Genomic DNA, 144,179 nt, shown 5'->3' with positions numbered 1-144,179 from the left:
AAAAATAACTCTTCATCAACTCTAATTAGTACACATACTACAGTAAATTGTGTATTTAATATGTTGTGTCTCTGTAAAATATTGCTTGAAACTAAACTGAGCAGCTGGATCACATTAATTTTTTTAATACCGAAATAGCAGTGTATTTTATGAATGTGGACTCTGTGATTACTTGCAGCTCAACGGGCTTCGCTTGTGCCTTGCAGAACAATTTTCATTCAACAGCAGAAAAAGCTATACCACCCTCTGGGTAGCAATCTACTTCAATTCAGGTAATTTAATTCCAAAGCTGTTATTACCGAATTCAGAAGGAGCATGATATCACATAATTTGTTCATATTCACTTGACAACTCAGTGGCTTTGACGTGGGAATAGTAATGTTTTCATCCGAGGCTGTCAACAAATAATAAAGACAAAGACAAAACTGGACGCTACCAGTCGAGGAGACAAAACCTCTGTCCCAGTGGCCTCAGTTTCATTTCATTAAATTTGTAGGGAATCTGTCATAGGTCTTTTTGACAAATGTGTCCACATTGCATGTCCACTCCCATTTAGAGCACTTTTTATATCAAGAATAACACAAGTTTATAAAAAATGCTTCGTGAGGAAATTAAATCAAGAATAAAAATGATCGTCAAGAGATCATCCGAGCTTCCTCTGCAATGCCTTGTTGCATTTATTTCCCTTGTTGAGATCAGCTTCAGCACATGAGCTGTTATTCTGGGACTCCTTGCGCCCTTGCCATGAGCCGCCTTGTTCGAGTTTAACCAAATGAATCAGAAGACAAATGAAACATTGTGAAGAAGCGCCATTAAAGAGTCGTTCAGTCAAATGTCATTATTGACCTTCAACACCCATGTATAGGCTTACAACATTCATCAAGTAGCACAGAGATCAATAGATAGATTCCCTTCAGCAACACTAAACTGAGTGACACGTTCCAAGGTCACGCTATTTTTACTGGTATGTTGTAGAGGACATGTAGGACAAAGCAAAAGGAATCTGAATGATGTATTATGTTATCTATCTTTTATGTGTATATGTTCATATGCTCCTCTGATGACGATTATAATCACTGCTGGTTTTTTTTTTACTTTATTTTATTCTACTGGGGTCCAATTCTGTGAGGCATAAGGCCAGAACAGTTTCGGAGCAAGGAGGTAAAACAAAAAAATGCAGGGTTTAGTTCCATTTGTCATCCAATCACGGGCCTCTGCAATTCGAGCATCAGTCTCATTTGCCAGTCACCAATTCAATCCAAGCACAGCCTCTGCATTCAGGGACAGGCAACTAGGTTGTCACTTTGAATATGTTTTTTTTTTTCTCATTTCAGGAAACATGAAGACAGCTGGTTCAAATTGATTCTGCAATACGAATAAGTGGGGGAACGGGATGGGGATGCACTGTTGCGAGGTGTGGTGGCTGCAGGCACTGTGTTTTTGTTGCTGCTCCTTAGAAAATAAACATCTGTGTAATAATGTAGCTTTGTGAAAGGTTTGGTTGCTGTCTTTAATTTTTTTTTTTAATTACAAAGACACAATTTTGTACATGAATTCTGATTTTTTTTTTTTTAGGTTGATGTTGATATCAGTCTTTGAGGGTTAAAAAAAAAAATCTGAAAATAGATTCTGTACAGACATTTGTCTTTACTGTATCAGCCAATAAATACACTATGGATAGGTTGTGATTTTCACAGTCATTTAAAAAAAAAAAAAAGAAGAAATGTACGCGACTATCGTCTTGTCTTATGTACCCTCTCTTTACGGGCGCATTAGTGATGCAGTAGTGATGCATTATCACTGCCAGAGGGGAGCAGTAATGCACCTAAAAGCCGTTTGCCTTCATCGTTAAAAAAACAAAAGGAGAAGGAGAACAAATCCTTACCAGGCTGCGGTAAAACAGGTGTAGTGCCGTGTGAATAGACGCTACAGCACCAAGAGGAGAAACATGCAAAGACTACCACCACCGTCAAAACTTGATGTCCTCCAAACAATATATGAACAAAAATTAGGTGCAAACTCACCGATCAACAATGAATGGCTCGCTGTCACCAGACAAGCTGTGATGTGCAGAGCAAACAACTTCCGTCATGTCAAAGATGATAGCCAAACACACGCTGCTCATCAGCCTTGTCACAGGTGAAGTTTGATAGCCTTTGTTGAACTCAAGTTATCGTGTGAGTGGGGATAATCAATTAGTTCCTGGTGAATACTGAATCACGTTTGCTTAAATAGCCATCCTATGATACACACCGACATCAGTGTGTCTGCAATTAGCAAATATCCATCAACCCATTTATTGTTTTGCCTGTAAGGTGTTCGTATTAAATGAATTCAAAGAACTATATAAACAAATAATTACAAATATTTTGCAGCGGCAGCGTTTTTCCATACAGGATGAGAAAGTTACTGAAGCAAGCAGAGTTCACTCAAAAACTGCAAGCTGAACGCAATGTTTAACACTTCATTCATCTGTACTGTGATCTGCTGCATTTCTCGTCCGGTCATTCCTCCCAAGTGCAACCTGGAAATCTACTGTAGGCTGACAACTGAAAATCAGGCCTTTCATGATTGTGTTGTCTGCTATTAACACTGCTGCTCTGTCATCTTGTCATTGCTGTATTGCCGTGGCTGTTAGTATTGAGCAGCTGTCAGCGCACACAACTGAGAGGCTGTTCCTCATTATGCATACATAATGACTAGAGTACTAATTGGATGAAATACTGTATAATCATTGATAAATAATGTAAATAACGCCGTTTAATCTATTTGCACCTTACATTCTTTTTGATAATCACCCTTTTTATATTTATTCATATTCAGTCTTTTCACAAAGAAATCAACTTAATTATTATAAATTTATTATGTACTACTTGTTACTGAAAGACACTAATTTACATCAGTTGATGATATTTAATGAACATTGAGCACGCCACAGAATGCAAATCAAGTATTGGGCTGAAATGAATTAATGATTAAATTAGTTGTTTTTCTTCCTGATTCTTCTTTCACTACTTCCATCATTTCACTCACTCTAGAAGCGTTAGGATTAAAGTGTTTTTTTTTGTGCAAAAATATACAATGAATAATACATGTATAAAACCTATGAAAACAGACATTTCAATTGTTTTGTAGTAGTTATGTCTCCTAATTTATGTATATATTTCACAAACTAAAACAGTTCATTTGTTACTATAGAACTGTAACAACTTCAGTACAACAGTCTGTTATAACATACCACAGTAAGTATGCTCGGTAATTTTGGATTTATTCATTATAAGCTAATCTACAAGTTAGTTTCATCCAGCAATTTGAATGAATCTGCACTTTCAATTTCTACAATAAAGTGGCGTAAAAATAGAAATAGAAACAGACTCTTAAGCAACAAGTGAAAATGGCAAAATGTGAAACTGTTCGATGATTGAATAAAGTGCAACAGACTTCCCCTAGTTGACATTGTCGACTTGGCAGTCCTTATAAACTTCAGGAAAGATTGCCCTGTCAAATGACTCAGCATGGTGTCTCCTGCTTAAGTAAGTGAGTGGGTGTGTGTGTGTGTGTGTGTGTGTGTGTGTGTGTGTGTGTGTGTGTGTGTGTGTGTGTGTGTGTGTGTGTGTGTGTGTGTGTGTGGGAGGGAGAGAGAGAGAGGGGGGGATCCATAAAGAGAAAAGGGACAACGAGCAGCAGCTATTGATGTTAAGCCTTGACAAAATCTTTCCATTTTTATTGAGGTGCACTCAGTCTGTTAAGAAGCTACTGAAGCTACAGGCAATTATTGATTCTACTCAGTAATCAGTGACTGGAAATGACAAATTAGGACTCTCGATACATTCAGACCAACACAAAGAGACCGCAAATGTGCTCAAATGTGATTTTGTTACAGCAAGGGAGAAAAAGAGGCTGAGGAATTGTTTACACATCATTACCTTCCGCAAATGATACGCAAACGTTTTTTGCATTTGCCAAAGATGTCCTGTGAGAAACGTACTCCTTATTCTGGTTAAACCAGCTGTAATCAGTCGTATTACATTAACAATGGAGGAAATTTCTCGGTATATTTGAAAGGGGATGCTTGTATTGACAAACCACACGGATATTATCACCAACTCGTCAGTTCAATGGAGCGTGTTCAGGATGTTTTGGTTTTAAGCACCACAACTTAACGGTTTTCATTATGTCATCAACCTCATTTTAGCGACAGAGAAAAAAGATCTGAAATGCACCAGATGCTGCTCACGAAGCAACAAACAACAAGCAGAAAAAGTTAACACACTTAGCACAGTGAAAGATTTTGGTTGATGAAAAGCTAATTATCTTTCTGAGGGTGGGCAGTGGTTAGTACTCTCGCCTCCCAGCAACAAGGCTCCGGGTTCGAACCTTGGCGAGGACCTTTCTGTGTGGTGGCATGTTCTCTCTATTCCTGACTGGGTTTTCTTCAGGTGTAACAAAACTCGGGATATTTACTCACAAAGGGTAAATCTCCTCTGTGCTCTCTGCACGTTCGCACGCAGCGGAAGCAGTCCGGGAACTATCTGATCCGCTCAAATATTCTGTCGTTTAGGTACCAGGACGTGTTGGTAATACATAGAAGGCGCAAAAGATGCACATTGTTTGGTTGATCCTCAGCAAATCGACCTGTTTTGCAGTTCCGGTATGAGGGCGTGTTGGAATATGTGGCTGATGCAGGAAGGACTCGCTCATGTGATCCACGGATGTGGAGAGCAATGAGCTTCCCATTAACAGATGATGACTGGCTGCTGTCAGGATGACGAGGTTGCTCATTTATCTTCGTTGGCATCCTCAAACATGCAGGTCACAGAACTTCAACAGTGGCGCCACGTTCTTTGAAAAGCTATAGCAGCCATGCGCACCAAGGAAAGACCATGCAAGCACACTCACCCACAAGCCTCTTCATCATCATTATCTCAACTCAGTTCTTCACTAAGAGAAGCACCATAACATTGTTATACTGCTAATACTGTTTCATTTAGATGTATCTTTTTGCATACACCAAAGCATTATTTTCTTCTCTGTATATATTTTAATTATTTTTGAAGGCGACACTGACCTAAGACTAAAAACCCTGGGGAAGCATCTACTGTGGTTATAACCATTCCTGGCACTTTTCTGAACTGTGGGCTGGAATAAAACGAGATGACAGTTTGGTCTTAAATCACAGGCCTTGGCAGTAGAATTATAAGTGATAGTTGGTGGGAACTGCTGAGGTGACTGAAGGCTGAGGCCTGACCTTGGGGCTATGCAGCACACTTCTGTGCGTGTCACGCTGGCGTTAACTGATGTGATGGGTTGTTTGTGTGGTGTGTTTGATGTGCACAAGGCAGGTCGTGACACCTATTTTTCAGTCTGGAACGCTGTGAACTGTTGTAGTCATGCTCGATAAACAAAGAATTTTCTGATGCCAGGTTTCTTTTTGTAGTCTGGATTCTACTATCCAGGTAAAATAATTACATTGCAATACAAACGTAACAAAAAAACTAAATGCAGCATTATTAAAACTTCCCAACGGCATCTAGTGGATGTGTATCCCCGTGGGTGTTTACGTTAATAGGATTGTTTATCTGTTGACTCACCCAAAATTCACCCATGTCCTTCAGTTGTATTTGACCGACTTCAGGAAGCGTCTTATCAGCATTGATGACATATTTCCATCCGTTTGACAAGGATATAGGTGCTCCAGTGTCTGTGTAGCAAATTACATATGGGGTTATGCTCCTGAAGAAGCTTGGGGGAATACAGATGACTTCTTTCTGTGTCAGCCTGGGCCTACGATTAATACTGACGAGAGCCATGCCTCGGTATTGACGATATCGGGCGAGACAGTGTTTCATCTGTTAAGTGAATGACAGATTAGAAGATGGTTTGCGCTCGCTGTTGTCACTCAGGGAATTTCAGATTACACGGATGTTGGTCCTACATACTAAAATCCAGTTTCTCAAAAGGAGAAAAATAAATTATGCCTACAATATTATCTGTGATAGTGATACCGAATCAGTGTCCACGCCCATTGATTGCCCTGTAATATATGACTCCTCTGTTTTAGCCATTGATTACTGTCTCAGCAGAAACGTGGGTCCGGGGATAAAATATGCAATCATCAACATATTAATTATACTTCATCCCAACTGGCTCTCCTCCTCTTCAAGCAGTAAGTCATATCACAGCCACGGGACATTACACAATGTCACACTGGGGATCCATAACAGCAAACAGCTGCTTCTGGGCTGATTAATATCGAACCAGATAAGTTCAGGGGCTTTTTTTTTTTTAATTTTTGAATATTGGGAATAAATTCCTGTAGCAGAAATAGGTCTACAGTTGATAAAATAATACAGAGCTGAGAATGTACTTTCTGAATTATGCATTTTCCTCCTGACAACAGGTTTTTGCTGGAAGTGACACATCACAAAAAGTCTCCAAAATCCACTGCTCCTAAACAGCTTTGAATGCAGCGCTCATAAACTGCACTGACAATAAACATCAGGAGTTTTGTTTGGCAAGGTTGAGCAGGTGAAGTATTAAGTCACAAAATTTCCCCTTTGTGAATTTCATTCCCCCTGTCAGCATTGCAAACAAAATGACAGCTATGCATCTCACATACCTACAGCAAACTGGGAACGGCAGCAATTTTTTAAAACATAATTTAGATGGGGTCAGTTTTTATATTGTCAGTGTTGCTATGACACCAGTCAACCCGCTGACTGACTGTAATGTCGCCTTGATGAAACGCCTGCTGGTCAACATAGAAGGCGGCCGTCTGGCATCTACGCAGGTTCAATAGAACTTTAATTGTTTAAAGGATGATCTTGAATTGACCGCAGCTGTCTGCACGTCAGAGGGAAGCGGAAGAAGAAACAAGCGGACGGTTTTCCAATTTAACAGAATCCTTCAGCCTCCAAGTCTAAGAGAAAAATATTACAGAGAGGTTTGCTGAATTATTCAGATCAAGGGTAATCCCGTCCCCAGCGATGGGGAGAGGTGGACTGTACATTAATCATGTCTCTGCCTGGTGCTGAAAATGTGTTTAGGCCTCGATTCAAGATCTCGGAGATAGCTGTTGGTTGTTTATGGCAAGTAGCCACGTATAAAAAGGGTGGAGGTGGGAGAGAGGAATAATTGACATGTCACTCATGAGATAGTACTTCATCCTCTTTCTCTTCTATGAAGTTCAGAGATTTATGATGCAGTGATTCACAGACATTTACTGGTCTGCCATCATGCACTTGTTTTACTGGAGATAGCCTCGCTCTCAGAGCTCTGCAGCCCTGAGAGATACAAAAAAAAAAAATATTTGGCATTGCGCTGTACATGTGACAGCCAACAACAAGTTGTCCTTGAGACCCACAAGCAGGTGGAAGGTGTTTTAGAAGAAGTTCACTGTGTCCATCTATCTTGACAAAAAGTAATTTCTGTTCACCTTGGTAGTGAGGAAAAACGTCAAGTTGTTGGCAAACTTTGGGTTCAAAAGAAGAATCCAAACACTCCTTCTGTCCTTTGACCTCTTCGTGTCACATGCAGAGCTCACAGATGTGTTTCATTAAGTGAGCCTAAAAAAAGTGTCCTTTGGATCACAACAGTCACTTTAATTTGATAAATAGTTTTTGGCAAGTAAACATCCGCTGACATTCTGTCCTTGTTTGAGATGCAAAATGAATCAGCTATTGATTAACAGTGCAAGATGTATGTGTACAAGCGAGCACTCTGTACCCTGTTTCAAGTGAGAAGTTCATCTGATAAAAGCTATTATAACCTTCATGCCTGACAAATATGGAATTCATAATAATGGATAAACTATTCAGTGTTGACTGGAGCCATAAAATCAATTGGGAAATGTCATTTAGCCATATGACTAGAGAGAATTGCCTTTTAATGGCCCTGAATATTACAAGGAACACACATCACAGTTTTAAACACTATTCATTTCAGATAAACAACTTTGATAATTAATAGAACATTTGCATTAAGACTTTACTCAGGATAAAGTTAAATACCTGGAGGTCATCTGTAACTGTCAAATAAAGGTAGATTTTATTGAATATTAATCACAGCCTTAGTTATTGCCACCATATCACAGTTCTAACAAGTATCAAGTAACAAGTTTTTATTCTAAAAAGAACTATATATTAAATAATAAGAACGGTATTGGAAAAACAGATAACATATCTGTGTGCCCTATTTGGGATTCAGAACAATGACGGTGTTGCAAGAAAACTTTTAGTGATTGATTTTGAAAATGAAGGATGCTTCTGCCCTCATATGGAAGCTAAACACACTTCAATAAAGGTTGAAAACAGAACTCGGCCTTCGAAGTCTTTGTGAAAACAGCATCGAACAACAATTTCAAAGGGGAGATATCATGAACAAAAGTTCGACCAAAAGCTTTGTAAACATTATTTCAGTCCGGTAACATGAACACAGGATTCACAACAGCATAAACCTGCTGTCAAATTAGCAACTCTGCCCCTCATGTCAGGACCAAACAAAGTAAAAACAGTTAAACAAAAGTTAATAGTAGTGTACAAAATAACTGGTATAGTAAATATATACATGCAGTCCACAATAGTAATTTAACTGTAACTTAGAGGGCTGTGTTAACTACACAGTAGCTTCAAAATGTAAACATAACGGCTTGCTTGGTTGGAGTAAACTGACTGTCGAACAACTACTTTGACGCTACTTCGTTTGTTGCTGGAATATTTAAGGCCTTTATCCTGCATACATTTCATAAAGAGAATTCAGACACAGAAATAAGACGTGGACATACAGTATTGTGCACTATGAAGTAGTCTGGCATAGTCCGTTCTGTCTCCACCGTGCAGAGCTGGCGTTGGATAACGGTCTGTCTGGACCCATTTACCATTGAATAGGTGAAAAAACCCTCTGGTTTGTTTGTATTTCTTTAAGGCAATCACAATAGTCTTGAGCGGTGGTAAACCCAGGATGCAGCAACAATTACCTTGCAAAATATTTTCGGGGGAATTTTTTTTTGTATGTGTCAAGGCGAGCTCTGGCACTAACATGTCTAAATCCCTGTGGAAAGACCTTCCCACCATGAAGGTCCCTGTAACGGGATCGGTCATTATTGGAAAGTTGCAGACTATGACACATTTAATGACGAGGTCATCTAGTTATACCATGATTAAAACAGATGTAGACTTGTTGTGCTTCTTTTGTATTCCATCAAATGTGAAAGAGTTAAGGTGAATATTTTTAGAACAGGTTCAACAACATCGTTGTTTACGGCCTCATCGTCATAAGGCTGTTACTTACTCTCCTATATTATTTTCAGTTTTGATCGGACACATTAGGTTTTTGATTTGGTCGAAGTATCTCAGTCTGGCCTATTGATGGGGACAGAGAATATGTTCCCATCAATTTTATCTGTAGAGCACGACGTTATCAATTTTGGCCTCGCAGTTTTGGAGCTGTTACTGACTGAATTTGAAGAGGGTTTTTTTCAGGTGGATATTTTTTTAAATAGCCCTGGGCTTAAGGGGTTAATGTCAGAAAACCCTCAATAGGGTCTATCCACACTTGCCCTATGTTTAATATGAATGTCATACTATCGAGGCTCAATGTTTCACACTGTAAAGATCCCAACACTGTCACGTCTGTAAGACCTTCTTGCATGATTCATCCTCTGCAGGACCTCAACATCCAATTACTATAAATTTTACCCAACACATCATCGCTTGTCTTGCGGGGTTAGTTATAACTGCTACTGTTCCCTTCCAATCACGGTCCTCATTGATCAGCCAAGAACCAGTGACCTTGTGGCCCGAAGGCATACGTAGGCTGTACAAATTAAGTCCACTAATCAAAGGAAAACAAGGATTTAGGTATAAAAAAGGGCAACACGTGTCTTTCCCAACATGTTAAATTGGACTTCAGGATGGTGAAATATTTCAAACAGTATTACCGTCTTTGAAAATCACTTGCAGAGGTATTAAAAGGACTATATCAAGGTGAACCTGCTTTAAAAACAAATAAATAAAAACTTTTCGGATTTTTGTCCTTGGACAAACTTATTTAAACTGGCACTTATTTAGCTTTTCTTCTGAAATAAGTTTTGATAGAGGATATTCAAATTCTATACAAGGATACAGTTGATGAGATTGTGACCCTTTGCAAGCCTCAAATGTATTTAAATGTGTTTAATTTATGGATTGTAATATTACATTATGCCAAACAGAGATATGGCGCTGAGAAAATACATTTTCATTTCAGCTTCAAATTGTTATTATTTTCTAATTTTGTCCTATCCTCCACAGTGTTCCTTATTTACATATCTATTGACCATGGAAAAGACACCACGCTAATGAGAAACTGTGACTGCCATTTTCCAGCTCAGTGCTTGAGGTCAGGTTTAGATTGGCAGAATTTTACTAAAAGCATACATACTGTGGATTTCTTTCTCTTTCCTATTAGAGTTTTTCACCATATTATTACTTCCTTATCGCTGAATTGTTTGTGATATCATTTTCTGGCCATTTTTAATTGGCAACTGTATGGGGAAAAATGCATTCTTTAAAATTTGGACAGCATATAACACCTGTCCATGATATAAATTATCAGGATATTGTCTACGGCACAGTGGTGCAATGGTTAGCAATGCCTCACGGCAAAAAGATTCCGGGTTTGAATCCGGGCCTGGGCCTTTCTGTGCGTTTGCATGTTCTCGCTGTGCCTGTATGGGTTCTTTCTGGGTACTCCGGTTTCCTCCCACTATCCAAAAACATACATTTCAGGCTGATTGGTGATTCTACAAATTGCCTTTATGTGTGACTGGTCCCCATCTGTCTCTATGTGTTGGCCCTGTGTCATCCTGGCAACCTGTCCAGGGTACCCTGCCTTCACCCAAAAGTGAGCTGGGATAGGCTCCAGCCCCCCCCCCCCCCCCCCCCCCATGACCCCGTTCAGGATAAAGCGGGTATAGATGGTCTGAGTTAAATTTGCTACCTCATGCATATTGCAGGTTGGTCATTTCAGTATTCTATTTTGCCTATGTTTTGCGTCTACAGAAATCTATAGGATACATAAGCTGCAAACACATAAAACTGCAGTTGACAGAAAATTGATCTTTATCACACCAGCAGTAAAACTTACTCAAAACACTGCAGTGCACTGCAGTGCAATGACTTAGTATTGATGTTTGTGCAAAAGAGACAATATAAATAATGCATTTTGATCGGAATTGAAATTGGATTTCCAGTCATAGGGAATGGTTGACTCCTCAGCACAGTTGAAAGTATATACCACATCTGATGAGAGAAATGTCAATGACAAAACGGATGTTAATGGTGTTAACCTGCATCAGCAGGAGAGAAAGCACCGTGTGTGTACGCGCGTTTTTATGTTTTTTTTCTGTGTGTGTGCGAAGGCTCAGGATCTGACGAGATGAATGACAAAGAGCGTGAATAATTTCCCACCTGTGATGAACTGTGTGTACATATTTCCCTGCACTGTGCACCTGAGGTGCACACACAAATGTGTTGCGATGCTGGTCAAGTTATAGCTTTCCTTATAACTGTGAGAAATAAGAGCATCTGTGCCACAAGACCCATTGTGTGTCCAACCAAACACAGCAAAAACAAAATATTTTATATTCATACTGTGGCATATTTACAGTTGCCCTAGTGAGGCAGTTCATCACACACATAATAGAAATAGTCATCTTTACTTGTATAGCACATTCCTTATATACAACTCAGTGTTTTCACATCATTGTGTATGTATGTTGTGCATTACTTACTGCAACGGTCACCCTGAGAGCTCAACATAATGAACATTGAACAAATATTGAATAGTAATTTTGCCCATCCCCAAAGGAAGCAAATTCAGAAACATATGTTCATCAATTTGACAACTTGTGTAACTTTTAGAAAGTGCGCTGTAAATACATACAACACAAAACATTACAGACAACACAAGATAGGTGTTTACAGAGGACACTTAAAGTTACAAAGGACATTTAAAATAAATACAATATCTGCATTAAATCGAGCATTAAAATACAGTGAGACAGGGTGGAATTGTTTAAATACAAGAAACGTGAGAATAAATAAAGAACGGGTGCAATATACATAAATGCAGGATCAAAGAGGTAAGCCTTGAGAGGTTTCTTTCATAAGACTTCAGAAACCGCATGGTGGATGTTAAGTGGAGGGATATTCCACGGTTTTAGAGCAGAGTAAGACACACAGCCGAGTTTCTCATATTAGATATGATCTGTAAGCCCTCTGCAAACAGAGATACAGAAACTGTCTATCAGGTAACGCGTCAAAATCCTTCAACGCCTCCATTCTAAGCTTAGACAAATCTGAGTGCACAACAAACCAGGAATTTTAAAAGATATCTGTGAGACAAGGAGCTTTGCATTTTGAGCTACAGCTCCAGACGATGATGGCAGGGTATTGCAGATGTTGGAGGTGCACTTCCTATTGAGCTATGTTTTTAACACCAGCACATCCGTGTCACGCACCCTTTGCTTTGCATTGGTGCACCCACAAGGCGCCAACGGAGCCTCCTTTCTGGCAAATGTGCCATAAGCCCCAGTTAGATGGCTCTCAGTTTGCTGAGCAACAAGATCAATATAGCTCACATCACTCCACATGTCTCTGGGTGCCTGTTTCTCACGGTTGGGAGTTCAGTGTGCGACTCGAAATGTGTTTGTTGCCATTGCTGCAAACTTGGAAATACTTCCACTTATAAAATCAGAGAGCAAAGAGAAAAGTAAAGTATTTGCTGGAACACACTTCCAGTCTGAGTTACAGTTAGAAGTGAAGATGGATTACTGCGGTGGACTGCAGCTCCTCATCTAATCAGATTGCTATCAACACTGTCTCATTTCAGAGGTACTAACAGTTGGACCGGCCTTGCCAATGCGCTCTACCACTGCGGAGAGGTAACACAAAGTGGCATCTTCACTCACAGGGCACAGGAGAAATGTGAAATTACCCGTACCACCTGCTCATGGTCTTTGCCACGCTTGCTTTCAAGATAATGAATTCCTGCAGGCAGACTCATTGAAGGGAGCGCCACTTCACCACACTGCACAGCTGCAGCACTTCAGCAGCAGAAATATCTCTAAATAGGCTCATTTGGCAAAGGTGCTGGAACAGGAAAGATCGCTTTGCCACAGTGGAAAAGCGTTCAGAGCCATCTTGTCAGAGCAAAACTAAATTAGAAGCAAAAACCTCAAATGTGATTTCCAGCAGTTATTTAGCTTGTATTCTTATTTTGTACACTCATCTCGTTTCACTTGAGTGAACTAAGTAGCAAATAAAGGGAAGCACATTTGAAACAATTTCTTTAACCGATAGTCAGCCATGTTAACAATTAAGTCAATTAAATTATGTTTATGTGTGCCACAAAATCAGAGTACGTTAGCAATTAAAAAGAATCCAATTAACTGAACACCATGTTAGTTGAAATTTAAATTAAATACCAAAAAACATCAACTACAAATTTCAGAGCTTCCGTCTGTCGCTATTCAACAAGTCGCCCAACAACATACAAAAAAAAAAAAATCAAACACAGCAAACAGCTGCACAACTTTGAGGGTTCATTTGGGGACCTAAAATAGATCTGACTAAATGTTGTTGTACATATCTAAAAAAAATAAAACAAAGTTTATTCTTTGGAAACATGGGCTTCCCTAATCTCCTTGAATTTTTGGGAAACGTGTGATGTCTGCTAGTCCTAAATATGAGCACCGCAGCTACAACACTGCTGTGGTCTGTCACTCAGCTCCCGGTCTGTGTTAGTCCGACAGCTGCTTCAGTTCGACATGCTCGTTTAAAATTAGCAGCATCAATCCACAGCAGCGACTCTTCCCTCCGTAGACAACGTGGAGGTGGAGCTGTGCTTATTTCACAGTTTGTCCAGCCCTCGTGGGCAGTCAGCAAACACACCTGCAACTCCATCTCATTAAACAGTACAGGCTCCACCTGATCAATACAGTTTATTCCAGAAACTCATGGAGATGGTAGAGAAAAAACTATGGGATCATCATAGTCACATGGATTCAGCATCTGAGGATCATGAATGTCTATAAATATGACATTGAAAATCATCCGATAGTCGTTGGACTGACCAACCGACAGACCAACACCGTTGTAAAATACTGAATTAGGATGTGCTGAGTTTTGGCAGAGTAGAACCTACCATGCATGGGACAGCATAATATCCCTGCCTGTGTTGTTCAAAGTTTGATTACACATTAAGCCCAAAGAAAATGGTAATGAAAGGTGCACTAGTGCCTCATTTTGTCAGTCTTTGTCAGAGTGCTGCCTAAAGCCAGTCAATCCAGATAAGACCGAGGCTCCAGAAAGCTGCTGTTTAGTTATTCAACTTGTTAAAAAAAAAAAACACAAAGCAAACGAGAGAGAGAAAATGTGTTTGTGTCTGTGTTTGTGTTTGTGTCTGTGTTTGTGTTTGTGTTTGTGTGAGGTGTCTGTGTGTCAGACCTCTCTGGGGCGCTGGGAAACGTTTGTATTGATGATACACTGGAGGCTATCAAAACTGTCAGTCACGAACAAGACTTCAGGGCTAAAAACATTATTAGTCATGCCCCCTGTCTCTCCTCACAGTGGAAGTACATCCCTCAATCTGTCACTGCTTTCCTTCAGCTTAATCTAAGCCTAATTAGCACCTAATAGGTTCATTCGTCACACTACACGAGCACGGAGACCTTTGACAGACTGTGATGAATCTGTTTCAAAATTGCAACTGTTGGTTCTTTGTGGTCTGCAATACTGAGATTTAATAGAACAATGAATTATCAATCACCAACAGGCAAATATATTTAAAAAATAATTATGATGTGGCTGGGCCTTTGTTTCTTGTTAGGCCATTTGTCAATGCAAGTCCGGTTTGCGCTGTTTAAAAGAGCAATGATACAAACTATTAAGCCATCAATATATTTGTTTTTCACCAACATGTATGCGTTATTGTTAACATACTTGCTTCGATACTTTGTGTGTGTCTGGAACATTAAAAAGTATATCCAGTAGGGAACAGATTACAGCCTGATCGCCTGTGGCCGAAAACAGAAAATCTTCCTTGTGAACTTCTGATGTGGCGACCAGCTGTGATGTCACTCACTGGTTTGTAAACAGCTGTTTTGAAGACTCAAATCTTGCATTTTGGTTGCCACTATCTTGGATTTTTAGAGCCAGAAGTGACCATATTTGGATGAGCTGTGGCGGAGCGAGGAGGGGATTTGACTGGGAACATGAGGACGCTGAGCCCGCTCACCTCTACCAGAACCAGAATGAACAGTAAAGTGAGCCCTCAATCACCAAATAGTATGGCACAGCAGCTTCTGCATTGTACATTCAATTTAAAGAAGTCTATGTTGTTGTTTTTTTACACTATAGCTGTCAAAGTATGAATCAAATATTTTCGATATGATTAGTTTCAAGGAAACTGTCACTGCACTGCAGTGCTTTGCTATTACCCCCTGGCATTTAAAATTTTCACTGCCTGTGCATAACCCCTGGGCACAATAAAAAAAAAAAAAAAAAAAAAAAAAAAAAAAAAAAAAAAAAAAAAAAAAAAAAAAACATGTTTTGGTTCGCCAAAGATGATGATTATGAGGTATCTTATAGTATTTACTGAACAATATTCAAAAGTGTCAAAAATAGAAACTCTTCTAAAATCTCTAAAACCTTTGCCGCAAGAGAAGAATCTGCATTAGACACGTGTCATGCTTTGTTTACCTGTAGTTAATTTATCAAACTGATTCATTCTTATATTGGGATGACCTACTTGTTTTCTTTGTGACAGATGAAGAAGACTGATGGTTTATATTTATGGGGAAATACTGAAGAGGAATAATAAATCAGTGTTTTATGATGTGACAAGCAAAGTGAAGTGAAGACCGTGAGGCTGATAGTAGTGTAGAGCTGCAGGGGCGCTTACAATAAAACCTATAGACTTAATTGAAAGTTGTAACATTGGTGTTAAATGGCAATTATAAAAATGTATTTGTAGCAAACAGTAAATCATCTGGAATTATTAAATTGACATTCCCTTAAAGGACTCAAATGTCTTTTCAATTTTACTCACAGTGATGAAAGTGAATTAGGGAGTTGCACAGAGCTGCTGAGTGCTCTGCTAAAGTCTTCTATAAAGTGTGTGCCTAACAACTGCCAATTAGAAGTACAGTATCTCCAATGAAGGGCAAATCTTATTTCATGTGAAATACGTTAAATTACTGTCAACCATTTGAAAAGCACCATGCCCTCAGATGGGTGAATAATTTACTTACATTCAAGATTGTTACTGGGTGCAGTTAACAACAGTGTATTATAAAATCACAACGGTTACCATCTGTTTCCTTACGCTCCTGCCGCACATATTTATATTAAAAAAAAAAAATGCCACAAAATAGTGCACATTTTATTTCCAAATGCCGTGTTGTGTAAAGCAACACACTTAACTCCAAAGATACTTCTGTTACAGAAGTATTTTTGCACTTTAAAAACCTGGTTAATGCTGAAAATATTTTTGCCTTTATCTTTTTGATAGGACCCTCAGAACTTCCCATGTCATGCAACACTTATCTCTGGAAGTGGTGAAAAGCACATGGGAGTGCCAGCAACAAAAACCTCGAGAAAATGTGGGGGGAGAGAAGATTCCTCCACCATAAAAACCCCTTTGGCAGCAATAGCTCAGAGGGAATCTTAATGGGCCTCAGTCACATATTTGCTGCTGTCATCAATTTCTCCATAGACATTTGATCACACTTTACCAGAGGACTGTGCAGGCACAGGATTCTTTGCCCTTTAAATGGATGGGTCATTTTTATTTTAAAAGATAATTATGGTCCTCTTCCAAGTACAATGTCTGCGTATTTGACATTTCATAAACAAACCTGGTTTATACCCTTCAAAACTAATGAGCTGGTGTCCTATTTGCATAATTGGAACAATTTCTGAGACTCCAACATAGTGCTCACAGAAATGAAAAAAAATGTGTAAACAGAAATGACATTGGAACAAAATACAGAAACCATGCCAGGTTTATCACCAATCAGCCAAGAAGTTTAACATACACCAAAGTGGAGTTCTTTACAAGTCACTGCACTGTTGTGGTGCATTTGTGCTGTTTGGTTTCTGACACCTCTGTTCAAAACATTTACCATCAGTGCTGAGATTTGGCAGGAGTTAATATTTGTTGCTTTATACACAATAAAATTCTGTTACAATAAAATTTCATAGCCTTGCTTCACCTGCCCACTGCCTCAGTCTTAACAGTGATTGTCGTCTGGAAACTCAAATGTTTACTCAACCACTCTGAAGGGTGGACCAATCAGCGGCCAGTGAGTGTGTCTAAGTGTGACGCCATTGAAGTCAAGCAATTGATTCAAAATGTAGTTCCAGCAATGGTGGCGGTGGTAGAACGATATGAGGCGATACGAACAGGAATAGCAACGCTAGCAAAAATCAATAAATTGGAGCCGGAGCAAGAACTAAAGTTAAACCAAAAAAAGTAATTCACCAACATGGCGTTGCTCTCTGCTAACATTGGAGGAGGGTCTCTGTTGTTTACAGCTTGGTGAGTTTTGGTGCCAAACATGTGGTGGTCAATGATAATTGGTTAAAGGCTGCTTTAATTGTTTAAAAATGAACCCGAGGTCTAGGCCAATTAGGACACAACGACGGAAACCAATCTGCAATGAAGCGGGGTCAGACCCCATCTATTCTCACAGGGAATGTGTGTCCGGTAATACAAGGCTTTTAATTTTATAAAAATGCTGAAAACTATACAGCTATTACAAATGACTTTGCTTTAAGGAAAAAAAAAAAAAAAGCCTTTCAACTAATCATCACACAACTCAGCATGAAAACAGCAAGAAAGAATCTTTTCAACTGCTCATAGAGTGAGAAAATGGGAATCATTTGTAAGGTGACCAGATACAGCAAATCAAAGTCTTTTAGTACTCGCAGTGGTAATACTCACTCTAATAGAGAGGTGGCTATCAGGACTGAGTGTCCAGCAGGAGCCATTAGTGGCTAGAATCTGCCAGCGTGGGGAATGTAAACAGAAAGCTCTGATAATGATCAAAACTCGTCCTATTATCTCCTGGTGTACCAACAAGCACGTCTTACAGAAGAAAACACAGAGTTAACGATGGCACGATGACTTACTCCCTATTTTCCTTTATCTGTGGTGTGTCAGCTTAACAGTCTCACAGCATCTATCTTCCTGGTATTAGAAGTCAGGCCGGAGCACAGAAAAATACAATATGGCACAAATTCAGAGCTATCAAATGATGGTCACTGCAGTTTTGGATAAGTGCCTTGTCCTGTACATGCATTCTCCACCAGCACTGAGCCATTATGAGAGCTAAATCATAGTTCTCTGGAGTCAACATGGAATTTGATATATAGAGATGGACGACGGTGTTTGACCCTGACTAAAGCCATGCCATCAGCTTCTTTTGTAACTAAGCACAGTAATGTGAGAGGAACAAGGCAGCATTGTCCTGAACTGAGCCCTTGCCCCAGAACAGCACAGACAGACCATACTGTTTGCCTTGTATAACTGCGATCCATGGACAAAGGTAGGAGGAGGAACATAGCTCATAAGTGCAAGGTTGATTGGAAAAAATACATGTGCACAAAGCTTCTCCTGACAATCAGCAGTCCGACAGTTGCAAAAAAAAAGATCCAGTCGATAAAAGTGAACTTCTTCAAAAAGGTCAACAGACTGCAACCTCAGAACCAAACCTATTTGTCAATTTTAATTAGCTATTGACTGATTTATTATACTTTGATATCTTCCACGTAATGTTAAAGATTTTAACCAGGAATAGACAAATCATGACGAGGCTGACATGCGAAGTTTCAACCATTTCCTACACTTCTCACAGCCGGCCATATGGCTTTACACTGTTACAATATATCAAGTGTTCAATGAAGTGTCAGCTATAGCTGCAGTGATCCAACTTAGTAATCACATATACTGTAAAACATGTTCAATCTTTGAAGGTGGTTTTACAGCAGGCCGAAGGGAGGCTGTTAACCTTGGGAGAAAGACTGACAAAGACGGTTTCATAGCAAACACTCCTTCTGTGTGAAGCCGAGCAACAGCAGAGAAATACAACGTGCAAATGCATGCAAAAAAAGGGAATATGGTGAATACTTATTTGTATCTCTAAAGGCGTCACGAACTGCCTCTGGTTATTCTCATGTCGCGTACGGCAACAGTGAACCTTCCTGTTATTTCCCAGTGATTAACCTGGTAGTTGCAGTTTCCAGAGCTTACAGCAGTGACTAACACATAAACACATATCAAAACATGGCAGCAGACTGAGGTTGCACAGCTGTGCTCGCATCCCATATATGCTGCAGTTTTCACAATGCTTAATAAAAAAGGTCCGAGACTGAGAAAAGAGTACTTTCATATTGAGCTAGAATGTTCATTTCTGACCTCGGAGACAGCAGTTCAACATAAACAGTATTAAGAGTCGTCAGCCATGTTAGAGGCTCTAGCAGTCTGCACAGCACTAAACACTTACGTCAGCACACACTCACAATGAGAATGTTATCATGCTGATGTGTAGCAGGTCATATTCACTAGGCTAAACATTACCATGCTAACATTTGTTAATAAGCACAAAACACAAATTAGAGTCAAATCAAAGTATCGTACAAACTAGAATTGTGACCGGATGGCGGCGCTCGCAGAAAGTCAGGGGATTAAGACATTTCAACAACTCCTCCAGAAAGTCACATAAAAGTCTGTTTTCCAAATTCATGGTAACTCATCAAATATCAAATATCCAACTGTGACCAACAAAGTGAGTACAGCTTTAAATGGAACGCAACGCCACAGTTACTGAGATAGTTTCGTTTTGGCTGATGTGGAGGACAGACTGGAAGACGAATCCAGTCACAAAAACAACAAGCGAGTTGGATCTTATGTTAAGATTATTTTTGCAAATTTATGGTTTTGCCACCATAAGAGTCTCAAAGAATCAAGACTAAAATAGATTTAGTTCTGAGGATATTGAAGATGTCATACAGACATTGATTAGATATTGAAATTAGTGCAATCATTAGGGGGACCATGGTTATCAACTAAAATTTTGTATACCAACCGAGCCACGAGGTCTTTCATTGGTTTACTAGAGAGTTGAAACGACAGACAGACAGACAGATGTATATGTCATAAAGTTGCCGAACATGAGTATTAAAGACTAATTGGTAATTCAAACAACTTTTTCTCATTTACAATCACAATTTTGTCTCAGTACAGTCTTGAAGGTGATAAAAGAACATTTGATTGTTGTGCTGAAGTCACAATATGACTTCTACTCTGAGTGACATGCAGTATCTGATACTTCTCTCCTATTTGATCTATCTACCCTAAAAAACTTCTAAATCACTTAGAATCGATTCAGAACTCTGATACTCAACTGCTGACTCGGATCAGAAGGAGAGAAGCTATTACTGTTTCTAAAGTTCTTACAGTGGCTGCCTGTCGATTTTTAAAATTGCTTTACAAAATTGTTTCCTTGTCTTTAAAACACTCTCTTTTTTCGTCTTTTACCAGTCTACTTGTCTGACAGGCAAATAATTATTGTGGAGGCCATGTTGAGTCTTTGGTTTCGGGCAAACGGAGAAAACAGCTGAGAACTTTTTTTTAACCTTGCTGCTGATTCAAATGTTTTATTGCCATTATTTATTTTGTTTGTTTTACATCTTTTTGTTTTATTATTTAATATTTTATTCTGTTCCATTTACTCATTGATTTTGTTTGTCAAAGTCTTGTATCTATTTTACTGTATTTTATTATTGTTATTTTAGCATTCTTTTAAAATCTTGTTCTTGGTGCCGTTACTAATTGCGTTCTATCTTTTTCCTTGTGCGCTGGTGTGTGTCAGCCTCAAATCTTTTTACTGTTTACATTTGTGCTTTCGTATTATCAACCTGTCAGTCATATCTCACAAATATAGTTTGATGAATACATAAAATGCAGTGATTCAGAAAAAGTGTGCAGCAGTCAAAACTATTACTGGCAGCAACAGTGTCTCATCATCTGGTAATAGCCTGCAGAGTGATACCTCAGCAGTTCAGGATACAAGACACACACACACACACACACACACACACACACACACACACACACACACACACACACACACACACAGAAATGTACTTACATCACCGAAATAAAGTCTCTCTAGTTCTCTTTGACTTGTGTTTCCCATAAAACATATTTCCACTAACAAAGTCAATGTCTGTTTGTGTCCTGCTCCTCCGACCGTCTTCTTTGCCTTTTGCGTTTGGAAGAGAACATCAATCAAATAACCCTAATCACCTCATGGAGGCTTTTTCCCCCCAAAGCAAAGATGAAGACCAGGTGGAGGTGTTTGGACAAAGCACCACCAGCCCATCTGCTCAAGTATTCTATATGACATTTAAGACTCCAGCAGGAAAGCCACAACTAAGACATGAAAGATGCATGAGTGACACTGTCCATAATAATGAAACAATACAGCAAAAAAATATAAGGCTGCATCAATAGATTGCTCACGGATATTTGTTCTGTCAGACAAAACAGAGGATGCTACAGTATGAATGCATGAATCAAGCAATATCTATGCTGATTTTTTTCACATTCAGCAAATCCTTGAAATAGCTCCGTCCACCTTGAGAGATCAAGCGTCTCATTAAAATGCAACGCATACATTTAATGCAACACGTTTGCTTCAGACAGAGCTTTGTAGACAGGTAATGTCCATGTGTTAATGCGATCACTGAGCAAATACAGCCACTGTTAAACTTCATGCAGCGGCGTGTTAGTAATGACTGTGTGAGAGTACATGTAAGTGTATTAGTGTGTGTGTATTCCTGTAAAGGTGAGAGAACAGGACACACAAAGGAAATGAGGAGCAGGAAACCAAAACAACAGAAATTCCAGACCCAGCGTGCGTCTGGATATTAGCACTATAACGGTTCGACTACAGTAAGCAGATCTGCCAAAAGCAGTGTTACTGTTTGAACTGCACTGAGACTGCCCCAGTGTGTGGCAAATCCAGAGCAGCACCACCATTTAATCCTCTGCCCGGTGCTTGGCTGCTCAGTGGAGCACAGTATTATTTCCTGGGCATTACACGTGCCACGGCCCCTTTTGAAAGCCGATGTAACATTTTAAATTCAATTTGGGACTCGAGTGCACCTTTTCCTGGAAATATTATTCTCCCACATTAGTGCCCAGTGAATTTGTATGTAATGTGTGGAAATCCCATTATTAAGGCAGACTTGACGAGAGCCTGAAGGACAGCCTGATTCCTTTAGAGAGCTATCTTGAGTGCATTTGGGACGGGTGTGATCTGAATGTCAATGGCAGGTGGTAGAGCAGCGTGCCTGTTTGAAAACCAACATCAAGAAAGGATGAAGGAAGAGCTGAACTCAGTGTGATTTAATTTTACCTTTATATCTGCATAGGTATGCTCTTTCCAATCAAATTTTACTTGTGACTTTTTGATGGGGGGCCGAGAGAATAAAAAGTATAGGAAAAACTTCTTTGATAACTTCCCTGCTAAAACTTCAAGCAGAATCATATCGAGCGGTATGAGAGAAATATAATAAATGCTTTCTATTCTTTGTCTTCATTCACGCAGGTCAGCACCCACAGACCCTCTGCACCCGTGGATTCCCAGTGTTCAATTTGGCACATAAGGCTGGCTAGATATTCGTGACCCTGACCCGCACTATTCTCAACAAGCCTCTTTTGGCTGCCTGGTATTGATTAAGAGTTCCTGCTTGGTTGAGAACACAGCTGGGGTCTTGATTCTCACTTTCCTCACGCTGACCTTCTACCGTTACCTAACAGACAGGCTTTGAGGGACCGAGGATGCTGTGGATACAAGTGAGAATACTTCTTGGTGTGGCTTTGAATAAGCCCACTTCTAAAAGAATATAAACCACTATGTTTTCCAATATAGCAGCAACAGCAGCAATATAGCGGCAAATGGCTGTCTTATTTCTCATTTCAAGCCACACCTATTACTTTCTCCATGAATTATTGAAACAAGCTGATATTTCCAGGAAACCCAGTGATATTTTACTTTACTTGTTCATGTGTGCAAATAAACTCTGCTTTTTAGGACCCATTAGAGATATTACTGGATAATAAGGATATTAAAAAATGATGATCAAAAGTTTAAATGAGAAAATGCTAAATCATGTAATTGGTTTTTCATTTAGCTTTTTTGTTTATTTGTTTGTTCTTGGCAACAGCCTGGCTCTGCCCACCTATAGCTCAGCTTTATTTTTACTTTGCACAGTCTGGTCTGCAATGGTCATGTATGCCATGGCGTTGCACTCTGCTCATACTGGGGGGAGGTCTCTGTTGTTTATAGCCTGGTGAGGTTTGCTGCAGAACATACAGTTCATCATTTGGTGGTCAAATCTAATGATGCAGTGAATTTGGGTCTGGAAACCCCAGGTTAGGTCGGCCAGTCCGATAATTGCGAATGTCTGCCATTGACTGATTGATCAAAGTTACCCCATTGGTCGGATGAATGCTGCGACTATTTGTTTCAAGTGAAAAGTTCATTTCAGTGGCAATAGCGAAAGCAGAGAAGCCCAGACGTCCCTGTTCCCTGCAAATGACCCGATCCAGAGCTGATCTGAGATCTAATTCTTTCAGTCATTACAAAGAGTTAATGATCACATGAGGGTCGGGATGTAGACCGACCGGTAGAAAGAGAGCTTTGACGTACGGATCAGCATCCTCTTTACCGCACGAGTTTCATACAGCAACCACATCACTGCTGCCGCTTGGCCCAGGCTAATTAAATGAAAAGCTCTCATATCAAATTAAAAGCCCTCTGCCGTTTAACACAAAGCACAAGGTTCAGCCATATTTGATGTTTTGACTCAGGCTTGTTTGTTTTCAGATTCTGAATTAGTTTCACCTCTTCACACGTAAAAAAAATTCTTCTGAGAGGATAAACCACTTACCAGGCTACCTGTGCACACACCAAAGCCAGAACCTGTGACAGGAGGTCACAAATGGACATTGCTTCATTTTAAGTGGCCATAAGCCCAAAACAAAACCTGGGCACCGGTGGAAGCAAATCGCTCCTCAGCTATCAAACACGCCCACATACTCTCTGGCACAGTATGGCTTCTCTATTTCTATTCATGTACAACAGATGTATGGAAAAGATCAAACATATCATAATCTTAAAAAAGATCAACGTGTCCAACCTTAATCAAACAACCTCAGCAAGTGAATCTCCAGCTGTGACTTATATGGTGTAACAGACTTAGTGCTTTACTTGCTATATTGAGTAAATTGTTGCCTAAAGGTCCCTTATCGCTTTTCCAACAATATTCTTAACGTCATGGATATTTGCAAGGAGAAGGGAGGATAGAAAAAGAAATGGTAAAAAAGACAAAAAAAACTGGGCTAAAAATGAAGATTAGCGTGTAGGACACTGCAGAAGACATTAAAAAGCCAGAAAAAATAGCAGAGAATTTTAAAAACTTGCCCCCACTGAAGAGTTTTTGCTTTGTTATTTGAGATTGGAGGCTTGACCGAGGCGAATGATCACCATGGATTCTCAAATGTTGTTTTCTTTAGAGTTGTTTGCTCCCCCCCTTTGATTTCTCCTACTTACTTCAAGGACTACAGTAAACTGGGGGGCCTGTATCAATGACACTATTACGTCACACAAACAAATGACCCCGTCAAGAGGTCAGACAGTAAGAGTGAGCAATAAACCTTTGCCAGTGGGTGGGACACCGAATGTGCACAATGACTGCTGCAGGCGAGGTTTTCAATGAAAAACCTCAACTTTCACTGTTAAACCGGAGGAGGAGACTTTTAGTGAATCCAGGCCGAGATGGTGGCAGAGTACTAACAGGCTGGTTTGTGCTCTGTTGCTTTATGCTGTTTTGCACGGTTGCATGTTCTGAATACTGAATGTGGCCATTGTATTGTTGCATCAACAATTTACTTGTTGTGGTTGCTCTGAATTGAATTTGTGCATTGTCATCTGCATGCTAATTTTTTTTTCCTTTTGTTGTCATTTTGGCATCTTATTGTCTTGAGTTGTGAGTTTCTCAACCTGTACTGCTTTGGTCTGAGATCCTCTTGCCAAATAACTGTAAAATGACTTGGCTGGCTAACTCTGTGAGTTGTCCTTTTGAATAAGGAAATGAAATGAAACACTCTACTAGTCACAAGAGTATCTGTATCCCTGTATGAAACAAGATGATATGGATGGGTGCTATGCAAACAAATTACATTACAATGCTTTCCAGGGAAATAAATGTTCCGTCAGAGAAGCCTTTAGAAGCTGTTCGTCTACTCAGTGCTGTTTCAGCTTTTCTCCAACATGACAAACATGCAACCACATGCAAAGACACTGACTGATTCCAATCTAACTAAAAGCCAAAAGCATACAGCTTTCAGATTCTGTCCACATAAATGGTCTAATACAATGATACAGTATCTTTTTAAGGCCATTCTTCATGGAGTTGCTGTATTGGAGAGCATTATATTGTACCAGTGTTACAACACATACTTAGCTCATATATGCATCTTGCTTTACGGAGTAATGGTGGTAATGTTTTTATTGAACATCAAAATATGAATATTAACCAACTGGACAGGACTGTATTTCTGTTTAGTGGAGTAATTACCACTGGGAAAAATATACAGTATTATATTGATACTGTGATATAAAACTAAATATCGTCGGAGATTTTGGATATAAAATCATTAGAAGTGTTGTCTTTTTATGGTTTTATTGACTGGATTACAGTAAAGTGATGTCATTTTCTGAAGTGACCAGACTATTCTCACTGTTCTATTGTTTACCTTTACCCAGTTAGTCATTATATCCACATTACTGATGATTATTTTCAAAAATCGTATTGTGTAAATATTTTGTCAAAGCACCAATAATCATCACTACAATATTTGGTAAAAAAAAAAATAGCCTCGTATTTGATTTTGTCCACATTATCCGGTCCTCGTTTCTATTTAAAATTCTTTACTCTAAATGTGATGACGTAATCTCTAATGCATGTATCTTTTTTTTTTTTTTTTTTAAAGGGGTGAGACCTTCTGTTAAAACTGGACGACAAAATCATGTTCCTGAGGTCAGGTAAGTAGAATTGCAGGCAGCGCCGACACTTAAACAACAATAAAGTGGACTCGACCCTAAAAACTAAAGCACACCATATGACCAAGCTACACAGTCAGTGAAAGACCCACTTGAGAATCACTGACATGAAAAACAAGTTGCTTTGAAATTAGTTATCCGTAACACCCGACACCCCATTTACTTTACACCCCTCATTCTTGTGGAGGTGATCAAAGCTCCTTCTAGTTTTCTCTCCAGCAGAGTATTCTCCTTCTGGAACAACACATCTCTTCCTAAGCCACATAAATCAATAGAAAGAATTGCGAGCAAGGAATCAACAGCGCATTATCTCCTCTGAATTTAATGATTGACACTGTGGAAGATGCCCAAGTTTTTAACGATACTGCAGTTAAAACAGTCAGCAGCACTTTAAAAATGTCTAAAGTTGTCTGAATTAAGAGCACAGTTCCATATCACATTAGTTAGTGCAACATGTGAATTATATATATGTATATATATATATATATATATATATATATATATGTGTGTATACAGTATGTTGTGTACATACAATTAATATCTTCCAGTAACTCTATAATATAGTATTTATATCAAATATTAAATTTGCATGTAATTTTGTTTGATAGCCTTTCTGGTAAGTGACAACGTACTGTAGCTGTAAGAGGATGGCGTCAAGAAGTGACTTCCATTATGTAGTCATCTACTCTGCCCTCATGGTCTCCAGGAAGCATACAAACTGGCTAATTATGTTTGCCTGATTACATTTTGGCTTGCCTTCTAACCATTCATCTTATATTTATCCAGGGATATTTAATTACATTAAATATAAGCTAAGAGAATGGGGATGCTAAGGAACCCTGCTTTAGATATGTGCAGACACTGGTATTTCCATTGGTTCGAATCAGTGTCAGTCTGATTGATCAGTGTTCACAATTTCCTCAGGCTGTCTCATTTCCTGCTGGTTGACTTACATAATGAGATCTGGATGGAGGTCTGTGTTTTCTTTTTCCAGGGTGGCATCCGCTGTGAACAACATAACATTTCACAGACAGCTTGAGCCGAGCCGAGCGCCCTTTTACTGCACCGGCCAGCCACATAGAGCCTTTTAGCTTCCACTTAAACGCCATTGAGGGTTTAGATTCCTGTCTTTGTGAAACGAGGTGCAGCCAGAAGAGAGATCAAACATGAGGTGGGCAGTGGGCATCATGGCACTTTTGGTATCTTTGACATCTGAGCCATTTGGAAATGTGATGGAATCAGAAGGATTCAGTATCTTAGAATATTAGTGGCTTTGTCTACTGTAGCTAATCACAGACCATCTTGTTCTTTTAAAAGCACTGCTCCTGCCAACGTGACATACTCAAAAATTAGTAATGCGGCATCCGTTCCCAAGAGCAAACTAACATTTTTATTCAGGATGAACAATCTTGTCAGGAAGCACAAACAGAGTTAGGTAGTGTGCTCAGAGCAATAACAATAACCTCTCTGAGTAACTGTTCCAAGTTACGTTGCTTGATCAACATCAGCACCTGAGTTCCACGTGTTTTTGGGACCACTGGTATCTGAGCATTTGCAATGGTCACCATGGACCCAAAACTTGAACAGAGAGCACACATCAAATTTTGTGTCACATTTTTGGGGATCTGATAGAAGTCACTGGAAACCACATCCAGCAAGTGGGATCGCTCAGGGAGCGACAACTGTGTTGTTGTGGGTGAGAATCTTGCACTTTTTTAGTGCACTGTGAGCGGGCACATTGTCATGTTGGAGAACCAAAGTGCCAAATGTCAATTGCTATGAACATTTTCCCTTAGACGCCTCAGAACAAACATCACAGTAGAATTGATGCTGTGGGACTAATTCACTGTGCACCACATTGCAAATATCAAAGAAAACCCACATTTTTTGGTTGTTGACAGTGACGTTTTCCTGTCTTGTCACTCAAAAAAAAAACTCACCCGGCTCGTTGCTTTATAGCTGTAAGCTTTCTGAAGCACTTCAAGTTTACCGTTGGTGATTTACTGAGTTTGACACAAACATTGATGTGTGCCCTCTGCTCACGTCCAGGGAGAAATCACCGGTGTGCCGGACCAGTGGTCACAAAAAAAGTGTGTAACTCATGCTGATGTTGATAAAGCAACGTAACTTGGAATATTTACTCATGAAGGTTATAGCTTCCCCGTGCTCCACGGTGCAGTCTCTGAACTTTTCGATCCATCCTTCTGTAACAAGTTTTTATATTGTGTGTATTTATATTGTTTGCCTTTCTCCTTCTCATAGAGGCACAGACATTACATGACATGCCAGAATGTTTGTCAGCTGGTTGTCAGCTGCTTTGTGTTCAAGTACAGCTTCATTAATGGGCCTTTGTTCGCGTTGGTTATTTGAGGTCACCCTTGTGTGTCAATGTCCTAAAAAAGACAAATTGCCACTATTACAGAATATCCACTGGCAACGGCCCTAAACTTCACACAACACTTCCGCTGACAGATGTATTAATTGCTGCGCACAGTTTGACATGTTATAGATTTTAAAACGTGAACGTTATCACAAATCCCTGGCCGTTACTCCCAAAGCTCCACAATCTGTGCTCTAAAAGGGGACCGTGGATAAAGTGGCAGAGCACACTGGTTCTGAGTGCCACAAAAAAGCCTGAACTGTGTTTGGGTCCCAGAGTGGATTAGCAGAGTTTATCAGCACCAGCACACTGTGGCACTCATTGCTCGCACACTGCTGTGGATAAGTGGCTGCAGAGAGCACCGAGTCCTTGGCCTCGGTCAATAACAGCCCTCGGGGTACTCAAGGTGCCGGTCAATTATAAAATGCAGAAACAGTTTCTTGGTCAATATATTCACGGTCACAGTCTTATCTACTATGTATTTTGTACACACATTTTGTGAATTCATAGTTTTCTTTCATTTGAAATTAAATTCTTGGATACATTTCACAAGGGAGAGTTCAAGTGGGAGAATCGAGCATGGAAAAAAAGTAAAGTAAAAAAAAAACTATTATTGCTATTGCTTTATGATAAGCAAGAAGAAAACCACAAATTTTGAGAAAATAAACACAAGATATGGATATTTTGTAATTATAAAGGTTGTTTTGTTATTAAGTGTTAAATAAGCTTGAAAAAATAAAATGTGTTACGAATGAAAGACAATTTTTTTTTTTTTTTTTTTACATATTTATACTATAATCTGTTTTATGGTGTGAATCTCATTCAAATTTATAGAAAAACACTAAGATGTTAGGTGGCATAAAGTCCAAAAATTCCTCTTCCTCCCTAAAAAGCCTCCCTCAGTCATGGATGACTGGATTTTCTACTTGCCATACAATTTAAACAGCCATCTATAAAACATTTTCCCCATAAATGCTGCAAAAGATGCTGCATTTTATTTCCACATCATGTAATATGCATCGCATGTCAAGGATTTTGCAGTCCGTTAGGTGACATAGTTTACATAAAGGATGAAAAACATCTCCCATATGGTGCCTTCTTGTCCTCTGGGTAAAGAACAGAGCATCTTGGACATGTTACCTGCATGTCCAAACATGTTACGTGCGTGTCCAAACACGGCCGAGGGCTTTTAACACTGTGCTGTTTGACAAAGACCATCTGGCTCTGTGCAATATAAGGATAACACGTGCGGTTCCCAAGTGTTGTTGTTAAATCTATTTTCAAGGTTCTCGTAAATGGAATAAGAAATAAGGAGATAACAAAAATAAAAAAACAGGAAAAGATTGTAGATGATTGATTTTCAGTGAAATGTGTTATTCTGGTTATGTGAAGGCATTCAAAATATATCAAGTTGTGGTTTAGAAAACTAAGTTTAAACCAATGCTGTAGTATGTAGAATATTATAGTGGTTTCACACCCAAAATGCTCAGTTTGGTTCAACCGAAGCCATGTTCGGTGTGTTTGAGTGAAAGATGTCTATCAAACTGTGATACAGAATAAACGACTGTGGCCCGTTGAAAGGAAGGCTGGCTCTGGTGTTTGTTTTTTTTGTGGTGTGAAAGCGAAATGGACCAACCACAGGACAGTGTAACCATACATGAGTGATGTCAGCATTAATTTAAAAGTTAAAGTCTTGGTTTGCTTGTGCTGTGCTTGTATGCGTGTGCTTTCTTTTGTTGCAGTGTGTTGAGCTCTGAGGGCCAACGTACAAGGTGTGCATTTTTTATTTTTTATTTATTGATTCTTTTATCTTTCATTTTTTAATCAATATACAGATTACTTAATCAATATTTTATTAATTATTTATATGGAGCCTGTGTAATAACAGCAGGCAGTTAGCCCCAGAGCTAGCCGATTAGCATTAGCTGAGTGAATGCAAGGTTAACTAAAGACAAAATTAATTCCTGTTTGAAATCATATTATCTTTCAAAGCAGCTTTTAAAAAGTGGTACATGTGTTTATTAAAGCCCCCAAAAAGGGCAAAGTAGTTATGTCAACACAACGGCGTTGTAACTGTGATGACACGTCGCTGCATCAGATATTTGATTATCTAATGTGTTTATCCGCTTCTTAGGTTTGCTAAACTGTGCAAGAGACCCATCAATGTTGTTATATCTCGGTTGCGGATTAGATGTCGATAAAAATCATAGATCCCTTTCATGGCCTTTTAAAATTCCCCCTCCAGTGAAACATTGTGTTGCAGCAGGTACCATGAATCATTCAAACCATAACTGATCTGGATTATTGGTTGCCATCAGCAGCTGTCATGGGCTTGCATCTCCAAGATTAAGAGTTGAATTTCTGTCAGTGAATCCACCTGCCCGTGGCATTATTCAAGAAATATCTTCCTTCTGTTTCTTAGCAATTTTGTGTTCTATTAGTCTGCACTGAGGAGACAAGAACATCTGTGAGGGGAGGGGGAGAGCAGAGGACAATGATCCCATTGATACCTAACAGGAAAATGCATGCATGCAGCAATAACAACAAAACAAATATGGCTTGGTCATTACATGCATCTTCTCTACTTTAAATAGTATGTAACATTTTCATTGACTCTTTTGAGAGCTAAAAGAAACCATGGTCATTTCTTTCAGCTCTGTTGTGCAGCTGTAGTTATGAGACTCCATCAACCTGTATGAAGGGATGCAACAAAGAGTGGTGGGCACAGACTGCAACAAGACCAACCGATGAAGCTCAGTGAAGGCAAACTTCATCAACATTATCAACACGAGATCAGACAAGATTATCAGTACGAGACATCTCCACAAAACCTAAAAAAATTCAGAGCCAACTTTTTAAAATTCTTGCTTCCTGCACAGCAACTACAGTATGCTTATATCTGGGAAAGGTCATAGTTACGCCAAACCTCCACAGGAGAACACATCGCCTTCTGTCTGCGCTCCAGCTCACTCACGACTCCGTCGCTAATCAATGTCCACTGGAACGGTTTCAGGAGCAGACCATTTCTCCTTCAGCAGACAAATTTCAAAACTTCTAGTTGTTTTGCCGACATTTTTCGTATTTTTTTTTTTAGCACACCGAATCCTAATTTGCAGCTCATTTAGACGCTCTGTGGCTCTACAACCCTTTGAGCCTCTCTGTCGTCACTCATTTTAAATCTCAGAGTACAGCTGTTTTCATGAACCTATATTTGTGTTTCTTTAGTCAGACAATGTAGTCACGACATCATAATGATTTTGGTATTGACTGCTAGTTAACATAGTAGCATATTCATGGTCATATTTGACACCAACTGTGATTTCTAACAGCAGAAACAGAAAATACACTATTGATTGCACAGTAATTACATTTTGCATGACTCACAAGGAGCCAACTGAATATTCTCGCATGTGCTCGTTCAAAATTAACAAGAAATGATCTATACTTTTAGTATCTATATCACTTGTCACTTTTTCTGCAAGTAAAAACAAATGTTCTCAATTTATTTGAACTAATAACAGTAAGATATGAGATACTCATGAGTACTGTGATATTTAAAAAGAAAAATTATCATACGAATAAAAAATATATAAAAAGTACTTTTGTGTTCTAATAAACTATATTAATGTTTGCAACCCTGCATCCTTCACCTCTGTCTCTCTTCAATTTGGAAGCTGCAGTGCACACTTCAGACAAACCTTAATGGGACCTTTCCTTGAACAAATAAGAAACGTAAACCCAGCATGGTCAGAGAAAGACACCCCCCCCACACACACACACACCCCACCGCCCCCCCAATCCCCCTACCACCACCACCTTAAAGAATCCTCACGTTTCCTTTGCAGCTACCAGATCCCCCAGATGTGGAGTAGATTACACCCCTTCTTTTCCCCCTCCTTCAGCCAGCCCCTCTTTCCACTGCAAAGAAAGGAATCATTCAGTTTCAGCCCTTTCTGAAAACATCCCCCTCCCCTACCGACCTCTCCTGACGGCAGACAGGGGCACACAGACGACCACGCTCTCCAGCCAAACCCTAATTGTGTGTGCGTGTGTCTGCATTTTTTTTTTTTCCTTGACATGAAGAAGGAAACCGAGTGAGTGTTTGTTCTTTCTGCTTGTAAATGGGAGTCCTGAACTGTTTGAGTCGATTTGCTTGACTGAAAAAGTGAAAGTGGAGGATTCTGACTGAAAAATTACTGGAGTTTGGTAAGTTTGGTTTTTGGATTTATAAAATTTTTAGTCAGAGTACAGTATAATGAGACACCAGGGGCTTCCTCACCTTGTACTCCCTGCTATAAGTAGAGAATAATAATGTGAATTGCACATTATAAGTTAAATTCCTGTGCTTTTATACCTCATATAAAGTTAATTAAATTGCAGTTTGTTTGTATAATACTGCTATTAATGTGGATGGTTGCTTTTTAGTTGAATTACAATCTAAAGTGAGAATTTTTTTCTTTGTCATGTGGATTTTATAAAGTATAGTGTCTGTGTATATGTGTGCACATGCGACCATGTGTCCACTGTCCTGCTCTTTCTTGTCATTATGCTGCCAAGTAGGTTTCCAGCAATCTGCAAGGTCTCTGTCTGTTGTGCGGCAAACCTTGTTGTCATAGCAACATTGAAGTAACTGTGTGTTGTGACACCTGTGAGACACACCTGTTGAGTCTCTGACATGAGGGGCCACAAGGCTGAACTGCAGCCACGCTACAAACACTCAGGATGTTGCCGGAGATGCTTATCGAATTCAACAATATCTACATTTACATCTCAAGCGTAAACATTCAGGGATTTCATGAGCAAATACAATTCTGCGAAGGAAATTAGTTATTTAAGGAACAACAGAAAATAATCAATAACTATTTTTAGTCATTTTTGAAGCACAAAATCCAAATATTACCCTCTTCCTGCTTCTGCTACTTTTTGTTGTCCAAGAAAAATAAATTGTGATTTTTACATTTTTCAGGCATTTTTAGAACCAAACCTAACATTTGATTGACAACTGAAGTAATTTACTGAATTTATTTACTCATTTATTCAGTCAAGATGAGCTTGAGCTGTTCTAGTTATCTAGCTGACAGTAGGAGGAAATACTAGAGTTATTTTTAAACTTCATGTTAATCAATCAATCAGTGAATCAAGCATTATTATTTTTCTGTCACAAGAAACATCATGCTTTCTTTGAAAAAAGAACAAAACATCTAAACTTTCAGTGCTTGAGACTACGAGGTCTCAGTCTGCCTCTCTTTAAAGACTCAATTTTAGAACTAAAATATCCTACGAATGGTGTGACTTTATGGCTGCTCTCTTTCGGCAGACAACCTTCTGCTATTTGAAGCCGACAGAAAAGTTCGCTACTTCAGAGTGACGGTTCCTTCACAGTGAAGCCAAAAAAAGGTCACTGCAGGCCACAAACACTATTTCAAGACGCCAGCGTGGAAATCGTGCAGAGATTTCCCCAAGAGAAAGGCGACTGCTCCTGCCAGTCTATGACACAGAGAGGAGCATGTGTGCTTCTGGTTAGCAGGCCTTTCAGAGACTGAATTAATGTCACTAAATGTCCTTTGCCTTGTGTCTTTTACTGCCACGATGGTAATTGAAAACAGAGACAGTAACATTATATTTTAAGATAAATTACATTTCCATTTGGCTGTAGTATGTCATTAGGCTGAATGCTGTCACTCGGTGCCATAAGGTTTTGATTTATTAATGGCCAAAGAAGTGCAGTAAAAGTTCAACGGTAATAAAAAAAAAAAAAAGTTTAGGACATGCTGTTCTGCATTTCTCCCATTAAGGAGCATTAAATGTCTATTTTGCTCTCATCTTATGACAGGATTCACATTGGATTCACCTAAATGGGTTGTTTTATGACTCTTGTTTTATTTCGGTGAGACAGATAACAGAAAAACAGGGGCTGAACAAAAAAACGTAGATCTTTGTGTTTTCTGATATAGGTGATATAGATTGGTTTAAGAACAAAGACTGAGAATATCTATTCTGGTACAAAGCTAGCTAGCTTCAAATGCTCAAAATAATAAACCTCATTCATTCAGTGTGAGATGTTAATAAAAATCGAATGCATATCCTCATCGTGACATATGTCGCCTCTGCAAAAACTCATTCGGGGATATCGGCCTATCTGCTACAGTGAACATAAGAAAGCAGTGTTGTTGCTCTGACATCATGACGCCAGGCTCCTGGACTGTGTCTCTGCTTTGGATTGGTTTGAAGGTTTCTGTTTACTGCTCGTCCTGCAGCTGCTGCAACATATGTGAGGTCACTGTTTAAAGTAAACACAGTGGGAGCCAGAAGTTGGTTGCTTTATGGGTTGGGGCGACACAACGTATCTTCAAATAAACAGACAATTTTACAGTGTCTGTTCTCGTAGCAGTCACGACTGGGCATTCGTGTTCAAGACGTGGTAATAGGTGCCACTTAATTAACTCAGATTTCCACTTCAGCTAGGAGGAGTCGAAATAGTTTCGAGGCTGCTGGAACTGCAAGCTGAAACCAAATGTGCTCTGACAGCTAACAAAGCTTTGCAATGCCTCTACCACCTCACAGGCCTGGATCAGGCTTTTAAATATGTTTCCAGATGGAGAAGAGAGAAGCTGGGATGGAAATCACCAACAACGAAAAGTGACTCTGTTGACATTTCACAGAAAACTGAAACAAGTGGAGCCGTCGGTTTGACAAAAACAAGCAAGCAGGTCACTCTTCACTCTCATGTGTTGTCAGGAATTACAAGGTGAATAGATGTTGTGAAAGATCCCCAGACAACCGCCAGTTACCAAAAACAACACTAACACTGCTGCAAGGGGCCATGTCGGCTTTTACAGCCCGAGTGTGACACCGCTCATAGAGCCACAAAGCCGTGGCCCAACCACAGAATGTGAAGCTCGTTCCACTGTGAAACCACAACTCAAGCTGCTCACAACATTTTTTTAAAACACCGATGACAAAAAAAAAACTGTCACATTTCTCCATGAAAGGCTTGTATTTTCTCTTAAAATGCACAAACAGAAATGTTGTGGATTTCGATGGAAGTAACTGCTGTTTTCTCAAAATCTTTTGGGAAACGGAAAATTTGTTTGTTAAATTTGAACATACTTAATGTTGGTATTTAATTTTAACAGATTTGTTTTTTATACTTTAAAAAAAAACATCTATCTCTATTCATACAGTTTGTACTCCTTATTTGTTGATATAATTTAAACCAATTTTGCCCAATTTCAGAAAGTTGGTTTTGAGTATTCTTTTGTCACTTTTTAAAATCAATAATTGTCAAGTATTCAGATTCAGTCTCTTTTCTCATTGAAAAATTAAAGTCTTGTCAAAAACTCTAAACGTTGTTCAGAGTGGATTGGTGATTGTTATATTTTGTAACCCTGATGTTCAAGTTGGTATTTTTCGTCTTGAATTTTCATGTTTAAATTTCACTGATCTAGTTTGAATGACCTGTTTTTAGAGCTGAGCTTAACTGATTGAATTTGAACCACCTGAAAATTGATTTCTAAATCTAAAGGAAGGAACTCAAACCACATAAATATGTACACATGGTTTATGACGAAAATATTTGAATGCTATAAATTCTGTAAATTGTACAGTAAGCTTCAACGTTAAGTGGTTAAATTTTTTAAATGAACTATCATGGTGTGTGCATTCCATATCTGTAAAAGTGACTCTTGATGGCAAAACTCCTGAGGCTTCCTAACATCACTGTCATCAGACTTTCTTAGTACAGCAACCTGCTCCTGTGACTAACTACTGTTTTGAATGTCATAACATTATAAAGGCAAACAAAAGTTCAAGAAAAAGGACATTTTACCCAGTAAACTATGCATGGCATGAAATGGCATTCACACTGTCACATTTTTGAGCCACTACCATGTTAAAGATTAAACAGAAGCTATTGATATATTGCAGAAGGCGTGACAGAAGGAAATACAATTTAGAAAAGCACACGTTAAATGTCAAAAGTCATAAGACAGATTTAAGTCGTATTTATGCAGTTTACCCTTTGAAAGCACCAGAATACCTTTCTTTCAACATGATAACTAAAATGATGACGTGATTTAAATAAAGCTGTTTAAGAGAGAGATGCAGAAAATATCAGGGGAACCCAACAGATTAGACTTTAAGCTCTGCTGATGCCTAATGAACAGCCTGTGGTTCTTAAGATTCACAGCTGAATCATGGAAAAATGAATGTGTTTATCTCTGATCATTAAGGGAGCAGACTTAGATTAACTTGGATTTTAAAAGGTGATAGTGAGACTGCACTTGTTATTTCCTCAGTTCTCCAGGGCTTTGTGGATATCTTGATTTTTATAACAAAGTTTTTAATCTTAACTTTACATTCTTAGTGTTGTGACTTATTAATCTACTATGAATGATATCAACTTCAATCATGGAAAAATGATCCTTGTTCATAGTTCCACCGAAGGTTTGCTTGCCAAGTATAGTGTTGATTATTCGATTTATGCGAAATTGCTGTTTGAATAAAATTCATTTTGAAAGTTACATATTTTCTGTACACTGTATTCTATAATATTGATTTCTTTCAACCAAAAAAGTAGCTCCTCATCTGCTGATCAAGTTCAGTCACTCACCTCTGCCTCTTTTCAGGTCACCATGTGGCATTGCTGGATGACCTGCATCTTGGCCTGGGTATCCATGGCAATCCCAACACTCTGCCAAAGTGGAGACGGTGATTGGGGTTCGGGCTTCGACGTCTACTCTGCGATAATGGCCACCAATGACACGTTGCAAGCGGTTGGTGATGAGCCTGCGAGGGTGAAAAAAGACCATGACTGGAGCACATCAGCGGCCTTCTCTCCATCACCTTCACCCGAGTTCCACTTTGAGCCCCAACCGGACAAGTGCTCAGTCCACTTCAGCACCAACGCCGCTTCAGCTCGAAGGCTGAAGGCCCAGAGGGAGGAACTGGCCTATCTACAGGCCATACAGCATGGAAACAAGGCCGTGATGGAGAACTTAGTGCAGTTTGTGGGGGCAGAGCTGGGAGATCAGAGCTATGAAGATGTGATCAAGGAAAATGTCATCGGCATCCAAGAGGACCACAAGAGCTGCCATGAGGAGGTGGAGAAAGCTGAAGAAGATCTAGAGAAGCAGCTGGAGGGAGATGTGATGGACACCCTCGCTGGGATGCAGAAGTGAGTCAGTAAATCAAACGTGCTTGTGTTGCGCTTCATAAAGTTAATGGCTGAAATGTAACAAAATGTGCTCTTATTTGTTTGTGTGCAGAATATTTAAACAAATTCATCGAGGAAACAGAAATTGAAGACAATGTGAGGGCAGGTCTGTGTTGACATGATATGATGACATGATGTTTTAATTTTCATCAGGTAGCAGAAGCTATTTCAGTCAGCCACTTCATGTGAAAAGGGTTTTTTATCAGATAAATCAGATGAATCAGAATCAGAATCAGAATCAGCTTTATTGGCCAGGTATGTTAACACATACGAGGAATTTGACTCCGGTTGTAACTTGAGCTCTCAGTGTGCCAAAAACAGACAGATATAAATACACAGAACTGATACTTTGCATCCAGCCATTGATCTCATCAGTGCTGTAAAAATGCACCAAGTTCAGCAACTCCATCCCCGGGCACCTCAGACAGTGAAATGACTATAATATCTAGTGAGCTTCTTTTGGTTTGAGCAAAGGCAGCCATTCCCAGTAAAGCAACAACTGAGGTGGATTTTGTGACAGCAGATGGATAGTCCGAAACAATTAGGAAATTAGCTGATTCGGTTATCAACCTGAACCTCAATCTACAATCATTGAGTTTGACCGTTTAATTTATTTATCACAAATGCCAAACAGTAGCTGGTTCTTGTTTCTGAAATGTAAGACTTGCAGCTTTTCTAAGGTCTGTATTTAATTGCAAGAGGAGTTATCGTTTGGGTTTGGACCTCCATTTCGGCCATAAAAGCATTTTGGAGGATTCACTTTGAGCGCTGGGAAATTCGGACGGCCATTATTCAATATTTTCTTTCCTAACAAATAAATCATTGATGAAAATAATCATTAGACGCATCCAGGAGATTTGAATTCAGCAATTCACCTGATATGCAGCAGTATATCCCTCGAAGAAGACCGAAGTATCTTAAGTCCAGTACAGACCAAAAACCTTCGATGAGATGAAATTGTTTAAGAAAGTTGCAGAAGTCTGAACAAGCCTTTCGGCTCCACTCGAGTCCATCTGTGGACGGGCTCTGCAAATGAGCCTAGTTTATAAATTCGGTGCTGTGTGGACTGGTTTATGTCCCATACCTGTCCTTCTACAAATAAACATTAAATGAATAAGTCAGGTGATGGTGACACCTCCGACTCAGGTTGTCAAAACAGAAGTTAAAACAGAATGACAGACAGGAGTTGCTCTGGAGATGTTAAACCATCTTGTCTGGTTGCTTTCAGACGGTTGCAGAGTGGCAAAATGCAAGCAGTTGCAAGTTTGAAATGATCTTGTTGCAAAACTTTGGTGTGAACTGGCCCTTAAGGTGACACATAGCCGTTTTTTCCACTTTACAGTCTTTTCCATTATGCAAGCAACTGTGCCCCCTCCTCCTAATATATATAGTGACCTCAGCTCTTCTTTCACTTACTCAGTCTCTCCTTCCCATTATTTCTCCCTGTGTGTGTTGCTCCTCCTTCTCATCACTCCACCCGTGATCTGGATTGTTCGTCTTCTGGAGCAGAATTAGAGAGGAGTCCTTGGCCTTTGAAGAGATGCTTCGTGCTGCAGCGGACATCGCCAGCAGGTTGGAGAGCTCATCACAGGCCTTGCATGCTTCATTCACCAAGCAGCTGAAGGACATAGTCAAAATCCATCGCTAAGAAAGTGCTGAAAAACAGTTCACATGACATCTGTGAAAGTTGTGAATGATGTGTGGCATCCTGTGTGAGGCCCAGAGTGAGGGAAAGAAAACTTTCTGCAATGTTATATTCTGCTCAGTCGTTACATAAATAAATAGTATTTTCCATTCAGGCATTATTCATGGCAATTGTTGAGGTCAACCATAGCAACAGTATGTGGTGCAGGTTTCAGCCAAGTTGAGTGTTTATGGATCAAACTGGATGGGCCTTCTGAGAACACACATAATGAGTCTGTTAGTCTTCTCCAGAGGAAGCTTTGGTTTGGCCATCTGGTTCCAGGGTAAGGATGGAGGCCAGGATACAATGACTAGTGTGGCGATGGAGATTTTGTTTTTCTGCAAACATCAAGAAAAGAAGACACGCGACTGGGAAAGCTTTGTGATGAACAGATAACGACTATTGGATAAAACCATCTGGGAGGTGGGGGGGGGCAGATACTGTATAAATAATTAGAACATTGCAATAAGGATGAAATGAGAAAAACTGTGAATCTGCACAAGAACTGCTTGTGGGATTGTAAAACTGAATTTACCTTTTCAAACATGAGAATCACACTTCAGTTGTGCACCAGCTATTCTCTCTTTAATCCTGCCAGGACTCATGGACGGGGAATGCTTTGATATTTGCAATCATAAAATGTGTATTGTTATGCATTTGCATAATGTATGATTTGATATGTATGTTTGATTTTGGTAAACAGCGACAAACAAATAGAGCGTCATTTTGTAAGCATATTTTACATGTTCTCTGTATTCAGTGTTCTGTATCCTTTCACAGCTTCCAAACTCATCAATATTTGAACTAAAACTTCCCTAAGCATATTCATTCACCGAGTCTGCCCTCTAGCTGTTTGCCACAGAAATATCCCACAGATGTTTGTCCAGCTGAATCTCTCATTCATCACTTTTAATGCTCTAAAAAATGAAAACTGTAAATAGTCAGACTTCATACTCTTTCAAGGCAAAAAAAAAACAACAGATTTATTTGGAATAACTGGTCGATCATTTTCAATGCATGTTAGTTGCCATGAAATCAATTTTACAGTGAATTTATTTTTGGGTTTGTGTGTATGCGTGTGTGAGAGAGCGAGAGTGCCACAGAGAGAGAGAGAGAGAGAGAGAGAGAGAGGAGGAAGGACTTATAGGTAACAGATAAAGTGGCAAGTGCTCAGCTGTGTCCTGTCCCTCTGAGGTGGATGCTGTTGTTTTGCGGACCTAATTGACCAAAAGTGTTCAGTTCAGTTGCTCCGAGTCATGGAGAATAACTAGTTTAAACTTGAAAATGGCAACCCGTCATAGGTGAGATCACCGAGGACGCTAAGTGCTTGGCACGCTGCGTAAAAACGCACAATCGTTTGGATATCGCGCGGCAGCAACCCGGACTATTTTCTGTGAATGTATTTCTGCAGATCAGATTTGCATCGGGAGTTTTATGAGCTGCTACTTAAATGAGCAATTACACTCGAGGTAAGACAAGCTGCTGATGGTGCTGCTCTCTGATTCATCACCTGGTGACGGACAGCCCTCCGACTCACTGCGCGCAAACGGAAGGAACAGAGCTCGCTCTCATCCGGTCTGAGCTGCGCTGACAGCGAGCAGAGTGATGCTGAGCTGTAGGGAAAAGTCAGCCGGTCGGACTCCCGTCATGCCCACTCCCCGCCCACAGATATAAAAAAAAAAAAAAGCAGTTATTGCGACAGCGGTGCTGAACTTGCCCCGATATGCCTCCCAGCTTCGAAGATGACAGATGTTGCTCACGCGCCGCGGGTTCTAGATAACGTTTTGAGACGTTTGGACGGAACCTGCCGCGTGCTCTCCGGTGAAGTTTGGACTCCTCTTTTCTACCAGAGTACATAATGGTACAAGACCACCTGTTCTCAGCGGGGACGGCTATTTTCTGGGCGCTACTCTTAAGTCAGTCAGGTAAGTACTTCTTTGCTTTTTTTTTTTTTTTTTAATTTAAATATTTTTGCTTCTTTGTATTGCCTCGTGCAACTCGTAACAGGAAAGGTAAATTACGTAGCCTGCAGTGTGACAGCACGAGCCACTATCTGTGAGGTAAGCGTAGAATTTTCGTTATTTATAATTGATAAACGTATCATTTTTTTTTTTTAATTTTTTTTTTTTTTTTTTAAAGGCTATCAGGTTTACAGGTAACAAAATGTAGTCTTAGCCTCAAAAAGTCTTCAGTCAAAAAAAAAAAAAAAAGTCCCACAATGCCGTTCAATATTTACATAAATTCACGCGCCAGTTTCCCAATCTGTCGCCTCATCATCTCCTGCTCCAGTTGGTTTGCGTCTGCCTCACATTTAAAAAACGAGCAGGAGGAAGTCAAGACTGAAATAACCCCTATTATGACCTTTCATTGCCACAGTAGCCATAGATAGTGTCAGTGAGGCATAAAGTTAATGTTAGCTTTCTAAATGCTTAAAATTAGAAAATAAAATCAGTCAATTTCACAAACAATTACTACAAAATAATTAAACCACAAAATTCGCTGCAACAACTTAGTCATATTTATATTTTCAGAGGATGCGAACGGTCACAAATGTGTTCAAAAGTAGTAGAGGACAAGACAAATATATATGTTAATTGTCAGAATTTGGAGTGGGCTCCAACCCCAGTTATTTCCTTAAACACACGTTTACTTATTGAGTGAAATAATGGTGCGTATTGTGCAAACGTTCGGGAGCACAGTGCCTTCTGGACATGTTTGTGGCAGCAGCGTGGAAACGAGTCCATTTCAGTTCAACTTTAAATCCACACAGCTTCACAGTAGAACCTGCAGCTGCTCCCCTTACGCAAAAAAAAAAACCTTATGAATTCCACATGTGCAAAAACTCATGTGACCACAGGACACGTGATTGTGCACATTTGAAACATGTATTTTGCCAATGGGAAACGTGGTTTTGGAACATTTTCATGATTTAATGTGTGAAGCCCATGGAGATTCCCATTTGAAAACTTTTCCCCATATTTGTTTCCCCCGTGTTATCATTCCTTGCAACATGGGATCACACGTGTATCACACGTGTGATCCCATGCGTCCAAGGTGGAAAACACGGGAAACGCATGTTTTTGTTTTTGTTTTTCCCGTAAGGATCTATTTGAAAGTCAATTCAGGGTCTTTACATAGATGTGTAGAAGTTATAATTTCAAGTATAAATTGTGTATGCAGACTAGTGCTCACACGGCAGGCTAAGATAACGCGTGTTCCTGTGACATGTGTGTGAGGGGGTTTCAGAACACAGCCTACGCGTCTCCTCCCTCCGTCTCTACACGCTACAGCAGGCAGGTACTTGATCTCGTGCCAACTCATCTCTCTTCATGACACCGACACAGTTCAGCTTTGTGACCTCAGCCTTGCAATTTTCCTACACACCCAAAAAAAAAAAAAAAAAAAAAAGTTCCATGTTGTTTTTAGCGAACTTTTTACTGTAAGTATTTGACAATCCAATTTCACCGAGAGAGCCTCCGGCTGCAGAAGCTGCTGACTCGATCATCCAGACTGGTCAGTGTTTCATACACCTCGCCAAGGGGCTTGGCCGCGGTCCAACATCATCGGCCCAGCGTGCTGGATGTTGGAGGTGTCATCTCATTTCAAGACTCCGCTGGCAGGAGGCTTTGATCTATGGCACCAGAAAGCCTTTTTTTTTTTTTTCCCCCTTCTTTTTTTTTTCCAAGCTCCACATCTGGTCCGTCCCAGATGCACGGACAGATGAACACGCGCCGCCCTGACTGTCAAGAGAGTAGATAAGAAGTCTCTGGTGCATGCTTGTTTGCCAAATTGAAATTAGTTCATGATGGCAGGAGATGAGCCCAAGTGTGCCTCGGGCAAATTAACAGTATATTCACATACTAATTACCACCTCTAATGTCACGTTATCTACAACTTGTTTACTTAACTTGTAACTAGATAGGGCATTTTAAAGAAAACCATGCCACACAGAAAAACCTCGTTGAGCTTTGCATCTGCATATTTGTTCAATGGGCACTAAATCACTGAAAAAGATTTGCATGTATCCCTCAGCTTAGCTCTGCGGCATTTAAGCCGTGCGCCCTGTCATCGTCCACTGCACTGTCCTACAGTTACAGTTTGTAAAGACTTGGTAATGCCGTCGACAGAACTCACCCATGGACGGGTAATGATGTGGCCTTGGCTTAGCACCCAGCGCTGCTGCCAGATGACGGTGGTCCAGGCTTTTGTTTGCAGGTCCTTGGTGGTAGCGCACCTCATTGGGTTGCATTATAACCGACACTATCAAAGAGAGCTGGGGTATTAGTGGCATTATAACCCGATGGCATTTGAAAAGATTTTTTTTTTTTTTTTTTAAATTGACTGTAAAGGTCTTTCTTTGACTTTGCTTCAAATGTACATTCACATTGCTTATACAACTTACATTTTGTGAGAGATGCTGCCAAGACATTTTCCAAGCTCTCGTTCTCTGAATTACACAATTAAGCAATACTAATATGCTGAACTGTTTTGCAGGACATTAAGTTCTTTTTTTTTTAGCAGAAATAACTAGTAAATTCTAGAGTTGGTAATTGGTGGATTTTGGCCGGAGTGAGGGCTCTTTCCAATTGTTATGCAAATAAAATATATATGAACAAGTGTATTAATACTAAGTGCATCATATTATTCCCATAATGTTCAAAAGGGAGAATAAATGTCTCATGCAGGTCTAAACGTACTGTACACACTGAAGTGCAACAAATATGCTGAAATTAACATATAGCTCCTATCTAAACAATCAAGTGTGAGTCAGGGTATATTATACACATGCAAACACACACTACTGTTACTTCAAGTGAAAACCATCAGCAAATCGTTTTATGCGTCAGTTGTAACACAGTGACAGACAGCTCAACAATAAACACCCTTCACTACTGAGAAATTAGCTCACCTCCACTTAACACTAGCAAGTAATGATGTGTGTAATTGACTCTGACTACATTGATGAAGGTGGGAGCCGTAATCCCCGTTGGGACGGGATTCCTGTCCATTTCCCCGCTTTTTCATTCTGCAGAAAAAATAATACGGTGACTCAGTCTGAGCTTGTACGCAAATCTGTCTAGACGGCATATTCAGAATCAATTTAATTAAGCCGCCTCTCGCTGTGAAGCCACACATACGTAATAGCGATACTTTTAGAGGCTGTATAACTGAAATGGGGCTACTGTCGAGGGAGGAGAGGCACGTCCTCGGGCTCCACCTGCCCAACTGGAGAGATCTCAGCGGGCGACCCTCGTGGGAAGCTCAGATCAAGAGATCAAAAGATTTGCCAAGATGTGGAAGAGTCGATAAGACTTTACCGATGAAAGTCTTAGATGTTCAGCGATGAAACACGACATGTTCACAGCTCCCGTCTTCACTCCCAAAAGCCACGATATCGTGCCAGCCAGATTTACTACTATTTTGTTAAGTGAGGATTAGGAGAGACACGGATGAGACAAGACGGATGCGAATTGCTTCAATTCAACTTGCTCCTCTTCAATCTCTTTGTCACATTCTTTCCATGTCATAATTAACTGTTGAATGCAAACAAGGGCACCAGTTAAAACATTTCAAATGAATTTGATGTAAAAACCAAAATAAAGCAGAAGTTTTCTTTTAACAGTATAATATTAGTTTATATAAATATTGAAAAACTCTATATTGCAGGTTAAAGATAGATGGTTTCAATAAATATTTGAAGAACCTCTAAACCGCATGTTTAATTATTTTTTAAAAAAAAAGACTATAAATGGGATCAATATATAAATCCCATTACCCGCTTATTGTACCTGCCTTCTGTAAATGTTGAACTTTGAAATGAGAGGATACCGTTTGAATTAAAAGCAATAATTCACCCGCAGGTCTTTGTCATGAGAAGACCCACTCGCACGCTGAGGATGATCTCTTCAAGTCGCTGTTTGCTGGTTACAACAAGTGGTCGAGACCCGTGCCCAACATCTCCGACGTGGTCATCGTCAAGTTTGGACTCTCCATAGCTCAGCTCATCGACGTGGTGAGTCTTCACGCGTGAACTATTTGCAGCACACTGATGTGATATAGGAACTGGTGATTCAAACAAAACAAAATAATAGTTTGATACTAAATATTTTGCACTGTGAATTATTAAATATGAAATATCTTCAGAATCCAAGACCCTAGAATAAGGTCGTGTTATTTCTGTCCCTTTTTATTTACTAAATAAGTGGATTTTCTTTTTGATTTTTTTTTATATATATGACTTTGGTTTACAAGTAAACAAAAATGTCAAGGTTATACTCTGTTGTCCCTGCTATACTAACAATAGGACTGGGCTCTTGTGATTACACTATATGACATTTTTAGTGACATATTTTGGGATTCTACAGTTGTGAAAACAAACTTTGGGAACCTAGATTGTCGACGCTCTGCCCTGTCACAGCAAAAAAAACACACAAAAAAAACTCCAACAGAACACTTCACATCCATCAAGTTATTGAAGTCAAGTTGCTGAAAGCTATATTTGGGTTTGCTTTGACAAAACTCCAAGAAACTCTCACATATACTCCTCTGGCCTGAACCCACCATTGACAGCCTTAACTCTTTTTGCATCTGTCTGTCTGTCAGGATGAGAAGAACCAGATGATGACAACCAATGTGTGGCTCAAACAGGTTAGAAAGATTTGTGTCAGTGTTGATTCATTATTAAGATTTTTTTTCTCGACAAGGGGGCGGGGGGGGTGGGGGGGGGGGATATGGTGACACGCATTGTTAAGACCGCAAAAAGCAACACATTTGACAAAGTTTTAAAGAAGAGATTGACTGATATGAATGAATAAAGGATCACAGCCCTCAAAAACACATCTGTGCTATTTGTATCTCCCAGGAGTGGAACGACTACAAGCTTCGCTGGAGACCGTCTGACTTCGACAACGTGACGTCTATAAGAGTGCCGTCAGAGCTCATATGGGTACCAGACATCGTCCTCTATAACAAGTGAGGCTCAGATAAAAGTAACATAACAGTAAAGAAAAATACAAAAAAAAAAAAAAAAACACCCTAACATTAGAGCTACAGAATTTAATCTGTTGATTATTCTTATGATCGACTGATTGATCCTTTAGTGTATTACCTGTAAAAATAGTGAACAATGGTCATCACAGTTTAAGATGACTTGCTTGGTTTGCACGAACAGCAGTCAAAAACTAAAAGGTATTTTAACAAAACGGAGAAAACCAGCAAACATTCACAACTGAACAGTTTGAAACCTCTTTACAAATTTACCTAAACGATAAAGTACTTAAATAGTTTGTTTAATTTGCTGCTGCACAAGTAATCGTTTCAGTCGTTTTAAAATCAGACCAAGGCAACTGTTTCTGTCTACTGTACAGAAAAGTTAAAAACTTCAGAAAGGTTTTCCTTCAACTATTTAATATCTGCTACAGTGGACTGTTAGGACAGACAGTCCTGCACAAATATAAGAGCTACACCCATTATAAGACCATAAATGGTGTTCAGACTAATGCCTGACGACCACGTTGTGTGTGTGGTATGAAGATGGCGCCATCTAGTGATAAAATACACAGCCTGCTACTTGTCTTGGTCAAATGACAATATTATTTCTACAGTCCGTGTTCCAGTGTGGAGCCATGTAAAAAAAAAAACATTTCTCTTTACTTGGTTGATGTATTTCTGTTAGTATCTGTTGGTGGAGTTCTCGTATTTTAACGTGAGGACAAGCATCCCGTGTTTCTTGCTTCGGTGTTAAATCTATAATAAAAACCCGCCACTCTAAAGAAACGTCTCCGCTCACCTGAAGGAGATTAAACGGAGCAGGCTGATGATCCAGTTCTGCTCCACTGAGTCGGTGTGATCACAATCGGGAAGTGAAATTAAAAGAGGTGAGACTGATGCGATGATAAGGAGTTATCATTACGTCCTCTGCAGAAGCCATTATCCCGAGTAAAACGACGAAAGGAGACGAGATTACCGGCAAAGATTATTATTAGGAAATCATAACAGCTTATCACTGCATGGTTTCTAAAAATGAAAAAAAAAAAAAAAGTCATTTTTCTTAAGGGAGAACAGAACTTTTCATAATGCAGGATACGATTTCTCATCTGCCGTAGTCGTTTTTCCCATTAATTCTTCAGACTGAGGTCTCATACGTACGTCAACGTGACTCGCGACTGCTTCTTCTCCTCCAGTGCCGACGGTGAATTCGCGGTGACCCACATGACGAAAGCGCACCTGTTCTACACGGGCAAAGTTCGCTGGGTCCCGCCGGCCATTTACAAGAGCTCCTGCAGCATTGACGTCACCTTCTTCCCCTTCGATCAGCAGAACTGCAAAATGAAATTTGGCTCCTGGACTTATGACAAGGCCAAGATCGACCTGGAGCGAATAGAAAACACTGTGGACCTCAACAACTACTGGGAGAGCGGGGAATGGGCCATCATCAACGCCGTGGGGACGTACAATACCAAGAAATACGACTGCTGCCACGAGATCTACCCGGACATCACCTACTTCTTCATCATCCGAAGGCTTCCCTTGTTTTACACCATCAACCTCATTATCCCCTGTTTGCTCATCTCCTGCCTCACTGTTCTGGTTTTCTATCTGCCCTCAGACTGCGGTGAGAAGATCACGCTGTGCATCTCTGTGCTGCTGTCCCTCACCGTCTTCCTCCTGCTCATCACGGAGATCATACCGTCCACATCCCTCGTCATCCCTCTCATCGGAGAGTACCTCCTCTTCACTATGATTTTCGTCACCCTGTCCATCGTCATCACCGTCTTTGTGCTTAACGTGCACCATCGCTCCCCCAGCACTCACAAGATGCCCCGCTGGGTCCACTCGGTGTTCCTGGACCTGATCCCGCGCTGGCTGTTCATGCGGCGGCCCGCGCCCGACGGCCGGCGTCGCAGGCTGCTGCTGCTCCAGCAGCAGGCGGCGGCGGAGCGGCGGCAGCTCCGCGTAGCCGGGTACAAGTCCGACAACTTCCTCAGCACCTCGGCCACCTGGTTGAGAGACGGGACCGCGCCGGAAGACTCCGAGAGAAGTTGCTACGAGGATTTGGAGCTGGGAACGCTGACGTCCTATTTCTCCTTCCGCCCTCCTTCGCCCAGACCTCCGGGGTCGACTCCCCCGCCGCAACAAAAGACCCAACAGAACAGCCAGAACCGTCAGGAGGCGGCTGCTGGGACGAACAGACAGTTAACCGGCGCCAGGGTGAACTCCACTCAGCGGCCGGCAAAGCTCGACAACACAGTGGCCCAGTCAACGTTCCTGCTTTCACCGAGCGTCATACGTGCGTTAGAAGGGGTGCACTACATTGCAGACCACCTGAGGGCTGAAGATGCCGACTTCAGCGTGAGTATCAATAAAATCCATTATTCTGCTGTAACGGCAGCATCGCCGTTGTCCTGCAGAGGTTCCTAGTTTACTTCATCTATCTAAATTATGATACATAACATACATCTTTCTGAAGGCTGATCTTAAACTGAAGCGGTAATGCACGGAGCGACATCCTAGTTAAGGAAGGTAAGTTGGCGCACACAACATATCAGTGAAATTATAGCTGGTAGCAGAACTTTTTGAAAGTCAAAATTCGATCAGATGATTGGTTGAAGAAAGTCACACAGGCTGAAAGAATTAGTGGGAATTGGCCGGCCAAAGTGACGACCTCGGAAATGTGCGTGAATATATGAGAGACGTGGGCAATGCAACTTTTTGTTATTTTACCACACGACCAACACGCCTCATAACATTAATCTCGTATCTGCAGCTCTTCTTTTCTCCCGTCTTTCATTTTGTTCCCTTTCTGTCGCCCTTTATTCTACGCAGGTGAAAGAGGACTGGAAGTATGTCGCCATGGTGATTGACCGCATCTTCCTATGGATGTTCATTATTGTATGCCTGCTTGGGACAATTGGCCTCTTCCTGCCCCCGTGGCTAGCAGGCATGATTTAATGCTTTTGGGAAAGTGTTGAACAGACCCAGAAAACTCACAACCACCACCACCTGAGTGATGTTTGACATTTCAAGTCGAGCTGAACTCTGCTTCAAAACTGGGAATGTGACTCAAGTTTGTGTAACACGGTATAACCCATGTGACCTCGAAAAGGCTATAATGCTCTTTACACATCCCAAAACTAGAATTACGAATAACAGAACAGAGAACCTAGCTATTTTCAGATTTTTCACCACTACTGGGGTAAATATCAAAAAGGTTTACTCTGTAGCTACAGCGGCAGTCTTTAGGATATCCCCGACTCGGCTCGTCCGGCTCAGCTACCCAGACTCGGCCTCAACTTTTATCCGTCCAAGATGCACTTTGTCAGCCTCAGGTGAACTTCTTCAGACTCACCCGGCATGCTGCTCAGATTGTGTTTGACCCGAATGCGAGCACTGGTCTATCAACATTAGGCTCGTTTGAGATGAAGCGGGTCTGAAATGCCTGGCTCTCACTTGATCCAACAGCTGATTGGTTCAGTTATGTCAGCTGAACAACATAATGTTTTATAGAAACTTTTTAATTTTGTTTCATTAGAGAGATTTTATTTTTATTGATTTATTTCTTGTATTTCTTGTATTTGTCTGATTTTAATGGTTTACTCTTTCTGACTTTGGGGGGATACAATTTTAGTGTTAACAAACTCACGCGTGCGCAAAAATGGTTTAAGAACAACTTTTAAGTTTACTTTGAGTTTGCCTCGAAGAAGCGTTTTAGGCAGTTTTTTTCTAATTGTTACAAGCAAGCGTGTACTCGTGAGATCTTTGGACAGCTATTATTGTTGTGATTCAATTGACGTAAAGCATTTCAACATACAATCATTGCAGCAGCTACGGTAAAACACGTTTGTCAGACAATTCTGAACAGAACAAATGCTGTTGGTCGACGCTGACGTTTATCAGTCGAGGATGGAATAGATTCAGATTACAGATCAATAAACTGCATTCTCACATTAACTGAGGGATCTACCGACCTAAAAACTTCTAGTAAGTGGGACGTGAGAATTCTTAAAGTAACATCTGTACAGATGTGAAGCTGTCAGTCTTCCGATTAAGTGCTACAGAGACCTATTGCTTTGCATTTCTTTCCTCTGTATTTGACTATTCGTGTTTTTAAATTCATTTATGTAGTTTCAGAGGGACACGTATGCTCAGGTGATTTAGATCCAGTGGAAAACTGATACGACGCCGATATACATGAGAATGTACGTCAGTAATGTGGATATAATGACCCGGTGGATGAAGGCAAATAAAAGAACAGCTGGAACAATCTGGGAAGATCAGAAATGTACACTTTACTGTGATACTCTAAAACGAGGAGAATTGCTTAAACTGCAGCTGGTTGTCTCTGCTCAGCCTCTCGTCCGTCCTCCAGGCGCAGTTCATCTCAAACCAGCCTATTTACAGGTTTAATGAGCCAACATCACATGTTGAATGTAGATTTGGTCTGTGAGCTGCCATGAGTAATTCTGTTATCTTATTAGCATGTCGTCATAACATGCTGGTTAAAAAAAAAAAAAAGGTTAATAGTGTGGTTTGCTGTGTTTGCTAAGGTGTTACAGTGATGTATTTACTTTTTTGTTGTACTTTCAGGAGTTGCAATTTAAAAAAACAAAAACAAAAAAAACTTAATTACATGAGGGTTGTTTGTGATTTTGCCGTCTTACCTGCGTCATCAGCGTCTCCTCCAGATGTTAGGTGTTGTGAGAGGCGGCGGCGGCTAACCTCCGGCGAAAGACCGGAAACAAACTTTGCAACTCTACATTCTCGTATTCACATGTTGTCATCTTCCAAGCGATCTGCCCAGCCGGCGGCATAACCAGAAAACATATCGGTATTGTTAAACAAATCAATACACCGAGCGCTGGGATTAACGAAACGAGAGCGCCGTCAACAGGTGGGAAATGTCAACAGGTAAATTTGACACTTTTATAATGTGGATGTTCAGTCAATGTTGAAAGTTCTTGGTACATTTTCTGGGAAGCAGTAAAATCAGTGGCAAGCCTGTTGATCTCTGATTGGTTGTTTCACAGTCAGTCAGCAGAACCCCAGGCCGACTCCCATCTCTGCAAATACTCGCATTGAATGTCAAAAATGTGCCAAATCATTGTACATTATGGGACTTCTGGCATGATTGATTGTACATTTTTCCAAAATTACCTACAAATATGATTGTTATCCTTTTGGCAAGTGTTGATTCCACCGGAGGAGGGCTTAATCAACTGACACCTATATGAAGCAGCTGTTGACGACAGTACATCTGATCACTTATTATTATTTAATATTTTGATATTTAAATTTTTTTTCTACAGATTAACCAAATATTTTTTCTTCAACGACATGATTGTTTGGAAGTAGAGGGGGTCTGAATAAGTCTTTGAAGACTTGACTCGCAGGTCTGGAGGTCAGTGGGGCTAACCGGATTATCTGTGCTCCAGGCGGCTTTAGACTTTACTCAAACAGTTTCCGTGTAACCTGCCAACACTGCCGAGTGGCGTAGTTCTAAAACTTCAGCTGATGCTGACACGAATTCCTTCTGTACTTTTAGACGCATCCAGTCTTGCAGTCAGGTCTAGTGTTTGTGCCAGATTGAAAAAAAATTTGACAAGTCGGGCCCCTGTGTGAACTATGGAATGCCTTAAACCGGGTTCTGAGCCCATTATGGTAGACTGTACTGCATACACTAACATTCGGTTTGGACAGAAATTACATTTGTTAAGTCTTTTCTTTCTGGCGATGCCGTCGTATTGAAACTAATAAATATCCTCTTGAAATCCCTTTGAAAATTCTGACTATATAGCATTTATTGACGTGTGAAAACATCCGCCAGGAATTACATGTGCAGTAATGTTTTAATTTGGGCCAAAATAACGCGACTGTGAAACTATATAGGACTGCAGGAATGACACAGCGTTGGACATATTCACACGCTTTTGCTTTAAGCTTTAACTCCCGACAGAGACATTTCATCTCGACATTAGTAGATAATGACATTTTTGGACAAAAAAAGAAATAGTTTGGAGACAGCAACCTAAACTTCATGTCGACGCACTGACATGAATTACTAGAACTTGTCCATCATGATTATTAAATGCATGTTAAAATAGAGAAGTAGGGATATAAACAGTGCATTACTGCTAACCAATTCAAAAACCCTTCTAACTTTGCACGGTTTATGATGTTAACTTTTTAGAGCTGCAATTCCCGAGGTAAAACATTCTGTTGCTTTGGAATGCATTATTGCAATACAGCATCCTGCCTGTAAACAATGAGAAAGGGATGCCAATATTATTAAATTTATATACTCCATAAAAGATAGGTTTTAATAAATGGGCACACGTGGCATATATATATATATATATATATATATATATATATATCTTGCATTATGTGTTAAAATTTTATATTCTAAAATAAAGATAATGGACATGATAAAAAAAAAAAAAAAAAAAACCTGGATTCTTTCAAGTACCTTGGAGAGTCCCTGAAACATATCTGAGAATGTATAACCCGTACTACTATGGTTTTCATTTTTATCATTTTAATAATTAACACTTTAATGAGTCATACTCGAGTCAAACTTGATATACTCTCTATATATAAAACAGTTGAGTGTCCAACACCCTTTGGTTTAGTCATCTTTACATTTCACTACTGACAGGGTTACAATCGAAAACCATTTGCATTCCTTTTAATTTGTATGACTGCTATTTCTCAGCTATAGAAAAAAAACACTATTTTTCACAAGACACATTCCATATTTACAAAGATAATTCATATTTTGAGCAGATGATCGAGTCAATAACTCACCAAACACGAAGAAGAACACTTTACGTTTCAAATGTCTCAGAACTGACTGCATCTCAAATATGATGCCAGAGGACCAATCATAAATTCTATTAGCGTACACATATCATTTTGTCCATATCCAGTGAGCATGACACTTAAACTAAACCTTTATTTAATATTCATTGTTGATGGCTGTCAAAAGAACTAGTGGCTTCTGTGGGACTAATTTGGATTAAGTTGATCACCTTAACAATGTCAGACTGTGTGCAAATGTTTTTTCTGACTGACAGCTGTGAAAAATGTTGATGTTAAGCGTGATGTGAAAACTGAAAAAAAAAAAAAAAAGAGTCGACAGTCCACTAGGGGACGACTGGCTTTGCTAAATTGGACCTGACCCTTGCTTGGTCCACAGCGTCCAGCATGTTCTTGCTGTCCATGGCCAGGGTGTGTGCAGCAGTCAGTAACTGTTTCTTACACTCCTCCTTCAAAGAGGTGATGGCGTTCTGCTGGGCCAGCCGCATTTTGCTGATCAGCTCCGCCATGTCGTTGTTTAGCAGCTTCTGGGTGCCTTCAATCTGCAGCGATGGTAGAAAATCAAGCAAAATCAATTGTTTGGAAGGGTGTTATTGGCTTTTATTTTTGAAAGGTCGACATGATTAAATGCTGGCTGAATTCTATTCAGGGTCTCTCTCACTGACTGCAGCAGAAAAAGTTATAATATGCAAGGTATGGATTTCGGGGTTTCCTCCACCAGAGGATTTAACATAAAATGCTCATATACTCTCCGCTTTGTTTGAAGAAGTATTGTCTGGGTTTTTTTTTAGACATAAAGGTGAGGACTAACTTGGGCCAAAATTCAGTAAAGACAACACTGCATACTGTACCTCAGTCCTGAGAGACTCATGTACGGTGGGCAGAATGTCATCCACGCTGCGAATCAGATCTCTTAAGGCCATCCCAACAGACTGTGGGCACAGATAAACGCAGAAAACTAATCAGCTAAATGACTCGAGATGGTTTGCCTTTGGATTTAAAATTTTCCAATAAAATCAACTGTAAACTTGAAAGTGGAAAGCAGATACTTTGCCTCAGCGTACCTTGACGATGTTAATATATTGCTCTGGCTGCAGCTCAGTGATGTCATTCTTGAGTTGGACAACAACTTTGACCAAGTCCATGACGGAGTTATATACTTTGTCATCAGAGCGGTCCAGCTCCGCTGTGGGTGCAGGCTGAGGAGGAAGAAGAAGTAATATGTTTTAATAATTTAAATACTCATTCTTATTGCTTTGTGACATCAGTGCCCTATCAAACGAAGGGTATGTTCTTAATCATGTTCATTCAAAAATCAAAGCGAATAAACTACTACAAAAATCTGTTCCAACACAAAAATGAAATATCAGATTACCTGCGCTGTGAGCCGTGGTGGCTTCTCAGGTGGTGCTGTAGGGCAGAAAGATGAATAATACGACGGATAGAAAGAGCGATAAAGGAAATATGAAAGGACTGAAAGAGAAAGTATTTAGAATCAATGTGAATTTGAGGATGTCTTTGAGCACTTGCCATTCTCACTGTCAGCTTCAGGGAACTGAAAGAACACACAGAGAAAGATCTCATGAGGACCAGAAAATAAATCCCGTCTACACTGTCACCGTCTATTTAACAGCTCACATTATCGACACACAATAATACACTAACGTAATCGCAGTAAGTGATGCGACTGATTGTTATACGAGACAAAGAGCATTTCATGTTTTCGTAATAATTCTAAGCGCATTGAATCCCATATATATAATCAATAGATGAGGAAAAAAAGAGCTCTTTTACACTCTTTTTGTTTATTTAAACATAAAAATATATCTTTTCTTTCACATTAATTCCAATGGATGCAGCCGTTTCTCTTTTTCTAGTGATCACATATGGTCACCATTGCACTGTCACTGGTTTGACCTTAAATTTCACCTCCAACATTTCGCTGCAAAAGTTTTACGCATCTATAAAAATGTTTCCCAACCCTGTAGTAGCTTCAATCACTTAACACACTGGGTTCAGAAATGTGAGCCACACTGACAAAAGCTGCTTGTTAACCTCCTGTGATCTGACATTCACATTAAAGCTTGTACAGGTGGACACCTACCACTGCGCCGGCTGTGTCCTCGGGTCCCATGGGGTCCTGCAAAAGAACAGCAAGGTTCATTTTATAGAATATAGACATGGATCCTCTCTTTGGAACTCTTATCAGGGGAACATTCAAATTGAGACTCGACGCGCGTCGAAGGTGAACGAGTGGACCGATTTTGTTTAACGGGGCCTCGTAGCGTGCGGCCTCCAGGGCCACACGGAACTCCGGAGCAGGGGGACACAGAGACACAGAGAGGGGGTTGACAAACGTTAATGATGCTCGGTTCCCCACCAGGAGTCTCTCCTCCTGTTCCAGCCACTTTTTATCCTCCACCATCTGCTCTTTCTGCTGGCGGAGAGTGTGCTGCCTGTGCTGCCTCTCATCCTGCCACAGACGCTGGGCGTCCTCCTTGCTGTTTGGCTCCAGTCGGGGAAACTCACTCTCCTACAAGTCGAGCACAGGGGAAATGTAACAGTGTTATTAATAAACAATGGGCCCCATTCACCAGAATGAGAAATTCCTTCTCGAACCCCACTTGTGCAGATTTTACGAAGATTCTGGCATTCACCAATGTTTTCTTATTTGGGATTTTGTCTTAGCCAATAATAAAATCTATGCACACTAACACCCTGACAACAGCTTTGCCTTTCAGGTTCGACAGCAATGAATTGCTCGTTAGTAAATACAATTTAATTGGACTTTTACAGTGTGATTCTTTAAATATTACAATTATTCTCCAGAAGGAAACGCATCACTAAAAAAAACAGACGTTTCAGTGTATTTTTAGTTTCTAAATATTTGTATTAATTTAATTAAGTGTTTCTGGGATTGTAACCAGTGTTGAGGCTGTCTGTGTCACTGTTTGGGCTGCTCCACCATCTTTCAGAATCGTTTAGGTTTCTCTCAACTTTTCTTTCCTCCCTCACTGTCTGTGACTCCATGTGCACACGGCACTGCAGTCTCGTGTCCTTTTATGGACATTGGCGGGGCGTTTACTTGTGCTAATGAGGGACAACTGGCATTCGCTTTCAATTTACGAGGACCGTGGGATTCATCAGGTTAAGAACAAAGGTGCGAACAAATGTGGGGTTTGAGAACACGTCGTGAATCGGGCGTAGACTTTTCTTAAGAACAAATTTAAGACAAATCTTAAGATATTGGTAAATGAAGCCCAATATTTTTCTCTTTTTTTTTTTATCTGTTAATGCATGAATATCTCAGTGTTAATCTAATCAATTGTAGTGCTTTTAGAAGCCGAACCCTTTAAACTCAGTGTTTCTTACCCCCATGCTGCGACGTCGGGGGGACCTGACCGGCAGTGCAAGAGTGTTCCTGGAGTCAATAGGGGACTGATACTCACAGGGGCTGGCCAGGTCAGGGGAGCTGGCACACAAAGCCTCATTCAGCTGCAGACAGACACACAGACACACAGACAGACAGACAGACACACACACACACACACACATTACATGAAAAACAATTAAAGCCCGTCATCTTGGAGGAAAGCAGCATCTTTGAAGGTTTCTTGGTTACACTACAGTACCTGAATATGGAGACCAATACTCAGCATGTTGCCAAAGCGCCCTGGTTTCATTCTTGAAGGCTTCAGTAAAAGTAAAGATATAAAAATAAAATGTCATCAGAACTGTGTGCTGTTATTTTGTAACATTTTACAGTGGCTGAATTTGACAGGGATTCATACCTTTGGAGGAGGCTCATTTAAGTGGAACTTGGGTTCAAAGTATCTGGTGGAGCGCGCTCTGTCTCGCTCTCTCTCCACTTCCTGCTCCTTCTCCATCTTGTGGACGTCACTGACAGATTTGAGACACAGTTTACATCAAGTCTTTGTTAGGGAGGTACGGAAACACGCATAACAGAAAGTTTCAGTACCTAATGCAGTTTAATTCAGTGCACTGATCTTCAATATTTCCTCTTACATTTTAATTTTAATAATGTAAAAAGTAACCAGAAGAATCAGCGGAGATACCTTCTTTTATGGTAAACTAACTCTGAGAAGGTGACTGGATAAATAAACTATTTGGACCATAAACTATGGTGGGTTATTTCATTATATGTCAATCCTAAGGAGAAAATCATTACAGAAAGATCATTATCCTTCCTGACAATCTCCACTATCTGACCCTTATTTTCTGTTTATTCTGTGTAATCGGTTATGTTTTTAATATTTACTAAAGAAATACCTGATCTTGACCACGAGCTCGGTGAAAGAGGGTCTCTCTCCGGGGTCGTAGGACCAGCAGCGGGTCATGAGCGAGTAGAGGGCAGGGGGGCAGTTTTCTGGTTTGGGCAGTCGGATGCCCTGCTCCAGCTGGTTGATTACGTCTCTGTTCTCCAGCCAGAAAAACGGCTGCTGCCCGCCACTCATTATCTCCCACACACACACGGCTATGGAGCAACACAAAACACAGAAACCCCCAAAAAAAGCTTGGATATGTTTCACCCTGTTAATCATGGTTATGAAATTCGGTGATAAGACTACAAAGGAGAGTGTTAAGCAACAGGGATGTAAATCAGTGCATTAGGAAAGACAACAGACTGACAGTAATGTAACACTTTGAGGAAGCACTGCAGCCCTGATGTAATTGTGTCGGTGCTCTTGGTGGTACGAGGGGTAAAAACAAAAAAGGGTGGGAAATAACAATTATTTTCGTTCATGATTTACCTGCTGTATATATATATTTTTTTTAATAGTTACTTAGTTTGCAAAATGTCAGAAATGTGTGAAAAATGGCTCCAACATTAGCCTAAAGGTCAGGGTGACGTTTTAATATCAACGAACAGTCTATAACCTAAATATATTAATTTTATTATAACCATTTATTATACTATGATTAAACTATAAGATGTATGTTGTAATAAATATATTATACTGTTTTTTTCTGATAACATTGTGCTGAATAAAACCCGACTCTTCATCAGTGGAAAGAAATTGACAGGTCAGAAACCACTTCATGTTTTTACATACAGTATTTGTTCTATAGGATAACTGCATTACTCGAGAATCAGAAGCTACTTTAACGACTTTACGTCCACTTTATGTCCAAACTGTCACTGTCCACTTCGGTGCATTTCAGACTAAATATATATTTAAGGCCATCTCTGATATATTACACCCAAATTAAATGTATAAATGTGGCAATAAAAATAATAAGATTGCCACCCTGGTTCCCCTTTTCTTTTTCCGTGCCTTGAAAACATAAAGTAAACATAGTTTTGTTATCTTCCAGATGATGATTTGCCTTAGTGGAAGAAATCAAAAGATTCAGTTGTTATCTCCTATAAGGGGCGATTATTGCTATGGGCATATTAATAACATGGAGCAATAAGGTTTTTATGCCTCACTCTTTTGGACAGCAAATGTTACAATATGCCAAGATTTCTTGTTTCTGTGTCTGACAAAGGAGAAAATTAGACAGAAGTACACATGAAGAGCTATTTGATTGTGATTCTCTTGGCATAAAATGCATGAAAGAAGACAATCGAAGTGCAACGACGCAATACAAAAGCTAAAGTGCTGGGCTTTGATGCAGCACAGTGCTGTTTGATGTACGAGATGGTAAAAAGAGTGTAGTATGTGTGCTTACATTACACACCCAGGGAGTTGACGCAGTTATGAGTTCAAATAATCCCAACCATGTCATAAAATCCTGCATTTGAGTTGATGATTAACCAGCCACATGCCTTTTTCCATGCGTGAGTGTTGTTCACCAAACTCTTGAAATGTCCCTGTACTGTTTGTAGGTTAATACATCACAAGCTCACCGAACATCCAGACATCACTGGATGTGGTGAAACGTCGGAAGTTGATGGATTCTGGGGCCATCCACTTGATTGGCAATCGAGTAACAGACGCTGCAAAGAAATAAGAGATGAGATCGTTTACTGAGCGTTCCCTCTTTTCTTTCTACCTAAACTGAAATTGAAAAGCATGTGCCTCAGACCTGCTGACCTTCTGCCTGTTTTTTTAACCTCTACACAAAATGTGTAGGCAAAAATACTTTTGTCCAAAATGGACGTCGAAGAGACATCTTTTTTTCAACATCTTTCAACTTTGAGGTCCAAAGGATTTTGGTAATCAAAGGTCAATGGTCAAGGTCAATATGACCTCACGTCCAGAGATATACTGATTTAAGGGGTCAAAGGTCAAAGTCACCGTGACGTCAATGTGGGTTCGGACAGATATGCACGTAAAACTACAACTTGATTGGTTAGCGGAGAGAAACAACTGCTAGACGATGTTTCTAATTGTATTTTGCGAGTGAGTCAGAGTGATCTGACAAAATATGAAAGTTATTACAATCAAGGCATTCAGGTGTCTAAGAGAAAAAAAAAAAAAAAAACAGTCAAGTAAGCTTTTATTTCACATGTGCCTCTGTTACCTTTGTAGTATTCTTCATCCTCGATGTATCTCGACAGACCAAAGTCTCCGAGCTTCACACAGTCAGGGCTGGCGACTAACACGTTCCGAACTGCGATGTCTCTGTGACGAGACGTAAACACGTTGCAGAGAGAGGTTGAAGTTATAATATAAGCAGTCGTGTTTTAAATGGCCTTTAGCCCTCACTGGTCGACCTGTCTTTGCCTTTTGATTTACGAAACTAAAACAATACAAAAGCAATGTTTGTATTTTCCATGCAAGCAAAAACTAATTTCTTTTGTCTTCACAGGAGGCTGAATCCAGGAGTGGCTGCCTGATATCTGTCGATAATATTCTGCAAAATCAACTGAGTGAAACATGTTTTTTCTGCCATGTCACGTTTCACTAAAAATGTTACACTTAAATGCACCAATTAATTTACAGCGGAACAAGAATTATTCTTCCCAGTCTTGGAAGTGAAATGAACAGATGAACTGATGATGACTACTAATTTATTAGATGTTCATAATGCCTTTTCTTCAAAGATGTTTCATCTTCTGTATGTTCTGGTTCAGCAAGGAATGACAACTTATAGAAAGAATAGGATCCGTGTCTCACCTGTGGACCATGTTGACCCCTTCGAGGTAGACGAGAGCTTTGCAGATCTGCACGCTGAACAGTACCAGAGTTATGTTTGTCAGCTTGTTTTGGTTATGAGTCAGGTAGTTTCCGAGCTGCAGGGATGTCAGTTATACAATCAGTTGGACAGGAATTCACATTCGTTCAACATCTGCATGGGCATACAGCCGTTACAGGGTCATGAACAAATAACTGGATGGGGCTGCAACACAATTAATCATGGCTCATGTCTTCTAATATTTGTATTAAAAAAATAATAATAAAAAAGAAAACATTTGAAAACATGACTGACCTCTCCGTACTCATAAAGCTCCATGACAATCCACACAGGATCGTCTTCTATGATACCGATCAGTTTGACAATGTTAGGATGGTTGAGGTTCTTCATAATTACTGGCAAACACACAAAGTATGCAATTTATCCATGATACTCTCACAGGTCTTGTTAATACTGTCAGCTTATTGCAACAGTAGTTATTTTAAACCTATTGCTTCTCTGTATACCTGCTTCACTCGTGAATTTCTCCATCACATCAGGTGAACAGTCCTTGCAGGTCTTCACTGCCACATTAACCCGCTCGCCATTCTGTTTAATTCAACATTAAAAACAGTAGTAAACAGCTAAATAACACACGTATGTCTTGCATGGTGCCAGTTTTTCACATTGTAATGGGTCTCAGTTTTTTTTTTTAAATGTCAACAAAAAAAGTCGCACTATTCAAATTGTCATCGCTTTACGTCAATGAATATAACCCTATAATTTTGGAGATTCTCTCTTTAGATCATTTTTACTGTAATTTATCTGAACTGTAGCTGTGCAGACAGACTTACATCTCGTTTGTACACTCCATCGTAGACTTCCCCAAAAAAACCCTCACCAAGAATTCGTCCGAGAACGATGTCGTCTCGGTCGATCCCGTACTTCACTACTAGAGAACAACAGTCAAATATATAAAGGCTCACAAGTGGTTTTCCACACTATTCAGCAAAATACATGAACTTTGACGAACCTGATTTTGGCCTTTCGTCGAGAATCTCACAGTAGATATCTGAACCTGAAAACGGAAAAGAGAAAACTTTTTGTCTTGATCATAACATCTCCACTTCCTAACAGTATGTTTTGTTTTTTTTTTGTAAGGTGATGACACAGAAGTCTGACTGTTAAACATTTATATTGTACAATCGAGAGTGTAGAATAAAATAAAAAATTTCAGCCCACCCATACTGTGTCTGATCGAGCTGGTGTCTCTGCTGCTGACAGAATTAGAGAAAGACCCGGTCATAAATTTTAAAATTATGGCTCCTCAGAGCGCTGACAGAACGAATCAATAAAACAGCCGCTCACCTTGTAGGGATCTCAGGTAAGCTACTTCGTGCATTGGCGTCTAGGATAAAAAAAAAATTGTTGTGAGAGTTCCAACTGAACTTTAATTACTCATTATAAAAGTCATTCGTAAAGCCTTTAAAGCCTCCAACTAAGCTCCGTCCATTAAAAACAACACATTCATGCCCTTTATTGTGAAGTTCAGAAAATGTCCGACTCACCTTTATTTGGTCGATAGATAACAGTGTCGTCAGTGTCATTTTCTATGCGGCAGTACCCATCAATAAGATCCATCAGGTTCTCTGCCATCGGGACCGTGGCCACGTTGATCGATAAACGCTATCATAGAGGACACAAAAGCATGACATGTAAGTACATGTGCTGGATCAAATTTCCTGAGAGTTGTTCTTTTGATTTCGTAACACTTTCCATGGGATATTGTGCAAAAGGATGTTGTTGCACCTACCTGTCTGGCGCCCTCTATGTCGAAGTTTAGCAGAGCTTTGCCGTTGCTCTGCGACAAACATTGTATTTTCTTGATCTGTTTGAAGTCAGCTAGAAACACAGCCTGTGGCACAAAAGTAAGGGATCTAATAAGTTACATTATGATGGTACAAGGTTAAGGAATTTATTTCTGTGCATGACACATAACCGCTTCCATTCAACTCGGCTCAATTCAATGACTTTTTTTTTTTTATCATTGCACAGTTGCACGAGGAAATTCATTGTGTCCCCCAATACAAAACAAGTGTGTTTATAAAATGTAGTGGTCGTAAAAGTTTAAATTGCAACTACATTTAGAAAAAAACAAAACACTCGACTTCAAGATCATCGCATTGAATAGCTGACACTAGTCGCTGATTGGTCCGTTCCTCAGGGTACCCGGGTGAATGTTCATGCGAACAGGGTGCCCAGACTGTAATCACAGCGAACAAAATTGAAGCCGTGAGCATCAGTCTGGTTGAGTCTGGCTCGAGATGAGGAGCCTGTTGATGTAACGTTACCATCAGCAACACCTGTGGCTACACATCAGTTCAGTCTAGAACATAATGGTGCTTCTTCTGTCATTGTATGTAAACATTTTATCAATTATAAATAACTATCCCTCAAAATTGACTGGTGCTCGTTGATAATATAACTTTATTGTTTTTAAATGTGCGGCGTTCATATCAGAAAACAGCTGAAGTTACACTATTTGTTGAACGCCAAAAAGTTATTAGTGCGGCTGCAGCCTAAGAATACCTAAATGTTCACCACGCTTACCGCTGCATTCTTCTGTGTGCGTTGGCGAATGCCTCTCCCACCGATGACCAGCTCCACTGACAAACTCCAACCTTGCTGTTGACCAACAAAATGTTTGTAATATTACCGTTAACGACAGCAAATCTGCGTTTGGAGCAACGGAAATCCGTAAAAAGGACTTTCGTGGCATTTAGAGAGCAGAAAGAGTCCGGATGAATGTACTGTTGCAACTCACCACGAGCTCACATGGGAAGACCTCTTCGTCATAGTTGACGAACTCCGTGAGGGTCTCAAAAAACTTCACCATGCAGTCGTCCTCCTTGAGTGTTGCGTACTGTTGAAATGTTTGTTGGATCAACTTCCGTAGCTGCCTGGACTGGATCACAACCACACACATTTACGTAGTTATGGTCTGTACAATACACGAGTCTGATGCAACACTTATTTGTACACAACATAACTTAATTAGTAGGTTCCTGTGAGAGGACACAACACTGACAGCGGAAATCATGATTGAGCAAGTTTACCTTCATGCTGTTAATCAGCTCCTGAGGAAAGAAAAGGTCCAGGCCTACTTCTTTTCTGAAGCGTGGAAAAACTCAAAATAGTCAGGATTAAAAACATTAATATTTTCACAAAATGTAAATGAAGCATCTTCAGCATGTCACGTTTTACTGATTTAAGAAAAGCAACATTGCTTTTAGCTTAATTCCAGACATTTCTAACATTTACTGGCTTTTTGACAAGCTGAAGGCTCACTCAATGTAATCTTGAAGTAAATGTAAATCCAACCACACCGCTAAAATTAGCGGTAAAAGGTTTTCAAGTGACAACACGGATGCTGTTGATATTAAGCAAAGACTTACTCTAGCAGCTCAAAGTTAGATTTCTTTTCGAGACCTTTTGCGTTCATGTCTTTATAGAAACGCCTGTAAAAACAGAGGAAACAGAAATCTTGTGAGCATTGAATAAATTCTGCACACAGATGACCATGTCAATGACATTTTTCTAAACACAAAAACACAATAGCACCAAGGATATAAAAACAAACAAACAAACAAACAAAAAAACACTACACTGAAACATATGGACAACAACATGCAGTGGATTCAACCCACTCAGTCAGCTCACTCTCGCAGTGACTCACCTGATCTCCAAACAACCAAGCTGCAGCGCCATCCCGTCACTGACCTTATTCGCATGATGCTGCATGTAGTCACTACGCACCTGTCATAAACAGAAAAAATAAATATGGCAACATGTGGTTACACTTACAAATGATCTTAAATATTTTGACATTCTAGACAGACTTCTAGATATACGATTCAACCTATAGTTATACATATGGAAGAGTTATTGCAGCATTAAGTTGAGCAGTATTCTACTTAATTACTTTATTTAGCACAATATTGAAACTACTCTCTTATGCAGTATAAAAACTGCTGCTTTTTGAGAAATGTTTTGACAAAAACAACAACAGCAAGTGAATTTTGTAGCAAGTGAAAAATGATCCTCCGGTGTTATCAGAATGGCTGCCAATTGTACAACCTATTTAGCGGTTCAATGACACAAGATGCAGGGCCAAACAAAGACTTTCATCTTATAGATACCAACACTGGCATTAATTAAAAATCAAAGTGAGCCAAGAACACTCATCCAATATTCTGAATCAGGTGCAGGAACGAAGTTGAGGAGTGAGCAGAAGTAAATTTCACACACGTAAAGCTCCCAATGCAATTAATGTATTAACAACGCTGATAAAGAGCAATGTGCTTGAAACATCACTGGTGTTGTGGTGTTCATAAATTAATTGTATCGGGAGCTTTGAGTTTACCTGTTTTACTTTATATAGTGATGAATTAAATGACCTAGGCTGCCGTGCATAAATTGGCCTAACCTTTCCCACACTCTGTGGCCTTGCACAGCTGGGTAGATTACTAAACCAGATAGTTAGGTAAAAGGCTTTTGAATCGTTACCCCTTTATGTGTAATTTAATTTCTGTCATTATGATAAATCGAGTGCCTGATACCAGTTACCTGTTGGTAAAAATACATCAACGTAGATCTGTCATCTTTAAATTTTTCCAGGAAATTGACGGGAACGTATCTGACCCGAAGGTCATACCTGTAGACAAAAGGAAAACAACTGAAATATTTTCATCTTTGACATAAAATCAGAGATAAACATCCCAGTAATCTATGTGTACCTCCACTCGGCTTCCACATGGTGGCTCTCGTAGCGTTGCTCCACTTCTCCGACAGTCAGATCTGGATGGAGCCAGTGAAGTTCCTCTGACTTCAGGTGCTTCAGCAGGAGACCGTAACATCCTGCGTGTTCAATATTTGGCCCCAGTCGACCGCTGACCAGGATTGAACGAATGATGGCCTGAAAGATCAAGAAAGCTGATACCTGAATTCCCTGCAGGCTGAGGAGGCCAAATAAAACATCACTCTGGCTAAAACACAAAAAAATAAAACACATTCCTTCTTCACACTCTTCCCTATATTTTCTATACTCTCACCCTAATTTGCCAGGAGCTGTCGCATTTGACCAGCTTGAAGTTCTTGCCCAGGTTGTTGTTCGTGCAGAAGCACACTTTGAGGATCTTGACAGGTCCTTCATCCTCAGTGAAGTGCGCTTCAGGGCTGGACGTCTCACTTTGTCTTGGACTGGGCACTTTCCAGGACAGGGTGTCACCGGACATCACCTCGTACATCCTCAAGGCTGGGTTGGCGTCATCATATCCACATCATCTTTTCAACAGACAAAGGAAAAATACATTTCTTTTATATAAATGGTGCTGGGTTTCAGGTCTGCAGTCCAGGATAAAGAAGACCTTCAAAGTGGATTCTGCATATTTCAACACAAGGGTACACTTTGTTCTGTGACTTGCTTCATCGTAGTACTACAGTCGTGATATGCCTCACATTCTGGCTGTGATCTTGTATCACGTGGTCACTATGATTCACATCATTTAATCCTCAGATCTGCTGCTTACATTCCTTCCAAACTGTGATTTCAAGTGAGAGCCTGTGTGATTCATCAGAAAAAATTGTGAAAGTGAAGAGACTTGTATCATCTGCCAGAAAAACCAAGACTTCTCTCTCAAGCCAAATACAACTTGCGTTTCATTACATAAATGTTGAAAATGCAAAATGGCCAACCAGCGGCAAAATACCTGTTTACAGAAAAAAAAAAAACCTTGCAAACCAAGACATAAACACTACAAACCATCTGAAGACAAAGTACAGTGAATGACTCAGTGATGACTAGCCAATCCATGTGGCAGCTTCTTACCTCCGGCCGTTATGTAACCCGTTTTGATTTGTTCTAGATGTGTAAGTGAGGAGAAAAGATTTCAAAACAGCAGGGAAGCAGCTCCTCTTTCCCACAGGTACAATTCAACATTCTGGGAAATACTCTTACTCGCTTTACTGCCGAGAGACGGGAGGGAAACGGCTAGCCCAATCCTAGTCCGAAGGTATGCTATCAAATTCTGCCAACTGGCACCTGTAAAACACAAACATACACGTTATATCTGGTTTGTTTAAAAAACCCATCACTTCAGAAAGTATTTCGACACCTTCAGTTTCAGCACTCTTTATTGTGTTGTGGATTTAAATGGATAAATAGGCGGAATGCTTCGGGTTCTTGTCGGGCTGAAAGGTGAACTGAACCACAGTCTCAGGTCGGCTCAGCTCTCAGTTTTTGGCTTTATTCATCCGTCCTACAAGTCTGTCCAGTCTCCTTGTCCATGCCGCTGAGAAGCAACCTCATAACATGATACTACCACCACGCTTCACTGTAGGGATGGTATTAGCCAGAAGATGAAAAGTGCCTGGTGTTTGCCAGACATAGTGCTGCAAGTTCTGGCCAAAAAGTTTTGTTTCAACAGATCGGAGAATCGATTTCCTTGTGCACTAAGAGGTTTTTTTTTTAAATGCCACCCGTTAACTCCAAGCAAGCTGCCATATACATTTGTGATATTACAGTGGACTATGTACTGCACTCTCTCTTGGTCGACAGCAGTGACTTCCTGGAGACTGTTTCCAGTCTTTGTGCTGCGCTAACTGTCTCCTGGCCCCACTTTTTTTTACTTTGCATGCAGACATGAGAGTGGTATTAATCTTCACATTCAACGCTCAGAAAACAAAGCGTGTTTCGAAATGTCAAACTGTCCTCTGTGAAGAAATGGACCCCAGCAACCGCTCCGACCATTTGATTTAAACCAACATGGTTGACGGCTCGGGACTCTGAGATTGTAAAAACTTTAGCGCACAGGAATACAAACAAAGCCACAACCATACACTGTAAAAGTCAAGTCAGTATATTCACTAGTTAGAAACGCTAAACCCTGCAGACATTTTGATTGAATTTTCAGGTTACATGACATTAAGAGAGGCAGCAACCAAACGATAAATAAATTAAAAAAAAAAAAAAAACACCTGAAAAATATATTCAGAGCTTCTCTAAACTTAAGATACTTCCCAGTCAAGCAAAAGAAACGAGGGCATGTTGACTCAGCAAACAGAATATGAGCAGGCTAAATACTTAAAAACAATCTTGTCAACACACGCTCTGTGGCTGAGATATCAACCAGTCACCCACCTCACAATACTGCCCATCAGACAAATGCCTTTCAACTGTCACAACGCGTTTCCTCATAACTGAAGCTCCATGCTGTGAGCTGCGAGGGAGCCGAGTTGTGTTAGTTCCTCTCACGGCTTTCCGCCGCTGTTAGGTCGTGTTTTGTTAGCCTGAGGCCATGAATTCCCCAGCAGGGCCGTGTGTGCAGCGAGATAGAGAGAAAGGGGGGAAAAAAAAAAAAAAAAAAAGGAGAGAGAAGACAAGTATGAAGCATGGGCGGTATGTTGCACCACCACCTGGGTGTGGGCGGCCTGACAGAGGGGTTTCAGGAGAGACGGTGAAGTTTAAAATGACTTCTAAGAAGAAAAAAAAAAAACATCCATGGATTTAAAGCATGCGGAGGATCTGATGTACAAATACATTCCTCGGCTCCAGTGGCAGAAACAATCAGTAAACCTAATGACTTGTATGCATCCTTACCTACAGCTACGAATGCTCAGACGACGTGACAAAACCTCCTGTGCCAAAATAGTTTGCATGTCTCCAAGAGAGAAAACGATGAATGACGAGTTGCTAATGTAAGGCTTGAACTGAAAATATCAATTATGTAAAACATAAACAGAGATGAGACGAAGGGGAGGCAAGGAAAGAAAAGCTGTGGTCTAAATGAGGCTGACTGGTGAAAACCTGACCATGTTTTCTGTGTCTCTGCTGAATTCCTGTGACCTCCAGTGTAGTTCAGTTAACAAGTGAGTGAGACTCAATTTTTGTCTAGTTTAAGTTTGTGACACTTAAACGTTAAAACCCAGAACAATGAGGCACAGAGATCAGCAGGTTCTGGTCTAAACAGAGCCGAGTACCAAACATGAACACTGCTTTTAAAAACCAAGAAAACTACAGTATTCCTGCAGTAGGGTTAAAAAAAACAACAAAAAAAAAAACCATGCAGCCACAGATGAAACAATTCATCAGCTGACCGAATATTTAGATATTCATTGAATCATTTGTCGAGCTAAAATATCAAACATGTCCTCTTTATGTCTTCGTAACTGTGCAGGTTTGCTGCTTCTCTTTATCTGATGTAATTGTAAACTAAACCTCCTCTACATTTCAGCTGATGGTCAGAAAAACAAAATGTTCTGGGCTTCGAGTGATTGTGATGGACAATTTTCACTCTTCTCTGACATTTGGTAGATTAATCAATGATTAAAATAATCGTTAATTGCAGCCTTGCACCAAATGTCTGGCGAGATGTGTAGTCTTGCTTACTCATTCTGTAGATTTAAATCTGACTTTTGCCAGGTTCAGACTGCAGTTGGAGATGTAAAAACTTGTGTTTATACAACATTTATCATTTGAGACATGTGCCTTATTTCTTCAATATAATAAATTACTTTGGTTCATATTCCTCAAAGTAAGTATCACAACAGGCCATATTGAAACTCAAAATACTGTGTTGACTCAGAGAAGTGTTCCTGGTGAAGTTGCAGATTTGCAACAAAATCAACACCCCTCGCCTCACTTTCCAAGCAAGAGAATCTACAGTGGTGAAACAACGAAATAAAAGGCTAACAAATATTAAGTCTGAACAATGAAATGCAAAATAAAAAAAGTTACAAAAAAAAAATCCCCTCATTAAAATCACAGACAGCCATGAAGTCGTTTTTTTTCTGCTTGTTTGTAAAAACACTCCAGTTTCGTTTCATAAAAGAACAAAAGCGACACTTGCAAGGCATGCAGTGTTGTTTTCGCTCACACACTGTCATGCTGGCACTTGAGTTGTTATGGTAACAACGGTTCCCGAGGGAGATTCTTTTTTGTTTTGTTTTTGTTTTTCCCTTTCACAAATTGAGAAATAGGTGGAGAAAACTAACTCCGCCACAACAGAGGCCTCGGTGGGACAATAGATAGGAATATTCATCACTCCAACGCGAGTCTGTTTCAGGAGTTACACCTGTATATTACTGCCGTCTTTCTGCGGCCAGTTGTTTTATACGGTATCTGCGGGTGGGATGTCAGAGGGCGAATGACAACATCTGATTCAGGATGACAAATGAGGATGAAATTCCACAGCGACTGGTAGAGAGGCAACAACTGGAAACAAGGATGCAGTTGAGAAAAGAGGAAGCTACTGTTCATAGAAAGACTTGGAAAAAAAAAAAAGATCGAGGAATAATTACAACCACCTATAACATACATAAGGAAGTGGCTTTTTTTTTGTTAACTCATCAACGAGTTCTTTTCTGAAAACAGCTAAAGATTTGCTGCTGATTACCTTCATTCTATTTGGAAAGTTCCCAATACTTAGTCGGACCGACATCTAAATATCCACCTTACATGTGTTGGTGTGTCTGCAAAGATTAGTTAATTAATTAATTAGTCGGTTGCAAGAAAAACATTTTGATAGTTATTTAAATATGAAACATGCTGTAGTTCAAGCTTATAAAGTGGGAATATTTTCTGCTTTATAAAAGAGAATAAAAAGATAAGTTGAAGTTATTTAAAAGATATCATTTTGAGTTTTTTTGGTTATTTTCTTCCAATTTGTTGACATTTAAAATGGACAAAATGACTCATTGATTAAATATTTAAAAAAAATCAGAAATACAATGAATCATAGTTACAGTCCTGTAAGTCACATAAACAAAGTTCAATCTTTTACAGCTTTTACCTGTAAAATGTCCTGCTCAGTGTGCATCTTAGTCACTATTACGTACAAATATTTTTTTTGTTTATATGTGGGGAAGAGATACGTGCTGGAGGGTTATTTCCAAATGCATGTCGTTCAGGTTACAGCCTTTGACAGCTGACGTAAAGTGCACAGTGGTGCAATGAAAGACACTTTGTCAAAATCAGGGCGACATGCAGTCCTGACTGTTAACATCCAGAAGTATCATCACATGGTGTTTCTATCCTGGGATTGACATGATAAGGAAAACTCCCAAGTGTCTTTACCGCATTTTCCATTTTATTTTTTTCTTCAATAGGTACTTTAAGAGAAGGTTTTTGATATATATATATATAAATATATATATAAAAGTGTTACGGTTCAATATTAGCTGGAAATGTAGAGCATTGCTGACACACAATTGATTTAACAAGCATGAAAGTAGTTACTTCTCTTTTTTTTTTTTTTTTTAAAAAGTACAGTATATACACATGATAAAAGTACAGATGTTACTGTAAAGCCTGTTTTCCTGCTGGGTGCTTCTCCACACAGGCAGGCTTTCAGACAGGCCTGCTCTCTAAACAGGGCTGAGCTGAAGGGTCTGCACATTGCGCCGTCATGACCCCCAGGCACTGGAATGCGGCTGGCTGCCGCTTCACCTGCACAGACATGCTCTGATAATGAACAAAGTTCGCTCTCTCCGGGAGAAAACGGCACTCACTACTTTACACTGTGCCATTAAAAAAAAATTAAAAAAAATCAGTTTTGGAAATACACTTTGCAAAAGCTTCAAAGCCCCAGTTTCACACGTCGCTCTAATCACATTGACGATGTTGTAATCGTTTACAAAGTGTAATGTTGATTATGGTCAACTGAATGCCGAAAATACGGACTTTTTAAAAAAGAAAAAAAAAAAAAAGGTAACTGTTTAAAAGCAGGCCAATCTGTTTATTTCAATTACCTCTTTACACGTGGGGCCGTCGCCGACACTTGTAGTGGTTGTAATGACTTATTGAAATCACCTGAGCAGGAGCTGAAGATCCGTGCGCTGACAGAAACACAAACGTGAGTTCATCTTACCTGATTCTAACTGAACTCCTCCGAGAAGAAAAGCTTGACGGGGGGGGGAAGAAGAAAAAAAAACCAACCGTAATTCCTCCTGGAGAGTCCAGGCCTGCCACTTTGGTCTCTCGCACTGTTAATGAGCAGAGGGTTGCAGGTGGCCACTCCCTCACCTCTGCGGTCCTGGACGAAAGTGGGCCACTTCCTTATTTCAGGAATCTCAAGTTCGCGGCTGTACATGGCCGACTGACAGCTACCTAGTTTTCAAAGTAGAATGATTTGGTCTCTGTCTCTTGTCTGCTGTCTCCAAAAAGTTATGATTATGAAATGGCATGACTGATTTTTATAACAAAATGCGCAAAAGACGTCATTAAACACATTTGTTTTTCATGAAAATAATGACTTCAATCTTAATAAAGTTACGTTGCAAAATATTGTAATTTTACATTGAAATGTTGGTCTGTAATCTAAGTCACAAGTTACACAATTACGTTCCGTCGTCACTGAAATCTAATATTGTTGTTTTGAGTTTGTAATTGCATCATCTGAACAGCAGAGGGCGGTGTGTGCTTAAAAGAAAATCTGACTTTAAAGGTCCAACCCTGTTGTAACTGAGTTTATTCATGTACACTTCAAGTCATATATGGAAAAATAACAGATATTTTGTGTAAAAATGCAGACATGAACACAAATAAATAAGAACCAAACAGATAATTAAAACTATTTAATGATGTCTCATTTGAGAGACACCATTTTTCATAGAAATAAAATTTGTATTCTATAAAAGTGGCAATAAATATATTATACATTGTGTGATTATTTTTATAGTTTGGGAATTTGCTGGTCAAAAGCAAATGGACAATGGTGGAAGAAGTATTTAGAAGTACCAAACAGTGTAAAAATACTCATACTACTAGTAGACGTCCTGCATATTTTAGCAGAAAAGCACAAGTAGAAAATGTAGTTAAAACTACAAACTGGCTAAATTATCACAACTCTGTATGATAAGTTTGCGGTTGTCATCAGAGCATTAAGAATACAGCTGAAATACACACGTTTTTTCTTTTTTTTTCAGGAACAGTGTATAAAATTAACAAAACATGAGGCAGAACATAAGAGCTTCATGTTGCTTGAATGTTTTTCATTCCATCCTCACATTACATAGCCATGATGACAGGATGACTATAATAGCACTGAATCATATTATTAGCTCCTTTGCTATGCACTGCCATAACGTACTATATGATACGTTCCCCTTTGCACACCTCACACTCCCCCAGGGAGGGGTGCACAAGACGCTCTGCGTGCCTTTTAGCCACCTGTGTACCCTGAGTTCACGTCTCTGAATACTGGCACAGCTCCACGCAGGGCACAAATGAAAAAGGATGGGGATGCGATGGCGATAATTTAGGCGTTTCGGGGGGCAGAGAGGGTCTTAAAAAGTCAGTGTTAATGATCACAGCCTACAGTGACACCAGTGTAGCTGCCGAAGCTCACCATGGCAGCGCCCCGTGCCTGCTACTGTCTGAATGCATGCAAATCCAAGCTCAGCGGGCACCTGTTGTGGATCCTTGGCCTTGACACCGCTCCAGTGTGCTTGGGTGCTGGGTGCTGGGTGTGGTTCGGTGTCGTTCTGCCCCAGACTTGAACTCCCTCACAGCTGTCACTATTTCACACAGCTATTCCAAACCCTCTAGTACAGAAAGGCAGCACAGGGTGAGACACAGCCAGAGAAGAGGGGAGGGCTGTGTGAGGAGAGGGTGTCACAGACAACTCCACAAATCTAAGTATATTTAATGTGTCAGGGAGGAAGATCCTTATTTCAAATATGTTGGAACCCAAAGAAAGTCTCCCCCTTAATGTTGGTGACAGCATATATCCTTTATGTGTATTAAAATAACTTCTGGCTGCTGGTTTGACACACTCACAGAGTTCACCTCACAGCTGGTGATTGTGACACAGTGATATTAAAAGTATGCACTGCACATCGAACTTTAAAATCCTGATACCTACGTTACCTTCATCCAAAGACATCTGCAGGGCTCACTGATGTGGTCTTAATCATTTTTGGGCAACAATAAAGATCTGTGAAACTGACACGGTCACAGAAATGGTTAATAAATTGTTGGTTTGGGGTCTTTACATGGGATGTAATGACAACAAGAAAAATATTGACTGAGGGTTTTTATTGCATATATTGAGTTTTTTTTTTTTTTTAAACGTATGAATGTACTTTAATAGTTGTAATGTCTTATTCTGAAAAGTAAATCAACTGTCAAATAGTTTTAGTGGAGTAAAAAGACAAGTTTTCCCTATAAAATCCATAGAAACATAAAATCAAAATTACTGAGTCAAGTACTTCAAAACTATACAGCACTTTTACATATGAATGAACGTTCATTACATTAAAAACCCTTGCTAAATGAGTTCAAACAATGTTGATTAAACCTATCTCTGCCAGATAAATCTCTTTGTATTTTACAGAGCATGAGAGGACTTTAGCCAGCTGAGCAGCTAATTTCCAGTTTAGCCCTATGCTAACTTAAATGGGGATATAATAATTCAATCACACAGCTCCTTTAGACTTTCTAAATGTTATTGACCTAATTGGATCAAATTCTGACAGGGAAACAAATTTATTTGTGGGTCTTGCATTCCCTTTTTATTTGATTCATTTCACCATTCATCAACAATTTACTCACCATTTCACAGCCTTAACAGTAGATGCCACAACGCCTATTACATTGGCATGTGTCCACAGCGTTTTTGTAATAACTCTCACCAGCAGAAGGGGGAGAGAAAAGTTCCGCACTGCAGGTTTAAGTAAATCTACTTACTTTCCATAAATATGAAGTGTGTGTGTATTTTAAGATTTCCATTTTCATTTTATAGTTCTTTTTCTATTGCCAGCCTTATTGATGATCTATGAGAACATTTATTTCTCTGTCCACAAGAGGGTCCATCACACAAATTATCTGATGATGCATGAAATGTGGTTTGTTATGTCTAAAAGCTTTAATTAATTCTACCAACGTGACACTTTTGCCCAGAACATCTGACGGTGGTGCTGAGTTCCCACAGAGCAAATATTTCTATTATGGCTGAATAGGTTTGACTTGCTCCTATTTTTAGAGGCTGCTCTTTTAAGAGGGATGAACTGTTATAAATGCTCTAATGACTCCCACTGCTGTCCAAGCATCCCGCTCTAATGACCAAAGTCCCCACCCTGAGCGCTTGCTGGGCAAATAGTTGACAAGGAATGCTTTGATCCTATACAGGTCTGCTCCACCCTCACTCGCCACCTCCCAACTTGTCATAGAAAGCCCATCAGTCTCTTTAATAATGTCTGGAATATTTATCTTTCCCTCGATGGCCATTAAGCCCATAGTCCTCCAGTGGTGACCTCTGAGGTCAGAGCGTTGTTGACATCACTTCTCTGAATAATGGTTCGCCATGACTGGCCCCTGTTTCTCTGTTTGTTCACCTTTTGACTCGTCGAACGGACACCTGCAAGACAAAGAGATCGTACAACAGAACAGCGCAGGAGAGAAGGGGGTGTTATTTGGTTTGGGTGGCAGGTGTGTAGGTCTAGTGTGTATGTGTGTGTGTGTGTGAGTCTGTGTGTCCTGTAAAAAGTCCCCATCAAACTCAGTAGGAGGCCACAGAGCTCACTGAGGTGTGAAGTGGCCCGGGCCAGAGTTGGATTATAAACCCGGCCCCGCATTACAATAAAGGTGAGAAGCAGCAGGGGCCCTGCATTACTGCTTCAGCAAACAAGTTGAAATGCACAAGAATATACCAGGCGTATCCTCAAAGAAGTATGCTGAATAGAAGGCCTGTTGTTTCAAATGATATACAATTAAGTTCCCTGGAGGAAAGAGTAAAGGTCACAGTGGTGGTTAAATGGGTCCCACAGTAAAAACATCAAAAAACAGCAGGTCATTAAAGACAGGTTAGACGACGCTGATAACATCACAAAAGACTTTTCAGTTTTCACACTGACTCTCAAACGTTGAGGAGATTGACTTTGACTATTAAAGAATCATTAGTTGCTGAATAGATTAAAAAAAAAAAAAAAAAAAAACTCAAACACTGAAGCTCAGTTGTTTTAAATCATAAGAGAAAGAAAATTATAGTAAATTTTCAATGAAGTTAAACAAATTCTTAATTTAGATTCAGTGATTCAAATTATTCGACAAGATGAGAATAACTTTTTTTTTAATCTCGTATATAATACTTATTCTTTTATTTTGTCTAATTTTCTATTTCTTTTATCATGCTTAATATTTTTCCATTACTACTACTTGGTATAAAGTTACTGGTAACTACTAAATGACTTTAAAAACTACAAAGCAAGATACACTTGTAGGATCTACAATACATGTGTAAAGCATGAAAAAAATTATTTAATCACCAAAGTAAATAGTAAAAAATATTGTAAATAGTAAAACAAACTGTAAATAGTAAAGACATTGAAATATGTAACAGCAAAATGAAAGCTAGACATACTTTTAGTGTCTTTAGTGAGTCTAATAATGTCACTAATATCAGGAATGAAGAAGTTTTTATTCCATTGTCCCAAGATAACTGTCCTTAAGTCCAAAATGTGAAACTTGAACAATGAAAACACAACAATTATTACCCAATAAAGTTGATATGGCTGATGTGCTCGCCAACTGTTGTCTACAAAAACACATCCAGCAGACATTGAGCCAAACTAGCATTCATTCATTGCTCTGTCCATCTGATTAATTTAAGTATTCACACTCTGAAAAAACTAAATTGCTCCTTAAAACCACAAGGACATGCGGAGTACGGGCATAAATCCCTACAAGTGACCCATTTTACATTACACACATTTGATCCATTATTAAAACAAAAATGCTGATTAGAATAACTTTAAACTGAACGTTAAGCACTGCTTTCACTGAGATGTAAAACATAGCTATGCTCCACAGAATGAAAGGGGCATTGATTCTGTTGACCTATCACATTTTTGTGGGAGGACTTGTGGTAAAGTGAGGTTTAAATGCCAGGTCATACACAGCTGTTACAAATGCCTTAATATGAAGTTATTTTTGGTGTGCTGACCAAAATCTTTTTGCTTCCACAAAGTCACTGCCCTGTTAGATCTTTATTTTACTTTCCAGTGACACCAAAAGATCAGAGGTTTCCTCCAGATTCCAAGTAGAGTAAAGCAAGTTAACAGAATGTAAGACAACTTGAGTGTGGCATGGAAATGATCCCCTTATGCACAATTATATGCAACAGCGGAGAGTTTAAAAAGAAGAATTGAGATTTATTTTAATTAAACGAGATGAGTTCGGTCAGATGGCACATTTACCTGTCACACCTTCTACACCATCTGAAACAAAGGCATTCGTGGGATGTCATCCAGTCGGAGAATATTCGGGGAGTGTTGGGACACGTACAAAGGCCAGTGATGGCATGGCTGGCATGCTTCGGTGGCCTTTACGAGCGTCAGCTGCCGAGGGCATCAGATGATATGACAGAGGTCAATCCTGGCAGTGAGACACATGATGAAGACAGGAGCAGCGGCTTAATGAGTTCATGGAGAACATTTGTTAGTGTGCATCTGTGTAACGCCGTAAATTGTAAGGATTGTGTGACATGTATTATCATCAAAGCCTTATAACACACCATAGAGAAGGAATTTCTAGAAGAAAAGTATAAATTTGATCAATAGAGGACGATGACAGGAAAAGATGGGACCGAGGAAGGAGGAATAACATTCAACAAAGGTCCCGAACCGGACGTGAACCAGGGATCGTGTACCCTCGGTCAACACCCTCATCCTGGTCATCAGCACACCCCTGAAAAGATACGTTTATTATTTATCTGGATATTTATTTGTGATCTAATACTTTCTCAGTGGAAATAACTGATCATTACTCATTAACATTAATATATATGTTTTGTTAATTTCAAGTTTTGAAAGTAGTTTTCCAGTTTTAATTCTCAGGTCACCTCAGAACTACGTCTTTTTACTTGATTTGATGAGCTGGACGACTGAGTTGCTTGAACTTAACTTATAACAGAAAAATGTCATCTGTGAATTAGCAAACTTCCCAGCATGATTTTTTTTCAGATTGAATCACCTGAGATAATTTAAAGAAATGATTCATGAGGGAAACTTATTGTATGTCTTTAACATGGGTGAAATGAAGGAGTGTTTCTTAATAATAATAATAAATACAATGCGAACCACAACAAAGGCTGCAATCAAATTTGGTCAAAATACCTCGTACAGTTTCACAAAGTCAGATGGGGTCAACCCCACATGTTGTCCTTGAAGTGACTTTGGTTCAAAGTGGCTGCAGGCGGAGCAGCTACATATGATAAGTGTGAGCTTGTCATCAAAAAAAAAACTGAGAAAAGAAACAGTCCTCGTGAAATAATTTTGCAGTGAGGTCTGGGGATTATCCAGCATATCAACCACAATTTTAAAAGCATGATAAGCTTCAGGTGTGTTAAAGCATCATCGCTAAATGAGGCAAAAACCCATTACAGTGCCAGTCAAGCACAGCTTTACTTTTTGTCAGTATGAAGGCATGAAAGAGGCAGCGCAAGACAAAAACATCCACTCATGCTTGTATCTCTCTTGAAAACACTTCCCTGCACACACGCCTCCATGCACATGCACACAAACAAACACACTCACTCACACCACACGGCCTTGGAGAGAACAGAGGGGGGAGGGGCGAAGAGAGGATGATGTCACCCCTGTAGACAGCTAAGCCGAGGCTTGAGATAATGGTGACATTTCAGGGAAGGTGATGTCATTCTTCCACTGCTACCTCCTCCTCCTCCTCCTTTTCTCTCCCCTCCTGTCTGCCCCCCTTTCCTCCCCTCCCCCTCCCTCCCTCCCTTCCTCCTCTCCTCATCCTCAGTGCAGGTGGCTGGCCAGGCTCTTTGAATCCCAGAGCAGGAGAATTAGCTTTTGAATAGGAACAGAACATGCAGGCAATGTGAACCCAGCCCCCCCCCCCCCCCCTCCCACCACCACCCCACCCCCCACCCCCCCTCGTGCTGTGCTCATAGCTGTGGTGTGTAAGGCTCTTAATGTGTGTGGGTGTCATGTGTTTGAATGTGGGTGTTATGTGTTTGAATATGTGGGAGTGGGTGTTATGTGTTTGAATATGTGGGAGTGTGTGTGTGTGTGTTTGTGTGCTTGGATATATATTTTTTTATGCTGTTTTTCCGTCATTTTTCAGGATGTCAGCTTGAACACGAGTTCAGGTTGATGTTATTAAAGCATGTGCACACATCCCTTTGAATGTGTGAAATGTGCCAGCATGGCCTGCGTGTCTATGGCGGCTGTGCGCGTGCATGTGTATGTAGATGGGATTTCTGCCCTCCATCCCAGTTTCCCACTGAGACCAATCAAGCAGAGAGCTGCCAGGCTGCAGGGCTGTTTGGCACCGAGTCCCTCGCTGAGCTCCTCACCCTCAGGATCTGCTCATTTAAGGTTTCCCTGGCTTCACACAACCTTTTTTTTCTCTGTAAAAATGTATTATGCTACGTGTTATAGTTAGGGCTTAAGTGGTTTTATCCGCTCCAAAGCCCGGTTGCTGGTTGTAAGAAAATGCACACTGTGGGAGAATTCTTCTTTCAAAATGGATTCTGAAACAAGACAACCATGTCAAAATATAAATATATGTCATCAGCACGAACACATGAGTCCTGTGATATAAAAAGGCAACTCCACTTCCCAGAAAGTTGAATCTGAAGACTTACCGGGCATTTGCATTTTATGGAGATTTGGTTAACCTACTTCAGCACACTGGGCTGATTGCCATAGATAAGTGATGCTTCAAAGCCCAAAGGCTGTTGCACCTCTAGTCTTACCGCTGAGCTCGAGGCTGCTCACCGGCAGTATTTTTATCCCTGAAAACTCACCGCTCGTGCACTGCACTTTCACTCCGCCAAGTTCTGCTATACGCTGTCTTTCTTCCCCTGTCGAGAGGACTCAAAGCAGCGTGTGTGAGCTGTAAACAAGTTCCCACCCCCCACCCACACCACCGCCACACACACGCACACACACACACACGCGCATGCACACGCACACACACGCACACACACACACACACACAGGCTGTATCTGGGCAAAAAGAGCTGTCTGAAACCATAAGCGTCGGCCTTATCATATGATTGCTTTTTGTATGTCACACTTGAATCACGGGGCAGAGGAGGCTTCCCTTCACACCTAGAGGAAGTCGACCCGAAACCAGAGCGTGTGTTACAGCTGCAGAAAGAACAACTGTCCACAAATGTGTGTGGAATATGAACATGAGCAATAACAAGGCAGCGTGGCAGCTAAACACCGCTGTAACACATGGCATTTTATTATTCACTGATACATTGCATGTATAAACTGTTGATGTGAAAATTCATGTTGTTATTTTTGTTCTTTCAATGCTATAGTTATTATCTGTGCTAAGGAAGTTATCTTTCAGTTTGTTTGTTTGTCAGCAGTAAAACTCTCAGCTTGATTTTCTTGAAGCGTGAAGGAGGGGTGTAACATGGGCAGAGGAAGAACCCATTCAAGTTTGGAGTGCATTCAAATCCATTGGTGGAACCAAATCATTTTTCACTTTCATTAACAATGACAGATAGGGCATTTGGTCTTCTAAATACCAAACATCTAAAAAATCCTGTAGATGGCAGTAAATCTCAATCGTGACAAAAAACATAGGCCATTCTAAAAATACGACATCCACAATCAACATTCAGGGATACCAGTAATCCCTTGGGGTACACATGTACTTGCTCAAATTAAATACAGCAAGCAGTCATTATGGAGCACCAGAGGGTTACTGGGGAAGAAATTCAGCCCTGGACTTGTCTGCTGGGACCAGACAGCCTGCAGCATGCTCTCATGTGCACCATGAATAACAGGCACACAGAGAAGGCTGGTAAAGGGACAGACAGCATCTGTAAAAACGTCCTCGATTTTTTTTTTTTTGACGGTGCACCATTGCATCTGCATTCGTCCAATGGACAGTGCACCACTGTGAGAACTTGGTTGCACTGGTTTAATCAGGACAAACTGCATCCGGTGAAAATGGAACATCGCCATAATCGTAAATATATCCAAATATATATAGTGGTTGCGGATGCAAATTTGCAGAACATAGTAGAGTGGACTATTGTCCTTGGTGGAGGTCTTCTAGTTATTCCTGTAATACTTCGTTTTGGGGTGGCTGCAAATATTGAATTCCACAAGTATAAAACACTTGAAAGATGAAGTAAACAATTGTGATGAATATAAACAAGAATATTAGCATGCAAATGAAGCCTTAGAAATACATTTGAAAACATCCCCTGTAAAAACAATTTGATACATAACAGTGATATTGAGTTTTAGTTAAGTGTATAATACAGGTATATATTTCATAGCACGGTTGCAGGATTAGTTTCCTTTACAACAAAGTGCTGTTTCAAGTAGCTGTTGATGGATACATACCGTATGGGAGACTTCACAGAGCTTAAGTGTGTTTGTTTAAATCATGTTTGGCAAATTAAACCCACCCACTCTCACACTCTTTTTTTTCATCTTATTTGACCTGGTTTTATGATTTTACACCACTACAGAGAGAAGTGCACCTGTACACGGCGCAAGATGAAAGTAAATTGCTGAATGAAGACATGTAATGTGATCTTTACATGCTTGTTGTTGTGTCAACTGATGAAAAGCTCACTATCTTCAAACTGAGGATTCAAATATTTACGGTGCTCAGAGCAGAAAGGAAATTGCTCAATCCAAGTGTTGACAGAATCTGAAAGGTAAAACCATTCAGCATGAAGTGCTGCGAAGAGGATGCTGATGTGTAGCATGCAAAAGCATTTTATATTACGCGAGTCGTTCCACCTCAATGTGTCTCCCCAGGGAGCCTTTTTCAGTCCTGAAATGCAAAATAAACTCAATATACATTATTTTCGGTTTGATTGCTTCCACCTGATGTGTGAAAATTGTGTTGGTGACTCACGGCATGTCAATCAATTACTGAAAGTTTAATATAAAGCATGTGCTCTTGAGGTATGGCTGGTAAATCATTTATAGTCTGGTGGCTTTTAACATTTATAGACTCATCCTATGGCTCTGTTACGCACACATTTGGCATGTGGAGGATATAGAGGAAATGAGAGTGCCGTGACATGTGATGGGGGGGGGGTTGTTTTTAATTTTCCAAAACAACAAACAGGTGCGCTTGCACATGAATTACCTTGAACCCCTGTTTGGCAAACACACAGTCAGATGTAATGACAGATGGCATTTTCAATCCAGGAACATTCAGACGTGATACACTGGTAATCATGAACGGAGGGTCCCCCAGGATGCAGTACTGTCAGGCTGATGGACTCATTAGACACGCATCAATGTCTGTACAGGAGTGGGCCCGTTTCCTTCACCCCTGAGCTGTTTGCGTCACAGTTTCCCTGCATTGGACGGATAGCAGAAGAGCTAATTAAGATGTAGAGATATTCTGCTGCACCTGAGGAGTCACTGAGGTACATAATACTAAACAATCTCAAGGGTTCCTGCACTTAGTTTCACATTAATAAGTCACAGTACAGGTACGGTGCTGCTGGAAGAACTTTCAAGGTAATCAGTTCAAGTCAGTGAACAGAGAAAAATGTTTTTACTCTCTAGTAAGGCTGCTGAGTTTATCTGCAGTAATTAAATCAGTTGGTAATGTTTTATAGATCAGCGGTATGACATTCATGACAGATTTAGGTTGCTGAAAATCCCTTCAAATGGTGTATTCCCTGCTCCTCTTTATCATCGCCTCTTTAATTCATCTTGATGGCTCGTTAGAAAGGGAGAAACCCACAACCTTTTTTAATGACTTAATGACTAATATTATCAATTCCTATAACTTTGAAGGCTTACGAGAATGTGAGGAGGTCAAAAGGTTTTTTTTATAAGCCGTCAGTTAATAAATAAATAAAAGTTAATAAACTGCTTTGCGTCTCTGAAAGTTTCAGAAAATGTTGAGATCTGAGGGGGGTATTCATATGGAGCTTAGCTAGTTGTGTCTACCTGTTTCAAGTCTTTATGCTAAGTTAACAGGCTGCTGGCTGTAACCTTATATTTATTCTGCAGACATGATTAAATGGTATCACATCCAAGTGTCAGCAAGAAAGCAGATAAGTGTATTTCCCAATATTCCCTCAACTCAAGGTCCACTTTTTCTGAAGCAATGTTTTTTCTTTGCAGTTGAAACCCCCGGTAAAATGGAGTAAGTGGAACTTGATTTAAAAAAAAAAAATTGTATTAAACATTTCTGATGTACTCCAGCTGAGAATAAACGGATTAGCAGTAGTAGTACAAGTAGTAGTACTTCATGAGAATCTCAAATAGAACTTTCTATCAATTTGAGAAAAATAAAGTATAAAACTAACAAGGTGGCATTGCCACCGTATTATGGGGCTGTCATCAGTTTAAAAGGTCTCAAACTCAGTGACCCAACTGGTTTCAGCCAATGAAGTAACGGACATTTCTATGGTGGATTTCCCCCGATCTGGTCACGTGACAGGAATGCTATGATTCATTGGCTCGGGCCCTTTACTTCTCGGACGCCCAACGGTGGCCACCTGGGTGGTGATCTTCCCTGTAAAAACCCCTTGATACGATGTTTATGACCTGCAGGTGGCTCCTCAGGGGTCCCACGGGGAGACCACAAAAGAGCTGCTTAAAGGATGACATCACTTAATCCTGATGCGTCGATGCCTTTGTCGCCACCGAAGCGGAGGCTAAGCATTGGAATGTGTGTGTGTGCCTGCATATGCGTAGGTGATCCTGATGTCATTGTTTACCTCCGCTTCAACCCCAAATTCCTGTCCACCCACCAAAAGGAGCGGGAAAAGTTTTTGCAGCTATTTCTGTCCTTCTGAATGCCTCTCCCCTGACCTACTGAGCAAACATTCACTCCCTGGTCTAAATCAGTGTGGGGGTACTTCAAAGTCATGCCTCCAAAAATTTGCGGACTGAGAACCTGTAGGGCGTTTCTCAGGAAAATGAAGTCAGCATGTAAATGTTAAGGCTGAGTTTTAGTTTGGACAGATGAGGTTCACTTCTGGAAATGACGCCCTGTGAGAGCAACAAGGACTAAAAATATTAAGCCAACACCAAAGATAACCACATAAGGTCTCGTCAACACGACATTACATTCACGAAAGCAGAATAACTATGAATAGATGAAACTATCTCACGAATGGGACCAAATAGACAAACTAATTGAGGGGTTTACTAAAGAGCACCACGAGAAGAGCTCATTCGTTGATCAAAGGTTAATGGGGTTAAAGGTCAGATCAGCCAAGTGACAGACAATCATCTATTTCTTTTATTGTGGTTTTTACATCATTCGGTACTTAAATAAATCTCTGAAAATAGAGTACAAACTGATTTATCTCACTTCCTTCTGTAAATGTAAAATACAAAGACAACAAACAGCTTTTTATTTACTCAGTAGGAAGATGACAATGACATGCTACAGATATAGTGGAGATGTATGCTTTTTCTGACATTTGGTCATTATGAATGAGCAAGAAATGTCATTGAGCTCCGTCAGAAGAAGGTTGCCTGTTTTTTGTGCACAATAAACTTTCTGATCTCCTGTCGTGCCCGGAGGGAAGAAAACACACAAACAAGGTCAAAGGTCGTCTCATACCGCTGGACTCCTAATCCTTCTTTATTTGAACCACATTGAGAACTTGTGATTTAAGTAACATACATCAAAGGAGGCTGTGTGGTTGGCAGCGGGAGTGACAACATTCAAGATAAGCAACTCAGTACAAGGGCCAATCACATTCATTTCATTTTCTATTAAGTTTTGTTATTGGGTTTACTATGAAAACAAATTCAGCCTTATAACAGCAGACATCATTTGGATCCTCGGCTGTATATCACACCAAGAAGCAAGAGTCTGCTTTGTGTTAAAGATCCTGTAATTAAGTGATGGTGTCATCCGTAACATAACCCTTTTCATGGGTTGTTTACACGACTCTTTTGATCCCTCACCAGTTGTGCTACCAAGCAGGGAGGGGTGGGGCACACGCCTTTTCACAAAGATTCAGCAGCCAAACAATGAGGAAAATCATTCAAGGAAGAGCATACAAAATGGGGCAGAAAGCTTTCAGCATCAATGATACTGAAATCAAGAAAACACTATTTATTTCAGTGATTGCTGTGATGTGTGCCATAAACTGTCTGGATGTGTTATGATCTGAACAATTACAAAAAGAGAAGGCTTTTGAGTATAATATTTATGACATGCGTGATTCTACAGCTATGATGCATCCATACATTATATTTGTAGACTCTTTGAGTACTGCCACGACGCCTACCATACGGCAAAGTCATGCTGTCTGCATGTTTGGAAGAGTTGCGTGACGTACATTTTGGCATCTACCGCAAGAGTCTCTGCAGCCCAAACTTTGTGACCGTGTGAACTGTCGGCACTGCAAACATCCCAACTGTACATGTGCTGGAAAAAAAATGGATGGATGCTTGTTTTGAGGAGAGGCTGCGTGCTGGTCTTCGCCATTGTCCACACCTTTATAATTTATCATTGAAAAAAGAACAAGGACACAGAGATGGTGTTGGCTTGGGGAGAAATAACAGAAACCCTGAAGAGCAATGAAAATACCTGCTGGCAAAGAAAGGGAAGTATGTAGTTACACAGACCTTTGTTTAATGTGCACGTCTACGTAGCAGACTGTAGTAGTAGACTATTAAAGGGAACCGCACGCGTTGAGGCAGAAACCAGGAATTGGCCTTTAAAAGAACATTCAACCCATCTCAGCATCTGATGTAAAAACTTAGCATGATTCTCTGTGTTTTTGTATAACTTTAATTTTAAAAACAACTTTGAGTCCTTAAAAGAAAGTCTCCAAAATACATGGCAACCGCACAGGAAATGAGGTCTTCTCCGCTGCCGAGTCATTTTACCGGTCATCCATGACATCATTGTGGTTTTGGTTACTCTTGGCTCCCCAGCAGTGTGTGTACATTCAAAAATAATTGGGACTGTGATATCACTGGTTATGGAAAAACTGAAATTTGGGACAACAACCGTTTCACTTCGTTTACTTATGTACTCTAATTTAAGCTGTATAGAATAAAAAAAATAAAATAAAAAATAAAAAAATGTCAAGTTATGCTTCTGGCTGTCTCGCAGTGTATTAATATGTGTACGCGCAGTGTGTTCAGTGGGAAATGTCTGCCAACATTTGCAGGTAACGATCTTTATTTATTGTTTTGTTATGCTATTTTGTTCTTGTTATCTTCTGTCTGTGGAAAAAAACTTCAAATTCTCTAACACAGTTTTTGCTTTAGCGACAGCTCCACCTTTTTTTTTCCTCCTGCCTCACAGCATAGTGAGATGTATTTCCAAAGCTGTTCACTCTGTCCTTATTGCACCCGCTCCCTTTCCTTCACTGCTAAAAAAGCAGAAGCAATCATGCTGACAGTCGCTTCTCTTCAAAGCCTCTTTAACTGCACGTCAATTCCTGCTTCCCCTGGGACCGTTACTGGGGGGAAGATGAGGAGACTGACTGTGACTGCCGGCTATGTATGGACCAGCTCTCTGCAGCTCGTATCCACTATGCTGAAATCTGCTCATCCTCTCTCAAGTAGACAGAGACATATTCGCCTTTGTGAACTCCTCATGGCTGTCACAGTGATGTCTGGAGTGTGTGCACTTCCGAATGATGATCGTTTGATCCGCACAAAAAAACGCTCAAAGCAGAAGACAATGTCTCCAGCCATTTCTGCTAGTTATGTGCCTACCTGGTGTATTCCATTATTAAGCAGACAGAGGAGAAATCTCTCACAATTTAACATCTCTGCCATGGAAACATCTTTTTAAATATTTAATAAAAAAAAAATTCAAAATCCTGAACACTGCTCATTAAGTTGTCATATTTCATGCACAAGTTGCATCTTCTCTTAGTTTTAGAAAATGATCTCCAGCTTTTATCAGTGCGTACGACGGATGGATAGCTTTGAAATTTTGCACAGACATTCAGGGTCCTCAGAGGAGAAATCCTCCTGACTTTGGTGATCCCCCCCCCCCCCCTGACTTTTCCTGTATTGCCACCAGCAAGGTTGAGTGTTTTGTTTTGAACCAAATATCTCAACAGCCACAGGATGGGTTGACATTAAATATGGAACACACTATCATCCTGTTCCTGGGGATGAATCCTTGGTTCTTCCTAATCTCATAATATGTCAGAGGAAAATGTCCACGTTCCCAACGGCTGTCATTATGCGTTTGCATTTCCTGCATTCACTGCTGCTTTCAAATCGAGCTTGCGGAGGTCGTTTGCATTGTGGGCATGAGGTCAAGAGGTTAAGTCATGAGAACGCCGTTACTGGCCAACAGCAACATGGATGCTGTGTCGAAGTCACAGAGGCTCGAAAATGAGCAAGTTAGCTGGCGAGTAACGTGATGCAGGTAATGCAAAGGCTGAAAGCTCGGTCCGGCCTTCAGAGTGGCTGAGTGAACGCCAATACGAGCATGTCCGGACTACAATCACAGGGGAAAATACCCGCCTGCTACTTGGTAAGCTCTTTGCTTTTGTACACACGACTTTCGATGTAGTTACCATGAGGTCACGAGCTCCGTTCGAACGCAACATTAAACATTATACCTGCTAATCCTTACCAAGTTAGAATTGCAGCATTTTAGCATGCTGACTTTAGCATTTAGCTCGTAGCTTCAAAGAGCCGCGCACAGGGCTGGTCTTGCGGATTTATTTCTGGAGCGTGGCATCACCACTCCTCCCACACACAGAGCGAACTCAGAACAGCTTCTTTAAGTCCACTTACCGCGAACTGCGAGAATGCGCCGGTCGTCAAAAGCAGGTGGTCCCGGCCACAGGTGTGTTTGTCAAACTCTCCACCTGAAACGTCGCCACATCTGTTGATGGTGTAATGGTACCAATATCATCCTGGCACACACAGACCGCCAACATCTGCTGCCCATGTGCTGCGGGTGGCGGTGACAGAAAGCTGTGTGTCACCCAAAGCCCCTGGGAAAGGAGAAAGAAAGCCAGTGTAAAGACAGTAGAATTAATTTGCAGCTCAGTCATGCAGCCTCCTCCTGCTCTCTTAAATTGACCAGAAAATAGAATTTTGAAGCATAAAATTCCTGCGTGGTAACTGGATCATTTCTTAACAGCGACTGACAAATTTTGTTAAAGCTGCTGCTGAGGGCTACAAAATAACATTCAGCATATTCTAACATCCGAGGTGTGAAACATGGTGGGTGTTAGTTAAAATGCTTTCCATCACGACTCTACTGTGCACTGACTGAGCCTCTGGATAATGACTGCCTAATTAAGACAACCTTAGAATTATTCAGTACATGCCTTGGACTGATTTGGTTTTATCTGTCTCCTTTTCTGCATTTGTAACTCGCTCTTTATTTTCAGGAAGGGCTCCTGCTGGGTGTCTGTGTGGCTCGCTCAAGTGCCACTGTTTAATGTGAGCAGCGCTTGCGACTGACGATATGGGCAAAGTCTGTCCTTAGATCTTCAGAGGGCTGGTAGATCAGAGGGCGGCTGTCACCTCCAGGCAATCTTGAGCACAGTGGAGATCCTTTAGAGCTGCTGACCCCCCTGAGATACCAGGGCTGCCCAGGAAGCTGCACAAGTCTGATAGATTTCAAAGAAAGGAGCAGCTGCTCCATTGATTTTTACTTGCTGTATCTTTAAACCATGTCAGCGAGGTGATGTTGTGAAAATCTAGTAGGTCTTTAAAGTCTCCTAATCCAAGTTGCAATAATTGATTTGGTAGGTAAACGATTTTTTTTTTTTTTTTTAAAGTTGCTATGTAGGTCAGAGCTGAATAAATAAACGAGAAGCAATTAAAGCTACAAAGTTACCAGCATTTGTTTAATTTAAAATTCTCTTTCCACGAGAGAGGGCTCGGTTTTTAATCATACCATAATAACAACCGTGCGTGTGTCGAGATGATAAAAACGAGGCTGAGCAGTATTAAGAAGATTTATAGCCAAACATTATGAAATTTGCTCAAATGTGAATGAATGTATTTGCCCCTTCCTTGGTATTTCCTGCTTACTTATTTGCATGAAAATACTACATCCTGTGGAATCGGTGTGTATACATGTCTGTGTTTTACAGGAAGAAAGAGGATTTTACTGTCTATTCACAGACCTGTCCGACAGCTTTCATTTTTTTTCTACCAGTCCTTTCCGGAGACGGTGATGTGCTTAAAATGCTGAGTGCACATTGCTTTCATAGAGACAATACCTTTATGTTTTATTTCCTGGATTTATTCCTTTTGGCTGTGAAGCATGGCTTGGTGCTCTGCTGTATCCAATTAGCTTCACACAGACAGCAAAGACGATCCTCCACAGGCCAAACAAAAAAAAAGTTGAATAGGTCATTTCACGGATGAGCACGGCGTACCGCTGATCCCCAGCACAAACCCAAGGATATGTAAATCCTTATAGCTTGGGGAGGTGACGTAATGCAAGACATAAAAATCTCAGAAATCATGACACATATTGGCTTTTGAAAAGTGACGACACAAGCAAAAGATGGAGCCTCATGTTTAAAGGGAGGATTTATGGTTCCTTTAAGTGCAACTTTAAATTAGGTGAGTCATCAGCACTGCGGGCCATTTGGAAAGACCCTAAAGGGTTGTTTGTCTTGAGGTCACCCCTTCTGACATTAATGAGGCTTTGGCAAAGAAAGAAACTAAGACTGCCAACCCTGAGCATGTAAGATAAAGGTCTGTGCAGGAAAAGAGTTTATTGCTGACCCTGCTGTTTGCAAAGTTTCTAGGAGTAGTGACAGGTTGAATTTCCACTTTGAAGATCAAACCTTCTGATGTCTGATTTGTTTCATGATACAGGGCCCGCTAGGCTTCCTTTAATCTCAATTTTACTCATGTAGACTATGCTAAACTCCCACGACCTAATATTCACTTTGACAGTAGGTATATGGTAGAAACTCACATCTACGATTACAAGAACATACGAAGAACATTCCCATATGAAAAACCCTCCTGTGATAACTGCTAAACGCAATGTGATCTTAGTCTTATAATTCCTCAGGCTAGCAGGCACCCAGGGGACTCCTATTCGCAATTCATTTGGGGAACAAAGTCAGCTTCTATCACACACGGCAGAGCATACACACCGACTGACTCGGGTTCACAAACACACGCATACGAAGAGCAGGATGCATGACTGCAATTATTTCCTCCTCGTTCAGGTTGACACTCAGCTGAACGAGCGCTCGGCCGAGTTTCAGCTTGGCCGAGCGCTCGGCGTGTTAACTGGAAGTTTGGCCCCAATGCTAACAGAGATTTCCAAGCCAGCTCGTAAGGCTGGTGCCTGATTTGCGTTCATCCGGCCAGCTCAGGAAAGTCTCATCAGATAACGGAGGTAAAAAAAAAAAAAAAAACGCAGAGATTTATCTGCAGGTTCAAACAACACTGTGCGAACTCATTTGGTAAAGGCACCAGTGTAATGGACGTTCATTGATAGGTGTAAGTCTGCAGCTTTAAGTGCAATAAAACCTTTTTGAGAGCAGTTTCTTTAACGCGTGCATATCTCGCATCGGGATACTTTATTTCGTCATCCCATGAACAACGTACTTCCCGGCAGGTTGTCTATTATTCTGCTGGCGTGAAAACACTTGTGAGCTCCATATAACAATTTAAATTACACATTCGGTGTAGAATAAATAAAACACAGCAGTATTTGTTCTTGAAAGCAAAAAAAATAATTCTCTATTATAGATTTGGTTTATCTTCCAGTCAACTCAGGTTTTTTTTTAGGGAGCTAGGAGCAATTTCGGTGTTGGACGGCGATGTTGTTTTTACTAATCATCCCAGTATAATGTTCCTGCCTGAGTGAGTTTTTGCCTGCAGTTATATTAAATTAGGCTGCATGCACGGCATGCTCGATTCGCAACACTATTTGAGTCCTTCTCTCCCCTATCTCATTAACTATTCAATGTGAACTCGTGATCCTGCGGGGTATTGACATTAATTCCCCACACTACTGGAACAAGCAGTTTGGAAAGCTCGAAAAGATTTTCGTCCAAGCTGCCTTTAAAAGCAACGTTTCTCAAAACAAACTAACCATTTGATCATTTGTGTCTTGCAACTTGCCTGGAGAACAGCCCTGTCAAACTCTGCATTATTAAGTGAAAAGTTAATTATGCCTTTCACTGGCCCATGTCCATTACGAGCAAGGCAATAACAAGCTCATCACAGAAACAACAGGACCGGCACTTGTGCGGTTTAACAAGTTGTTGATCACAGGCTTTAATCCTGCGCTGACACGATGAGGTAGACTTGTTACTAGGATCTTGCTCTGCTCCTGCTCGTCCGAACCAATCCCGTTTCAGCAGCGCAGTCTTTGCGTTGACCTTCGGCAGCGGATTTCCTTGAGGGCAGGGTGGCCACTGGAAGTTGAACGAACCGGCTGAGGGTGGAGGAAGCAGAGGAGCTTAATGCTGAGGCAGGCAGAGAAATGTATGAATGACTGCAAAGAAGAGAGCATCAAGCCAATCAGAACAAAGAGGAAATCTGCGAGCCAATCACGAAAGGTTTTCTTCTCTCCCCAAAGCGTCTCTCTGACTTCTTCTCCTGACTGTTACCAGGTCACTGTGCCTGCCCGCGCCTCTGAATAATCTGTTTCATTGGGTCAGTGTGCCTCTCACAATGCGCCTGACTGGCTGGTTAGACATACACGGTTGCTAGGGAGCTCAGCCAATCACAGCAAGGCGGAAGTTTCCCCTCGGTTTCTAGGCAGGTTTCACGTGCTGTAGATGTTTTTGGCGGGAGAGTGGGAGAGCAGGAGAGGGAGGGGCGGCTGCAGGGTGAAGTGGAGCATGTGATTGTGTGTGTGTGTGTGTGTGTGGGTGTGTGTATGTGCATGTACAAGTTGAGTGTGCATGTTTGCGAGCGCGTGTTCATTTTGCCCTGCCTCTTGCTTTCTGATGCAACATCGAACTGTGTCTCCTGGGCTACTAGGGGACCTTGTTATGTTTTTTTTTTTTTTTTTCTTCCTGTCCTCGCAGGAAACGAGAACCAATTGCTGTGCTGTTGCCATCGGAGCGGGGAGGTTTGTTTTCTCTCCACTTTCATCCCTGGTACCTCCCCGTCGACAGTTACCGTAGAAACAAGAGCAACTCCAACTCTATTTCCATCCATGTCTCCTTCCTTCGCTGATTTAGCGTTGCTTTCTTTTTTAATCCACTGCAAAGCACCTACCTACCAACACTTGTGCAGCCAATGGAGTATTTAGAAAATTGTGTGACATCTCTGAAGAGGATGTGTATAAAAGCAGAGATGAAGAACTGCAGAAGCACATGCTGTGGTACAGCTTGTACAGAGGCACCTGAACGTTTGTCAAACATACCACCGTTGCAAGTTAAACATGAATGGTTTTGGTGTTTTACGGAATAGCTCGGACTCTGCCACCCTTAAAAACAAACTTAGACATATCTTTTGCCAACATGTTATCTCCTCACCCCCCTGAACCCTTCTGTCAACGGAGTGAAACAGCTCGTCACATATGATAAGGGCTTCCCAAAATCCCATTATTTCCACTTGAGTGCACACAGAGTTACAAGAATTAAAGTGGAAAGCAGCAAGTGAGTGGACAATCGACCACTGTGCATCCACTTCATTGTCCTTCAAAACACAGCAACAAAGGGCGCAGCAACTTCAGAATGACATGATCATTTTTGAGAACTACTACGTCCAATAAAAATTCATGCAAAGTCAGTTAATTTGTGTGAAAAAGGACGTGGAACATACTCATCAGACATGTCACCAGACAATTGCCGTTCTTTAATGGGACATGAGTTCAGTCTCCCGCATGAAAAGTTTGATTTACTTTTTCCCTGCCTGTCCATCCACCACTATAATCTCCCTGACCTTCGCTTTCAGCCTTGCCAGATGAAGGGCACCCTACAGTGCTGACTATACTGGAACTCAATTGGACTTGGTCATGTGTGAAATCCTCCAATATGGACATGTTAACATTACCAGGATACAAGTTTGGGTTTTTAAGAAACTTGCACGTTAGCCTTACTACTTTTTTTTTTTTTTTTTTTGTGACGAGAACCTCAAAATAAAATTATAAAATTATAACCTGAATGCTCCATCAAAACCATCACAGTTTACAGACTGACTACCTACTTCAGGTTGGAGCTTACTGTGCTTACGGTAGTCCATCGAGTCCTCCTACCAAAACAAAAAAACAAGACGTACTGTGTCCGAGACATCCTCTTACCTAAACGATAGAATAGTTCATTTGCCAGAACGACATATGATCATTGGACAGTGCCAGAGACAGACATACTGGACTTTCATCGTCATCGTGACAATAAGAAACAGTTGGTTTACGTTGTTAAACGGTCACGGTCATTATGGCGTGAGCACCAAAACTACTTGGTTTGGTTTAGAAGAAGATGGTTTAGGTTTAAATCTGTATGTTTGTTAGGTAAGTTAATGTAAATACGTGACGTGGGTGTACATAAGATATGTAAGTTAATTTACATGGGTTGTTTAAAATATCTCAAAGCTCACTTTTGTTTTCAAAGGGGTTATGAACTGGGCTGTGTTTGACCCATCCCGCCACACCAACCTCCCCCCATTTGCAGACTTTATATTCTTTATACTACGTCACGTGACTTCCTCTTTTGATCCCGTCATAATTACTATGACGCCAGAAGTCAACTACGTAAACATTGGTCATTTTAACTCTTAAACAATCAACCATTGTTGGGATTTTCTCGTGAGGTTGGGCTGAGTAGTTTCATCTCTGAATACAGCTGTTCAAATAATCTGGCTAAACGGTTTGATTTGTGTCTTGCGCCACCAGACATCGCTGTATTTCTCCTCTTTGTAATTATTCTGTTGAGTACTTTTTGTTTTACAAATGAATAGACCTGAAGTTATCCTTTAGAGGTCCAAACATTACTTACTTTCAACATCCATTTACACAGGTTTGGGTGCAGGGTAGAGTTTTGGAGTCTAGTAGTTTGCTCAAAGCCACTTGGTTTCACCTACAATTAAAACAATCTGTCTGTTGTTAGTCAGCTCTTTCACTGCTAAACAAAGCTTCAGGCCCAGATTGGGAGGTTTTGTAGTTTTGTAACACTTTCTTGGGTCATCTGGAGTAAAGATTGACAAGTATGAAGAATCTCAATCATCCAGTTCATAGGAAAAAGAGTAGCGAGTCCAACGCAGCCGGACTTGCTGTTCACTTCTAACGGGTGAGCTGTTGAAACCGCTTTAATGAGTGTTGAATTGAATTCAAGACCAAATAAGTCTGGCTGCCTTTGTTTCACTACTTACAGAAAATTTACCTGGACAAGTGTGATATGTGCATTTTGTTTATAATACAGGCAAATCATAAAATCGTACTGGATTTCACGACATCAAATGGGATAGCTATGACAATGTGACAACGATAATCCATAACGATACAGCAGTGCAAGGACACCTGCAAATTGGATCGAGGAATTGTTTTGGATGTTGCACAGGTGCCATCACGCTGCCACTCTGCCTGACAAATGGTTTGTTTACCACCTGAGCTGCTGCTGCTCAGTAATCATTAGGTGCTCATTTACTGCAACTTGCCATCGCAGCTGGAAACATGAAGGCAAACTGAAAGACACACTGCCACAATCCATTTTCACACAAGCCTTCCAAAACATGCCCTGCATTACTTATGTATAAGATTACATTTAATTCATCACATGAAAGCGGTGTCAAAATACACATAATCGTGAAGGAAGTGTTTCCCTCGGGTGGTTCTGGGCTTCAAATGTGTTACCTTTGGATGAACCCTGGGAGAGCCGCATTCATTCGCTGAGCCCCTGCTGTACCTGTGGTTAAAATCAAGAGGTGTTGACAGAATAGGCAGAGGGAGGAGGGGGCGGAGGTGGACAGAGCTTTCCAATAACCTGGGAAAACTTGGCATCGCTGTCACGTAATTTCACAATCAATTTACGTGAAAAACAGTCTCTTAAAACAGGGATTTAGGTAGATAATGAAATGGCACAGGGACAGAAACCATGAAATTGGGATGTGAAAGTAAATGCTGTACAAGCACAAACGATGACAGAGTTGTTTGGGTGTGGAAGGAATTGAAGATAGTAGACAAAGCGTCTGGATGTCAGGTACCATTAGGGAAAAAGCCACAAAGCAAATTGTATCATTATGCAGTGAACTTTGAAAAATTTCAACATTCAGGGGATTATCACCTCTGCTGGCAGCACGTAGTCAGAAATAACTCACTGTGGAGAATTTTTGAATGCCTCCCTGGCAAAAATTGCTCAGACAAAAATGGGCTGGGACACGTTGCCTGCCACCGCGGCTGACACATTAGAGGTACTGGAAGTTTCAGTTTAGATGACAAGTTCTGAGTTCAGCACCAACACAAAGGCTGTTTATCCCTCTTCAAAGAGGTTGAAATAGTGCACTTGAAAGTAAAAGACAGCAAATGACTTCAAACAGTGGATGAGATTGCACAATACATGGTGTTTTGTGTCTCTGAATCTCTTGCATTGACAGCGCATCATGTTATGTTCTCCCAAAACAGAGGAAAAAAAAAAAAAAATCTGATTTGCAACCCAAATGTGGATAAGAGCTCTGTGTTAAAAAACAAAAAACAAAACTCTAACCAAACCACAGTTTAACTGATGAAAAACTACTGTATACCCCAGAGTCCACTGGCAATGAGATAAGTGAGTGTGACTGAAATGCACAGTTCTTCGAGCTATTGTTTGGGAACACTAATTAGTTATTGATAAAGGGAACTCGGGGGAGAAAGTGATGAAAGGGTTATGGGCGTTTCGATTTATTTTTTCATTTCTTTGTTTTTCAAATGCAGCACACAGTGGACTAATTAAATTTTACTAACACATTAAATTGCAACAAAACTGATACTTTTTACCTTTTAATTTCAGTGGGGATTTTCAACTTCATTTTTAAGTTTCTGTTTTCATTTTCAAAAGGTGCTATAATGAGGTATTTATTAGTAATAATCCTCATTCATAGCATTGACATGTCCTTCAAATGATATGCATCCAGCACAATTATTTGCAGCCAACATAAACCTTGGGTTAATCTAAATTACTTTGCTAATTAACTAAGGCAGTTTAATCCTTGTTCAAGTTGTGATTTAATTTACGTAGCTGCAGTCAAGGTGCTGACAGTAGGGACGTGGGCTTCTGTGGCCAAATTTTTTTAAATGTGATTTTATTTTTGTCCATTCCTATGCATGCAATCTGCATGCGTGTTCATTGATTGACAACTGATGGGTTTTATTGGAACACACACACACACACACACACACACACACACACACACACACACACACACACACACACACACACAGAGAGTGAGAGAGGGAGGAAGCAGAACCAACCACCATCTAAACGCTTCTTCCCAATTTTGGGTGGGGTCCCTTTCACCGCAGGATTGGGGGGGAAGGGGGCTGGTGTGGATGGGGGGTTGGGAGCTGTCAACCAGCAGCTTTAACAAGGCTAAGCAGGGGTTGTTTGCTCGTCTGCCAATAAACTGTGCATGGGAATTTGGTGAAAAGTTGAGAAAATCACATTTCGCACATTGCCAGCTGTACAACAAAGGACAGTGTGAAAACATAACATGGTGCACGGGGTGACCAACACCCCCCCCACACACACAAGAGCAGCAGCATCTGCTGCCATCCAGAAATGATCTCTTGGGGAAAATCTGACTCGCTCAAGGATCAAATAGTCCCACTTTTCTTGTGTAGCTGTTTTGCACTCAGTAACCCCTTTTTACTTGATTTCACTGTACTTTTTTTTTCTTACTGTTTTGAGTGATGCCATGAGTAGGCGTGCCCCCCACCGTGCAATGAGGGTCAACAGCCACGGCTGTTGTCTATGCCGGTGTCACTGTGCATCTATCAGAGGAGGACACCATAGGTGCCCTCAGGGGCCCAAGAGAAAATGGCTCAATGCTTACATGAATGCATTGTTGTCAAGCAAGGATGCATTTAAGGACATTTGAATACTGTTATGTTATGTTATGTTTTGTTATATTATGTTCATTGATGAACAAAGTATTGTTCATTAATGGTAGAAATACTGCACTTAAACTTTACTTGCAATATATACTACAAGTATAATAAAAAGGACTCATAACACAGACCCAAGATGTTGAGTAACTTCATCTGAAACAATGCATCAATTATATAAATTGACCATAGGTTTTACGTGTCAAATCATAATCTGCATAATTATTAGTAGATATTAATGACTCATACATAAGTAGAAGAGTAGTATAATATGTTAAAGTGCCTATATTGTGTTTATTGTTTGCATGAACACACGTTCAGACAAAAAAAAATACTTTGACACTGCCATGCATTTCCTGATCACCTTGGCTAATCTATTCAACTGACATCCATGTGTGACAGTAACATTAGTGGACCTATTTGTTGCCTTGACAGTACAAAACTCATCATCACGTCGACCCCAGCAATTGGGTGGGTGCAACCACTCCATCTAGCAGCGGCTCCCAATCAGCTGAGCTGAGCGCTGAAAGCAGTCACATGTCTTCTCTGGGTTTGTGTTTTTTCCCCCTCCACGTGTCTGGATACACGAAGCAGAAGGCGGGACCATAACAAACCATCTGATTGGTCCGCACCGTGTCACCAGCTTATGCTCGGCGAGGAGGGTTGTTCTCTTAAAGGGCCAGACGCCGCATATATATATATATATATATATATATATATATATATTTTTTTTTTTTTTTTTTTTTTTTTTTTTTTCCCAACAACAATACAGCATGAGCTCAACATGTCATGCTTAAGTGTGTCGCAGCTTTTAAAAGTCTTACCTTAAATGCGAAAATTGTTGAGGCATTAAAAAAAAAAAAAAAAAAATGGAAAAGGATGGATTAATCTGCCTTTTCCTTAAATACATATATATATATTTTTTTAGTGCAATAAGCGTGCCATTACTACTTTTACCCAGGAAAACGGTGCGTTCACTTCCGCCATCACGACTTATTTGCTCAAATACAAACGTCAAATATAGCTATATATTTTATATATCCTTTCACCGCGTTTGTATTTGCATAACAACTGTGTGGCTGACTCTGTTCCTTTCACGTTATTAAGAATGGGCGGACCCGAGCCGCAAAGGGCGGACCATTTTGACACAGGAAAAAAAAAAAAAAAAAAAACACAAACCCTTCTCTCAGTCAGCAAACATCCATGAGTGGTTGTAACGCAAAGAGGGATACAAGTCTCATCACCACAGTCTGCTGGAAACAAGGTAACAAGCGAGTTGTCAAGATACCACCGATCACCACGGAAAACACATTTACTGGCGGTGAGTGTGAGACGGTCTCGTATTCAAAAATTCAACAACAACAACAAAAACAAAAAACAACAAAAAAAACAACCTTACTTATTACCCCGTCGCGTGCTCAGTGGTTCTGGGGAGCAAATGCGCTCTTCGCTGGAGGGAGGTGGAGGTGGAGGGGGGGGGGGCGCATGTCCGGGCAGACGGAGACGGGGGATGGAGCGGACCCACCGGGCCAGTTCGGGTACGCGGCGCACGGCGTTTGTTAAGTTTATTTCGGTTTCCAGTTTCCTTTCTCTTGTTTCCACGGACGAACTGACGGGAGGGTGAAATGCGTCCCCCCTCTCGCGCGTTTTGGATTCTCCACGTCCCGGCTGATGTCCACCGGTCTTTGACTAGAGCGTTGGTCTGCGGCTTTTTTTTTTTTTCCTCAGTTTTTTTATTATTATTATTATTTTTTTTAATTATTATTATTATTACACACTACAGGTAATTATCGCGTAATTTAATTAGTTCGGACAGTAAATGACTTGCCCCGTGTACATTTCACTAACTCCTTTTCTTCGAATGAGTGAAGGGATGGGCTCATTTCACGTGTGTTTACAAGGAAAACGTGTCAACATGGGAGAATGGGAGCCAGGCGAGTATTGACTTAACGTTGTCCTTAATGTTTGGGTAAAACACGGCTAGTATGTTGCTGTCACGGGTTAAAAACCCGTGCGTAAGTTGGAGGCTGTTTTATACGACAAAAACGGAAACGAATTGGTTTGAACTCACTGGTTAGGCGGCGGTTGTTATTGTTATTTGTCGTGTCAGTATCGCGTTTCTTTAATAGAGGATGTGATGGCTGCTCGTTTTGTGGATGTCTGTGATGAGCGGTCGGCGCTGAGCTGCCCGGGATATTGTGCTCCTGGTGCGGGTGAAGCGCAGCAAGATCTCCGGTGAGACTCTAAATGGGCAATGTGATGTAAATATCGGCGATTTTTTTTTTTTTTTTTTCTCCTACTTGCGCAACTACAACACATTTGCAACCCCTTGTTAACGTCGTACAAATGCAAAACCTTTAGCTGGAGCAGCTCTTGTATGTTTCCATTCCAGAAAACGTACGATTCATGACTTTATTGGAGCATGTCACTTGCACACTGTTATCCACAGGATGTGTATTGCTAGTTACAAGTGAAATAGCAGCTGAGCTCGGTGTGTGTGCTCCCCCTGCCCGGGCTTTACGTGGAGGAGAGCCCAGTGCACAGATGGTGCAGCAGAGGGAGCCACTTTCTGCTGGAGCTTTGAGCCTTTGACCAGCACTGTGGTGGCTGCCAGGCCTCCCTGCAGCCCCAAGCAGTGTGTGTCTGTGTGTCTGTGTGTGTGTGTGTGTGTGTGTGTGTGTATATATGATGTCTTTTTGTGTGTCTCCCTGTCTATGTTTGTTTTTATGTGTCTGACACTATGGTAATATTGCCAGTCCTCTGTTAACTGCCAGTGGAAATTCAAGACAGGGCTTACATTGCAATTGACACACAACACAAGTGCACATTTGATGTTAGAGAAACTTGATGCACAGTTGCACAGATGCCCCTGCTGCTTGCGTAGCATTAATTAATATTGTACTTAACTTGCCTGACGGAGACGTTAGTACAAATTAGGCCTGTTTTGAATTTCAGTAGTGCACAACTAATTAGCATGCATTGGCGAAGTAGACACATTTCACTCTGAAATGCCTGGAGAAGAAAGGAGGCCAGAGGATGTGTGAGTCTTTCATTATGTTTGTTTGTTTTTAATTTACCATTAAGCACACAATCTGATTCAAAGATACACATCTTGCAATAACTTCTTCTCATAACATGGCCTTGGTAGTCAAAGTGCTTTTTCCACAGCTGGTCAAAAAGTAGTTTCCTCCTTTGACTCCATGTGATATGACATCATGCAAAGAGATACATGACTGAGGCCGCCTTGCTCGGTAAACACAATACCAGTGTATCCAGTTTCAGCTTTTGCATTTGACAGCCCAGCCCATTTGTCTCCACTTACACAACAAAAGGAAAAGACAGGCGCCCTTGACAAAATGATATAACAGTAGTTCGGTAGATTGTGGCATGTGGCCAACAAGGAAGAGAGTGTTTGTGTTCAGCAGGCACAGTTGAGGATGGAGTGAAACTTGTTATCTGCCGCGTGAAACAGGCGCTGCACGCAGTGCATAACAGTCTCGCCAGAACTTTGGTTTCACTGAGGGTTTCACTCCCTGCCCACTGCTCTGTGTATGTGTGTGCGTGCGGGTTAATAGCGTGGACGCACAGCTACCCAGTGACTGTGTGGTGGCAAGAGGGAACAACGATTGTTGAGCAGCAGAACTGTGCAGGAGGAACCTAATCTCCTGACTGTACTCTGCTGTGCGGCACACTGTTCAGATTAAGGTAATTCTGCGGGAAAAGAAGCCTCTCCGGTGGATCTGTTGGCGCTCAATTACAATTTGGCACCTTATCAGGAACAGCTTGGCAAAATCTGCTGCGGAAGGGTAGCAGATCTGGCGTAGCATTTTTAGCCGCCCACTGGGTCCCCCTGCACAGGGTGTTTCCATACGTTTGGCTCCTGTTGCTGCTCATCCCTATATTAAAAGAAAAGAGATTACTGCCTCAGTTGCATCTGATGTCTGCCTTTCTTTACATAAACATTTACAGAGCCATCTTTTCTTCTGACATGATCCACCTCTGCTTATTTGTTTTCAGTGTTATCACATGCAGCATAAGCCTCTTACTGGGCATTATAATGACTAATGATTTATTTCCATTTAATGCAGACACGGCGAGATAATTTCCCATCTGCTAGAGGGCAAAGTTTCCACTGGTAACAGGAGGATATTTGTCTGGTTTTGAAACAAATCAAACCCAAATTACCTGCAAGCTAAAGATCATGAACACATAGCTATGAATCAAACATAGGCCCTCAAAAACATTTTATATTTGCACTTCTGAAAACACTTGTGCACACCTGCCTGTCATCTCATTCTTAAGTTTCCATCTTGTGTCCCCCTCTTCTCTCCAGGGAGTTTACCGCTGAGGCGTCGGATGGATGATGAGGAGGAGGACATGTCACGGCCCATCTCACAGCTCTGGGGAACGCCCTTTAGGGACGTCAAATACGAAGACCGAGCCACACAGATCGCAACCGGACAGGCCCTCGCTGCCGTCACTGCTGCCATGTCCACGTCGCAGAGCCACAACAACAACGGCATCGAAACACTGCCCTGCAGCTTGCACCGGCAGCCTCACGTACCTTTTCACGGTAAGGAGCCCGGTGAAGTGATGTGGGCTTACGGTGTTAGAAAATGAATGCGCATCACTGAATCATGTAACTTCTCACGATTAGTCATTTCTTTTGTCTGATTGGATCCTGGCAGGGGGCCGTCCTCAGAGGTCCAAATGATTCACATTTTTGCTGTTAGATTTTATGAGCAATTTGTGTTTCATTTTTCTTGGACCATTAGAGAAACTAAATTCAAATTTAAATTATCACTGCAAAACTGAGACAGGTTTAAAGATGAACCTCCCGCGTCATGTGAGATAAGTTTTTAGTATAATATGCATGCTGAGAACTTGACAAATAAGCAGTTCTGTGAACCTGTTTGTTTTCTGTGTAGCATTATCTTTATTGCATAGTACCCTATGTACGTAAGCTAAATTTGATAAATGATAATTGCATTCAGTCCACTTGACTTTTTTTTTTACACAAGAATGTCTTGATAAATATAAAAAAGAGACAACAATATTTTCATGCAAACATAAAGGTACATACCAGCACTAATATGTCCATCATTTTTAATCCAATAGTGTTTTCCCATGCCTAAATCAAATCAGTGTGACATCATGCTAATCAAATTGAATGAACGTCGAAGTAGAATGTTGTTTGTTTGTTGACTCAGTATCAGTGTGTGAGAGCTGCTTATTGTTCCGGGTTTAAAGTCACCAATACATAAACACCACTGACTGCTCTTACCTTGTCGTTCATTGTAATCCAGCCAGTAATGGATGTCATGCACTTTGGCTCCGTTCCATCTCTCCTCCCCAGTTTCTTAGAGATATTATGGTCCTCTGTGAGGCAGAATAATAGGTCATTCTGCACACATGACAACATAACAAAAAAAAAAAAAAATGTCTCCAAGTGGCATGACTGCGGAAGCGCATGCTTAGAGGCGGAGAGTAAACTCTGTGACCCAGCCCAATAAAAGGCGGCAGATCACTGAGGACGTTGTTGTTTTAATACGGTGTTAGAGCTTTCCACCTGCCAACGCTCTCTCTATTTTTTTTTTTTTGTGTGTGTGGACTCTTAGTTGTACTTCGAGTGCCTACCTTTTAGTTTGTCCAGTCACGAGAAGATCTGATAAAACCTGTTTGGTTTTAAGAGAGCATTTTAGCAGCATATTTGTATTGTTTATATGATTAGGCTAGTCAGACACAGCTGTGTCTAAAGCCAGTAAGAAGATAATTGGCCTCATCACAAAGCTGTCTTCAGTTTCTTGAGTTTTTTTTCCACTGTCCAGCCTCACTTCAAAAACCAAACGTCAGCAGTTTCACTGAACTGAACCCATTTAAATCAAACACTGCTGATATTACTGATGTCTCATATATTCCTCTTGGCACTGACACTGACAGAAACCTGTTAGCATTTTAAAAACCTCACAAGAACTCAAGTTTTAAGAAGCTTGATGTTTTCCTTTTAGGCAATGCCGGATTGCGGTCACATTTTCCCGCTCAGTTTGAGCCCATGGAGGACCGGGGAGAGAGGCAGATTGAAGAGGAAGAGGAGGAGGGCAGAGGGGAAGACAATGACAGGATGGCAGAGAGACCCGAGGAGCAGGTGGGGGTGAGCCATGAGGCGCAAATCGGTCGTAAACTTCGGGAGATCGGAGACAAGTTCCACCAGGATCACGTTGAACTGGTAAGCCTCACTCCCAAGCAGTGAAGCAGATCCATGATAATGACCCTCTTCACACACACACACACACACAGCTCTAGAGCTTGTATGCACTGTCAAGCACTAAGTGTCAAAGTGTACCAACTATGAGCACAAGTGGACTTTCATCACCCCGAAGGAGAAGTGGATAATACCTAAATGCACTATTTAGCTGTTGAACATCTGCATGTTTTGCATGCCAGCAGCAAAGGACAGTGGGTCTACAGGGCTGCTGCGACTAAAACTGTATTTTGTTGACTTAAATTGGTGGGTTTTTTATGTGTGTCAGCTTTCACTTGATTAGAGACACAAATCAAAGCCACAATGTGCCAAATGGTTGCTCACTCTTTGGAAAAAAGGAACACGTTGCCAGCTGAAACGGCCTCAACCCACATTGACTAAAATAGCATGTACAATGATTCAACCACTTTCTTGGCCACACTGAGGCACGATTTAATAAACTTGTGAAAGATTCAAAATTAAGAAACGGTGCACAACTAATCTCTGTTGATTCTTTGTTTGGTGTTATGGTCACAGTCATCTTTACCCTTGAAATCACTGAAACAGTACCTCGGTACGAGCAGAAGGGTAAAGACTGTGCTGCCAATATTGTGTAACAGTACACCAGGAAATGGGAAGACTAGGATAATGCAGAAGAAAATAAATGTACATGGCTGAAATCCAGGCCATCATCTGGGAGTGACACTTTCTGACCAAATTCCCACGTCTCCTTGCCTCAGCTCTGTAATTTAAAAGGTAAAGTCAGCCTTTATACTCAGCATACCACATGAAGCCTTAGGGAATGATAAAGGGAATTAAGTGTCGAGTCCCAACTGTTTTCAAAGCTCCTCAGTGAATAGTTACGCCTTAATACCCTCCCCGTAGTAGTGCGTGATAAGTCGTTAATTGTGCATAAATGTTTGTTAAGCAGTTACTTTTCTGCCCTGAGAGCTGCTATTAGTCGCATACCCATAAACACAATTGATAAGTACAAATAAACCGGGATAGGTAAAGTTTCTTATCTGCTGTTGTGGCTGTTTTGTCGTGGGGGTCTGTGTTCACAACAAGGTGTGGCTGATATGTTTTGAAAAGCACTTAACGGTGTGGTGAATGTAGGAGGAGAGAGTTGAGCAGACAAAAAAGAAAGTGACATGCGGTTTGAGTTTTGACGTAGTCATGACAAAGACTGAGGAAGAACAGGTGAGATCAACGTGACTTGTCTCGAATAGGAGTGAGCCGCACGTCTGTGTCTGGGTAGACTTGGCCGGCTGTTTATATGCGAATCTAAAAATAGAGTCTGACTCACACACTTATAGACGCAGCCAGTAACATGACGGCTACCCACAATACCTCAGTTGTCCCGCCGCCTGTCTCAGTGTGTGTGTGTGTGTGTCTCTCTTGTGTGTGTTTTGGGTTTGCCAGTGTAACTCTGTGACAAAGAGATAAGAGAGATTTTTTTTTTTTTGGTCTGCTGTCTGCGCTCAAGTTGGTTTCATGCTGCAGGATCTGATACCGCCATTGTAGGAATATTCCAAAGGGAGAATAATCACTAGTGGTCCTTTATGATATCCAATCGCTTCTCTGTACTGCCTCTGCTGCTATTGTTAGACTTTCTCTCTTGGTTCTCCAAGCAGCAGTTGCCGGTGAGGGCTGATGCGCGTGGGTTTTATGGTTTACGTGAGGCAGACTGCGTTTTGCGGTTTGTCCGTCACTTTTCACAACTTTGGTGGCCAATAAAACGTTGGCGCTTTATTCCAGTGACACAAGTTAACCATTGAGTGAAGGGGCAAAGGCGCACAGTGTCAGTTTCTTCATCATTCAGGGTGCAATAACTTAACCAGGGCAAACAAAATATACAGTGTTCTCCACTGCTGAGAAAGAGCTTGGAAAGATGAGCTTCCCGTAGAACAGCAGAGTACTGTTTAAATAAGCTCTGCAGCATAGAATTAAGGCAATTAAGGACAATTAGGGTTACATTTAGTGGCGCTGGTTCAATTCAGTTCAGTCTGCTAGTTCGCCATCAAATAGCCTGTGGCCTGACTCTGATTGCTAGGCTGGTAGAGGCCTCGATGAAGGGAGGAGGGGGAGGGGGGAGGGGATCGTAGCGAGAATGCTTATGCAACAGGCAGCAATACGTGAGCGTGGCTGTTCAGAGAGCCAGCAGGATCAGCGATGGGGTGGTGGTGGTGGGGGGGGGGGGGGGGGGGGGGTGCAGCAGGAACCCCCTTCACGTGTCTGTGATCCAGGTGGGCCCCCAACCCCTCAACAGAAAATGACAAGAGCGGTTCCCATTTTTGCTTTGTTTTGATCATTATTCGGCTGACTTTGCAATTACAATAGAGCAGCACTTTCTGCGGAAGCATTTCACATCGAGCTTCTCTTTCCGAAGTCAAAGATGCACTTTTTATATGAGCGGGACTGTATAAAACCATGTCAGCCCACATGTAAAACAAAAATAAAATAAAAAAAAAAAAGTGTTGAATTACAGATGATAGCTTGGAAATTTGAATTCTTAAAAGAAACTTTTTCACTTATGAGAAGAGTTCAATTCAGTCGGGGAATGAGAGAACTGCTGCAGTTAGGTGTGCGTGCGACAGACATGTTTTCTAGACACAGGCTCATGTTTTGGAAACATCCAGTCTTCTCTGTTATATGGTTTCAACTCACAGGGTTCACCACAGTTCACAAAATTTTACCTCAGAAACCTGTTCTGATGAAATCAGAGCGTGCGGAGTGACTTTCATGACTGACAAGCGTAGTGATTGCAATTTAACAGTCTTCTTTTTCAGCCCTTTGTCAGTACTGATGACTTAATGTGTCTCTCTCTCTCTCTCTCTCTCTCTCTCTCTCTCCCCTCCCAGTTTATGAGGCATCAGAGACAAAACCTGCCGGTCTGGATGCGCCTCACGATGGCCCTGTTTGGGTTTTTGTTTCCACGAGAGGGTCTCATTCCCCGCCTGAGAGGAGAGCAGAGATGAAGGGACTTCCTGCTGTCCCTCGCCTCGGCCCTCGTTTTTTCGAAACGGAAACGAGGGATGGGACTTTAAGAGATGGCACTGTAAGATGGAACACGGGTTTGGATTTTGTTTTCTAATTGAATATGAAGATGAGATGAAGAAGACACTGGTCACCGCTGGACGGAGACTGATTACAATGTTTTCGTTGGGTTCTATTTTTTGTTTTGTTTTTTTGCTTTCGCCTCTCCGAGAAGAAGCCATTGTGTTTGAAGAGATATTTTCGAAATATTTGTAAGATTACCTATTTTGTACAGTAAACTGCTCTTTTTATTTGGTATTTCAAGTCGTGAAGGACCTCCATCAGTCCAGGGAATGCCTTATTCTCTCCTGCCACAGTACACACTCTTTTGCATCAAGAAAAGAGATCAGTTTTAGGATTAGGCCTCTTTTTCTGGTGACAGACTGTGGACATGGACATTTCGGTGCTGAAGTTACTGACTTAAAAGCCTTGAGGCCTCGAGGCACATTTCTAATTTATTCTCTGAAAAACAATAAGCCCTGGACTTATCTTTTACTGTTCCACACTGGGTAATATGAAAATGGTTGTTACGACATTGCGGCGGTGTTACACGGTGCTGGTCAGTTTAGATGTGTCTTTTATCAGCTTCCTCCGGAGACACAGGGACGTTATCTCAACCCGTGTCTTCAACTGGTGTCATTCGTCAGCGCCTCCATCTCCAGTACCGCTCACGGTGTGAGAGGTGACCCAAACGACCCACTGTGTAGATTCAGGCACTGTCCATTTAAAGCACGTATACTTGAATTTAGGTGTACTGAAGATATCTTAGTCGAGTAATTTCAAGGTCCGACGTCGTAATCGCGGTTACGATGTTTGTGATCATGTGTTTGTTGGAGTGTGTGCTTACCGTTTGCAAAATCTGCATTCGTTTCGAAACCAAATAAGCACAAAGTCAAACAAAAATCTCACTCGTGGGATTACAATCAGGGAAGTGGAAACAATCAGACAAGTGGAAATCTTTGGATAAACGTCATCATTTTTCCAAAGATTTCCAGGATTTATGTCTCTGGCTGGATTGACAATCGCAACTTTGCCCTTTGCTGCATTGTATTTATCAGCATTTTTAAAGGGGCGAGCAATATTCAAGCCAGTGGGAGTACAGTGACAGTCTGTATTTGCAATCAAACATTTCCTAAAACATGTCTGTATTCTCGATGAAATACACCTCTTTGCAAATGATTTGCTGCAGAAACATTTTGGGGTTCACCGTAATAGAGATGCATTTTTATTTTATTTCACTCCACGTGTAAAAAGTCTTGAGCACTGATTCAAACCGGATGTGCTAATAATACATGTATGAGATATCTCAAACTGCCAGTGGTACACTCAGCTTCACTTAGTAAGGACAGCTTCTGTACAGTTTAAGAAAGCATTTATGTTTTTGTTTTTATTCACACACAGACACACATTGGTAGAGGAGAAGGTTTATTCATCCTTGTGTGACAAAGTTAGTGCAACATTATGCTACAACACAGCCACTGTTCCTCAAAGTCTTGAAGGACTTTGATAAAATGATGTTAAAAATTCCTCATTTGATGTATTATTTCAGTCTAGTAGATTCATGATATGAACTTTTGAAGACACTGATGGTTTTTTTTTCTCTCCTTTATGTTTTCTTCAGGGAGTAGTTAATAGCTGCGTTAATTATCCGACACATGCTTATGAGCTGTATTTGTTAAAAAAAAAACAACAACAACAACCTGCCTTTTGAGTAGACAACGCTGAACGAGCAAACAAATTATTATACTTTTGACTTTTTCCAAAGCATTTTCACACAACGTCAGCATGGAAGTGTGTTACAGGTTGTCAGTTTTTTTTTTTTAACTTTTTACGACAGGAGTAGCTGAACAAAAAGTTTGTTTCCTGCAAACATTGAACACTGAGCCAATTCAGATAGTTGTGACACACTCTCTCCTCCTCAGTCCCGATCGTCACACACTCACTCTCTTTCATTGAGCATCGTGTTTAACTACTCCCTGTCTTTAATGAGAACAAGTTTCGTTTTTTGTTTGGTTTCTTTGAGATAATTTATTCTAATTTATTGTGTGTATATTTGCCCAGTGCTACTGTATAGATGCTATCTCGGTGTGTACAGTCCTTTTCTTCTCATTGTTGAGGTGCATTCAGTTGCGCGTTCGATGCCTGTGTGTGCGGGGAGGTTGGACTGAAGCCATGTGCCTCGTGCATCCTCACACGCGATTGTGTGAGTCTTTTACGAAATCAACGTCAGATAAAAACAACAGACAATCAAATGTACAAAATGTGCCTTGTGAGGAACAGAACCTGCCACGTCATCATCATCACCAACAACGCTTGGCATAATTACCCAAAAGTCACTGGTCACAGCTCTTGTTTCACTCGGGCTCTGTGTGTGAGATCAACATGAAAAAAAAAAAAGAAAATTAGCTTGATTTCTCACATCAGCTCACGAGGCACAGGCTCAACCTTTGACATCTCTCAGCACGAACGGCGAGTTTCACAATGCAAAACCTTCTCAATATCAGAAACGACTGTTTGCAATGTGCACTGTAAAGAAACCAATTTTTTTTTTTGAATTTGTATATTGTACTTTGCGCCTCTCTTCTTTCTACTCCTGAGCTGAACTTCCCCTCTAGATTCTTGAACCTTTTTAAGATCTGTAATATGCTGGATCGGCCTGGCTTGTCTGGGTTGTTTTTGTGCTTTAGTATCTACAATCTAGTAGGGCTGCGGGTTTATATTTGAAGGAGGAATGAGCCACCACGGTGCCCAGTATTATTTGAGACGGGTTGAACAGCCACTCAGTGGGTGTGGTGTTGATCTGACCCTGTTGTTACCAACCACTGTTGCAACCTCGACTCAAGTGAAACATTTGTTATATGTTCAACCTTCAGTGTCTTTAATATCAAATTTTTTCAATTTGTTCTTGAATATCCAAGAAAGTGCATCTTTACTGTCAAGTGCTGTGATTTGGTGTTTTTTTTATACATTTGACATGAATTTGACACGGCTACTGTTGCTGTCTTTATAAAAAAAAAAATAATAAATAAAAAAAAAAAAAATCAATTTCGCAAAATTTTTCCATACCTTTTTGTAAGAAGTAAAAGCTACAACACAACCTTTGCTTTTCTATGATTGCTTTTCTCAATGTTATGGCATTTTTTTTTTTATTTGGGATATTGCCAAGTCTGCTGTGTCACTCTCAGTTCAAGGGCTTTTTCGATATATGTAAATGGAGTAAAAATGCATGTCCAACATTCCTGAAAAGATCTGTATCCTAAGGGTTTGAATGTAATTTAATGGAGTGAAAACCACAATATCTCTTTTAACACGTGAAATGAACAGTGGAACTTATATCGGACTCCGGTGCCCAGTGCGCACAGAGTTTGTATTGTCTTCACATTGCTTTCTTTACGTTCAGAGTGGTCTCAAGGATTTCACATTCATGTGTCCTATGAAGGGAGACCCAGTCCAGATGTAGCAGTTTTTGATGAAGCATTGGCTGTGTTATCTTTGGGACTGCTCTGTTTCTCCTGCGCTGTTTGAAAAGTGCCCAGGAGCGACATCGGAGTGATGGAGGGATCGGAGGAGGACGCGGGATGTTTGTTCTTTTTCTAGTGCAATATGCTGTACATAAGAGCTTGGCTCACAAAATCTTACAATTTCTCTTAATTTCTTTTGTTGTTAAATGGGTACATTGCTGTTTTTTTGTTTTTTTTTTCATTAAAACTTTATGGACAATTGACATGGCTTCATTGCTTCATTTCTTTTACTAAACAGAAAACACAAGAGATGTATCTAAGCAAACACAGATTTACTAGTTTACAAGTAAACCACGTCGGCATTTCTATGACACGTGTTTGTTGTGTCACTGGTCAATGGTCGGGTTTTGTATTTGCCCATATAATTAGCATGTCCTAGTTTCAAAAACTTGGAGGACTCCAGTTGAAACCAGGTGTTCGGGTCCAATTTGGTAAGGAACAAGGTAACGGAGGGTTTAGTTTCCCAAAAAGTAAGAAAAAAATTAACAAATGAGAGCAAATTAATTTTTTATTATACAGAGGTCAACAAGTCACAACTCCTCAAAAAAAAAAAAAAAAGGGCTATCATCTCTTGGCCAGATCAGGAAGGAGGACTCAGCCAGCTCTGTGAGACAAGGTTGTGTTTTAAGGTAAAAACTAACCAATCTTAGCTTAACATGTTACCATGATAAGAAACAAAACCACACTGTGATTGGAGTGTTTCTTCATAAATAAATAAAAATCACAATTCACAAAAATTCACCCTGAGCGGGACACAAATGTCCAAATGAAGACATTTTAGAGTAATACATACACTATCTGTTGAGATATTTCAGTTAAAACCACAAATCCCTAAAGTCAGTATAGGATTCAACCTCCGAGCACCATTAAATGTACAAAATGTGTGAATTCACTGAGTAGGCTTTTACAAAGATACGATGTTTTACAAATTAAGAGTAAACTATCTTAAAAACCAACTTAGCTGCCAGTGGTGCTAGAGGAAGTCTCAGGGGAGCACCGGAGTTATTAGGGTAAATCCTTGAGGACTATGAATGTCGGTAGATCTGCAGATAATTCAGTTTGGATCAAAGTAGTAGATAAACCAACTTGACCTATACTGGCATCCCTAAAGTCACACTGCTGGTGTTTCTAAAAAAACACATTCTAATTTATAAAGTCAGTCATGTGTGCATCACTTCACAAGCCTCCGCTGGCACAATTAGTAGCATTCCCCCCCCAAAAAATCATGTCCCTTAATAAAACTCTTCTGTGATTAAAATACCAGCTATTTAACCCCACTGGAAATTCCCAAAATATATATGTAGTTTGAAAAATAGACGTTTTCATGAGACCTGGAGGCAGCGATGGAACTCAGTACTACTTTATTTATCCGTTTTGTTTTTTATATATTTAACATGCTCTTCTCCTTTAGGGGGATAATGTGCAACCTTACATAAACTGTGATTCACTTTTGTGTCACTGGGGTTGTAAAGCAATCTCCCCCAAGCAGCTGCTTTGTGTAGACAGGGGCAGCAAAGAAGGTTCAAGGAGTGTGTATACGTACGTGTCTGTGTGTGTGTGGGGAGGGGGGGGGGGGGCGCAGAAACATATGGCCTCAGGAAAAGTGAGAATTCATGTTTGCAGAGAAGGCCTGAACCTCATAAAGATATGAACACGCTACAGTGTTGCGCTGTGGGGCGCGCTGATATGAGTTCATATAAAGTTACAAAAGCAGTTACAGCTGTCACCTTTTTCAGTTTTTACTACTCACACAGACAGTACTTGCAGCTTTTTGCAAACAGTGTGTTAATATAAGCAAGTCAGTCTGTGTTTAAACACAGACATGTAACACAAACCACTCGCAGGTAGACTGACTGATTTGTGTTTGCACAGAACAAGATGTTTAAGATGACCACTGTCAAGTTACTTCAAAGAATAATGCCGTGCTGGTTGTAGTTCTCCAAGTACAACACAGTGTACACAGACCCGATGAAATGTTTCCATTCCCGCTTCTAAATTCACGATAATTTGATATAATGATTTATGAGATATTTTCATTATGCCCGGCAGTAAATAAACTGAGGCTGTCTATTTTATTTTTTTTGCGCTCTCTGCAAAATTTCCCTGTGAAAATTGCAAGCAGACCAGTAAACATAGTTTGTTGCGCACAAAACACGAGTTATTTTAATCCCTGGAGATGAGAAGTGGGAATTTTCTTCCAGGCAGGACCACGTGTCTTTCAAAGCTGATTTAAACCCAGACTGTGTAAAACTCTTTGGTTTTGTTAAAGTGTAAAAATGCAACCCAGAATGAACTGCTAACATATTGTCAACACTTTTTTTAACCACAAAACAGGACCCATATTCCCCCTCTTCACCTCCCACCAGCTGGACTGAAAGCCTCTTCCCCTGGGACTACTGGTAAATACCGACAAGTGTGTGCGTATGCGTGTGTCTTCTGGGAGCAAGAGGGGGAAGAAAAAGTGGAGGTCGGAGGGGTGGATGTGTGCAGAGGGTGGGGGTGTGTGTGTGTGGGGGGGGGGGGGGGGGGGGGGGGGGGGGGGTTGATGGTCTGCTTGGCTCAGCAGTTTTTTGTTTTTTTTGCACACAGGCCTGACAAAGACCTCTCTGTTCTCCTGGCCAGTCACTCAGGGAGACGCCCTCATGATAGCTGGTGCCTATCTCAAGGGTCACGCCTCGACTCCAGCAGCAGGAGAAGCTCCAGTGCCTGGCTCCTTTTTGTTTACTTCTTGCCTTTCTGCCTGGGAGCGCTAACAAATTAACCCTTTGGTGTCTGACTGTGGCCTGACTGGCCCGACGCTGCCAGCAAGGACACATAAAGGGTTTCCTGAGGGATTTTTTTGTTTTTTTCTCTGCAATAACTTTCTCTATACGTAATGTGGAGATACTTTTCATAGATTTGTTCAGCTTAACGCTTTGGTAGATTTGGCTGCTGTGAAGAAAGTGAGGAAAAAAATTGGACTAACAATGACTCTACAGAGCAATCTCCCTGACATGTATCACAGAGTGATGACATTTCAATTATCACCTTCTGAATCCTTCCTGTGTCTGACAGTTGCTGCACCCTGAGTGTCAGCCACATCCATTTTTACCACAAGAAATACAGTTGACTTGCCATGTTTGCCATACTGAGTTGCTATTGAGGGCTATCTTCCTCAATATACTTAATTTCTGTGTACAGAAATATATGGAAACATTTCACATTATCACTATTATTATTATATTTTTCAAAACTCCAAAGTAAAGTATTAAGACCAGAAATACCATCCATTTTGGAAAAAAAATGCACAGCATTATAAAAACTCAATAGGTGCGGCTGCATCCTCTGAGGAAATGAACAGTTCCTGTCGCTCTGAAAGGGTACATGTCAGGTGAAGCACTGTAGCGGGGTGCAGGGCCAAAACAAATTGGTGCAGCAGCAGCTGAGGAGCACCTCCGGGGAATAGCATGATTTCCGACATGTTTCTGCTCTGTGGACCATGTTATAATAACTGTGCTGTGTCCAAACGGCTACCTGTGTTTTGGGGGAGGTAACTTTTTTTGCATGAGTTAAATCCTGCAGAAGAGTGCTGCTTATGGATAAAAGGCATGTAAAACCAAAATGCAGTAACTGTGTTTCACAGCTTAGTGATACCACCACGGCCTTTCTTAGCACGGGAACATAGACAGCAGGTTGTTATTGGAAGAAAGAATTTCATAAACCAAATTCTGTGTGTCACACACTGTACAAACTATACACAAGGCTTGTGTGCTCTTTATCTGGCCTAGCACAGAGCACACTGAAACAAAAGGGGTCCTCTCTTGACAAGTGAGATGTTGCAGTCTTCAAGAGTGTGAGCCATCAGTCCCCCACGCTACTGACAATATATAGGCAGAGAGTTATCAGTTAATGCTAGAAACCTGGGTCAGTTACCTCTCTCCCTGGCACCGTTCCCTGAACCTCTCCCACTTTCTCTTCCTCCTGCAACTAACAAAAACTGTGCCCCGCTACACCACTACATAATACTAAATACTAACCACGTCTCGTTGTTTGGTTTGTTTAAAAATGATTAAGCCATAGAAATGTATATTCTTTGAGCAACAGCCGGTGAAATGAGCAGAGACAACATAGATCTAAAATAATAATCTAAGCCACAGTCACTGCTGTCTGGCTTGGTTGCACTTCACACGCGGAAACAGTTAAGAAAATACCAAGTCAAAGCTAATGTTGCGTTGATAAGCAAAGTGGGAAAGTTCTGACCTTCAATTGGGAAAATACACCTGAACGCCTTTCAAACTGGGGTCTGAGGTTTTTGAGAGCTCTGAGAAGGTTTGACGTCACTCAACATGGCAAAGTTTGTGGTGAAAGAAAGAATTATAGTTGCTCAGCACAAAAGGAAGTCACTTCATGGTTAATTTAGGTAGAGCAGGTTGCTGTAAGGTTAAACAATACATCTGGCTCACGACTTACCGTTACTGTAACGAACAGAAATCATGCCAGCAGATTAGAAAGCATTTAAATTGCTGCTTCGTTGCTCAGCCAACGTTACTTTGTCGCAACAGACACAACCGACATGCCTGAAAGCATAAAAGCTGAGATAGCCTCAGCTGGCTAGACTAAAAAGGCTTCGATGAACTGGCATTTTGGATTTTCTGTTATACAACATAAGACATGAGACAGAAATCCAGGTGATAAAAGACAGCTAATGCTAAGCTAGTTCAGCTAAAAGCTAAATAGCTCAGCAAAACGTCAGCTGCTATCTCAGGTTTTGCCACCAGTGGAACTCATGCAATGTTGTCAATGAAATTGTAGGTTGTTTTTTTATATATAAAAAAGTTAAACAAACCAGAGGACGAATAGTTTAAATCACAGCATGTTTGTAGGAGCAGTATTTTTCTTCTTAAGATATCCAAAGACAAAAGTGCTGTGCATTTTTTCAGGTACTCTAATTATATGACAATGATTTTGAACATTATAAATGCTTCCAACATTGGATTCCCTCTAACCTTCTCAGTGCCTTTGTCCAAACCCAAACCTGCAGCCCACAAGTTACTTTAACCACGGAAACAGCAAATTTAGCCTTGAGTCATGGTTTCTTTCCCAGACACCAGGTCTTAGAAACCGTTGGTAGCGTTCCTCAGTTACCTGGCTCCTCTCTGACGGAGCCATGTTGCCTTCACTTTACAACCACAGCCCCTCATATATACACACCGCACCACCAAATAAGGGTGGGGAGCAGCAATCCATCTCCTTGGGTAATAAAACTTAAATGCAGCCCTTCAGTCGAGACATGCCTCCAGGGGAATTTGAAGCAATGGGCGTCCACTATTGTCTCTGTCATCTCAGGCCTGTATCAGGGGAGGATAAACTACTCAGATGATAACTGGGTATTTATATGGTGGTGACTGCTGTCTAATTCAAGACAGATGAGTGGCGAAGGGCTGCTGCACGAAGCCAAATAGTCTCTGGAAACGTAATCTCCCTCTGATCTCCCCTATGATAGTATAAAATTAGAATATATATTATATACTGGCCACATAATACCGTCAAATTGTATTTATTCACTTTCAAAATCATCTGTTATAGACTCTGAGTAAGCAAGAAGTTGGGAACTTAAATATTTGTGCCAAAATTTATGTCAGTCTCTGCCTGGATTAAAGTGGTGGACCAACCAACAGACTGACATTGCATCAGTTTTTGAAGAAGGAACTAATGAGGACTATTTTGAGTTGTGAATGTTGTTTACTGTAGAATCACTGTGCCCATCACTGCCTTTTTATCAAATATCTGACATTCTTTGATAATTTAATTTTTATTGCACTGGCTTCTCTCCACCACCACTCCCACCAACCCCCCTGACAATTATAGTGAAACTCTGTTTTTTCCCTTCCTGGAAAGTTTGGTTTATGACAGTTTGCATGTTGGATGAGGGTCAAACTTTGACAATCATGTTTATTGACTGTGCAAACAAGCAGGAATACTTCCAGAGAGGCAGTATCGGTTTACACAGTGACATAACAACTTGGTTACACGACACCGCTCCGTGATAGGTAACTAATTGTGTAAAAACAGTGTATTGACAATAGTAACAATAGCCATCTCTCAGTCAGCCTATGAATCATGGGCACAATGAATTAGCCTTGTAAAATATAAAAACAATTATGTCGTTGCGTGTGTTTATGGACATGGATTATATGCTGGTAGTGAAAACACCATGTAGTTTCAAGAAGTGTATGTGGACAGACAAGATATTTATAGAAACCTGCCTCATGAAAATGATGGCGTATGCAATGAGAACAAAGACACTGACTACATGATTTATTGCAGGATAATCAGAAGCCACTAATTATATTTGTTGTGTGTGATAGTGTTTTGTCATGATAGTCTTGCATTCCAAATATACTGTATGTGTAGAAGATTCGTGTATTAAATATATATACTCAATGTTTTTGTTAGTATTGGGTGGATGGGTGCGCACTTAATAACATACTTTTATAATATCTTTGTTTATTGAAGGTGCAATATGTCAGATTTAATTTCTGTCCTGCATGGAGAGATGCTATATTGAAAATCTGTAAGCCTCTGAAATAGATATGTGAAGCATTTTCATTGCCTTAACCCTCATGAATACCTTAGTGGTTGGTTTGTTTTTCTTGAATTGATTGACGACTTGATTGTTATTTCATACTTCGTATACTTTCATAGATTTTCTCCATTGCTATCTGTAACAAAAGAGGTCTATTAATACTGTCAAGTGACGTGAAGGGCAAACAACTTGAGCATTCATTATGTCTTTCCTCAAAACACAGCTCATTTCCTTTCCAATGTTTTCATTCCAGTTACTTAGCCCAAGTATAATTTCCTCCGAGTGCCCTGAATAATCTCAGGTCCCTGTATTAACTATGGTTTTAGGAAGTCCATTGTAACTCCAAAAGAAATTGAATTGGATACTCTCCGTGTTTGGTGTAATAAATGGAAATGAAATATGACTTGAGGCCTCATGGGAATGTGGTGAAAAGAGAGCTGAAGACTCTGAGAGGAAGAACTGGGAAACTGCTCTCCAGCCAAGTAATTGTGTTTTATCAGTGTTTAGAAAGCAGGGTGACTGAATGTGTGATGAATAATGAAAAAGTATATTAATAGTCAGATAATTAATTTCATGTTTGTCAGATAAATATATAGATATTTGGGTGAGTGTTAGCTATATATTGACTATCCTGTTGCAATAAAAGTCCTCTTCTGACACAACTATGGGAAACACACCACAGATTTGCACTTTAAAGTTTCACAATCATTGCAAAGGGAAGAAAATAACAGCACAAACACAGAGATTGTATGCATTTTAGTAATTGTTTTCTATTAATATGTGCTTTGTTGATATTTGCATCTCTGCTGGCCCAGATGAAGGCCTGCTCTGTGGGAAAGGCACACATTGGCTTGCCAGGTTTGGTTATGCTGCTGGAAAAATGTAATTTTTTTTTTTATTGTGCAACCTCTGCAAAAGGGATTTATTGAAAGATAGATGTCTAGATACAGTTCTCTATCATCGCAAGACTATCTCTCCACTCTGTTACATATTTCATATGTACAGAGTTGGAGAGATAGAGAACCGAGGCTATAATGTAACCACACTTTCTTTATCATCTCAAGACAATCTTTCCAACTCTGTACATTTGAAATATGTAACAAAGTGGAGAGATAGTCTCTTCACTCAGAGAATCAACGTTGCAATGTAACCACACGGTTTAGGTCATGTTGAGTGAGTGTAATACCTTGCTAAATTTCTTACCTCGTTGTGTTTCCTTTCCAAGATGTTTAGGTCAAAAGGGTTCCCATGTGCCCGAACACCATTCAAAGGTTTTGGAAGGCACCAATTGTTTGATTGAGTGGGTGAAGCATCTTTTTAAATTCAAGCTTGAGATGTGGTGTGTGAAACTCTTAAATAGCCTTCTGAATTCGTACTGCAATGTGCCCATGTAAATATTTCTGTGTATGCGTTTTCTTTGTTAGTCTTTGAAGGGTTTTGTGGATCAGGCGATCCTGTTGAATGGTAGGACTTGGGGGTTTGTCAGAAACAGTCAATAAAAAGCTGCCAGTTTACTTTAGGTGTACCTTTGTCTTACTTGGGGTGAATTAACACCTGGGGCCTGTTTCACAAAAGCAGAATTAAGATATCCAGGATAACAGAGAAAAGCCAAGCTTGACCTGACCCAGTCAGTTCATCCTGACTTCATCTGTTTCATAATAGCCAAGCCTGGCTGATCAGGTGTGGCTAGTTCAAGCCAAGTGTAATTGATCCGGATAAATGAGCATTCACGGCTGTCTTCAAAAGACCACGAGGTAGATCACAGATTCACTGATGTCAAATGGAAAAGAGGCATGTCACATGGTTAAATCCCAGTGAGAAACAGAGGAGGAAAAGGACAAAATGTGAAAAAGAACACTGCTGCTTTAGTTAAGGAGCTCAACAGATGTGGCAAACAGTAAAGGACTGACTGAATGCATTGTTTCCTTAAAATAAACATTAACATTTACTGAACACAGTTCTATACTAAAATTGTCATAATGCTATAGCCTACTTCAAGGAGTTAATGGCTCTAATTATCAGTTGGACAATTTAATGCTGTAAAAGTGAGCAGAGGAACTTACCACCCCCTCCCCCCCCACCTCCGCACCCTTTCCGTCTGTTTTTCTCTCTGTATATGTGTGTGTGCACAGGCTCCTGGTTGGACTGTTTCAAGCCTCCCTCAGTTGATACCAGTCATCCTAACACCTATCTTCAATAAATGTCTTAATAAATTGCAGTATAATACAATGAAGCAGCCTCACAGAGATAACAAAAATGGAACATTACAAGCATCACTTCGAAGGTAGTTTTGAAGGACAAGTGTATTATTGTTGATTCTGATGTGTGTGGATATTTTTGTCCTCCTCATTTACATTTCAGTAATCATCATTATTTGAAACTCACAGCCTTCAGTCACAATGTAGTAAGCTCCATATCAACATCATGTTGTTATTAAAAAAAAACATACATGACATTTATTGTGAAACTCTGAAGTTACTCTTGGTTTCTTTTTTAAAAGAAAGTACCCAATTTTTACAGAGAAATCAAAACCAGAGAAAGTGCAGAAGAGGTTGAAAGGTCACACATACTGTTATTAACACCAGCCCGCCCCCTGAATATGAGCAACTAGCTCGGATGTTTTGTGTGCTCTCACTCCCAGCAATTGCTGCCCTGCTCTGCAGCTGGAGGACCAAAGGAGAGAGGCATTGTTTTGTATGTTAACACAGTCTATCCCGCTGAGGTAAAAATAGTTCCCAGCTCTATTCTCTCACAGCAGAGCCAGCGATGGCTCAGCCAAAAACAATATTTGGACATGACAGCAGATGTCCCCAAAACAAGCCCAGGAGAACAGGCCTGTAAGGGGAACTTTTGGCATTGCCCGACTCTGGGGAGAGGGTGGGGAGAGGGAATGAGCTGGAAACAATGTGGTTTATGAGGACACTTGAGGGAGAGCGTAAATGCCTGCTTGTATCCCAACTCGAGACACTCAATGGGAGGCTCAGATTTGTAGATGATGAAGAACCTGCCTCTTCAAATGAAGGGGGATAGTTCATCGAGTTCATCAACTTATTTCTGTCTGTATGCATTTGTGCTCAGACAGGGAGTTTTTTTTTTTCATTATTTTGATTTGTGAGCTCTTTCTTTTGTCATGCCTTTGATTTTATATGGTGTGATATCTGCACTCTGATACAGAATATTACAGGAAATGAGCAACTTGCGGACACAGATATTCTGATCAGTTCTATTTTCCAGGCAGTGAAGTCTTGCACTGAGTCTTACTGCTGCATATTTACACTGGTGATTCCCTACCAGAGGATCACTGAATACTGTAGCCTTGAATACAAAATTATATTCTTCACAGATTTCATGGAAAAACTATGTAAAGCCAAGATGGAGACGCCAACCTTGAGGCTGTGATAAATAAATCACTTTCATACATGTGGAATGAATAAAAAATGACCGTCCCAGATATACTGACCACTTTTACAGCAATGAGAATGTTTCCTCATGAAAACACTGAAGCATGACTTCATAATTTAGATTGTATCTGAGAGTGAACAGTGAGCTGTCTCTCTGACTTTCCTGTCTCAGTTAATCCATGCAGTCTCTGTCACTGCTGATCTGTTGCTGAATTCACAAGCCTGAAACTGCACAGTGCCAATGCTGAGTAAAAAACAGACTGAATCTGACAAATATTCTAGTTATGAATGCCCTGAAATTAGATAAACTCATCGTTTTGATACCTAATGTGACCGTGATTCATTTGCTGACAATATCTTCTACCTTATGAAGTCTTAACTTGCCCTATTTAAGCGCATCGCCGAGAGTAGGAGAGAAAACTTCCACGGGTCCTTCAGAAAAAAGTGCTCCTGTAGTGTCAAATCATGTGAGTTAGAAAAGTTGTGTATATTCTTTTATTTTTATGATTCTCGATGAATAGGGAGTTATTGATGTGACAGACGGGAACTGTGACTTCTTGCTGGATCTTGTATAAGTTTTGAATGAAACGCTGCTTGGAGCGTGTTCAGTGGTAACAGTTTATTGCATGAGGGAAGAGCGACATTTTTGTACAGCGTACAAGTCTTAGCAGGACTCAGAGTGGTTAGATTCAGGCAAGAAAAATACTGTGGTAGTGAAAGACTATGGTTTCAGGTAAACATGTTGTCTCATGATATTTTCTTTTTCAATGTCTAACCAAGACAACAGTCTTATAGCCTTAACCAAGTGCTATAAATAACAAACCATAACCATGAAAACATTAAAGTAATGCTGTAGTGTCTACAATCGAAAACACACAAGCAGATTATTGTAAAGAAAAAAGAAATGTGACTGCAACTACTCATTTGGTCCCAAGGATGAGCTGTTTAGATGTTGGGGTCAAAGGTCAATATCATTGTGACCTCACACTCATCTCCCATTGTGAATCCGATATCTTAGGAATCCCTTGAGGAAATGTCTCCACATTTGGCATAAATGTTCACTTGGACTCAAAAATGAACTGATTCAATTTTGGTGGCCAAAGGTCACAATGACCTCACAAAATACATTTGTGACCACAACTCAAGAATTCATGCACTAATTATGGCAAACTGTAAGGATAAAATGATGACGTGGTGACATTTTATATTCCAAAGGTCAAAGGTCAACTTCACTTTGTCTTAATGTTCTGCAAAAAAAACCACTTGTGGCCAGATGGGGACATTGTGACCACATTTCACATTTGGTCAGATAATGGATTGTTGACACTAATCTTGGATGTCCTCATTGAAAATGTGCTGATTGTCTAAATCTTCTGTGCTGTCTGGTTGAAGATGTGTGTAAGACATTCATGTTTTGGAATTTGTGGCTTCTTAGCAGCAACATCCATGTTTGAAGCATCGTCTTTTGACAATCATCTTCATTGGACAGGCATATAAGGATTCCTTCGAAGTCTTCACTACATTTTTTACATTGGTCTGAACAGATTTGGATATAAACTGCAACTTAACTTGTTGGCGGAGGCAGACAACTGCGAGACGTTAATTCTAGCTGTCCGTTGATCTTGATTAGTTTCCCATTTTGATTGTGATCAAATCTGTGACCTTGGAGACTTTACAGCATGATCAGAAAAACAAACAATCAAATCGAATCTGATACGTTTATCGATGAAGAGTTGTTTTGAATTTGAATTTGATCTCACCATCTAACCTTGCTTTGTGTACAAAAAAACAACTCACTATGCCATTTCTTTAACTACTGTTTGTACATCCAGCCCCCGTAGACATGAAACAGTGTCATCCACATATCCTCAAGGTGGATCTAAGTTATGCAGTCGGATCCTTCTTTCTGTATGAATTTATCCACCATTTGTCACATCTTTTCTCCTGACATGAGACACTTCAACACCCCTAAAAGAGCTGCAATGCTGATTTTCCATCTCAATCAGCAGTATCACTGAGAGAGAAACCTACACCACCTCCAGAGACCATCAGACAATGGCCCTCACATCAGTTTTCACTCCCCCCCCTGAGCCGGTCTAACAAACTGTGACCTGGACCTGGCACTCTGACATGGCAGCGATTCAAAATGACAAGCTAAGACACATGAGTGCAACGTTATCCTGGCAAGTTCATAATGTCTCCACACCACTGCCAAAATGCAAAGACTGCAGGGCTAAAAAATGTTCAGGATATCCATTAAAGACATACAATATAATGTCTTATTTAAGCAGTATTGAGTTTTTTTGTTATTCAAAGACTAAACACATTAACTGCACTACTTTCTTGTATCCAAATACTTATACGGCAGCCTAGTAATAAACTGTTCAATTAGTCTGTAATCAAACGCATGACATTTCCAGAAGTCATCTGAGAATTCATAAAGTCTTAGTTATCATGCAGTGGATGCAGTAAAAACACCTGAGTGTGTACCTCCTGGTCCTAAGTGAGCCTGTTTTGCACAGTAACGTTACCTTGCGTGACATCAACAAAGATAATAGAGTTGTTTTCAACACATCTAACCAGCTAAACCAGAAAAACAGAATTGAAGTTTGAAATTGTGGCTAATATTACACGGCACTGTCCAGTGATGTTGTTGAGCAAGACTGTGACAAGTGCAACAATGCAGGGCCAGCATAGGTGAGTGCACGTCACAGCGGTGACATTTAATTATACACCTTAAAAGAGACAACAAGCTGAAATACAAGCTGTGTCCTCTTGCCAACGGGAGAGAGGGAGACAGAGACAGGAAGGAAAGAGGCGACGGAGCAGCTCTCATTGTCACCATGCCGGGTTATTGTTCACACATGTTCACATGCAACGCTCTGCCTGAGGCTTTTTATCGTGTTGCCGCACGTGACCCACAGCTGAGAGGGCCTCTGAGGAAAAGGCCGCGTGGCTGCACTGAGTGAAGGTGAGGAAGGAAACTGTGACACAATGGTCATGTGCTGGACTTTTCTACAGATAAAGTTGAGCACATTTATGACATTTAAACAAAGACAGAGGCCGGGAGGTATCATTTAAATTGTGGAAACTGCAAAGTATGGAAAACGGTACATGTGACATGCTACATGAATGCCACGAGTGGGAATTATTTTATAACCCTGTTCTTCACAGCGTGTACTCATCCGTCCAATCCATCACATTGTCCAAATTTAGCAAATTGCCACATAAAGTTGCACTGCCTGTTTCTTGATTTGCTGCCATCACATCTAAGAATCATCTTCATGCCTTCTCAACCTTTCAGACTTGTGACCTGCATGGTACAAAGTCAACCCACCGAGGTTTTCTTTCATGAGCTGTGAGCCCTTCAACCGGTAAAGACTTTACTTTTTTAGATTAATTTGAACCATTTCAAAGACCTGAGGAGACAAAACAATTTATTTCAGTATATAGTCACAACCCGGTTCTGGTCAAGTTTTCTGTTAGTTTACCTTATTTCCTGTTTTATTATTTTGATTATTCACCCTCTCCCATCATTTCTAGTGTCTTGACTTCCTGCCCTTGTGTGTGATTGATTGCTTACGTCTGTGTTAATTGTTTCCACCTGTGTCTAATTGTCTTCCCGCCCTCATGTGGATATAGTCTGCCTGCGTCTGTTAGTTTTGCTGGTTCGTTGTTTTGTCCTCATTGGTCCAGGTGTCATTCCCAGTGTTCTCATGTGAGTTTTTACAGTCTGTTTTGACTCTGTTTCTGTGTGATATTGTCCCTCAACCTGATTTGTTTGACTTCCTGAATTTTGAACACGGACCTTTTTCTTTGGACACCCACAGTGTTGCCCGTATTCACTCAAAAAGTGTTCATTTCTTAATCTTATGAATAAAGAATTGGTGTAGCTATATATGAGCGATGGCAAGTCTCAAAGCCTGTTCTCAGATTAAAATCCTACTTTTTAAAGCTTTTTTTCCAACTTTTTTTTTTTTTTCCCAACTTTTTTTTTTTTTTATGTTTAATGAGAGTAATTCAAGTTAAATTACATGTGGTTGTATCTTTAACAATGGCAGTACCATATAATTAAAACAAGATAACTTGAGTTAGGTTTCCAGTGATAAGCACGTTAAAGAAGTTGTAGTCGAGGACTGTCTGATTCAGGCAGCCCGGCTGTGGGCTCAAACCTGACACACTAGCATCAGCTTCACTCTATTTTGAATTGGTGGCAACTGAAATGTCGCGCCATGTGGAACTTGTCTGCAAGTGGTTGATGAGAAAATTGCCTTATGATCTCCACATGTCAGAGCCATTTATTGTGTGCTACCAGACGAATTCAAAATGGTCCAACCACTGGATGTAATGTTGACAGTCATACAGCGTGTCATGGGCTCTGGTTTGTTTCAGAGGAGACATGGTAGTTTGGTCTGCCTCCAGAGGCAACAACATCTGGATTTTTGCTCATGATGGGCTTTACTGGACCGTTAGATTTGAGTGTGATGGACTGTGTCTCTGAAAAACTAACTGTCAAGTGGACATCAGCTGCTGTAAATATGTTGTTGTAGTACATTTTGAAAATTGAGTACATTTAAAAAAAATTCTGAATTTATTTTTGAATCACTGTGTCTGTCACTTTAGCATTTACAGCCCTTTCTAATATTAAATAACTGATTTAGCCAAATGGTTTGTTTTCCATTTGTTCTCCTGAACCACCAAGTGTCCTTTAAAGTACAATGTGGAATATTTTCGCTGATGCTCAATAGACATTAAATCCATTTCCCTTTCGTATCCAATAACATATGCTAAGCTTATTTTTAAAATCTCCTGAGATCAGAATTGATTTGCATTATCCTGTCTTTATCGGCTTCTTCTATCCTGCGGCTGGAATGAAGCAGTTCTTTGCATGTTAACGCCACCAACTGTCAATTGTTCCCAGGGTCATAAACAGTGTCGTCAAAAACTGAACACCCTTGTAAAGACCCACTTTATGAGAGCTATGTGACTTCTCTGACAGCTGACTAACATGAACCTCCTGCTTTCATTGCAAATCCAAAATACACCAAAGCTAACTTTTCCCAGTGTAAGTAGGCCTGATTAGAAAAACTGCACTCACTGTCATGCAAACAAATGATGGGAGGGGCTTGGACTATTTAAGCACAAGATTAAATTTGTGTGGAGAACGTTAAACCTCTGGTTGCTCAGCAGTGCTCAGGGAATCAACCTTTGGCACCACAGACACAGGCCAAAAGGGGAGCTGAGCACAGCACACGCAAACATGAGTAATAACATCCAGCTGCTGGCGCACATACACGCACACACGGTTGGTGAGATGAGACAGTTCAGTAGTCAGGAGGTTCAAAGAAAAAACTGTTGTAGCTGCAGAGACTTAAACCATGCTGACAGTTTCTTTAGAGACAATACTGATTGTTTTTGTTTGACCATTCATGCATTAAAAGATATTTGCAAATGCCTTTGCCTGCCTTATCTAGTTTAAAGTTGTGGGTGATAAAGTTGTTATGTTGAATGCTGTGTTTGGTCTGTGCTGCGGTCTCTAACAATCACGCTCATCTCTTCAATGGAGCCACACAAAGAAGGGACATTATGATATTGCTTCGGTGACACAGATTTGATTTTTGTTTATACACAGCAGTTAAGTAAAAGGTTGGCCACTAAATGTGATACATAAGCACTTTTATGTTCTTTGTTTATGTTGCAAGGAAGCAGCAAGCAGTGTGTGTGTGTTTGTTTGCATTAAAAAAAAGATGACCACAAATAGGGGCGAGAGTATATTTTCTTGATGAGAGACCTCACTTAACCAGTTTCTTTAATGAGCCAGCACAGTCACTCGGGACTTTCCAAATGGCCCTTATCTAATGCTGAAAGAGTTGACGTCATTGTCCATGGGGACTGTTCTAACGGGCTCCTGACCTGACACGACATCTTTAGAGTTTCCGTCCTTTTTAGAAGCTCACTACAGTGATTATGGTAATATTTTACTTAACACCTACATTTTAGAGGTTGGGTGACATTTTATTATTAACTGTAGCTGACCTCCATGGTGCATGCTGCTTTGTTTGTGTGGAGCTGGGGATGACTGGGGATTAAAAAGTAGGAACAAGCCAAACCTACAGCTGCAACTCCAGAATGTGATGCAAATTTAGCTTAGTAGCTGTTAAAGCTTTAGATCCTGTGATACCCACCTCCACGGAAAACTTTTAAACATATACCCATGTTCTTACAGATAGCTAACAAGTAATACTTTGAGTTTAACCAGCATTTGAAATTCCTTTGAATCATCATAAATTGATCAAATAATCAAAAATTCTCCTACGGCTGAACTCGACCTGTCACGCTAAAGCGTGTAATGCACCCGTTAGTCCAGTTAAATGTGTCACTGTCAAGTTTTGCTTTGCCTAAGCGTGAAAGGCAAGTTGCATTTGGTTTAGTCACTATAAACGACGTGCTTGTGGTTTCGTAACGTTACGTAGGTTACGTTACATTGGTTAAATATGTTATTTTATGCAAGTAGCTTGCTTATGTTAAGGAAATAACGACTTTTACTTTTTCATGGACTCAAACTCTGGTCTTAGCTGACAGACACGGCACCCTCTAATGGAATGACTGCGGTATTACACTATTTGGTGTGTGATTGGGCGGACTATTTCAAATTCATTTTAATATGCTGTTTGGGCCAAAAACATGGCAGCCGGATAAATGTTTTCATGGCTTCATTTCAAGACTTTCTGTAAAATAAATGGGGCACCGTCTTGGAACATTAAACATGAAAACCGGTTCTTAGAAACAATAAACTGTAAATCAAAAGGCTAATGGCTGCTTTCTCCCCTCGATCATTATCCTTTTCCCATGTTTCTTAAATCTTTAAAACAAAGATGCTAAATAAAATGACACGCGTAGTCATTTTTGACAAAATTGTGAGAATAACTCAACTCTATCCCATAATATATTTGTTGAGAGGCAAGAAAAGTCCTTGGAGAGGCCAGCAGTTCATCACAGGACACATCAACTTTCTGGGTGTATTTCAACTCTAAGCGCCAGCGACCAAGCCAAAACCATCATCTATCTATATTTGATTGTCCTTGGGCGGCGTTATCTTGAAGTATTTACAGCATGTTCGCTATAACCATGAGGACATTAAGTATGTGCATGACTGGGTTTTGTTTAGATAACGTGATCCCCTCTTTCTACACAGTGAAAATATATGGGAATTAAGTGGGAGCAGCTGTGAAGTTCTGCAAAGCTAAAGTGCTACAAGTATAAACAGCTTACTTATGAGACTGTCACCAAGCTGTGTCCATGATTCACTTTCAATTTAAAAAGCCCTCTGTGGCAGGTCATAGTTTTAGTGTCAGCTGAGATAAACAGGGGAAACTCTTTGGGGTTTGGGGGCACCAGCTGTGTCCCCCCCCCCTACCCAGGCCAGCGTTTCAGCTGGGAATTTTTCTTATTTCTTTTTACAAAGCTGGCAGTAAAACAGTCCCGGTAACCTGAGATCAGAGATGGAGGGAGTGGGATGGAGGGAACGCAGAAAAACAAATCCTTCCAATGCTGTCAGTGCGTATTAAAGAGAGTGGGATGGATTATGGGTGGGTCACAGGAGCATCCCACCCCCCCTTCCTTGACAGATAACACCACACTTGCACAGAGGAGGAGGGAGGAGGTGAGTTATGAAGAAAGTAGAGCAAAAAGAGAAGAAATGTGCAAGAAAACTTCAAAATGGGCTGAAATAAAATGGTGTGATTTTCCGTAACGTGAGAGAAACTGACATGAGTCATCTGCATTTGTAAAGAAGCATGTTGAGGGTTTTGAGCTTTTAGGTAAACAAACTTCTTTTACTATTTAACTAAAAAATACTTTTCTTTTCAGTTGCTTAAATACAGGTAACTGGGCCTGTAACAAGTAGCTAAGGTTAAATCTTGACAGGTGGTACTTAAAAAAAAAATGCTTGTACTTACTGTGGTTTCATTATTTTTATGGGACTGTTGGGAGAAGATTGTCTCACTATCACTGTGTAGACATTGAGAGCGCCAGCTGTAACCCCGTGCTTGACCTCTTTAACCCTCTGACCCGCATCCTAACCTGCTGACAAGAAATGTGCAGTAAGAAATATGACTTCATGGCAAAGCCCATCACTGTTACGAGTAAAGCAAATACAAAAAAAAGGAGGTTGAGACCGATGAAAAAGATTATGAATTTGTTTCGCATGCACACACCAACACCAACCAAAACAAAGGGGGATATCCTGTTTTTCCAGAGCCCACTCCTCCCAGAATAGCGCAGCAGCATGGCAGGGAGGCTGTTATCGCTCTTATCGCAGCCTGTTTTCTAATGGTCTGTATGGCAAGGAAACATCGCGCATTGTTTTCTCTCGGGCTTCCTCTCGGACGACGGGCTGAAGTGGTCGAGAGCGCCCTGTACTGCTGGTATCACTGTTGTTCTCCTCCCGCACTGCCCACCTCATTAAGACCCTGTATCTCCGTCGGCGTTTTTCGGCTAATGTTACACACAACCCACCTGCAACCTTATCTTCAGTTGCCGGAGCATGTGGAGGAGGGTGTGTTGTGCAAACATGTACAGGCACTTACGACACAATCTCCATCTCTCATGTTTACTGGTGCAGTGGCACGTCTTCAGTATTTCCTGAAGATACACAAACTCTAGACTCTTGATAACCGTTGTATTTGACAACGTTTCAGAAGCCATTAATAGCATAATGATGCATAAACTAACATGACCCTCGTGCACATGCATGTCACAGCTCGGTAACAATCCCAGGCATCCATATACACAGCACATTGCATTCACTCAGCTACGGGTTTTGCACTATAAACACAAACTTGCACGCACACGAGACACATTCGCACATCAGTTACACCCGTATCTGTGTCACTCCCCCCAGATTGACACTTCTCATATCCACACTCACTGATAGTTTGGTATGTAAAAGTATCGCAGGCTCATAACGAGCAGCTTTGCACAGCAGCTGCAGCTCTGCTCATGTGCGCGTTTGCTGGGCATGCCTCCCTCCATAAGTAAACCCACGCTCCAGGTATTTGTGGCATGCTATCCGACCCAAGCCGGGGCCATTGTGCACTTGCGCAGGAGTCAAGGCAAACATCAGCAGAGGTCAAAAAGTTAGCAATTTGAACAGCGAGGTCACAAACTTTCAGTTGGAGGGCAGGCCTGGGGAAAAGGCGTAAGATGGGATTGTGCTGCGGCTTCATTCCTTTAAAAGTTTGATTGTTTGATGCGTTGTAAAATTTGTCCTGTTTCATTAGTCTGATGCTATATTTCACGTAGTATTTATTCTCTAGTTTAATGGACCAGCTGGTGCCAAATTGGATTGCTTCCACTGTGCAGACATTTGTGGGCAAAACCACAAGTCAAAGTGTCAAACTATGACTTGAATTTAGTTCCAGGTTGGGCTGTGATGGGCTGCAACACAGCACAGAAGAGAAATAAATTAAGATATTAAGTAACAAATCAAAGCAGAACAGCCTCGCTTGTGCTTTGTGGTGTGTTTCAGTTGCAAATGTCTGCACATAAAGTCACATCTAACTTCATTCATCTATGTTGTTATGGTACATGTAACGGACTTACTATGATATTTATATTCATCCCTTTGACCGAAACAGACAACGACAGACACTGACAATGAGTGAACGCCTTTATGCGGACTAACTGTTCAACTATTTTACAATGTAAATATGAGCCGGTGCAATGACCGTCCCCGTAAGTGCAAACAGAGAGGTCCTCTCTGCTCACTTGTGGCTCAAGGTCATTACGGTGGAGCGGCACTGAGCCCAAATCCATGACATAGTGAAAGATGTGCACCTGTCTCGCTAAGTGTCAGGGCCAACTGTCGAGGACAGACGCTCGTGGGAAAACTCGGGAGTGTGCGGTGCTGTGATGTTTTGTTAGTCCATCTCAGCTGATTGAAAAGATGGTTTGCCAGCTGAGGGATACGAGCTAAATTTACAGTCCAGTCAATTTGATGAGCCAAATGTGCCTTAGCTCTTATGTGTTAAAGACCGGTAAGAATGTTATTTTAAGAGAGAGAGTATTTTTAGAGATTTAAAGATTTAATTAAAGCAAAATATGATTTCAGATTTAAACTTTTAGGTTCTGAAGAAGGGTAATATGATATGAGTTACACCATTTTTATATTAGTTCATTTATGAGGCATTATGCTATTTTTCAAATTGTATTTTTGATAAATCATTTTTTAAATGATTAATACATTGCTTCAAATAATGCTATGCAGAAACTGCCAATTGTGCAGTTTGTATTTGTTGTTCAGTATCGTCATTGTGGTGGTTCACGAAAAGACAGCTGAAACGCTTTGGTCAACCACGTCTCACACTTCACCCACACTGTCTGAACATGGATGGAGGAGATAACCCACAAATTTCCAGTGTATTGTATACATCTCAGCAGTGACAGTGACACTTGATGCAAGTGATGGTGTCAGTCTTAATAACTGAAACTCTGTTTCTGAGATCACTCTGAGATAGGAAGTGGGTGACTTTGTGACCCTGCATGTTCAACTGGCTGTTAACGTGTGTGGATTGTTGCACACACTGCAAAATTAAAGGAGAAATCACTACACAGCCTCTTCAAACTCCTGCAACGTGTGTTAATACAGCACACACGTTTTTATGTGAATGACCAAATGGACATCCAGCTTAGAGGCAGATGCCAATTCTGACTCCTTTGATAATCTTCTTTTTGGCGGGAAAAGTTGTTTTCTCGTTTTGTTCTGTCACGTCTACTAACAACTCATGATGAGTCAACAAGTCAGCTTTGGCAGGAAAAAGGTGAGAATCTGAGAATATTTTGTAAGTTTGACTAAATGGCTTCACAAACACCAGCTCTGAGATCCAGCTGAACCAAACAAAGGAATGAAAAAAAGTTGAATTATGAGAACCAGAGGTTATCACTCTGAAGTGGCTCTGGATTTTTTTGACGGCATCTCTTAATTGGGCAGGGTGTAATGCCAAGACTCGATGGGAGAGTGAAGTGGTGAAGTGGTGCCAGCAGAATAGCCAGGCCACAAGAGGAAGGAGTATTGTTCTTGGCGCGGACTGAAGCGACCAAGTCCAAACACCCAGATGGACTCCGACAGGCTCCAGCAATAACACGCACGCACCAAGGGAGAATAGAGGTCACCTCAGGATACGCACACAATAAATCCATTGTGACTGGCTGTCTCTTTTCAAAGATTTCTCTGCCTGCGGACCTTATCTACCTCAGCACACTGAAGAGAACTACTTGGTGAACAATTAGTCTCAAATGCACAAATAACAAAGACCTGGTCCTCAAACCAGCAGAGAGTGAGCTGAATGCGTTGAAGAGCGGAGCTGGGATTCAGTCATTGTTAGGCTCTTGTGTAAGCTTAACATCACTGCCTCTTGCTAAGTACACCAGCACTGCGGTGTTTGACTAAAAAAAATGCCTCTATATCAAAAGAACTGCAGCATTTAAAAGTCTTTCGACAACAGGCAACTACAAATGAATGTGCAGTTGCTCGTAGTTGTTTGATTTTAATTTGAGTTTAATCTCTGCAGAAGATTAAATAAAGTGAACTAGATTACTATGCAGATCTGAATGTCCCCAATGCAAACTGTAAAAGTAGTATTAGTTAATTGCTTTGCGAGTTCTGCATGCATAATGTCCAAGACGGGTGGCAGCAGTGGAAAGACGTGTATCTATGTAAGTAGGAGAGTGTGCAAACTAAAGCAGGTTGATCCTTACTCGGATGCTATGTGTATGTCAACTCATTAGTAAACTAACATGATAATGATTACACAGCTTCATGAGTGTATCTGGTACTAATGTCAACACAAACGCAGACAAGATGACAGACATGCACGTCCACATAAAAAAAAAGTGTGTGTGTTTGTGTGCAAAGCACAAAATAAGAAAGATGCAGACTCAGTCAAATTGTGCAACCCACAGAAATTCACACATTTTTCTACTTGTTAACCTCAAATGTCTCTTGCACATTCATACAAACCAACCCAGAATTCGCGATCATACAGATATCATTCAAGTGTCTGCCTCCTTCTATCTCCAGGTTTGTCTTTTGGGAAAACAAAAAAAAAAAAAAACACAGCAGCCATAGCGACAGAGAGCAAAGGAAGACCTGGCCCGGGCCTGTCACCTTCAGAGCATCCTGATTGGTCGAGGCCCGCTGTGTGAGCTTTGTTGCCGTGTGGACGGCAAGGCAGACAGCTCTGTGAGCGTTGCTGTGGACGCAGAGCTATCTCAGCAGTCCTGTCAGGGTGGATTTACACCACAGGCTCAAGGCTGATTTCTCCACTCTTGTGACACATTTTGTGGGCGGATGAAAAGAAACCTGCGCTACAGTCCATATTCATTTCACTGATAATGACAAAGACTTTTTGATTGACTGGAGAAATTTCAGTCTTAAAGAATTTGGACAAATCAGACAAGTAAAAAAAAAAAAGAATCAGAAAAATATGCAGCCTATAAAGCAGTTGAGAAAGATAATACACTTCATTTTAGTAACTTATTGTACATACTTTGAAAATCTGTTTATTTGTTAAGTCTCGCTGAGATCAGGGGCCTTTTTTGTGCAAGACACCCAAAAAAACAAATTACATGTAACCTGCACATCAATGAGCCATTGACACAAGACAGTTAGGTGTCTCTAACAACAAGCCGTGCCGAGGGTAATTCCAGTACACGGCTGGATTCAAGGTCTTTTTCAGCAATGCAAGGAGTTCTGGTATTGTGCGCAGTGATGTCTGTTTTGCTTGTTGGAAAAACAATTCATCCAATCAGAGCTTTATGTGCAGGATTAAGAACGAGGAGATCATCTTTTTGTGCCGGAGCCAGAAAAATTCGAATGCGTTTATATAACCAGGCTGTCGTTTTCAGTCTGCGGTTTTTTTATACGGTCACTTTAATGTAACGCTCTTTTAGTGTTAAGACAGAGCTACTTGATGATTATGTGAATATACCGGTCTAGCCTTGCTCCATGGGGAATCATTTCCAGTCGGTGTACCCTATACCGGGCGTAGACCTAAGGTTGATTTTGAAACTATTGGAGTAGCCTTTAACCAATCAGCATTGACCACCATGTGCGCCGAAACAGCCTTTTAGAAAGAAATGTTTGACTCCAACTTGATCGCACTTAGCCACCCCCACTGGTTGCTGATTGATCCGCCCCTCAAAGTGTCTGCACAAACAGTTTCAGTTGTGAGCGATTTTTTTTTTTTTTTTTTCTCTGTTTGATTGACAGGCGTGTTGTGCATTCAGGTATCGGTGGGCGGGGCGTAGTATCGCCGGGTTTCCAATCAGATCGAGTCAGATCCACTGAAGGTCACTGCCCTGGCCACATCAGCTGTAAAAAGCGCGGATGCACCCTTGATTTTGACTGGAGATCCCGTCCATGGGACACAATCGGTCACAAAACACAGTTCTGGTGGTCCAACATGCACAGGAAATGTGTTTGACTTACTGCCAAGGATGAGAACACATTTCTATCTTTGATTACAGAGAGAGAAGGTGGCACGTAGCAGCAGCTCATACACTCCATAATCCTGCAACACCTGTCACAAAACACCATTAGGGATACGGTCCTAAGCCTTCTCTTTTTTGTAGCTTTCAACCAGTAGCGGAACATGTATCAGTCTGTGTTTGTCTATTTGTCACTTGCTTGGGGCAAAACAACATAACCCAATTATTTTGGTGCAGAATATTGGTATGTATAACAGTTTAATAGTTTTTGCATATATCGTTGTATAATTCTGTGTCCTGCTGTGAATGTTTGTGCTTATGTGTGTGTGCGCATTTGTGAGCATTATATGTCTTTGAGTTCTAGGTTCAGCTCCCTGACGAACTACTGAGGGTACCTGCATGAAGGTGTGGGTTTGGCCTACATAAGTGCCTCCACACTTTCTCTCACCTTCCTGGCACCAGACCCTGGTCTTCAGTTGGATTCTCACATTAATCTTATTTTGTGTTATGTAATAAACTGTCACCTTTGTTTTTGCATTTAACTCTGTGTTGTGTCCCTCCTTATGTTATGACTTTTGAGCCGGTCGTAACAATATCCTCTGTTCCAGTGTCACAATCCATTTTTTTGTAGCTGTTAAGTCCCATCCGTCCGTCCGTCCGTCCATCCATCCATCCATCTTTCGTACACCATCCTGTTTAGGGTCACAGGGGGTGTTGAGACCAATCCAGTGAGTCACCGGCCCATCACAGTCCTATCTTTATACTTATATTGGAAGTTCAGGTAGGAAATGGTGCAGATGTGAATCTGCTTTTGTTGCCATTGTTAGTCATCCTACTCTGGTTTGTTATTGCCCTGCGGCACGGTGTTGATAGATGAGGTGAAAATACAGTGAATAACTACTGACAGTTGTTTCCTCTGTAGGAAGGAGACATACAATGAGTTCTCTGATTCTGTTATTCCCAGACGGAGACCAGATTGAGGTGATGACTTCCTATGACTCCTTCGACTCACTTTTGCTGCATCACAGAGCCACAGTATGTTGATCCAGACCCCGTGTGTATGTGGCAAATAACGAGATTAAGGTCACAATGTACATACCTTTATTTTTTCCAATATGGCATGTATGATTGATGTGTGGGTCCAAACACAATACAGAAAGTACAACTGCTCATCTTATTGCAAATACACATTATATGCAGTTAAATTCATTCTTCGTCTAAAGTCAAAAGGTTGAAGACATAAGAAAGTAACACAACATGCAAAATATGGTCATATGGTGCTATGAGTAATCCCACATGGTGTTGGCAGACAAAGCCAAACATGATAACAACTAAAAGTGCAACTTGAAGGCAATACCAACTCTTATCACTCCTAAACAACACTACAATTGACATGTTCACCATTGGATATGCATCTCATTTAAGCAATAGACATGTTTGTTTGTGTAGTTGTTTGTGACCCACAGCTTAAAGTGCATTTGTATTATTAGGTTAAAAAAAGAAGCTTTTCTAACAGTCCAAAAACACCATTCATGACTAGTATGATAAATGCACTTGTAATTGTGTGTTTTCTGGCATGTTGCATACAGCTGCAGAGAATAGACCCTGTAATTACCTGCTAATGTGTCACAGCGCCAGACGAAGCAGTGACCCCTGATGGTTGTTAGATTCCCCAGAGAAAAGCCTGAGGCGCTCTCACATCGCATTCAAGCTAAACTTTCAACTCACAGAAGCTCAACGGCTCCATACACAAGCTCACAGACACACACATTCATATTCATATATATGTACAGAGCATTGCAAATAATCACACAGCTAATTAAAATTCAAATAATTGCTAAATATCATAATGGAGTCCAAAATGGGTAACATCTTCAGATTTTTTTTTTACACGGTGTCATGGTGCGTCTACATCCCCAGGTTATGGGTTTTTCCTCTTTCATCATTTCTTGTTTTTTTTGTTACTCACCTTGTGTCTCATTTCAGGTGTCTTCACGTCCTGCCCTTGTGCCTTCCTGTCATTGTCTTCCCCACCCTTAATGTTTCCACCTGTGTTCAGTTTGTTAGAAAACTCGTTCATTGGCTGTTTCTGTCACCTTGGGACTATTTGGTTAAGAACCAGGATTTTTAGAAGAAGAATTTTATAAACCATTGTTTTGAACTGGGAGAGTGACGCGAGTGCTGCAATTGTGAGATATGTAACAGAAAACCAATATTCAATACAAGATTTTCAAACTGAGCTGACTCAGTCAACATTGTCAGAAAAGGAATCAACAGCTTTTAACACATGTAAAAGCTGACAAAAAAACTGCACAGAAAAATACAATAAAACAGATGGATTTTAATTAGTGTATGGTCTTAGTTTTCTATTGTATCATCAGAAACATTACAGCTGAGTCCGAAATAAATATAGCCGAGAGGAGGTCTGCCAATTTTGCCCTGAACTGAAGACAATCAGAGACAATAAACAGTGATGTGACTGATTAAAACTGACACAATGTTAACTTTAAATTCAAACATATTAAATAGATTTTTTTTTTTTTTCAAATTTCAACTGAAAAAACATTTGCCTTTTGCTGTGACCCACTGAACAACAATGAACAGTGGGGCGCAGCATTAGCTTGTCCAACTAATGCGACACTCCAGCAGCAGTATGTGAACACTCAGGCCTCATAAAGACATAAATTATATCTTATTTTTGCTTTGTGCGGTGCGGCTAATAAATGGTTTGTTTTCCCCCTTTTTGTTTGTCTGAATGGCTGGCTGGGAGACTCATAATCGTTCATGGCACCTTTGGCACCAAAGAAAGATGTTGCCTTGTTATAAAGGCAATCTATTCCACATTATTACTTGAATATATTAATGTGCTTTTAACTGTCTTTTATAGGTGTTCAGCTGCAGCAGGTATTCATGATTTATTCTGGGGCTTGTTGGAACAAGATAATGAAGGAATTTCCCTTCGATTAAGACTTACACCGTCCCTGGGGGCATTTCTTTCAGAATGTGAGACCACGATAAAGGAATAAGTACCACATTAGGGACACACTGCATGGCCCTATTTGTCAGTTCCTGCTGCTTATAAGAAACCCTTTGTACAAAGAAGAGAGAAAATGTTAGACATTATCAAAAATTAGGTCAGGAAGAGCTCAAAAGTTGCATTTGCAAAGGGTAATGTGTACTATCAGGTTCAGGATGATATGCTGCTGAGCTAAAGAATTTGTTTTGCTATATCTAATCAACAGAAGAAATTCAGAGCAAAGAGCCATTAATCTGTGATTAGAAGTGATTTAAAGCATTTACAGATTTGATGGTTTGCCTGATCATTTAGCTGCAAAAGAAAAAAGACTTTGGCTGTTCATATTAATAAATTAAAATCATCACTCGCTATCAAATCCATGTTAAAAGCATCGTTTTTAAATTTGAAGTTGACCTGTCATTCATCAGGGGGTCAACTCAATATTTAATAAGAAATTCAATTAAACAGCAAATTATTAAATCAACTGTCTAAATTTTGTTCTATGTGGCGATGTACCAGGTGAAAAAAAAAAAATGTCAAAGTCATCGGAATCTGTTCCTCCTTATTTAGCACCCTTAATCTTACGAGGCCCGTCTAACCCTCTGAGATAAGTCCAGCCCTTCGGTGTTAGCCTCCCTCCTCCGCTGCATCAGGTGCTAAGTCTGACAGCTTTATTCATGCAGTAACACCAGCCGTGAAATTCACACAAAAGTAATTAATCTGGAAACCTAAGGCCGCTTCCCATTCACAGCACAGCAGATAGATAATTATAGCTACAGGCTTTTGGGGGTGCAAGGGCAATGAAAGTGCTGAAAGACAGGCTTAAATGAGAGACTGAAAAGTTATATAAAAAAATGTTTTTACCCACCAGTTTCATTTTCTCCTTTAACAGCTGCCCCTGTAGGAATTAACATAAGAATGTAGTGGGAAGAGCATGTAATAAAAAAAAAAACACCATGGCTCTCATTTGTATTTTTCTAAACAAATGATAAAATCACATTTTAAATCAAAGAATGTCAAAATTAAGGAGTTCCTTCCCCCGCCTTTACTAGCAGAAAGTCAGGGTAGGAAGTGTGTGGGGGTGCAGGTGTGCAGCAATGTTAATGAGGGTGCTGATAGATGAGTTCAGGCTACAAGGTCACAGTTCAAACCTGGAGGCGATGACCACAGAATGACCATATAAATGCATTTATTGTTTTGACAGTCCTCGACATCTGTAGGATTCCAGATCAGCTTAAATCCGTCTGCCAGAAATGTAGAAGCTGCAAAGTCCAGCTTTCTTCTAATTTCTGTTTAGATAAAGGTGGCGGCTGAAATGAAGATGGTTTAATCACATCAGATTCTCCAATAGAATATATTCTGCACAACCAATGTTGTATTATTGCAATCCAGTGCCATGCCAAAGAGTGTAATACACCCGCCAGGCCACTAGAGGAAAGTGTGTCGGTGTCACGGCTTTGCATTGCAGAGCCATCAAAAACAGTTTGGTTTAGGACAACAGCCTACAACTGGCAGCATGTGGGCTACTGGTTGAGTATGTGTGTGCTTAGGATCATTTTTATGTTGTTCACATAAAAGAAGCTTATTTAGCTGGTTTGGTGGAGCCCAGCTATGTAAATAAATGGTACAGTGTCCAAGAGTTATGTTGCGCTCAGACACTTTCATTTCGTCAAAGTAGCTCTCAGAGGAAAAAAGGTTGGAGACATAATCCCTTTTTATATGGTTTTCCATGTGGTTAGGGTTATAACAAATACCATGTGGTAGGTTTAGGAAAACAAAACCTGCTTGGTTAGGCCTGGGACACATTGCTTGTGTGGCGTGTGCATTACCTGTCACGCACTGCTTAGCTGTGGCTTGGTTGCATGTGTGTATCCACAACGGCAGCGTGTTAGCTGCGGTGCTGCGGCTGCATGTCCTTCAATTGTTCTACGAACTGGTAGTTGTTTGGGAAGTTTGAGCAAATGTCTAATCGCAGTGGGTCGCTTACAGTGAGACACTTCACACCAACAACCTGTCTAAATGCAGCAAAAGTCCTTTGTGTGGGTGTAAGTGCATCTTCAATGGATTTAGTATTCACTTATCTGTGGCAAAAGTACATTATTATAGAAAATAATGACGTTATTGGAAGTTGTGGAAAACAAAGAGAAAAACTGTAATGATAATAATGTATTGAACTTTGATCACAGCCAGTAAACTGAAAGGTAAGAATTTGCAGACTACATAGGCTACCACTAACCATGAATGAAAAATAATTATCTATCTTGCAGCTTAATAACCAAGCTTAATATCCAAATATAATAAAGCATTATTTTAATTATTGTCTGCTTTCCAGTGAATATCATATGTGAACGTTCATGGAGTCATCTGCAGCAGTGGTGGCTATGCAGGGTGTCTAATTGTGAAAACTTCTCCCTCCTGAATCCGAATGTGCTTTATATTGTAGGAGAGGTGAGATGAGCTTTGTTCAAGAAGGCCAGAGAAAATCTCAGGCTGAAAAGAAAAACAGTTCTTTAAAAACAGCCTTGATAGCTACACTAGATGATGATGTCGTTGGAATATATTTTCTGGGGTGTTATTTCAGACTCTTATTTTGTGTAATTCTATAAAATATTAAGAACCTCAGGCCCTTGGAGAAAAAGTCAGGGATTTTACCCTCTTTTCAAACAAAGAGACTCCACATATGCTGTCTATTCAAATGGGAAAATGCACTTGTTTAAGCCAACCAGCTGCAAATGCAATCAGCTGAGGTTGTTACACGGCTCGGCGAGGGGTGCCAAAGTTGTGAAGCTTTTTCGCAGGCTGCAGCCGAGAGTGTCCAGAGAAGCTGCAAACTAAACCTGTCAGGGCAACTGATTCAACACAATCGCAACAAATGCTCATGTAATAATGCACAAGTCATGCTTGCAGGCGTGAGAAAAGGAGCCAGAAGGAAAACAAACTGAGACTTGCAGATGTGTAGATTATGTGAGATTATGTGATGTTGTCTGGTTCTAGTTTCCTGCCGGATCTCATTAACATTCGTACTTAAAATTACCAGAATCATCACATGATGTTTTTCAGCGTAAACCTAGCAGATGCACCTGATGTTTTCTTTTCATGGGACTTGATGCTTGTACATGTAACCACTAAATTTGTACTAGTCAAGGATGTGATGTCTGTGTTGATGTGTATATTTTGACATTGTGAAGACTGCTCTTATCAGGTGTCAGGTAGACTTTTACTTTTGTTGATGATGTATGATAGATTTCAGTTTGTTCATGTAAACAATCAGTCTTCCAGACAAACAGAGTTAGCTATGGAGTTCCACAAGGCTCAGTGTTAGGCCCAATACTTTTCACTTTGTACATGCTTCCATTAGGAGATATCTTTAGGAAGCACTGCATAAACGTCCATTGTTATGCAGATGACACGCACCTATATCTTTCTATAAAACCAGACGAAACAAATCAGTTAGTAAAACTACTAAAACTTGAAGACTGTCTGAAAGACATAAAGACCTGGATGACCAACAATTTCCTGCTTCTAAATTCAGACAAAACGGAAGTTATTGTACTTGGTCTTAAACACCTCAGAAACTCTTTCTCTAATCACTTAGTTACTCTCGATGACATTGTCTTAGCCTCCACCACCACTGTGAGGAATCTTGGAGTCATCTTTGATGAGGATTTCTCCTTTAGCCACCAGATAAAGCAAGTCTCCAGGACTGCCTTCTTTCATCTACGTAATATTAATAAAATCAGGAAAATCCTTCCTCAGAGTGATGCAGAAAAACTCATTCATGCGTTTGTTACTTCTAGGCTAGATTATTGTAATTCCTTGTTGTTAGGATGTCCAAATTACTCATTAAAAACCCTGCAGTTGATCAAAAATGCTGCAGTAAGAGTTTAGATGGGATTTAGCAAGAGAGATCATATTTCTCCTGTTTTAGCCTCTCTTCATTGGCTTCCTGTGAAATCAAGAATAGAATTTAAAATTCTCTTGCTGGCTTACAAAGCTCTTCATGACCAGGCTCCGTCTTATCTCAGAGATCTTATAGAACCATATAATCCTAGCAGAGCACCTCGCTCTCTGAATGCTGGTCTGCTTGTCGTTCCATGAGTTTCCAAAAGTAGAATGATTGGCAGAGCCTTCAGTTTTCAGGCTCCTCTCCTGTGGAACCAGCTCCCAGTTTGCGTTCGAGGGGCAGAAACCCTCTCTCGCTTTAAGGTTAGACTCAAAACTTTTCTTTTTTCGATAAAGCTTATAGGGCTGGCTCTGGTGGCCCTGAACCATTCCTTAGTTATGCTGTTATAGGCCGAGGCTGCTGGGGGGCCTCGTGATGCAATGAGCTTCTTTTCTCTCACTCTTTAACTCTCTATACACTCATATCTCACCATTACATCTCATTAACTTCATGCTTTTTCTCTCCCATAGTTTGTGTTTATTGTCTGTTGCCTCTTCATTCAGTTCCCTCGCTCCTGTAGTTTCTGTTCTTTCTTTTCCAGATGTCCCGGCCACGGAGCTGCAAGTCTCTGCTCTGCGATCGTTGGCCCCACCAACAGTTCATGTCTTGTATCTCTATGCTGTCCTTTTCTCTCTCTGCTCTCCTCTCACCCCAACCGGTCGAAGCAGGTGGCCGCCCACCTCTGAGCCTGGTTCTGTCGGAGGTTTCTTCCTTAAAGAGGAGTTTTTCCCTCCCAGCTAATCTGGGAATTCTTGAATTGTTGGGTTTCTCTTTATAATATTGTAAAGTTCTGCTGTAAGGACTTTAAGTGCCATGAAATAACCTGTGTTGTGATTTGGCGTTATTTAAATCAAATTGAATTGAATGTCCTTGCATCTTCTTCTGCAGTTAAAAGTTTTCATCGGTTACACTTGATCTCCCTGAAATTGCTGGTGTCACGCATCTTTATTTGGCCTGCGGCAACATCATGAGCCGAGCAGTAAATAGAAAACCACAGATTTTGTCTGGGAAATTTGAGTAAAATCACAAAATTTGAATGCTATGTACTTGATAACAGAGGGCTGATTCTAAAAGCCCCCAATTAAAGCTGGGGTATGTAATTAAAAAAAAAAATCTGAATTTGAAACAACAACCATCCACCTGTTGTTAAATATACAATGGGAACTGAGGTCCTCCCTCTGAAATGACCTGTGATTGGTCAAAAGTCTCCCACACAGGTTCGATTTTTGAAAGCCTGACTACAGAGCAAAGAGGAGGTACAGGAGGTGCAGGAGTGCAGTGTTATTATTATAAAAAAAAAAAAAAAAGATGCTTTCCCCAGCTTTAACTTAATGGAAAAGGAATAGTTCAACATTTTGAGAAATCAACTTATTCCTTTCTTGGGAACAGTTAGCTAGAAAGTAACCCAAAACCCACAGAACCCTGTAAAACCATGTCAATTTTACCTGTTTTTTTAAAGTTTTTTTTTAAAGAATTATAAAAACAAGATGTGATGTGTTAATTAGAAAGCTTTAGAGGTGCTAATAGGCTGACGTTGTTACCTTTGGACAGGACCAGGCCAGCTGTTTCCAGTCATCATGCTCAGCTGCTGGTTGCAGCCAGCCTTCTCATCAAACTCTCTGCAAAAAAGTGAATGCATATATGCTATTTCCCACAATAGGAACTATCATCTTTAAATAAATCAAATCTGTCATAATCATTTGTTTCATAAATTGGTCAATAATACTGCATTTGATTGCTGCCCTCATAATCCACATATTCTCTGCACTTATTAATATGGATAGTAGAGAGAGTGTGCATTTGTTTTAAAGAACCAGATCATATCTCCTGAAGGACCTCCCAACACACAGCCAGTCTGTGTGGGTGGTTGGTGTCAGCCCTTACAAATAGTGCAGCTCCTGAGGGCCATAAGAAGTGTATGATGACACAACTCCCTTTACATGCTGATGATACTACTGTAACAGAGGTCCTTGTAACACAGGCTGCAGTGCAGAGTTCACAAAGTTCCCTAAATTTGTAGGCCACTTTCCAAGTTTTTATTTCTCCAAATATTCTGGTCAACATAAAATCAAGTCACAGCCTGCACTGCTGCACAACACAAAGATTGATACTTGTCTCCAGCTGCGTAAACCTGACTCATCCAGACTTGATGCTGGAGAGCCTCCAGTGACCCAACAAGTTCTGAAACTGAGCTCCAGCAGAATTTGGCAGTAGAGATTAGAGCAGCTGTAAATCTTAATGGGCTGCAGCTTCTGTGCCTTCATCACTCAAATTTTGCGACTCAAAAGTAGATTAACCCTTAAACATCGGGGGGTAGCCCTGCGTTGTCCTCAGTCAGCCTCTCTGGATTTACTCACACACTGCAGCGCATTATATTTCAAGGAAACGGCACAGATTGTTGTGTGCTTGGCTGCAAACAAGCTTGAACTGCACTTTTCATTGTGTTTCTTTGCAGAAAGACAATAATTCCAACAAAGCTCTTCGGACATCACAAAAGCTGAGCAGCTGTTACAATGTGTGTAAGCAAGTCTCCCTTTCTACGTGTGCGTGCGAAAGAGTGTGTGCTGACACCCAGCTGCAGCAGCCTCATTAATACATGTGTCACCTTGTCCAGGAAAGCCAGTATAAGGTTTCTCGATATTGTCAGAGCAGGTGCAGTGAATTATTTTCCTGCTCATGTCTTTGTAAAGGCTTTCCTCTGTTACCTCCTACCTTTGGCTCCTTTTGTTTTTACCCCTTTCCAGCCTCGGGGCAGAACCTTGACTTATCTTAACTGTAATGTGACACTGTAGAGTTTTGGTTCCTTGAGTTTCAGAGGGAGATTACAGCAGCGGTTCACTGCGCCTCTGGGTCAGGAAGAGGCAAGAGGCTCTGTGGCAGAACTGTCGTCATCGCAGCACATGTGCTTCAAGAATTCGCGGAAGTATATCAGCTGATTCACAATTGAAGTGTCCTAGTTTGTGGCAACATTTCAAAGAAAAGGGAAGTACCCTTACCACAGTCCTCTGTGTAGGTGTGGGGGGGGGAGACTGATGGCAGCCCCAGAAGAGAAGATTTGCGGTTGCATGCATACAGTGCAGATACAGACTCAAGGCAGGTGGAATAACATAACAACATACCAATTTCTCAGAAATGTTTTTCACATTGCACTCTTATCTTATACTGGTCGGTTAGCAAAATTTCCATGCAAATTAAGTGTTTCCTGTGTCAACCGGGGATGTTTCAAATACTGTAACACCAAAAATTTTTGGCAAAAGTACAGGAGTGACACAGTAAACAAAAAAAGAAAAGAAGAGGTCACATATGAGGGATTCTTACCTGTCTTGTATTTGTTGTTATGTGTGGAACACATCTGCCAACTGCTTCAACCACCAGCACACTCTTCAATATGGAGAACAGGCAACATACAGCAGACTGGCTACATGTGATGGGACAGTACAAGGGCTGCTTTGGCTCTGCTAGTGGATGTTGTTGCAAGACTATTGTTGCAGAGGCCACTTCAGAGGTCCTGCCTCTCCCTTTATCTGATTAAGCAACGGTGAAATGAACAACAGAACAGCTTTCTGCTGTGAGTTTAATTTGTTTCAGCCAGGTTTCTAGTGGGGCCGTTCAGGGTTCTTTTATTCCCACTGAAAACAGGTCAGAAAAACGCTGCCCTCTTCACACTCTTAAACTCATCCACTCCTGCTTACCGTTGAGGATAAACGGGAACTACAGTAAGTTGTGGTGTGCATGACCATCAGACTCCGGTATGTGGGTAAAGTACCCCAACAACAAGCCCGATTAACACACAAATACAAATTACCACATACATTTAAATAAAGACATATTTTGGTAGAAAAAAAAATAATTGTAATTTAGGTGACTTCAAATCAAATGTGACAAAAGGTGGCTGTCCGTTCTTCTTCGCACAAAATGTGTCATAACTATCTTTGAAAATAGACCGAATTAATGTTCCACAACAATTTGTGCGTCAGCTTTGATTAACCCAGACAGTGTAAACAAGAGCGGCAGAAACAAAGCAGACAGCCGCGGCTGAGAGAGTGTTTGACGCCTGTCTAGACTGCAAGCAAAATCCTTCCCGTCATTGTTGGTTGGCACTGGAGGCTGCAAAACAGGAAATAATATCTGAGGGAAAACATAAAGCGATGAACATTAGAAAGGCAAAGACACATGAAGTAAAAGATACAATTTGGATGTGTATTTGTAAACTTAAATAAATACGTTTTAAATTTGAACACTGACACAAGTGTTTTAATAAAGCATGGGATGGCCAGGTTTAATGCACGTTTTCTTCTTTTTATTATTATTTTTTTTTTTACTAAAGCTTAACAAAGTTGTTTCATCTGCACTAGCGAGATACTGAACAGGGCGAGGGGGGGTATTACAGTAGTGTGTACTTAATGGTGTCTTGCGCCACCTTGTGGATACAGAATTCAGTTTTAGCCTAAATGTTTGCACTACCTTTCTGTCCATGAGTTATTTTTTTTTTGCTTTTAAATCCAAAATATATAGTTTCTTCATATGGTTAAACAAGATTTTCAGCAGATTTAGATTCAATTTACATCCTTGTACTGTACAACTAACAAAAACTAATAGCAAATAGCTGATACTAGATGCCTTT

At 40.6% G+C, this 144,179-nt stretch overlaps 4 protein-coding genes across 15 annotated transcripts; 3 read left to right on the top strand and 1 right to left on the bottom strand.

Moving 5' to 3' along the window:
* The first annotated feature begins 32,594 nt into the window (after positions 1 to 32,594).
* Positions 32,595 to 40,355, top strand: LOC138193799 (uncharacterized). The gene is made up of 3 exons (XM_069142030.1): positions 32,595 to 32,762; positions 37,184 to 37,731; positions 39,280 to 40,355. Exons 2-3 carry the CDS (start codon positions 37,190 to 37,192, stop codon positions 39,416 to 39,418), a joined length of 681 nt encoding a protein of 226 aa, XP_068998131.1. The 5' UTR covers positions 32,595 to 32,762; positions 37,184 to 37,189; the 3' UTR covers positions 39,419 to 40,355.
* A 293-nt stretch (positions 40,356 to 40,648) lies between these two features.
* Positions 40,649 to 53,913, top strand: chrna2b (cholinergic receptor, nicotinic, alpha 2b (neuronal)). The gene is made up of 6 exons (XM_069142029.1): positions 40,649 to 41,379; positions 45,316 to 45,467; positions 46,058 to 46,102; positions 46,317 to 46,426; positions 47,638 to 48,805; positions 49,280 to 53,913. The coding sequence occupies exons 1-6, from the start codon at positions 41,313 to 41,315 to the stop codon at positions 49,403 to 49,405; spliced, it is 1,668 nt and encodes a 555-aa protein (XP_068998130.1). The 5' UTR covers positions 40,649 to 41,312; the 3' UTR covers positions 49,406 to 53,913.
* ptk2bb (protein tyrosine kinase 2 beta, b) lies at positions 53,596 to 71,379 on the bottom strand. 7 transcript variants are annotated; one of them, XM_069142025.1, is made up of 32 exons: positions 71,278 to 71,379; positions 66,369 to 66,452; positions 65,464 to 65,695; positions 65,149 to 65,327; positions 64,979 to 65,066; positions 64,089 to 64,168; positions 63,808 to 63,870; positions 63,469 to 63,523; positions 63,177 to 63,317; positions 62,963 to 63,037; positions 62,166 to 62,267; positions 61,921 to 62,038; positions 61,721 to 61,760; positions 61,595 to 61,629; positions 61,386 to 61,430; positions 61,207 to 61,304; positions 60,880 to 60,961; positions 60,668 to 60,768; positions 60,355 to 60,470; positions 59,759 to 59,859; positions 59,142 to 59,231; positions 57,560 to 57,764; positions 57,061 to 57,169; positions 56,902 to 56,961; positions 56,642 to 56,764; positions 55,650 to 55,802; positions 55,374 to 55,409; positions 54,800 to 54,824; positions 54,645 to 54,679; positions 54,334 to 54,468; positions 54,121 to 54,201; positions 53,596 to 53,811 (listed from the first exon to the last, which is right to left on the bottom strand). In XM_069142025.1, the coding sequence occupies exons 3-32, from the start codon at positions 65,656 to 65,658 to the stop codon at positions 53,596 to 53,598; spliced, it is 2,982 nt and encodes a 993-aa protein (XP_068998126.1). In that variant the 5' UTR covers positions 65,659 to 65,695; positions 66,369 to 66,452; positions 71,278 to 71,379. The 7 variants fall into 7 exon arrangements, with proteins under 7 accessions (XP_068998126.1, XP_068998127.1, XP_068998129.1 ...); XM_069142026.1 differs by having other exon boundaries at positions 61,207 to 61,301; XM_069142028.1 differs by having other exon boundaries at positions 61,207 to 61,301; positions 61,595 to 61,626.
* Positions 71,380 to 97,526: 26,147 nt separating this feature from the next.
* bmf2 (BCL2 modifying factor 2) lies at positions 97,527 to 109,345 on the top strand. Of its 6 annotated transcripts, none has more exons than XM_069142052.1 (4): positions 97,527 to 97,608; positions 100,678 to 100,917; positions 102,353 to 102,570; positions 105,447 to 109,345. In XM_069142052.1, the coding sequence occupies exons 1-4, from the start codon at positions 97,548 to 97,550 to the stop codon at positions 105,561 to 105,563; spliced, it is 636 nt and encodes a 211-aa protein (XP_068998153.1). In that variant the 5' UTR covers positions 97,527 to 97,547; the 3' UTR covers positions 105,564 to 109,345. The 6 variants fall into 6 exon arrangements, with proteins under 6 accessions (XP_068998153.1, XP_068998150.1, XP_068998154.1 ...); XM_069142049.1 differs by having other exon boundaries at positions 97,531 to 97,665; XM_069142053.1 differs by lacking the exon at positions 97,527 to 97,608 and adding an exon at positions 97,850 to 97,882.
* The last annotated feature ends 34,834 nt before the right edge of the window (positions 109,346 to 144,179 follow it).

The sequence above is a fragment of the Embiotoca jacksoni genome, unplaced genomic scaffold (genome assembly GCF_022577435.1).
Source record: "Embiotoca jacksoni isolate LCO1_2020_lvr unplaced genomic scaffold, fEmbJac1.0.p SCAF_96, whole genome shotgun sequence".
NCBI lineage: Eukaryota > Metazoa > Chordata > Actinopteri > Embiotocidae > Embiotoca > Embiotoca jacksoni.
The sequence above is the reverse complement of the archived record's forward strand: the minus strand, read 5'-3'. Positions and strand labels throughout refer to the sequence as shown.

Coding starts and splice junctions, on each gene's coding strand:
- LOC138193799 (XM_069142030.1), top strand. CDS start 37,190: ATGTGGCATTGCTGGATGACCTGCATCTTGGCCTGGGTATCCATGGCA. Junction 37,732..39,279: donor ACCCTCGCTGGGATGCAGAA/GTGAGTCAGTAA, acceptor CTTCTGGAGCAG/AATTAGAGAGGAGTCCTTGG.
- chrna2b (XM_069142029.1), top strand. CDS start 41,313: ATGGTACAAGACCACCTGTTCTCAGCGGGGACGGCTATTTTCTGGGCG. Junction 41,380..45,315: donor GCTACTCTTAAGTCAGTCAG/GTAAGTACTTCT, acceptor ATTCACCCGCAG/GTCTTTGTCATGAGAAGACC. Junction 45,468..46,057: donor TAGCTCAGCTCATCGACGTG/GTGAGTCTTCAC, acceptor TCTGTCTGTCAG/GATGAGAAGAACCAGATGAT.
- ptk2bb (XM_069142021.1), bottom strand. CDS start 65,658: ATGTACGAGGTGATGTCCGGTGACACCCTGTCCTGGAAAGTGCCCAGT. Junction 63,871..64,088: donor CTTGGTTGTTTGGAGATCAG/GTGAGTCACTGC, acceptor CTGTTTTTACAG/GCGTTTCTATAAAGACATGA. Junction 54,202..54,333: donor AATATATTAACATCGTCAAG/GTACGCTGAGGC, acceptor CTGTGCCCACAG/TCTGTTGGGATGGCCTTAAG.
- bmf2 (XM_069142049.1), top strand. CDS start 97,548: ATGAGTGGTTGTAACGCAAAGAGGGATACAAGTCTCATCACCACAGTC. Junction 97,666..100,677: donor GGAAAACACATTTACTGGCG/GTGAGTGTGAGA, acceptor TCTTCTCTCCAG/GGAGTTTACCGCTGAGGCGT. Junction 102,571..105,446: donor ACCAGGATCACGTTGAACTG/GTAAGCCTCACT, acceptor CTCCCCTCCCAG/TTTATGAGGCATCAGAGACA.